Here is a 144,179-nt window from a genome sequence, read left to right on the forward strand (position 1 = left end):
TTCTTTTTCTCTTTTAACTTTCCGAATTTTGAAGTCAATGCTGACTCCGCTGTTCTTTTTCAAGCCAGAGGAAAATAGATTTTGACAAATGATACTTTTTCATGGTACATCTCCTGTTAATATAATTTCCTAAAGGACCATGGACAGGACTTTGCCTTCTTCCACATTCCCTAGCGAGGAAAAAGTGCTTAGTAGTGGAGATTAAGGCTTTGAAGTTCAGTATGATTATCTTGTGACTAAAGACCTTACAACTAAACTTAAGAAACTTGCAGCTAGAGTTTATTATCACGTCTACAAACAATGCCTTATGTCACAATAAATTATGTAGCATTAGGGAAACAAATATACATTCACTCTATGAGGAAGCGTCACACTTGGCATGCCCCATTTCCTTGTACAAAATGTATATTTAAATGCAGAGTAAAGGAATAAACACAGCAAGAGGCAAAAAATGAATGTGGTTTACTGAGCAGTGGCTTCAGAACTTCTATGGTAGAAAACAAGTACCAAGAAACAGAAAGGCCATCTCTCTCAAGAATACTCTGCCCAAGGAAAATAACTGTTGATTAGGACTTTATGAAACATTTACCAATAAGATGCAGACTGATGGTAAACCCAGCCAATGGGCCCTGCTAACTTTAAGCAGTGGTAAAGCGCACTTGTTTCCACATCCTGAAAGTATATAGGTAATAACCCAGCATCGAGAAGAACATGAGGAGCCTCCAATCCCCCTACCACCTATTGTCAAGTTTGGAGCATCATCATAACTTTCATGAAACTGAACAGAGCACTTGCAGTTTGCAATATTGACGATCCCCAGGGGTCAACTCAATCTACTCAGCCAAATCTCCTCCCCTCCCAACAAAGCCAAAATCTCATGATGAAGCATTTCACCAAGATGTGATCTACAGAACAATCTCTCAGGGTTGGACCAAGACCGCAATGCCACAAATACAATGGCAGGACAATGCAAGGCAATTGGAGCCTAGTACTGATTCCTGATCCCTTAGATTTCCATCCCAAGCTCAGATTTGTATATATATTTCTTGAAGGTTACCATCCCCTCCTTTCCAGGCTGGAAGGAAGTCTACGTTATCAGATCTAGTGCACCTTTAAGCTCATCAACACTGGCGTGCATCAGTACATCCAAGCTATTCTTTTCTTTAGGCGCTGTCAGATGATCCTGAATCGCTCTTGATGTCAATATGTTGAGGAAAAGAAAAGCTTCAAAGATGATGGAAAACTTTTTTATCGTGAAGCCATCTGAGAGTTTTATGTATTCTCAATGATGTTTGAAGCGAGGGATCCCTGGGATTCATAAACCATTATATGTTTTCTTGGAAAACATATACTCTTATGAACTTAATAAACAATTTTGGTTAAGCACCAAACTAGTGGAATTTCCTTAAGTTTGTGCACAGTGCTGAATTAAACTTTCAGGCCCTCTTATGGTCCAAGCAAATAATTGATGATATTTTACAGTTTAGTTGGCCACATCATTATCATTTCGCAATGAAAGATGTGAATACTGGGGGTGCGTTTTGCAGTCCTTGATATCCACCTAGATTGTATTCTTTGATAGACTATTGATTCTGAGGCTTGTTTGTACCTCAGAGTCAGTCAATGAGTCATGGATCTAATCAGAGTTGCCTCTTTTCGGTTATTAACACAACCACTCCCCTAGGAACATATGGATGCATCCTAAATGTATGCAGCTCTTCCACCTGGATTTTCAATGGAGACTTCCCACTCATAAAAGCTTGCGGGCATAAGACCTCTTTCTTGGGTCTTTGCCTCTGAGTAGGAAATGATTCTGCTAGCTTATTTTTAGTTAGGATGTAACAATTAGGAAGCTCACATGATGTTATTTTAAGAGATTTACATCGGCTGCAGATTTTGGGCAAAGTATCACAGCAGATTTGAAGGCAGTAGAGATGGAAAAATATCTCCTGATCCGGAAGGTAGACATTCGTTAGGTACAATTACAAGGATATACGCTTAAAGAAAATCGGTGACACCCTAGATGGAAAGTGAATAGCCCAATTGTGCCCCTTGCTTGAAGGCATCTTAGAGGCGGATAACCAAACTAATTTATGGAATCTGCAAGCCGTTTAACCAAGTTCCCGCTGTGGAGAATTGCTTCCTACTTTTGTCTGCATAATTTTAACAAAGGCATCAGCTTAGTGGCAATAGATGCAAACATCTGAGGGATTTTACTTTCAGTCAGCAGTGGGACCTCCATTAAAAATGCCATAAACTTCTCTTAAACTCGAAAACTCAATCCACTAAAACAAACTTTGTTCATCTGATGGTGGGAGCAAAATGTAATTTGAGAAAATAGAGAAGATAGGTGACAAAGCTAAACAATTCTAAAAAAAACTGAAAGAAAAGTTGTGGCACTCTAAATGATGGGTAGGAAACAGGCCAATAAATAAAAAAGCACAACATTAGAAGAAATTGAGGAGTGGAGGAAATCAAAACAGAGTCCAGCTACACTTAAATAGTGAATATTCTTCTAACTCTTTAGCTGAGTGACGAGCTAACTCATCTGCTGAAATCCTTCGTCACTTTGACTATGTTTTTACATAAGGTGGTGGCTCCACCCTTTGAGCAAGTGCCCCATAACATATCAACAACCAAAGGGATGCTGGGCCAGAACATTCATGCAGATAAAACACAAGCTTTAAGCCCCGCCTCTCCAGCAGAGCTGTAGTCTACACCTATACAAACTGTGTGTGCCTATCAGACCTACTTGGATTTTATTTTCTCCTCTCATTCCGATGGTCTCAGAAGCTGTTCAGTAGAATCAACACTGCATAGCTTCGGAGAAGGGACGTTTTAAGGCATGGGCAAAGTGAGCAATTACCCAGGGCCCTTACCTCTTTAGTTTGTCTACCCCACTCCTTTCAATGTCTTTAGCCTAGTCTCTCTTTCTCTCTTTAACTACCTCTAACTCTGTCTCTGTAGCCAATGCTAACATAAAAATGTTGGTGCCCCAGGCAAGAAATATTTGGCTTGTTTTGTGTGACCCTAAGTTAGAAAGTGCAATCTATAATTCAATATTGTGTATTGTGTAGGCTTGAGTTAGCATGAAAATGGGTAATAAAGTTGTTCCAAACAGAGGGCCCCAAAATATATCTTACCAGGGGCCTCGAAATCCCTAGGATGACACTGCTTCAGAGACTTTGAGAATGATGGAAGAAAAGGTGTGGTGGTGCTCCAACAGCCTGCTGAGTGACCCAAGTAAGGGTGTCGACATACACTATGCAAGTGAGCTGTCGCTGAAATAATTCAGCAGCAGCTCAGAGCAGTGTTCACAACATGCTGACACTCAGCTGTCATAGTGAAACACAGATATGCCTCACCTGTCACCTCTGCACCTGACCAGTGCTCCACTGCCTTTTGGCTGAGTTCACTCCATAGAAAGAATTCACCCATACATGCAGTGCTTAATTTGTGCTTGTTGTGTCCGGTGCTGAGCACCGGCACTTTTTTTTGATGGCCGGGGCTTATTCTTCTGCCTCAAGCATTTTCTGCGAGCAAAAGACACATATGGGAAAGACGGAAGAAGGAAAAACGAAAAAGCGTCATAAAGGGAGAAAGTAGAAAGCTGCAGGATGAGCTGGAGGTGACCGTAAATGGATGAAAGAGGCCAGAGATGGCTTCAGGATTACGCTGCCTCAGTATTCACTGCTGGCAGGTTTAATTACAACAGCCGCATGTTTAAGAGGAGGGCTTTGAGCACCGGCTCCTTTTTATTTACAAATTAAGCACTGCATACATGTATACAAACACCAAGCGCCGAACATTATGCAGTGGGGCTGCTGGGGTATAAGCAGGCTTTCTCTGCACTGGCCCTCTTCCACAGTCTCCACATCAGACCCCGTTTTCGGGGGGAGCACACGACTGACGGGGACTACTGGGCCCCAACTCTGGTGCTCATGGTCATTTGTCACTGGTGTCCTGCGGCCATTCCTACTATGGTTGTGTTACCTCAGCTGAGCACAACCTTTTCAACAGCTGAATCTGAGGCAGGACCAGCTTTATCACTGGAGGCGCCTGGTGTGACAATTCCTTTGGAGACCCCTCAATCACCTCTTTTTCACAGATTTCCTCACTGTCACCCACCAACTGTGCCCCTAATTTCACCATAGCCCCTCTCGCACATGCATTTAATTTGTTTTATAGCAGTGCTCATACCAGTACAGGGTGTCAAGCACTTTACAACACACACATTATGCAGATACAAATCATATGTGTGTAAATCAGGCTGTAGGAAATTATACATAAGACTCAGAACATTACAAGGTGCTGGAATCATACCTTGTCCACACGTTGTTCACATGTTATCCACACGTTGTCCAGTATATTTTAATAGTATTTTGGTCAGGAGAAGCACAAACTCAGAAATTAAAACGTACCATAGTGGTTGGGGGTTGGCTTTACTAATAAGAATTAGAATTTATCCCTACCCAAACAAACCTTTTTTAGCGACATTAATATAATGAGAGACAGGAGGAAAAACATTATAACCATACCATGCAGTTTGCATCTCTTTGTTGACAGTTCATAGCTCACTACGCTATGTTAGAAGGATTGTAACTTATGAACTGCAAGTAACAAAATGATCTCTGTTACAAAAGCAGCACCACACTGAACTACCAACATAAACTCCAGTTCTGTGATTCTGTGATCTGCATAGCACACATTCTTTGCAGCAGGTATATTAATCCTTTGTGCTACTTTATGATGAGTCAAAACTGCCACTAGACAAAATCCATCTCTCTTCAGCGGTAACATTAATCAACAAGTTACTGTGACATTTTTATTGTTGCCTGAAAACTGCTGGACATGGGGAATTCTGCAGCAGGTTCTTTTAAACTCCTAGGTTATTGCTATTAACTAAGCCCCCCCAGCTCAGCGTCAGGTGCGGTTGCTCTAAAGCTGAATTTTGCTCTGGGGTAGTAAAGGTGAGGAGTCACAGGGTTCTCAGGGAAGTGGTATGGGAGCAAGGGATCAGAACTGAACAATCAGCCAACAGACAAATTAAGGTATTGTCCAGCTCAGTGTTTATATTCATGAAAAATTAATTATTTTGAATCTCATAGCGAAGCTCATTACTCCACTCAATGAATATGACATAGAGGGTGGCAGAATGCTGCATTCTGTAGTGAAGGGCTGGAACCCCTTCCCTTCCCAGTAATCCTCTTTTCCAGCTAGGGCCCACTTTCCTGCCACTGCTGTCCCCAACCCTCTACAGGTCTATACAGGATAAGGCTCAGATGCAGTTAGCTCTCTGGTTTCAATCACCAGCTCAATTCAACAGCTTATTTATCACTACAGTAATTGCCTCAAGTAGGTGGATAGGATCCACGTGGTCACCTGCATGTCTCATGTCCACTGGTATGCTAAACCCCCAGTTTCCCTGCAAGAATTATTTTGACAGTCCAAGTGTACAGTGGGTTCAGCCACACCATGCCTCCTTCACAGCTTGAGTTCTCTGAATTGGCACTGCAGTAATAGGCTTTCCAGATGGCATTAGAAGATGGACTCAGGGAGGAGGGTCATTTCAGCAGTGCTCAGCTCAGCATAGGAGATTCTCGAAGGTGGCAGCTGGCAAGTGCTCAGTTGGTGTAGTTACCACCTTCAGCTCAAACTGTCTGACCTTAATTTCATGGGCAATGGCACCTCCTGTGTGGACAGAGCAGTCCTTTACTCTTCATCTGCAGCATCAAATGATCAAACCTGCAGCTGTCTACTTTCTGATATGTTTCTGCCATAAATGTTTACAGCTCACTGTAGTAATTATGCAGCGAGATCAAGAAGCTTGGGGCTTCTACTGACATACTCTCTTGTTTGTCAGCTGATTCTAGGGTACCCCTTTCAGGGAACACATAAAGGCCGCTCCTCCTAGACAGTCGCTCCTCTTGAAGGACCAAGCACATTCCTTTCATCTCTCAGCAGACAAGCAGGCATCATGCTCTTCAGATGTGCCCTCTGATCCTCTAGTAGAAAGTATTGAATTCAGCGGATGTCACCTAAACGCAGGGAAACTGCCACTCTTTGAGGACTCTAGATTACTTGGTTAAGAAGAACTGAGAACTAGAACAAAGTGGGATGGTTTGGATCCAACTTTTATGCACGTTCAAGACAGCAGATGTAGGTCCATAGTCTCAAGCGTCACAAATAGTTTGGACTGGTTCCATTTCAAGTGTCCTTCTTTCTCTCTCTGCTCTCCATACACAACCTCTGTGTGCATGATGCTTCTCATACCAGGTAGCACTGGGACTGGTTTCAACCAGAAGTATCAACAACATGGACACATGGAGAAGTGAGTTTCTGCACCTGGCTATCATGAGTCTTCCTAAAGCACTAATCAGAGACAGAAAAAGGGGATGCCTGGCCTAGAAACGTCCTTACCTTGAACAACAGAAACTGCAGCCCCACCCTGAACTCCTACCATCAACCCAAAATGTCAGTGCTCATGTAGAACTAATTAATACCCCTTGTTAACAAAGTGTTAGAAATTGGGTTTCTGGTTGACAAAGGTATGCACCCTGATTAAGCAGGAACCACAATCGTAATCAGGGTAAGTCACAATCACACTCTAAATTAACCTGTGCTCACCCTCTGGTAGCTTGGCACAGAGCAGTCAGGCTTAACCTAAAAGGCAATGTGTAATGTAATTGGGCAACACTTCAACCGTAACACAGTGACAATACCACAAAAAACAAAATTCTGCACCTGGTTAGAAAAATAGTACTTATTTTAAAACATGAAAAAGAAGAAAAGTATGAAAATCCAATAAGTAGAAATTGAGATATGAATTAAAAAAAAATAAACTATGAAATAGACCTTAGAAACAAGAAACACCAGCTGGGGGTATCTGGTCGCGCCGGACCGGGCAAAAGTCGAAAGTTCAGGCCGACTGCAATGGAGCATGGGCTGACTAATGGGACCCAGGGAGGCCTGCTGAACATAAGTACCTTAATCCTGACTTCCCCGATGTCAAAGGTGCAGGGAGCAGGCTGAAGCGATGTGTCGGGGTTCTTCCCTGCAGTGTCCCCGATTCATTGATCCTTCGCATGCGGTCGCAAAAATGCATCAATTTTCTCCATGCTGCAGCAGCAATGCGTCAGATCCAAGATGCAGCAGTTCCAAAGGTGATGTGCTGAGGTCGATCCGCACTGGAGAGGTGATGCGTCAACTCGGATCCACACAAAGGGGTCGATGTGCCAGTTCTGATCCACACAAGAGGGGTGATGCACCAGTTCCGATCCACGCAGCCGCAGTGATGCGTCAATTCAGATGCTGTTAACACCTTAAGCTTACTTACAAGGGTCCAGGACTGGGGTGGCACCACTTGTCACAGTAGACGTTCAGATGGCAGAGTCCAGGTGTGAGGGTAGGTGGGCTGGACCTCTTTTATGTCTCTGAGACTTCAATCAGGAGACAGGTCAGTTGGCTCTTGGAGTCACTCTGGGTTCTGGGTTGAAGAGATGCAGGTCCAGCCCTTCTCATTACCAGGCAAGGGGGCAACAAGCAGCAGGTCAGCACAGCAAAGCAGGAGTCCAGCAGAGCAGCAGTCCAGCACAGTGGCAGTCCTTCAAGCAGCCCAGCAGTCCTTCTTCTACAGCTCCAGAATTGTACTTTTCTGGTGGTGTCAGAGATCCAGTGTTTATACAAAGTTTGGCATTTGAAGTGGGGGAAACTTCAAAAGACAGGCCTTTGGAGTGCACAGAGGTCCTGCACTTCCTGCCCAGGTTCAAGTTCCCTACAGAGGGTTATGCAGCCCTTTATGTGGGGACAGGACACAGCCTATTCAGAAGTAAGTGTGAGAATGTGCCCAGCTCCTCCCTTCCGTCTTGCATGTGCTGGTCGATCAGGATGTGGATGGCCCATCAAGTCACACCTAAGCTACCATTGTCTGTGGCTGTCTAGAGGGAATCCACAAAACTCAGCTGTCACCCACCCCAGACAAGTGATCAGAAACAAGCAACTGACACCAAATGGCTAAAGTAAGAAAATGCCAATTTTCTAAAAGTGGTATTTTCAGAATTATAATTTAAAATGTGAGTTGACCATAAGCTGTGATTTTAAATTGTGATTCCAGAGACACCAAACTCGAAAAACGTAACTCTTCCAGATAGTGAATTACATTTATAAGATGTAATAAGGTAATCCCAATGTTATCCGATGGGACAGATAGGCCCTGCTGTAGTAAAAAACGACTTTGGGAGTTTTTCACTGCCAGGACATGTAAAACTTAAAAGTACTTAACCTGCCTTTTAAATACATTGCACCCTGCCCTGTGGGGTATCCAGTGCCTACCTTAGGGGTGACATGTATTAAAAGGGAAGGTTTGGGCCTGGCAACAGGGTTATTTTGCCAAGTTAACGTGGCAGTGTAAACTGCATATGGAGGCTCCGCAATGGCAGGCCTGAGTCATGGGTAGGGGACTACTTTAGTGAGTGGCACCATCAATGCTGCAGGCCGACAAGTAGCATTTAATTTATGGGCCCTGGGCACTTGTAGTGCACTGTACTAGAGACTTATAGGTAAATTAAATATGTCAGTTGGGGTTTACCCAATATTACCATGTTTAGGGGGAGAGGGCATAAGCACTTTAGCACTAGTTAGCAGTGGTAAAGTGAACAGCAAAATCAAGGACAGGAAAGTGGATGAGGTAGGCAACACATTGGGGGAAAGACCACCCTAAGACTGCCAGGTCTAACATAAAGGGTTCATTAAATTTCCAGTGGTAGCCCAGTCTCCATTGCCCTCACTTCAGTGTCTGGATCCCCACCGTTCAGCCAAGGGAATGTGGGCAATAGTCTTCCACTGCAGGGAGGAAGCTGTTGCCATCTTCCATCATGTGTCATGCTACCACCAGGGGCATCCAAACTGGATCCCACTGGCTTCAGTATTCAAACTCCCAGACACACAGGATCCTGTTACCACCATTGTTGCAGCATCACTGTCCATACACTTGGCCTTAACATGTACAAAGGGTGTGATTTTGGATTTCAATAAACAGCAGACCTTTACATGATAAATTTCAGTGGTCCACACACTTTTACTGACAGAAAAAAAACATCTGGTCACACTGTAGAATCGGAAAACACGATACACTGCCATCACCGCTTTATGCTTGCAAGCAGGACAAGGACAGTAATCCACTGCCATCTACAGGGGCATGCTCGATGCGCCACTTGACGTCACATAACAGGTGCTGGACTTTGCTCAGTCAGGCACAGGCCTAGGCTTCTGCACTCATGCTAGACTAACATTATGCTAGGGTCAAAATGAAAGTCAGTGCACTAGGTACATATGCAGTCAGGCTAGCAGGGCTGGGGTACAAACCTATAGACTAATGCAGGGGACACTTCCTTTCCAAAACGTTGCCAGCTCCCTCATTCACAAATAATAAGTGCTGGTAGAAGCTCCTTATCTGCATCATTGGCAGGCAAGTCCACAAGAGTGACCTGCTCCAGCTGCTTGTGCAGCAGAACTCTCCTAGGACAAGTAGAAGTGCTAGTATTAATAAGAAGCAGATTTGGAGGTTTGTTTGTATTTTGCATTCTGATTAATGTGGAATAGTAAAGAACCTTGACTTTTTAATGTAGAGAAAATGAAAGCTGTTCAGTAATGACCTTGGATTAACAATTTCAATTTTCATGGGACTCATTTTCAGCACTTGAAGGCAAAAGCAACTTTTCTGTGTTAGCTATAAAAAATTTATAGAGCGAATTACAAACAAGCTTTTGCAAAACTAATAGGTCTTCCGTTTGGGACCTATTGTCTTTGCCAGTGTTTTAGCCATGCTGTGAAACATGACTAAAACAAATAAAGTTTAAAAATGTGTTTTGATGCAGCAGTCGCCTCACTTTGTAGGCATGTGCATCAGGCATGCAAGTGACCACAAAATTATGCAAGTGTTTTTTTAATTTATCAATTTGGATCGGTAAAGAAAAAACAATGTGAATTGCGAAAGCATTTTTTGTAGTGTGGGAGGATGATGAAGCAACACAGAGGACAGTGGTGCAGAGAAACAACACAGAGGGCCTGGGCTCGTGGGGAAACAACACAGAGGGCCAGAGGGCACAAGTAACAAAAAGTCACCCACGAGGGATGGAAACACCAAGACTGGCAGAGGTGGGGAGGAGAAGCAGCAGGTGAGAGAGAAGGAGGGCGCGGGCAGTGGGAAGCAACTCAAAGGGACGGTATGGAGTGGAGAAGCACAGGCAAGAGAGGAGGCATGGGTGGGGGATGAAAAACAGAGGGCAGCTGTGGGGAAGAAAAGCAATGAGCAAAAGAGGAGGGTGAAAGTTTGGGGAAGCAACATAGCTGGTTTGGACGACAAGCAATAGGCGAGAGAGGGGGGAACCTTTGGAGGAGAACCAAAGGGTTGGAGGGTTACGTAGAACAGGCAGGAGATAAAGCAATAGGGGAAATACACTAAGGAGAGCACAGCATGGAGAGGCACATAGGCAAAAGACAGCGATCTGGAGAGCAGTGGGAGAGAAGTACATGAGGGAGACAGCTGGAGAACACATGCACTCCTATGGAGTGCTTAACGCGCAAGAAAGAAGTTGTGCTTGAAAAGCAAGAATAAAAGCAAGGCAATCAAAAAAGATGGCAAAGAGGCTGGGCTCCCTGGGAGGGACAAACAGAAGATTGACAAGCTGGGACATGAATAAGAATAAGGTAAATGAGACGGATAACAAAGTGGTAAGCAATGGGCGAATTCAAACTCCTTTATATTCTTGGTAAGCTCACAATATGTCTTGCAACAGATAACGTATGCGCTATCTAGTAGCTCTAACCAAAAGTGAGCATTTCAATGTAGCTTTAGTCTCAAACATTCTTAGGGAACAGAGAAGATACATCAGCACTTGACATTACTTTTGAGAAGTACAGGTGGAAAATATTAATGTGTGGATGGATTAGTTGTGTCCTTTAACTTTGAGCTATGAAGCTTTCAATACTTTTTCATGCACAATGAAGATAAGAAATTCAAAGCAAATGAGGAATAAAATGTATTTTAAAATGTACAGTTTAGGGCAAGCCTGAAGTGCTTCACTTGTTTTTGTATCTTGCAAGTACCAAAAAAATATGACTTAAACTAACCGGAAAGAGAACTCATTTGATTCTTTCTGCAGCTTACAGTGCAGTCCTATATGCTTTGAGCCAAAAATAGTCAGCATGTAATATAATGTAAAAGAGATTTATGGGTCATACTATTATCTATAAGATGTCTGGGCACTAAAACAAAAATAGCATTAGAAAGTAAAAGAATCAGGACAATTAAGTACTTTCAGAAAGCAGAAGTACCCAAACAACTAACAGAGTTAACAGGAGATAAGGCCAACTTTTTAAGCCTTTCCTAAAAGGCAGCAGCTGGCTGTTGTTTCACAGACATGCCAGAGGAGAATCCTGCATTTTAGCTGCATTTTCCCACCCTTATGAGAGTGCTGAAACAGTAGAGGAACATTTGCTATAGTTTAAGGCAGCGGCGGCCACCGCAAGTTTCGGCGGGGGAGCGACAGGGGAAATAAATAATAATTGAAAAAAACACCAACACAGGCTCCCCATGCAATCCTGGTGCTGATCTCATGCTATGCCTAGCATGAGAGCAGCGTCAGGATTGGTCTGAGCGGCTTGCTCTGCCACTCAGACAGTACATTTGGGTCTGTGCAGTTTCTCCAACCTGGCTAACACAGCCAGGATGGAGAAACCTAAGTGCACGTCAGTTTGGCTGGCCAAGATGGCTGGCCAAACCGACATACGCACTTAGTGCACTCCACTCCTCCTCCCCCGTCCCACCTCCCATGGCCCAGCCCCACCTCTCCCTGCATATGCTGGCTGAGCCAGCAGCTGTAAAATAAAATGAAAATCAAAAATAATTTTATTTTACAGCTACTGGCTCTTAGCCAGTGGGGCGATGCTTCTCCACCATTGAAGAGGAGGTGCCCCTGGTTAAAGGACTCCAAGGCCGTGAGAGGTTTTGAATTTCCAATTAACCAAGGAGCACCAATGCAAGGTTTTCAAAGGAGTTGGTGCCAAGAAGAGCCCTAGTAGGTGAGGTGCAAGGCGGGCACCTGGATTTCGGATGCTCTGCAGTGGTTGCATGAAACAAATAGTAGAGCCTAAGAACAGAGATCTGCAATTGTTCAAACAACTAAGTATAGTTACCTAGATAAGCAAAGGGAGTGTACATGGAAGGAGAGAAGGAAGGATATTACTTAGAAGACTCATAAACAGAAAGTAGGTGGAACATAATTTCCTAATCTGCGCAGTAGAAGATAAGTCTGGATGAGAGCTTTAAATTCTGAGTTGTTGAGTGCTAAATAAACTTCTTGAACTCTGGTTGATGAATAGGATTTGATAAAGTCTATTGCCTGACCATGGACCCCGAATTTCTGGAGTTCAAGCAACAGACGCTCATTGGCGACCATATCAAATGTTGCCAATAAATCTAGCAGGGCCCTAATGACTCAAGGTAGATGGATTGGTCATTGGTTACTTCAAGAGAGGGATCGCAAGCATTTCTTCCTGAGCTTCAGGTACTGTAGCTGTAGAAATTAATGTGCTGCAAATAGTCAAAAGAGACTGCAAATTGGATGAAGGGCCACTCAGGATAATGGATGGAGGACAAGGGTACAAGGAAGAACCGGACAAGGTTGAAGATGCCACTTCTATCACATCTTCAAAAGATGGCAGATCACAACTACATAGTAAAGGATGAGCAGCATCTGGCTGGGGCAAAGGCACCGATTCACTTGATGAAGAAGTATGAGTAGCAAATGAATTGCAGATGGAGCTAATTTTGCATACAGAATGGTGAGATAGTCTACTGTGAAGCTTCTGGGAATGCTCTATGGTAGGAGCATTGCAAGCAGGCAGTGGCCTGGCTACCGATGACATTTCCTTAGTAGAACTGCACACTTAAACTTGTTATCAGTGTAATATTTGGCCTGTGCAGTGAAAACTAGTTTTTAGGCCTTGCGAGCCATCTTTAACTCAGCTTTTGCATCAGAGACTCAATATGACCTTCATTTAAGTTCCAATCTTTTGGATGTTGGTTTTACCAAAGAACAGAAGGGTGCAGTAGGTGAAAGTGGATGGCTGAGACCAGTAAATCCATGTCTAATGCAGAGTTTTCGCAAACTGGTAATTGCTGCATATTCGTTGTCAATAGTGGAATGGATAACAGGAATTCCTAACTCAGATAGGAGTTCTCCACAGCGCCTCTAATGGCAGCTTGAGCCATGGCCATCTACATGATTTGTGATTGGCTGGAACTAACAAAAGTTTATTAATTTGAGGGGGTATAAAAGGTTCCGACCAAGCCAGGGGCAATAGTGCACCACAGATCACAAGACGTTTAGGGGCAAAGGTGAGCCCAAGCAATGTCAAGCCTGGTGTGTGGGACCAGTGAGCATTTGATTGCTTGGAACATCTCAAAATCAGGTGAACATCTGGACAGGTACACAAGGGTGGGGCGTATGCACTAATTTTGAGTTTGGTCTAAGATCAGGTCCCCTGTGTGTTTCTGGCCAAATCAGGAATTACAATCATGCAGAATGCCATATGCCTAATTCATTGCCCCATATATTTTTCAAACTACAAGCTGATAACATTTCTTCTTTGTGAAATGGGTGAAAAATGTGGAATTACCGCTTACACGGGATGCGAAAATTCTAAATTCATGCAGTACTTCCCCCTTTCATAGGGCACCCTCATGTCAGATGCCATGGTAATCCCACATCCTGGAATCTTTGATATCTGTGCTAGCAGAAATTCTGGATACCGGAGTACCCTATTGGTGCCTCTGTTTCCCGTAAAGGGAAAAAAGTGCAAAATGTAAAATAAATAATAGGAGAATGTCTCTCCATAAAAGGGCGAATCTCACCCCTGCAATAATAAAATGACTAGATGCCCTACTGCAATGCGGAAACTTAATCATAATTAAGCAACTGAGGACACAATGGCAGATGAATGACACATACAACAGCCAATAGCAAAGGGGGTGAGTTCAATTCTCTGTAAGATGCCATGAGTCTGAGACAGCTAAAACTGCCTCTCTCATATCTAAAAAGTAAGTCAGTAATAAAAAACAAGTGCTACTGTTGTCAAGGCCCAACATTCCTGATGAACATTTTCTTGTGTCCGATTCATGGCCACCTGAGAACAAAAACTCTCTTGAGCCTTTAAAGGGGGCTGGCAGGACAGCTTGCACGGTGCCCAGCTGAGATACACGAATGGACAAGAGACTGTTGAAGAATTGATGCCATTATTGGAGTCTTTCACCCTCGCTAATGTAAATGTTTTCATTGTAAAATGTCTGGTAATGTGGCCGATGAGTCAAATCTCTCGAATTTACCTTGAAAGATGCTGAATTAAATGTTTAATTTGTTATACCTGAGTTGTAGAGCTAGACCGATTTGCCGGTGGTACATTAAATCTCAGGGGCATACTTACAAGACAGTGACGTATCATAAATGATGCCCCACTTTTCTTGTGCCCCATTGTGCCTCTCTAAAGACACTGTGTGCACCGTATTTACAATACGGCTCACCATGGCGCACGTTAGGCCAATAGCATCAAAAATGTTGACACATTTGTGGCGCTTTTGTGGATTAGCTCCAAAAATGATGCAGCTAATCCACCAAAGTCAAGGGAGGCACATTGGATACAATGGGAACATCACTAAAATGCCTGCCTAAGGCAGGCGTTAAAAATGACGCTAAAAATGGCGCCGTGAAATCTTGTAAATCTCACTGCGCCATTTTTCTGGGTCTCCTAATGGGGGAACGCCCCCCTTGCATACATTATGCCTGGTGCCGGAATAATGTCATGCGAGGGGTTGCACTGCGCCACTTTGTAAATTTTGCGGGACAAAAATGCCTCCTTGTTGGCTTTGGCTTTCATTGTTTGTTGTTCTAGAGACCTTGTTTACCAGCACGTTGCCACCGTAATCCACCAACGGCATGCTTCCTAGAGCACTGCAGCTAATCAACACTTCCTTTGGTGAGCGACCTGGAGTACCGAGGCACTCCTCGCCCGCGGGCATCCTCGTAGTGACACATGTGTCAAGCCTGCCTTTGAGTGGAGGGAGCAGGGAGCCGCAGGCCATGACTACAAGAACCTTAGACTCTTTAAAGCAAAGCCGTGGGAGAGTCAAGCAGAGGCTAAACTATGCAGTGATGTATTGTGTTACTATATCATTAATGTAAATATTGTTCCTGAAGAGAAACATGCGATGCTGCCAATATAGCAAAACGGTCCCTCCCCGCTTACTACAGATTCGTTCACATGCAGCATCCGCTCCCTAGCAACGATGTACAGAAAACAAACAAGTACCGGAAGCAAACCCCTCAACCCACCCACCACTGGCGCTGATACCGCTCTTGGGATGTCACACACCTGCTCCACTGCTGGCTACAACGGGCTCCAATGGCTTGCTATCCCACTTCATGCCCTGTAACTAACAGATAATACTGTTTGCCAACTTAGGGTGTATAGTTTACGTCTTTCGGGAGTACAGAAAGCTGCATGGGATACACCAGGAGTTGAACTAGAGACCTGACTCTTAACACTCTTCAATGAATGAAAGTTCATGTCGCTGAGCTATTCCTCCATCATGCTGATTGAGCGATCACAACAGGGAGAATAGTGAAGCACGTGGACGTCATGTAGGGGTCGTCAGGGGTCGCAGCTGCGACCCTAGATTGCCCCTTGCGACCTCTGCCACTGCATTTGCGACCCCTGGCTCAAAGGTGGTAAAATCAGTGACTGAAACACAGGAAAAACTCGTACTAATGGACATGGATTGGGGCTGCAAACTCCTTGAATTTTGTCAATTTCTATTACCCTACTAGTAAATAATAACATATTATACACTTTTAGTATTATAAAAACGGAGTAGAATTAGCTGGAATATGACAATCGCGAGCAGTTGAGGTAGGTAAAAAATACTTTTAAATGTATGTCGTGTGCATGCATGCAGGTGAGAGTGCGTTTACTTAGAGGGAGTGCATATGTGTAAGCATGTGTGTGTATGTGTAAGCATGTGTGTGTGAGCGAATGTAAAGGTCAAATGGCGTGGGATTTCAGTTCTGCTACCCCTGGCCTTTTGGTGAATTGACGTTCATGGTGAAGCACGACAGAGCCCATACTTAAAAAAATACTACTTTGTAAAAAATGGCACTTGACACTTGAAAACATATTCATCTAATATGTCCTACATATATGGATAAAAATATTTAGTTGAAAAGGTACAATAATGTCATCTATTTAAAAAAAAAATGGAAGTCTCACCCTTCTGATATAGGCGGTAGTAGGCTATCACTTTTAAACAAGACCCACCAGCTAGAGATTGTGGTGGTCATTACAACCCTGGCGGTTGGTGTTAAAGCGGTGGTAAAACCGCCAGCAGGCCGGCGGCAAAAATTTGGAATCACGACCGTAGCGGAAACCGGCAACATAGACAGCCACTTTAACACTCCGACCGCCAAGGCGGTACAAACAAACACCGCAGCAGTAACCGCCAATAGACAGGCGGAGGACATTTTACAGCCCACAGAATTACAACAGTCCAATCCGCCACCTTTTCCGGGCGGATTCACCGCGAACAAAAACACGGCGGAAACAGGACTTGGAAGGGAAAACGCTCACCTCTACACACCGCACGAGGAACCAGGACGCCATGGAACCGGAACTTCAGATTCTACCTGCCTTTGTCTTCCTGCTCCTCTAGCAGGACCACGAACGCCGGCGGCGAAGACCACGGTGAGTACTGCACCTACGACACAGGGGAGGGGGGAGGGAAAAGAGAGTGACACTCACAAGCAACACGCAACACCCCCACCCCCACCCTCACCCACTACAACACACACACTAATACATCTTGATACATTACAGTTACACCCCCCAACCTCCCTGGAAGAATGCAAGGACAAAAGGAAATGAGTTGAATGATTGCAATATATTCAAAGACATGAATCAAAAACATATACATATATAAAGATATTTACACTATAAACAAATATATACAACAAGAATACAAGTCCAAGGTATTCCACCATCATAGTCCGTGGACCACTGGGCCCAAAATGCATGGGCGAGGCCCACACAAGGTACCCTAACAAGATGGAGAGAACACTGCTGGGGCATCAGATAGAAATAAAACAAAAACTGGGAGAGGACACAGGAGATGTGTGAATGGTAGTGGGGGTGGTGACTGCACGTGAGCGGGGTGTGGTGGTCGGTGTGCTGGTGATGGAGGTAGTAGCTGACAATGTAGTGCATGCAGGGATGAGTGGAGACGAGACTGGGAGGGAGGAGGGAGACGAGGAGGAGGGGGACACAGTGGAGGCAGTGGCTGTTGGTATGTATGCATGTGTATGATGCTTGCGTGAGTGCCTGTGGGATGTGTGGTGCTTATGTTTGCCTGAGCTTCCCTTCTGTGTTGAGGTGTGTGCATGCTGGTCTGAGGGTGTGCTTGGGATAGGGTGAGGTACAGGGGTTTGGTTCTGGGTGGAGGAAGTTGGAGGGGGGAGGCTAGAGACAGGGACAATGGCTGCCATCAGTGCAGAGGCCAGAGTCTGAAAAGCTCGCTGATGGGCTGCCTGACCAGAATGAATGCCCTCCAGGTATGCATTGGTTTGTTGCAACTGCCTCTCTACACCCTGGATGGCATTCAACATGGTAGACTGCCCAACAGTGAGGGACCTGAGGAGGGCAATGGCCTCCTCACTGAGGTCAGCAGGGGTGACAGGGGCAGGGGCTGAGGTGCCTGGGGTGAAGGAGATGCCCACCCTCCTGGGTGAGTGGCCACGGGGCAAATGCTGAGGGGCTGCTGTGAGGGCGGTGCTGGTAGGGGGGGTGGCGGCTGTACCTGTAGATGCGGGGGGCACAGAGGGGCCCGCCACCGCAAGGGAGCTAATATCAGAGGAGGAGTCCGTATCGCTGGTTTCAGCTCCTGTCCCCGCCGTGGAGCTCCCCCTCGCCCTCCGTCCCACTGGTGGCTTCTGACTCCGTTGTCTCGCCCTCCAGGGCCACGTGGGATGCAGCTCCCTCCTGCTCCGGTGCCACTGCTCCTCCGCCTGATGATGCTAATGCACACAAGCACAGGGAGACCACAAAAAGGGGGGGAAACAGAAGAAAGACATGTTGAGTGCATGCAATACCGCTACTGTTGGCGGACACTACAGACACAGAAGCCCCCTGCACTACGCCGTGCACTTGGAGTTCCCTAATCAATCCCAGGGACATGGTTTACAAGGCTATGCCCGATTGCTGCAGACATGGATGTCACAGGAGCCTGACTAGGTGTAGTTCGCTCTGTACACAGTTGGGGTGGGGTGCCACAGGACCTGCCTTAAGAAGGGACCCTCCCTACTAAACTCGCCCTGGCCTAGGGGAACCCACAGCCCACCTCCCCCACCCAGACACCTCCACTGTGCGCTGAATGAGAGTGTACTCACCCCCTTGTGGCTGCTGTGATGCCCTCAAGCGCCCATCCAACTCCGGGTACGGCACCTCCAGGATCCGGAACATCAGGGGGGTCATGGTGTGACGGGCACCCCCCCATGTTGGGAGGCCATCCCCAGCTGGGCCTCCGCAGTCTTCTTGCTCCAGCGGCGAATGTCCTCCCATCTTTTCTGCAGTGGGTGCTCCGTCTGAGGTAGACCCCCAGGGTCCGGACTTCCTTGGCGATGGCACGCCAAATATCCTTCTTCTGCTGGGCACTGACCTACACGAATAGTACAGGGGAAAAGGAGAAGATATAAGCGCCCGCACCGTCACAGTCATTGGCCCGCATCCCTACCCTTGCCATGTCACACATGCACTCACTGTCATTTCAAGCACGCCTCATTCTCCCCCCCCATTTTCCATCCACACCACTCCAAACAGCCATTGCCCAATCAGCATGCTCACAGTGTACTCACCTGTTTGTCTGGAGGACCATAGAGTACCGTGTACTGGGGGAGGACCCCATCCACTAGTTTCTCCAACTCCTCCGTGATGAAGGCAGGGGCCCTTTCCCCAGACACACGAGCCATTGTCTCTTCCAGACTGAGGTCACAGTAGCACTTGCAGTGTAGGTCCTCTCCTGTCGAAGATCAGGTATCAAGTGATTGAACAGAGAGAAAATGGCGGTCACGTCCGCGGCGGTGCGTACCGTCACCGCCGGCGTACATCGTCATTGGCTCCTGGGACCCATAGGGTCCAATGTTAACCACTGCAGGTTTGCGCCGCGGTCTTCGACCGCCTATCGCGCCGGTGTACAACGCCAGCACAATTACCTCATATCACCTTGTCCCAGCTTATAGGTCAGGCAGCCGCCATTTGAGGGGGCCACATGGCATTATTTTTAAATGCGTCACACATATATAGGCCTTGATAATACATTAAGACAGCCATATGTCGATTTAGAAAAAAAATCGTATAAAGTTGTGTTTACGTACCTCAGTGTTGGTTGACTCTCTGCTCGCTGTTCTCCTCCAAAGAGCACGTCCGCTGCGGCAGGTGAGGAGATGGCGGCATCCTCCGGTGTACAAACCACTGGTGGACCTGTCGACAATGGAGGAGCGACATGTGATCATCACTTACAGACTTGATCGTGCCACAATCCAGAAACTGTGTGCCCAGTTGTAGCCAGACCTGATGTCAGCTATCCGCCATCCCACAGGAATCCCCCCTCTAGTGCAGGTGCTGTCAGTACTCCATTTCCTGGCAAGTGGGTCTTTTCAAACAACAGTGGCCATATCATCAGGGATGTCCCAGCCTATGTTTTCCAACGTGTTATCCAGAGTGTTGTCTGCCCTACTGAAACACATGCAGAGCTACATCATTTTCCCTCAGGTGGAGGATTTGCCTACAGTGAAAGGTGACTTCTATGCCCTGGGACATATCCCCAACATCATAGGTGCCATTGATGGGACACATGTGGCCTTGGTCCCCCCCCCGCAGGAGTGAACAGGTGTACAGAAACCGGAAGAGTTACCATTCGATGAATGTGCAGATGGTGTGTTTGGCAGACCAGTACATCTCCCATGTGAATGCCAAATTTCCTGGCTCAGTGCATGACGCTTACATTCTGAGGAATAGCAGCATCCCTTATGTGATGGGGCAACTCCAGAGGCACCGTGTGTGGCTATTAGGTGAGGACATGGACCCAATACAGTGTGACTAGGTGTCTGGGTCTGGGGATGTCCCTAAGAGTTGGTGTGTGTCTAACAGTTGTCCCTCGATATTTGCAGGTGACTCTGATTACCCCAACCTGTCATGGCTATTGACCCCAATGAGGAATCCCAGGACAAGGGCAGAGGAACGCTACAGTGAGGAACATGGTCAAACTAGGAGGATTATAGAGAGGACCTTCGGCCTCCTGAAGGCCAAGTTCAGGTGCCTTCATATGACAGATGGTTCCCTATTCTACTCACCAAAGAAGGTGTGCCAGATCATCGTGGCCTGCTGTATGCTTCACAACTTGGCTTTGTAATGACAGGTGCCTTTTCTGCAGGAGGATGGTCCAGATGGAGGTGTTGAGGCAGCTGTGGAGCCTGTGGACAGTGAAGATGAGGAAGCAGAAGAAGAGGACATAGACAACAGGAACACAGTGATCCAACAATACTTCCAGTGAGACACAGGTAAGAAGACAAAACTGCCTGCTACATCTGTTTGATCCTTCTACCTCTCATCTGTCTGTCATTTTCGCACAGTGTATGGACCCTGAGTTGTCACTTTCGCTTTCGATTTCACAGATGTGGGTCCCATTGTGTAACATCTGCTTTGTTTCCTCATGGACTAGAGCTGTGTGACATAGGTATGTTGACAATACAATGGATGAAGCATTTTTCCACAGTTATTGCAAATGCACATTTGTGAAAGCACAGACTGACTCCAGATAGTTTTGTGATTTAAGGGTGTTTATTTAAGTGCTAAATATTGGAGTGGGTTGTAAAATGGTCAGAGGTGATGGTAGAGGAATGTCCATGGCAGAGTCCAGTCTATTAGTCTCACAGGTGCATTGTCCAAAGGGGCATAGGAAGTGGAGCAGGGGCAGTTTAAGTATTGACAGGGTGACAAAGTGGGACAGAAGGATGACAATCAGGGTGGTCTCATTTCTTGGCAGGGGTCTTGGCATTGTTCTCTGTCTTTTTCCTGGATCTCAGGGACCGCTTGCGGGGTGGTTCTCCATCTGCAGGGGGTGGGGTGCTGGTGTGGTGGTCCTGTGGTGGTGCCTCCTGTCCACTAGCGGCGGCGGAGGTGGTGGGCAGTTCATCGTCCAGGCTAGTGTCAGGGGCCCCTTGTTGTGCCACAGTGTCCCTCCTGGTGTTGACGAGTTCCTTCAGCACCCCTACAATGGTGCCCAGGGTGGAATTGATGGATTTGAGTTCCTCCCTGAACCCCAAATACTGTTCCTCCTGCAGCCGCTGGGTCTCCTGAAACTTAGCCAGTACCGTTGCCATCGTCTCCTGGGAATGGTGGTAGGGTCCCATGATGTGGGAGAGGGCCTCGTGGAGAGTGGGTTCCCTGGGCCTGTCCTCCCCCTGTCACACAGCAGCCCTCCCAGTTCCCCTGTTTCCCTGGGCCTCTGTCCCCTGAACTGTGTGCCCACTGCCACTGCCCCAAGGTCCCTGGTGTTGTTGGGGTGGTGGGTTAGCCTGGGTTCCCTGTAGTGGTGGACACACTGCTGATTGACATGTCTGGGGACAGAGGTATGGGCCTGCTGGGTGGGTGCTGTGCTGGTGTTTCCAGAGGGGGGAGGCTCTGTGGTGGCCTGTGCCAGTGTGAGGGGAACCGACTGTCCCGAGGTCCCAGATGGGCCGGGCTGGTCATCTAGATCCAGTTGGACAGAGCTGCTGTCATCACTGTGGGCCTCTTCTGTGGGTGGAGTGGACATGTCTGGACCCTCCTGTCCGGTGACGTTGGGTAGGGGTCCTGCAGGGGTGTAAAGTCATAATTATTGCATCGGTGTGTGCCATGGTGTGCAATTGGTGGGTGACCCTGTACCCCAGTGCTTGCATTCCTGTGTAGGACCTTGTGTGATAATGATTTAGGGGGTGTATGGGTATGTGCAGTGGACATGCTTTGGTGATGGGTGTCCATTCTTTGGTGTTACATGCAGGGCTTGGGTTTGGGATGTGTGGTTTGTGATATTGGGACATACATGAGGAGTTGGAGTGATGGTGGTGAGGGCGAGGGTGGGGGTATGTGATAGCATGCAGGAGGGTGGGGGATGAAGTAATGAAAGATTTGACTTACCAGAGTCCATTCCTCCAGCTACTCCTGCGAGGCCCTCAGGATGCAGTATAGCCAAGACCTGCTCCTTCCATGTTGTTAGTTGTTGGGGAGGAGGTGGGGGTCCGCCGCCAGTCCTCTGTACCGCGTTGTGGTGTCTTGAGACCATGGAACGCACCTTCCCCCGTAGGTCGTTCCACCTCTTCCTGATGTCATCCCTAGTTCTTGGATGCTGTCCCACTGCGTTGACCCTGTCCACGATTCTGCGCCATAGCTCCATCTTCCTAGCTATGGTGGTGTGCTGCACCTGTGAACCGAATAGCTGTGGCTCTACCCGGATGATTTCCTCCACCATGACCCTGAGCTCCTCCTCAGAGAACCTGGGGTGTCTTTGCGGTGCCACGGGGTGGTGTGGGTGATGTGTGGGGTGGAGTGTGTTGTGATGTGTGGGGTGATATATAGAGGCGTGTTGTGTGAGGTGAGTGGATGTTGTGTGAGTGATGGTGTAGGGTGCCTGTGGATGCTATTGTTTTTTTAGGTGGTGTCTCTCTCTGGCATTCTGTCGCAATTGTGGTCGTAAGGGTTTGTGTGTGATGCGGGTGTGTGTTTTATATTGTATTGGGTGTGTGGGAGTGGTGTGTGTATGTGTATCAGGTGTGTGTATTTGGAATTGTCCAATGTGGTTGTGTTTTGTAAATGTGTGTGTATTTGGAGCGTGGCGTGGATTCGTGGGTCGTGATAGTGTGGGCGTATTCCTGTTGGTGTGACGGTGGAGGTTTTGTTATCGCCAGTATATCACTGACCTTTGGTGTGGGGTACTTGTGTGGGTGTCTGGATTTTGGCAGATTCCGAGCTGGGGGTCATAATGACCGTGGTGGAATTCCGCGGCCGCAGCGGTGTGTTGGCAGTCTTCTGCACGGCGGTAGGCGGCTTTTACCGCCAGTGTTGTAATGAGGGCCTTAATCTCTCCTTCCTGCGGATTTGTCCATGCCTGGCCATGGGACAGAAATTCCAGCTCAGGAAAGTGAAAAACAAGGCCTTAAACCTGTCAGAAAATGTCAGTGCTCGGCAGAGTCCTTGAATCCAATCAGCTCGGTGTATCCAACCAATGAGAGGCAAGGAGGGTGGGGTTTGATGCCCGCTATATTACAAGCCTTTTCTGCTCATGGTGGGGAGTGAAGCAGGTATCTTGCCAGGGGACAGCTGCACTAAAAGTCCTCTACTAAAACTCCTTATGGTCTACCCTGGCACAGCTGAGCAAGGCTACATTTAAGTAGGTGAACGTACAGTTAAGCAGGCTTTAATTTTTCCTTTTAAAATGTGTAAGTTTGAAAAGCAGGGTAATTGAAGCTGGAATAGTTAGCTGCAGGCACAAATGTGCTCTCTGAATTCAGTTAGTGTACCCATACCTTCTCCAGCCTGTAACTGCTATGTGCAGAGCTGTAAAACAGAAAAACTGAAAGAAAGTCCACCATCCATAAACCTAATATAGGGTAGTACGGAAATACAGCTTGTTTTTTTAGATTTGATTCGATAGCGCCAGTGCTCAACTTGTAAATAGAAACGTGCCGGTGCCCAAAGCCCTTCTCTTAAACATGCGGCTGCTGCAATTAAATGTAGGAACATGGAATACTGAGGCCGCTTAATCCTGAAGCCATCTCAGGCCTCTTCCATCCATTCACTGACACTCCTTGCCCCTTCAGCTCATTCTTGCAGCTTCCTACTTTCTCCCTTTCTGAAGCTTTTTCATTTTTCCCGTCCTCTGTCTTTTCCATTTGTGTCTTTTGCTTGAGGCAGAGGAATAAGCGCCGGCCCTCAAAAATAGGTGCCGGTGCTCAGCACCGGAAACAACAAGCACAAATTAAGCACTGGATAGCGCGGCTGTGGTCAGATCTTATGTTATCAAACTGAAGAACAGCTTCCAGTCACTCTGTGGCGGGGCTTTGGCTCCACCCACATTTTTCTGGAGAGGAGTGAACGTTTTGATTGGGCAGAGGTTGTGTGCTTTCACAGAAAAAGTACTTTCCCTCCGTACAGGTGTGCTTTTTGTTTATTCAGCTGCCTGAGCCAGCAGCAGTATGGATGCCCAATGAGGGCCCTTTCAAACACACATAGAGTATCACGCTTACAATGGGATAGAACTTCACCTTTTGTGATACACTCACGCACATGGCACAGTAATTTTGTTAAAGTTTTTTAGATAAGTATATAACTTATGGTGCTTGTTAGGTCAAGCATAGCACTGCGCAAGCGCTGCTTTTGCAGACGTGTAGTTATCTATTTGGACTTTTAACTCTGCCCACCTCACACCCATCATGTTCACTCATTCGTGGGCATGCCCTTCAAAAATTCTTTGTTATCATTGGCAAATGCATTATGTTTGTTCCGCCTTGGGGTGGTTACCGTCTTGGACATCGACCCTGTTACATGGCTTATTGCACTTTTGCCAATACGTTTGGCTGCGAGTGAACTTCTTTTTCCTTTTGTATGTCGCCTCTGCACTCATGTTCATGGCTGTTGTCGGCTCGCTTATGTGAAACTGTTACTTTTCATTTTCAGTTTACATAGCAAGAAAAGTCCGATTAGGAGTTTACAACGCCAATAGCTCTACCTTCAGCAAATGGGAGACCCATTGCATTGCAAGTGCTTGTTTTTCTGTGGCAGCAGCACAGATGAAAAGGAGGGCAGTCATGAGAAATGTATTGAGGTATTTTCAGTACCAACACTCTCACCTTTCCTTACCAGCATTAATTTTAGACTTAAGAGTGGAATTGTATGTTTGAGAGAAGTATGAGATGCACAGGACTACACTAATCTACATGCATTTTTACATACTTGGCACTCCTTGAAAGGATTGTGTTTTTTCTCTTTAACTCCCACGATGCTGTTATTTGATTTGGAAGACTAGAGCACAGCAATTTGCCAGGCTGAAGTGTTAAAAAATACAGGTGGTGTGAAATATACTACTGTTTATGAAATGTGTGCATAACACCAAAAATCCCTATTGAAATTGTTTAAAAATTATGGATCGAGAAATATTTCTCTGTAATTCACAAATTAGCCCATTTGATTCCCGATCCTATGAAAATGTTTTCCCTGAAAGCACGTTACTGCCAGGCCCGTGTTCATGGTGTCTCTCTTAGGTGAGGAAGATAGTTTAGTGTGATCTTTAAGAGGGACGGTGCAAGATAATGCCTAGTGACTGTCTACAAAGACATCATAAAATCTCCTGTGGAGCCAACCAATGATAAACTGCAGAAAATATGTGTAACTTTTTGCTTCCGGATGCTGCATAAAATGTCGAAATCAGCCGTTGTGAAAGCAGCCAGATAAATATGCACTTTGGTTTGCAGTAAACAGCATGACTAGCAGCAGAAAATAGATGTTATTTGGATTGTTACTGTGCGTGGTAAGTGTGAAGGCGTTATTTGTCAGTCAGCCAGGTAAATATCAGAGAATGTTATTTACTGTGTGTAGTGGCACTCAGTGTGACGAGCAGCTGTCTAGATAGCAGGAAATATTTTGTATGCTCAGTGCTTTAAATGGGCCGGTACTCTCCGGTACTGAGTACCGGCACCTTTTTGTTTTGAGAGGGAGAGTACCGGCATTACTCAAGAAAAACGTAATACTTTTAATTGGAGAGTACCGGCACTTCTCAGAAACAAGCAGGTGCTCTATTACAGAGTACCTGCACTTCTACTTTTCCATTTAAAGCACTGATTATGATGCCTTGTGTAAGATAGCTGTCCAATTTTATTAGATTATTCCTCAGTTTTGCTAAACTACCAGGCCTCAGATTTAGAATATGTTCTGCCCGAGTGTCTGCATTCTGCAACAGGCACTTAAGGGGTGAAATCTCTTCTTGACATCGCTCACAGGCAGGGGCGGATCCTCCGCCTTAGCGGAGGAGAGTGACCCCACTGATTTTTCCAAAATGGAAAAATAAAATGATAATACGTGCATTAAGTTATTATCGTATTATTTTTCCTTGCAGTGTAGGTCGGGTGGGGTTGGGCTGGAGGGAGGGGACCCGGGGAGGGCTAAGTGCACACAAAGTACACATGTGTATTTGGCCAGCTGTGTTCGGCCGGCCAAAAAGACATGCACACTTTGCATGTTCTCTATCTGCGGGGTAGGGAACATGCCCGGGCTCCCATTGCCAGTCTGAGCAGCGAAACAGGCCGCTCAGACCAATCACAACGCTGCTGTCAGCAGGCAGCGTTGTGATTGGCTAGGAGCCTGTGCAGCCGGGAAGAAGAAGAGGACTGAGAGTCTCCCCTCGAAGGTAAGTGTTTTTTTTATTTTTATTAAGTAATTTTTTTAAACACTCTTCCCCATCCCTTCGCACCCTGTCCCACCCTACCACCACTGTTCAGAGGCTCACAGGTGATGCTGAGGATGGGAGATTATAAGCCTGACCAGGCACTTTGATAAGGCGTGACTGCTCCCCTGTCCCCAAGGCTAAAATCGATCCAGCATTACAACATGTCACAGTGCTTTGCAAATATGAACCTGGACTATATTTCCGTACCAGGCTGCCAGGCACAGCACATGAAGCAGACCACTTCTCCCATCCTCTCTGCTTCATCGGTGCCCCCTTCCAGCTCCTCGACCCCCTAAGGATCTATCATTTAAAGAATTGGTAACAACAGGTCAACAAACGGCTGTGCTGTCATGCCAGGCCTAAAAATCACTTCAATGGACCAACTAGTGAACGGTGTTTCAAAGCAAACTAAATATAATGCACAAGGGCATTCTGCAGTCCTTATTAGTGATATTCTGCTTTTTGACAAGAGAGAATAGTTTGTTTGTCCCCTAGGCCTTTTATTGTAGGGCTTAGGGCGTTTTATCTTTATTATAGAACGCGGTGCTGAAGGCACTTTGGAAAGAATAAATGAACGCCTTGTTTTTGTGTTGTGTGTTGTCTGGCACTGATTTTGCTGATAAGGGCACAATACTTCCCAAACAATCCCAACTTGTAGGATCTACCGACCTTCTACCGTCCCTCCCCTCCGAGTGTGCATGAGGAATTCCATGGTTTCCACCGGCTTCAATCCATTGTATACCAAGCTAATGGTCACAGGCAGCTTTTTCCTTCTATTCTAGGGATTTCTTTGTTTCAAAAGTTGAATTAAACATTCTACCACAACGCTCGCAAGCGTTTGCACGAGGGAGAGTTAAAACCAGTAGTCGTGGTTGGAAGTAGATAGGTAGATGCCTGGCTCGGGGCAGCTCGAGGTCTCCTTGGAGCCTCGAGCCCAAAACGAGCCGAGATTTCACATGGTTTTGCCGCCCACCCTGATCATTTTCTAGAAAGTCTTGTTGAAACCTGATTTAACGTGTAATATCTGTATTTATTCAGCACGCAATTTAGGCAATGGTGTCAGTGAGGTGAGAAAGAGGGCGTGGCGCCCCATCTGTAAATGTCCTTCACCCCCCACCACATTCTGCACCCCGCAGCCCCCACTGGTAACAGCTGGAGCCAGCAAAGACACTGCCCTCTACCTGGGACATTGTTCCTGTTTACATTTCACGTTTTACTTACTCTTGTATTCCCTAAGAGTACTTGCTTTTTCCAGGATGGTGGCTTTCGATGTTTTTTCACTCAATACATTACTCATAGTGTGAAAAGAGCCACTCCTGTTTAGCCGTGTGTGTTCAGGCTCTGGGTAATCCACGTTTGGAGGCTCCGGAGTTCAGGCCAAACGCAGCACAAGTTTGTCACACCACCGGTCAGTGGATTATAAAGAGGTTTGAAAAACATGTTCATCCAATCCTTGGCCTCTCTGCTGAGCACACAGAGCAGTGGTCCGGGTGTCCCACTCAGTGTTGTACATGCACCAAATCCAGCAGGCCAGCTTTTTGGGTGGTTTATTTAGCTTTTAGACAACAAACCTCAACCCATATCAGTGTTTCAGAGAGTGTCATTAAAAATGGAGATACACTATACACTAGTGAGACACATAACGTAAGGCCCTGTCTAGAAGAGCCAACTAGACTAAGGAACATCATGTATTTTGAAGGATCAACACAAAACAATCACAATGTTCTTTTTGCTTCGTTCACACGTCAGGCACACTTCAAAAGTGGCCTGTCCCCTGGAGCCTGAGCAACAACCCTGTTCAAACATCAGGCGGACATTTTTTACTGCAAGAGTTGTGTGTCATGCTTAAAGGAAAGAGGAACTGGAATGATTCTAACAGATAAGAGAAGTGTTGAAGCATTTCTCTTCTGTGGGTGTTAGTGTGACCAGTGGATCAAGATGCCCGGGTTGATCTGTATTTGCAGCTCCAGTTCAATGTCGAGATGGGCTGTGGAGGAAGGACACTTCACAACACGTGTTGTTTGTACTGCAGATGTAGGGGCACACAGCAGACACTGGAGGGCCGGGGGTTTTAGGTCTTCTATGGTGTAGACAGTGCTTAATTTGTGCTTGTAGTTTCCGGTGCGGAGCACCAGCACTTATTTTTGAGGGCCAGGGCTTATTCTTCTCCCTCAAGCATTTGCTGCAAGCAAAAGACACATATGGGACAGATGGAGGAAGAGAAAAACGAAAAAGCATCACAGTGGGAGAAAGCGGAAAGCTGGAAGAGTGAGCTGAAGGGGCAGGGAATGGTTTTAAATGGATTGAAGAGGCCCTAGATGGCATCAGGATTACGCTGCCTCAATATTCCGTGCTCGCACATTTAATTGCAGCAGCTGCGTGTTTAACAGGAGGGCTTTGGGCACCGGCATATTTTTATTTACAAATTAAGCACTGGGTGTAGACATTCCATACTGAAGTCTCTGCTGGTGGGGGTATGGTAATCAGGGCTGGCTTCTCTGAAGTGCACCCACTAGCATTGGATAAAGTGCTTCAACGCCACTTCAGGGGTAGTAGGCACTATAAAATACAAACAAAATAAAATGCAGTGCGCCTATTTAGCTCCTCAGAGAATTAAAGATGGAGCATTGACCATTAACCTTTGATGTAAAACGGGATATGGAGACGCCCACCCAGTGGCTGAACTGTGCAACCAGGAAACCTGGGATGAATCCTGCTTCTACACTTGACCAGATTGACTGCCTAGAGGACATCCACATGAGCCACCTGACTGACAAATCTGCAAGAAGTGGGTCTCAAGCAACAGAGCCCAGCTCTGACATAGATGTAAACGTTTCAGTTCTTTATCATCTGTGAGCCTACTTCTTGGGTGACTCACACATACTCCTCTTAGGGTGCCCTAATCTTTCTCTCTCTGCATCCCCTGAGGGCCAGGCAGGTCGTCTGTTTACATCCCAGGCATTAAAGACATATTTTAATGGCTAGAGCAAGTTGTACTGATTCCAGAACTTTCAGAAAAATTATTCAGTTTTGTCGATATACCATTTTAAAATCAGAGTTGTTCCCTTACCTTAAAGATCAGTTTCTAGTTGCTACCAGTGAAGTTTTGGGAGCCGGTGAGTACCTACAGAGAATGACTGTGAAACAGCCAGTAAAGTTTGGCTCCCACGCCCAGACTGTTGGACTCCTAAACCTCATCACTTGCTTGGGTTGGACTCTTGTTGTTTGAGGTGTGTTTTTGGGAGAAGCGATTTTCAGCACTTTTTCTTAAAACTCCAAAGATGTGGCTTCAGTCACATAAGATGTCCAATTTGCACCCAGGGTCAGAGATCACTAATACTTAGGGCCAGACTTGTCATAGATATGGAATGTTTGAGGTTTGTATCGGACAAGCAAAATGCTAACACATTCTGGTCTTTGCTGTGCACCATGAAAGTATTGTTATTTTCATCCACCTGATAGTTCAAGCTATATCATTCACTGAGGTCAATGCACTGAATGAATGTTGTGTTCCCACAGTTTTACCTACTGTGCCATGCTGTATCAATGCTTCTACCCTTACCAGCTCCTGAAGTTGGTCTTGAATGCTCCTATTCCTGGATAAACAAGTACCCAAGGGAATAAATTGGTTGTCCAAGGAGGGCCTGAAATGCAAATGACATAATGATATCGCAAATGATATGATAGCCCTGTAACCAGCGACTGTCCCATGACCTCTTCAAAAGGCCAGACACACTCTTTGGATTAATCACACTGGTGTATTCTCCTGCTGCCGGTGTGGCCGCTGGAATGGTGAGAACGACAACAACTCCTAGTTTTAGCCTTAAGTTCCCACCAATTATTTAAGTAATTTCATTATGTAACAGAAAAATTTCATGTAATTTACATTACATAGGCTAAATGGGTTATCCTTCTCACCAGTCCCTTATCTTCTGAGAGGGAAGTGATGGCTCATCCCCTTGCAGCATAATGCATTACCCCTTTCTTGAGAGCTCCCCCAGTTCCCAATGGGACTCGGAGAATCCCAAACTCTTTGGATATGCATAGAGCATCCTCTATCTGCCCCTGTCCTTTGTCAACGTAGTGGGGCCTAGAAATGCTTCCTCTTCAGTAAGGTCAATGTTGGGAGGTGCCTGGACGTCATCCCATGCATCAAGAGAGAGAAAGGTTTGCACTGGATTAGCTTTGTGAGCCATCAACAGAGGATCAGACCCACTCTAACCCACTATGGTATCCCGTGAGGCAGGCCAGGCAACTACCCAATGTGTGGGTAATTTTATGACAAGACCGGAGGCTCCTATTATGCGTTTCTTTTCTTACTTTATTCTATAGCAGCAGTCAAGAAAAAAAACTACAAATCCCATGAGGCTGACATGAACAGCCAATGGGATTCAAAACGTAGTTCTAGACATATCAACCAATAGGGGTACACATGTAGCATTAGCATGGCAGTGTAACAAGCAAATGGTACAACCCAAGTTGCCCTTACGTGGGCTGTAGCTTAGTCCATTGTTACTATTGTGATGTCTGCTTTAGCAGCTAAGACAGGAGCAGGAACAGAACAGGGTGGTCTGGTGATCACAATGTCAGATTCAGGGTTTTGAAGTATCAATGCCCTAGGATCTGAAGGAAAGCAGGATGTGACGGAACCTTTATGTCCTGATGACACGTTGGGATTTCAATGCACTGTTTATGGGATTAGTGGTAGCCATTATGGGTTGGGATCTAAGTATGTGAATCCTGCATACCACACATACAAAGTAAGGGAATATGGACCTGTGCCTTGGGAAGGTTTGGAATATTCTGTCTGAATACTGATAATAAGCATGACATTTGCATAACAAATGTTCATTGTTAATACTGAATTTCCAGCATTTACTGGACAGTACTGGTACTGTAAAATACACTGATAACAAACTGAAGCAAATGGGACTGTGTAGCCTACTTGCTTGAACTGTATTTCACTGACATAAATGAGGACTACATGTATTATAATGAAAAGGCAGGCTTGCAGCTGTGCCTGATAAAGGGCTTGTGTTGAGGTTGTTGAAGTAGTGTGCTGCTGAAAACAATAAGGAATCAATGTACCAAGTTGTCTGAGCTTTTCTTGATGTGCACCTCATTTCCTGGATGGTGTTCACCAACACTGACTTGAGGAACAACATCTCCTTACATTCATCCTGAGATGGTTTGCCCTATTGCCGTTTCAGGATTGCTGAAAAGTATAGTAGAATTTCCGTTAATAAAATATTGGATTTCTAGCATTGAGTGAGCAGTTTTTGGGCTACAAGAATTAGTGTCAAGTTGAATCATTTTGACTATGGGGTGTCAAGCCTACACCCTCTTCCTGCTTAAACAGTATTTTACAAATAACTATGTATGCCACCTTATCCATATTGACACAGGAGACCACTGATGTTGCCATCACAACACCTGTATTTGAAGGTACTGTAAGAAATTGGATTATTGGAAGAAGCGGGTGAAAACCCATTTTAAATAACAATCACTAACAAAAGGGTGATCCACAAAAGTCACTAAATAAACCTGTTCTTCATCCTCGGGTAGCTTGGCACACAAGCAGTCAGGCTTAACTTCGAGGCAATGTGTAAACTATTTATGCAGTACTTAAACAGTAATAAAGTGCAATTACAACATGTGAGCAATCCTAAACCAATTTAGAAATGTAGAGTAACGCTTCATAAATAAAATGACACCTAAATGACAAACATCCACTCAGTAGAAGCAGAGGTATAAGGTTTTAAAGTCTTAGGCAAAATTAACACCAAAAGGTGCAAAGCGCCAAGTGCAAGTATCTGGTCATACTAGATTAAGACAAAGTCACAAGTTCAGTCTGACTGCAATGGAGAGTGGGCTGGATACAGGATTAGGTTCAGAGCGCTGGAAGTTTTACCTTCTTACTTTGATGAAAGTATTTTGTGGCATGACTGGGCCCGATGAGGATTTCAGTCAAGAGCTGCATGTCTCTGGAGGGCTCCGAGTCACTCAATGCTGGATACAGTGAACGTTTCGGTGAGGAGCTGTGTGGTGTGGCTATGTGGGGTTCTGTGTCATTCTGTGTTGGATCTAGTAAGGCTTCCATTCAAGAGCTGTGCGTTTTTGTGGGGTTCTGCAGAGCTCTGTGTTAGATCCTATGAAACCATCAGTTAGGCATAGAGAAGTGCACTCTGACTCCAGTGAAGTGCCCACAACCTTAAGGACAGAGGTTGGGAGTCAGTTAGGGTTTCCTACCACAGAGGCCACCTGAGAGCACCAGGACAGGTTGATTTCAATCTGACCAGTTGGAAAGCAGGAAAGTGTCAACATCAGGGCAGTGCGCGCTCTACGGGTGACTGGAATGCAAAAATCCAACACTTATGAAATAACGTAATCCATGCATTATGTTGCTATGCTGTTGTTTAACCTTTTGCATTGCAGAGTTTAATCCTGAAGACTTATATTCAAGGTGCTTGTAAATACTGTTCATTTGCAATGTATTGCTGCAGGCTTTCGGAGTGTGTCAGGGTGTTGTCCCTTTCCAGGGCATTCTAAAAGCTTTCTCTGCAGCATGACTGGGTGTGGTTTGTGGGCTGGGCCAGACTCTATATAAGGGAGCCAGCCCAGCTCCACGTGCTCACTATTCAGAGGTCTCGGTGCAGAGCAGCAGCAATGTCCTGAGCTCCTGTTCCGGAGGCCTACTTTTGAGCTTCCAGGCCTTGTCCTTCATTGTATTGGTGATTTTTGATCAGGGCGGTAAGACGGAGGTCGGGCTGGGCCCCCGATCCCATTTTCGAAGGCATTCGAGTTCTTGGGCCTAATTTTCATATTGGGTGATTTTTCCTTTTGCGTGTGAATGTGCTCTTGGCTTCTGGCATTTACATGTTGACATTTGAATCAGCAAGACGCGCAATTCATTCCTCGTGTTTAACTCTTGATACTCATTGTGCGCTTCCATTTCTTGCCAGTTATATGGTGGCATTCGAATCGTCAAGACGTGCGATTCATTTCTTGTATTTAACTCTTGACACTTATTGTGCGCTACCATTTCTTGGCATTTACATGGTAGCATTCGAATCGGCAAGACGCACAATTCATTTCCTTGCATTTAACTCTTGATACATATTGTGTGTAAGCATTTCTTGGCATTTACATGGTGACACTCGAATCGGCAAGACGTACGATTCATTCCGTACATTTAACTCTTGATAATTATTGTGCGCAACCATTTCTTGGCATTTACATGGTGGCATTCGAATTGGCAAGACGCACGATTCATTCCTTGCAATTAAAACTTTGATAATCATTGTGTGCGACCATTTCTTGGCATTTACATGGTGGCATTGGAATCGACAAGACGCACGATTCATTCCCGCATTTAAAACTTGATGTTTCAGATCGCTTGCAGTCTGCGTGATCATTTCATGGCATTTGCATATTCTTGTTGAAATCAGCAGTGTGCGCGATTCATTTTTTCTTCATTTAAAAGTGTTAACATTCTAGATGTTGCATTATATGTGCATAATAAGTCCTTAATACAATTCCTATTGTGTTCCAGGAAACGTTCAGATTATTTTTTGTCCTCATGCAAAAAGACCATGTTTTGATTTTGAAAACATAATTCTAGAAGGTTCTTATATTCCTAGTCAATGTGTAACATTTCATGAAAAGTTTCATTGAGAAGTTGTATTATTCATTCTTGATTCCTTCCCAGGTAACCAGACGTCTTGAGGCCTAGTAATTTAGTCCTTTCTTAAGTTATCCATGGTTACAGTATGACACTGCTTAGAATCATAGTCTAGTAAATGTGGAATATATGTCGGAACCACGCCCGCTGGAACAATGAATGCCTGAACAACGAGGTCGAACAACAACCTCATTGTTACCACTAATGCTTTTACCACAAATGCCTTAACAACGATTTTTCGTTGTAAAGGCATTCCTGGTAAAGACATTAGTGATAGGCATACATTGTTCCAGCGCGTGTTCTCCCTGACCCCCCACCCCTAAAAATTACTGCAACCCCCCCCTAAAACCACACCAACCCCCCACCCTTGCCCCTAAAACTACCCCAACCCCCACCTCCTCCTTAAAATTACTGCAACCCCCACCCTACCCCCAAAACCTAAAACAACCCCAACCCCCACCCCATCCCTGAAACCTAAAGTACCCCAAACCCCACCCTTAAAACTACTCTGAGCCCTCCACCCTGCCCCTAAACTTAAACCCCTCAACCCTCCCACCCCGTCCCTAAAATTACCCGACCCCCCCAACCCACCCCTAAAACCACCCCAACCCCCACCCCTAAAACAACATCAACCCCCACCCCACCCCATCCCTAAAACCTAAACTACCCCAACCCCACCCCTAAAACCACCCCAACCCCCATCCATCCCTAAAACCTAAACTACCCCAACCCCCACCCCTAAAACCACCCCAACCCCCACCCCTAAAACTAAAAATACCCTGACCCCCCACCCCGCCTCTAAAACTAAAACCCCAACCCCCACCCTGCCCCTAAAACTAAAAATACCCCTACCTCGACCCCCCACCCCGCCCATAAAATTAAAACTAAAACCCCTACCCCCATCCCCGCACCTAAAACTAAAAATACCCCGACCCCAACCCCCCACCCTGCCCCTAAAACTAAAACCCCAACCCCCCCACTCCCGCCCCGCCCAAAAAAAGTAAAAATACCCCGACCCCCCCACCCGCCCCTCTTACCTGACGTGACCCCCCCACCCCTTCCCCTAAAATTAAAACCCCAACCCTGCCCCTAAAACTAAAAATACCCCCCCACCCCGCCCCTCTCACCTGACCCGACCCCCCACCGCACCCCTAAAACTAAAACCCCAACCTGCCACCCCACACCCACCCCTAAAACTAAAAATACCCCAACCCCCCACCCCTCAAAATAAAAATACCCCCACCCTGCCCCTAAAACTAAAACCCCCCACCCCTGAAACTAAAAATACCCGACCACCCCACCCACGCCCCTAAAACTAAAAATACCCGAACCCCCATCCGGCCCCTAAAACTAAAACTAAAACCCCAACCCCCCCCAACCCCGCCCCAAAAAAGTAAAAGTACCCTGACTCCCGCCGCTAAAACTAAAATCCCCCACCCCCGCCCCTCTAACCTGACCCGACCCCCCACCCCTGCCCCAAAACTAAAACCCCAACCCCGCCCCTAAAACTAAAAATACAACGCCCCCCACCCCCGCCCCTCTTACCTGACCTGACCCCCCACCGCACCCCTAAAACTAAAACCCCAACCCACCACCCCCACCCCACCCCTAACACAAAAAATACCCCGACCCCCCACCCCGCCCCTCAAAATAAAAATACCCCGACCCCACACCCCGCCCCTAAAACTAAAACCCCAACCCCCCAGCCCCGCCCCCACCCCTAAAACTAAAAATACCCGACCCCCCCCCACCCTCACCCCTAAAACTAAAACCCCAACCCCCCACCCGCCCCTAAAACTAATAATACCCCGACCCCCCACCCCACCCTTAAAACTAAAACCCCAACCCCCCGCCCCACTTACCTGACTCGTGGCGTCGTCCTCCTCAGCCGACTCCCTTGTTTGTGCCTTAACCACGCATGTGCGTTGTTCAGCACATGCGTGGTTAAGGCACAAAACAACGAAGTTGTGGTTAAGGAAAGCGTAGTTCCACTTTTGTTGGCCACGACTTCGTTGTTCCGGAGTCGGCCTTCAGGGCGTTTCCCGTCAATGTGATATAATCTTGATATTGTGTGTTTTAACCTTTTGTTTCATACAGGTCTCCTTCCCAGATGTTCCCATCCTAATCCCCTTTTCCCCCGCTTGGACTCTCTCAGTCTCTGTGATTTATCTATCAAAGTCTTAGAGCTGTCTAGTGGTGGACATGTTGGGAACGTGCGCAGACCCCGAGGATCTGGTCTCCCTGACAGAAAGGCCTTTGGATTTTGTTTTATCACTGTAGTTCACAAAGGAGGTAAACCAACAGACCCTTAGTGTCACTTATGGTGTACTGGGTTCAAGGCAAGCAGGTCCAGTCTTTCTTCACCCACCAGACAGCAAGGCAGTCCTTCTTCTGATCTTCACACGTCCAGGCATGACGTCTGATTTCATATTCTGGGATGCCACTTTTCTGCCCTGTGCCAACCTGTGGGTGGGGGAACCCCTTTGTCTAACTATAAAACGTATTCACATCAGTTCTTCTCGTTCCCCTGGGTTTGGCTGCAGCCTGGCTAGTGAAACAAAGGGTAGGTAGGCCCAGGTGTGAGCTGCATCTGCCAGTGGCAGGGTAGGCTTCTTCTGAAGTCAGGAATAGCTTGGTAGAGTCCCCAGGCCACTCTCTTTGAATCTGAATTGAAATCAGGGCAAGGGCACAGATCCTCCCCAGACATCCTTTCAGGAAGACCCACACCTCTCCACACCCAGGTCCCTTGTCCACTGTCTGAGAGCAATACACCTCACACCACAGGAGATCCGTTAACAGTCAAATAACTCTGGCCACCGACAGAAAGGGATATTTGACTTAGGCAGGAAAATACCAACTTTCTTTAAGTGGCATTTTCAAAATAAATAGTAATTTAACATCTGACCTGACCATTAGCTTGGATTTTAAATTACTATTAAATTGAGTCCTTGAATTATTTTTCTATCTAGTCCCAAATTGAAGCTGTGCTGTTGCATGGGCTCTCATTATCCTAATGAGGCTGCTGGATTGGGGCAGCAGTATCACCTGAATTGTGGGGAACTGAGTCCAATCCAAAACCATGTGACAACTGGCAGCCTAATCCGTTTCCGGCCAACTAGTAGCGCCTCATCTCTGCCCAAGAGCAGGTATGATCTGTGGGAACTGGGCACATGACAAGATGACTTTTCAGGGAAATAGTGGTGTATCAGATCTCAACCTTTTCTCTCAGTTACATTAGTCTCACACATGCAAAGACAAACAGAGGCAGGAAATGGTTCAATAAAATTTATTAAAATAGCTGTGTCTTAGATAAAATGGCATGAATTGCAATGATTAGAATGATGAAACATACTAGAAGCAAAATGGTGAGAAGGAAAGTGAAACACAGGAAAAGACCCACCATAGTGTCACTATGTGTAATATATGTGGTTCCTACCTAAGCTATGTTAGAGCACAGCAGGATAAGCCCTAATCCACCCTTCAAGATTTCCCCCTGAGAAGACATCATCCCCCATACCTGAGCCAGGAAGCCTGTTGTCTTTAGAGACACCATCCCCATGTAGGCCAGGAATCCGGTAGTCTCAGCAAGCAGCTGTAGCAAAGTTAATCAGCATGCACTTGTGGTCATCTAGCTGGAATCTCTCTCTAACGTGCATGGGACAGGGAAATGTTGTTATAATGAAACAGCTGATGTTCTGAGAAAATGTCCCCACGTAAGGATGTGTGTGTTTCTGTGAACATTGGAGATTCAGGGGGTCATTCTGACCTCGGCGGTAAAAGGCGCTTACCGCCGGTCAGAAGACCGCCATAACACCGCCGCGGCTGCGGTAAACCGCCACGGTCATTCTGACCCGCAACTGGCAAACCGCCAAAAACCCGACATCCACAAAAGTCCGCAACACCAAAGGTCAGCGAAAAAATGGCGATGACCAAACCTCCACCGTCACGCCAACAGAAAAACGCCCATGCCATTCCGACCCACGAATCCATGCGGCGGTCTTTCAACCGCGGTATTCCATTGGCGGTACACACCGCCGCGGTCAAAATACACACACCCTTACAAAACACAACCACATTGGACAATTTGAAACACACACACCTGATACACATACAAACAACACACACCCACATCACCCACAAACCCTTACGACCACAATTGCGACTGAAGGACAGAGAAAGACAGCACAGCATAGAGTAGACCATCACACAGAGGCAAATCACAACATCACCCACACAATTTCCACGCACAAAACACCATACACCACCACACTCACCACACTCTACAACACATACACCACCCCTCACCTCATCCACACCACCCCATGGCACCCCAAAGACACCCCAGGTTCTCTGACGCAGAACTCAGGGTCATGGTGGAGGAAATAGTTCGTGTAGAGCCCCAGCTCTTCGGGGCACAGGTGCAGCACACCACCATTGCTAGGAAGATGGAGCTATGGCAAAGAATAGTGGACAGGGTCAACGCTGTGGGGCAGCATCCACGCAATCGGGACGACATCAGGAAGCGGTGGAACGACCTACGGGGGAAGGTGCGTTCCATGGTATCAAGGCACAACATCGCGGTGCAGAAGACTGGCGGCGGACCCCCACCTACTCCCCCAGAATTCACAGCATGGGAGGAGGAAGTCTTGCACATCCTGCATCCTGAGGGCCTCGCAGGAGTAGGCGGAGGAATGGACTCTGGTAAGGCAAATCTCCACTACTTCATTCCCCCACCCCACCTGCATGCCAAATCATACCCCCACCCTCACCCCCACCCCCATCACACCAACTCCTTGCAAATGGCTCACCATCACAACCCACCCATCCCAAAACCTAGCCCTGCATGCGTCCCCAAAGCATGGACACCCATCACCAAAGCATGCCCACTGCACACACCCATCACCCCCACAAGCCACCGTCACAAAAGCCCCCACAAGGGAATGCCTGCACTGGGGTACACGGCCACCCACCCATTACACGAAATGCCACACACAGAAGCAATAACCATACTCTTATACCCCTGCAGGACCCGAACGCCACCACACCGCCACGGAGGGTCCAGAGATGTCCATCCCACCCCCAGAAGAGGCCCCCAGTGATGACAGCAGCTCTGTCACCCTGGACCCAGATGACCAGCCCGGCCCATCGGGGACCTCGGGACAGTCGGTTCCCCACAGACAGCCACAGGCTACAGCAGACCTAACCCCCTCTGGGAACACCAGCACAGCTCCCACCCAGCGGGCCCATGCCTCTGTCTCCAGGACACGTCAATCAGCGGTGTGTCCACCACTACAGGGCACCCAGGTTGGCCCACCACCCCAACAACAACAGGGACCTGGGGGCAGTGGTAGTGGGCACACCGTCCAGGGGACAGAGGCCCAGGGAAACAGGGGAACTGGGAGGGCTGCTGTGCGACAGGGGGGGGAAAGGCCCAGGGAACCCACTCTCCAAGAGGCCCTCTCCTCCATCATGGGAGCATACCACCACTCCCAGGAGACGATGGCTACGGTACTGGCCAGGTTCCAGGAGATCCAGGTACTGCAGAAGGAACAGTACATGGGGTTCAGAGAGGAACTGAGGAACATTAGTTCCGCAATGGGGACCATCGTCGTGGCCCTTAACCAGATAGTCACCACATTGCAGGACCATGTGGCACCACAAAGGGCCCCTGTCACTAGCCTAGACCAGGAACAGCCTACCACCTCCGCCGGCGCTAGTGGACAGGAGGCCCCCACACAACGACAGGCCACCAGAACCCCACCTCTCCTGCAGAAGAAGAACCACCCCGCAAGCGGAACCTGAGATCTCACAAGAAGACAGAGTAGGATGCCAAGACCCCTGCCAGCAAACGATACCCCCTGATGTCATCCCACTGTCCCACATTGTCACCCTGTCCAACTTTAAACTGCCCCTGCTCCATCCTTCCACAGGCATATGGACAATGCACCTGTGAGACTGAGAACTGGACTCTGCCATGGACATTACTCCACCATCACCCATCACCGTTTTACAATCATGTTCCTAAATGTAGCACTTTAATTAAATCACTTATTGCACTTAAAAAATCTGGAGTCTGCTTGTATTTTTAACAAATGTATTAGACATAACGGTGCAAAAATGTTCAGTTACATTGTGATGACAACATACCACTGTCACACAGCTGTAGTCCATGGGCAAACAAAGCAGAGGTCACGCAGTGGGGCCCACAGCTCTGAAAACGGAAGGGAAAGTCACAACTCAGTTAACAGGAACTGGGGAGAAACACAGACAGTAGAGAGGCAGGAGACTTTAAGTAAATGTAAAATGGCGTGGTTGATTCTTACCTGTGTGCTACTGAAAATACTGTTGTATCACTGTGTCCCTGCTGTCTGTGTCGTCCCCGTCGTCTTCCTCCTCTTCACTCTCCACAGGCTCCACAGCTGCTACAACACCACCATCTGGACCATCCTCCTGCAGGAAAGGCACCTGGCGTCGCAAAGCCAGGTTGTGAAGCATACAGCAGGCCACGATGATATGGCACACCTTCTTTGGTGAGTACATTAGGGATCCACCTGTCATATGCAGGCACCTAAACCTGGCCTTCAGGAGGCCGAAGGTTCTTTCTATAATCCTCCTAGTTCGCCCATGGGCCTCATTGTAGCGTTCCTCTGCCCTTGTCCTGGGATTCCTCACTGGGGTGAGTAGCCACGACAGGTTGGGGTAACCAGAGTCACCTATTAGCCACACACGGTGTCTCTGTAGCTGTTCCATCACATAAGGGATGCTGCTATTTCGCATGATGTACGCGTCATGCACTGACCCAGGGAACTTGGCATTTACATGGGAGATGTACTGGTCAGCCAAACAGACCACCTGGACATTCATCGAATGATAACTTTTTCTGTTCCTGTACACTTGCTCACTTCCACTGGGGGGAACCAAAGCCACATGGGTCCCATCAATGGCACCAATGATGTTGGGGATATGTCCAAGGGCATAGAAATCACCCTTCACTGTAGCCAAATCGCCCACCTCAGGGAAAACAATGTAGCTCTGCATGTATTTCATCAGGGCAGACAACACTCTGGACAACACCTTTGAAAACATAGGCTGAGACATCCATGATGATATGGCCACTGTTGTTTGGAATGATCCACTTGCCAAAAAATGGAGTACTGACAGAACCTGCACCAGAGGGGGAATCCCTGTGTGTTGGTGAATGGGGGACATCAGGTCTGGCTCCAGCTGGGCACACAGTTCATGTATAGTGGCTCGGTCAAGTCTGTATGTCAGTATGACATGTCGTTCTTCCATTGTCGACAGGTCCACCAGCGGTCTGTACACGGGAGGATTCCTCCATCTCCTCGCAAGTCCCAGCGGACGGTGCCTAGGAAGGACAACATGGAGCACAGAGTCAAGCAACCTACAGGTACGTAACCACAGCTTGCACAGTACACGATTCGCTATGCATTGAATGGCTTGTATGAGTGGCAATGCAAGGCCTAGGCCTGTGTGACGCAGTAGAAATTAAGCCATGTGGGCCCTTGAAATGGCGGCTGCCTGACCTGTGAAGTGTGACAAGGGGATATGAGGTAACTGCGCTGGCGTGGCACACCGTGGCGGTAGGCGGTCGAAGACCGCGGCGCAAAGCAGCATTGGTTAACATTGAACCCTATGGGTCTCAGGAGCCAATGACGATGTGCGCCGGCGGTCGCGGTACGTGACCACCATTTTCTAACTGCTTAATCACTCGAGACCTGATCATCCACAGGAGAGGACCTATACTGCAAGTGCTGCTGTGACCTCGGTCTGGGAGATACAATGGCTGCTGCGACTGGGGAAAGGGCCCCTGCCTTCACATCTGAGGAATTGGAGAAACTTGTTGATGGGGTCCTCCCCCAGTATGCGCTACTCTACGGTCCTCCAGACCAACAGGTAAGTACACAGGGAGCACGTAGTATGGGCAATGCCTGTGTTGATTGGGGTGGATGTAAGATGGTGGGGAGGTGAGCGAATGAGGAGTGCAACGCACGACAGATGAGAGCATGTGCCACATGGCAAGGTTGGGGAGGGGGGGCCACTCACATCGACCATGCAGAAAAGTGATGATATTTCTTGTTCCACCCTGTACATGTCACATAGGTCAGCGCCCATCAGAAGATCGACATTTGGCGTGCCATCGCCAAGGACGTCCGGGCACTGGGGGTCCACAACAGACGGGGCACCCACTGCCGCAAGAGGTGGGAGGACATCCGCCGCGGGAGCAGAAAGACCGCGGAGGCTCTGCTGGGGATGGCCTCCCAACCTAGGAGGGGTGCCACACGGCAATTGACCCCCCTGATGTCCCGGATCCTGGCGGTGGCCTACCCCGATTTGGATGGGCGCGTGAGGACATCACAGCAGACACAAGGGGGTGAGTATCAGCACATTCTGCTATATTAGCGCACAGTGGAGGTGTCTGGGTGGGGGAGGAGGGCTGTGGCTATCTCTAGGCCAGGGCGGTTTCTGTAGGCTAGGCCCCTCCGTTAGGTATGGCCCTGTGCCCCCGCCCCCCACCTCTGTAGGGTGCTAAGTACAGCTATCCATGGTCCGGGCTCACCTATGTGTGCATTTGTCGTCCATAGACCTGTAGGCCAAGTCACAATAATTGAGTAGTGTACCCCGAGTGCGCGGCGTAGTGCAGGGGGCTTCTGTGTCTGTCTTCTCCGCCAACGGTGCCGCCAATGCATGCACTCAACATGTCTTTCTTTCTTCTCCCCCCCCTTTTTTGTGGTTTTCCTGTTCATGTGTGCATTAGCATCATCAGGCGGAGGAGAAGTGGCATCGGCGCACGAGAGAGCTGCATCTCACATGGCCCCGGAGGGCCATGCAACCGACTCCGAGTACACCAGTGAGACGGAGGGCGAGGGGAGCTCCACAACGGGGACCCGTGGAGACGTCAGCGACACCGACACGTCCTCGGAAGGGAGCTCCCTTGTGGTGGCGGAAACATCCGTGCCCACCGCAACAACAGGTACAGCCGCCACCCAGCGCACCAGCTCCGCCCTCCCAGCAGCCCCTCAGCGTTCGCCCCGTGCCCGCTCGGCCAGGAAGCCGGGCATCTCATTCGCCCCTGGCACCTCAGGTCCTGCCCCAGTTACCCCTGCTGCCCTCAGTGCGGAGATCATTGACCTCCTGAGGACACTCATTGTTGGGCAGTCTACCCTTTTGAATGCCTTCCAGGGTGTAGAAAGGGAGGTGCATCGGAGCAATGCATACTTGGAGGGCATTCATTCGGGTCAGGCTGCCCATCAGCGATCGTTCAACGCTCTGGCCTCAGCACTGACGGCAGCAATTGTCCCTGTGTCTAGCCTCCCCACTCCAACTTCCTCAACCCAGTCCCACTCCCCTGTTCCTCTGCCTATCCCAGACACACCTACAGACCAGCCTGCACACACCTCAACACCCAAGGGCAGCTCATCCAGACATAAGCACCACAGATCACACAAGCATTCACCCAAGCAACATCCACATGTAGACATGCCAACAGCCACTGCCTCCTCTGTGTTCCCCTCCTCCTCGTCTCTCTCCTCCCTCCCTGTGACGTCTCCACTCACACCTGCATGCACACCACCATCAGCCAGTACGTCCATCACCACCACACCCACCAGAACAGTCCGCACACGTGCAGTCACCACCCCCACTGCCATTTACACGTCCCCTGTGTCCTCTCCCAGTGTGTCTGTCACCCCCTCTTCCAAACCACACAAACGCAGGCAGTCACCCACCCAACAGCCATCCATCTCACGACAGCCTCCAGCACAAGCACCTGCACCCAAAGACACCAGACTTCACTCTCCTACAACCACATCCTCTTCCTCCAGTCCCATACCCACTACAACTACCCGTCCATGTCTTTCTAAATTGATTTTCCTTTCCAACCTTGACCTCTTTCCAACAACTGACCCACCCCTTCCATCTAATAAGACTCCAATCAGCACCTCAGCCACCACAAGCCCTGCACCTACTAGGACCATCGTTCAGGGCTATTGGAGTCCACCAGCTCCTAGGGCAGGAACATCGTCCAGCAGCAAGGGGACAGCCAGCCCACCCCCTGGGAAAAGAACGAAAAAAGGGAAGGGCCGGCGCGACAGGCCTGAGACGGCTGCCCCCAAGGACACCACCCTTGCACCGTCACCTGGCCCATCCACAAAGGGAGGCAAGGGCCCCAGAGTTTCTGCCAAGGAGGGCAAGGGCAGCAGGGCGGACAAGTCCGGCAGCAGGCGAGCTGCCCAGGAGGGCCCCACCAGCCCCATTTGGGGTGTGACGGAGGACACCCACGGGCCCAGGACTCCAGCACAGGAGGGCCCACAAGCGAAAGGTCGGATGGCGACTGAGCGGGAATTATTGGCCAGATCTGGTTCCCTAGGAACAAAAGACAAGCACCGCTGAACAGGGCCCGCCGTGAGAAGCACCGCTGAACAGGGCCCGCCGAGACAAGCACCGCTGAACAGAGCCCCGCCAAGACAAGCACCGATGAACAGGGCCCGCCGTGACAAGCACCGCTGAACAGGGCCCGCCGTGAGAAGCACCGCTGAACAGGGCCCCGCCAAGACAAGCACCGCTGAACAGGGCCCGCCAAGACAAGCACCGCTGAACAGGGCCCGCCAAGACAAGCACCGCTGAACAGGGCCCGCCGTGAGAAGCACCGCTGAACAGGGCCCGCCAAGACAAGCACCACTGAACAGGGCCTGCCGTGACAAGCACCGCTGAACAGGGCCCGCCGTGAGAAGCACCACTGAACAGGGCCCGCCGTGAGAAGCACCGCTGAACAGGGCCCCCCAAGACAAGCACCGCTCCGCTGGGCCCTTCCTGTCAAGCACCGCTCCGCTGGGCCCTTCCTGTCAAGCACCGTTCCGCTGGGCCCTTCATCTCAAGCACCGCTCCGCTGTGCACCGCCGTCTCTGAACTGCTCTGCTGGGCCCTTCCTCTCAAGCACCGCTCCGCTTTGCACCGCCGTCTCTGAACTGCTCTGCTGGGCCCTTCCTCTCAAGCACCGCTCCGCTGGGCACCGCCGTCTCTGAACTGCTGGGCCCTTCCTCTCAAGCACTGCTCCGCTGTGCACCACCGTCTCTGAACTGCTCTGCTGGGCCCTTCCTCTCAAGCACTGCTCCGCTGGGCCCTTCATCTCAAGCACCGCTCCGCTGGGCCCTTCCTCTCAAGCACCGCTCCGCTGGGCACCGCCGTCTCTGAACTGCTCTCCTGGGCCCTTCCTCTCAAGCACCGCTCCGCTGGGCCCTTCATCTCAAGCACCGCTCCGCTGGGCCCTTCCTCTCAAGCACCGCTCCGCTGGGCACCGCCGTCTCTGAACTGCTCCGCTGGGCTCTTCCTCTCAAGCACCGCTCCGCTGGGCCCTTCATCTCAAGCACCGCTCCGCTGGGCCCTTCCTCTCAAGCACCGCTCCGCTGGGCCCTTCCTCTCAAGCACCGCTCCGCTGGGCCCTTCCTCTCAAGCACCGCTGGCCCATTGGCAGGGCCGGATCTGTGTCGGGCAGGGCTTCACGAAGCACTCTGGCCACCATGCCTCCTCCATAACCAGTGGAGTCTGTAATCCACCTGATGGACTGTGGCTTTGCACTTCCCAGGATGTAACAGTGGTCAACCCACCCACTGTAGAGACTTGAGAGACTGTGGCTTTGCACTCCCCAGGATGCAACGGTGGGCAACCCACCCACTGTAGTGACTTGAGAGACTGTGGCTTTGCACTCCCCAGGATGGTACAGTGGGCAATCCACCCACTGTAGAGACTTGAGAGACTGTGGCTTTGCACTCCCCAGGATGGTACAGTGGGCATGGAGCCCCTCGTGGATCTGGCATCGTGGACTCATGTGGCTGAGGTGCCCCCCCTTCCCTTCCCCCTGAGGTGCCTGTAGTTTTATTATCTGATGCCCCAGCAGTGTTCTCTCCAATGGAATCGGGTCTCGTGTGTGGGCTTTGCCCATGTGTTTATGCACATTGGCCCACGAACAATGGAAGTTTGCCAAAATGTGCCGGACTTTTGGCCTATGTATATGTTTTTCATGATGTTATTTATTTTATTTATATATTTCATATTTCTCATTACTTCAAATGTGCTATAATATACTTCAATTTTAATGATCATTTTATTTTGTCTTTGCATTATTCCGTAGGGTTTGGGGGGTGTCCCTCTGACTTGTTGCTCTGCATTGGTGTGTAGGTATTTGGGGGGGGGGTGTGGGGGTGGGTGTATCGCGTATGTGTGTGCCCGTAACCTTTCCTCCTCCCCCCTCCCCTGTGTCATAGGTGCAGTACTCACCGTTGTCGTCTGCGCCGGCGTTCGTGCTCCTGGTAGAGGAGCAGGTAGACAATAGCTGGTAGGATGTTTAATTTGGGTTCCATGCTGTCCTGATTCCTCGTGGAGTGTATAGAGGTGAGCGTTTTCCCGTTCGTAGTCTGTTTCCGCCGTGTTTTTATCGGCGGGGCTCCCGCCCCGGAAAAGGTGGCGGATTGGTGAGTTGTGATAGGGTGGGCGGTACATTGTCTGCCGCCTGCCTGTTGGCGGTGACCGCCGCGCTGTTTGTTTGTCCCTCCGTGGCGGTCGGAGTGTTAAAGTGGCGGGCTGTGTTGGCGCTTCCCGCCAGGGTCAGAATTCAATTTTTTTTACCGCCTGCCTGTTGGCGGGTTGGCCGCCGCTTTATCGCCGACCGCCAGGGTTGGAATGACCCCCTCAGTGTACCAGTTCTGCCAGAGACCCAATCTTGCTGCAGCCTTATGAAAAGCACAAAGTGAAAAGAATGTCTTGCTAATAAACGCAATGCTTTCCTAAGTGAAAGAACAATTAGATTAAGAAAATAAACAGAACCACACATGTTAATAAAAATGAAGCAGAATAAAATGTAACACGGCAAAAGGGCACAAGCAACAGGCCTAGGTACTAAAAATAACGTGCCCAAACACATCACTAAAATAGCCGTACAACAATGCAATTATACTGTAATGTAACCCAGTGCTTTTCCATGAGACAGTCAGCCTTGCTACAAAGAACAATGACTTTAGAGGTTTTTCACAAATTTAATGTCCTACTTTTAAAATACCATGCACTCATAAAGGGCCCTATTCACAGAATCTGGCCATTTGCGAAAAGGCTTTTTCTAAATTCAACTTGCGATTCAGTAACACATGACCAAATTGCAATTTGGGTTTGAGACCTAACAATGATTCAGTATTTGAAAGGGGCATGTTTAATTCCTCCCTTCCAAATACCAATTCATAGTGGTATGTAATAATGTTTTGCACTCCAAATGCTGACGCAAAACATTTGTACTTTACCACCAACTCAAGGTTGGTGCTAACCCATTCGCAATTGAGAATCTTAAAAAAGTATTTTTAAGAGAAAGCTACCTACTCTAAAAAACATTTCATTTTTTATTTTTAAACGTATCCCATTTTCCTTGAAGGGAAATGGCTTGCATTTAAAACAATGATTCCTCTATTTAAAAGCAGTGACAGAATTAGTGGTCTGCTGACCATAGCAGGCCACCATCCCTGTGATGGCAACAAATCCTACTGGGTCACAAATTGAAACCTACCTCAGTAATATTCATGAGGTAGGTCATATTGCAGCCAACTACAAATCAGTAATTTGCAAAACGACTTATTAGTACATAGGTCGCTTCACAAATTACCACACTGGTCGCAAAAGTACCAGTTGCATATTGCGGCCAGTATTTTGCAATCAGCTGTACATACATCTATCCCCTAGAGCCAACACTAAGGGTCACTTATAAGTATTAAAAATGAAAGTTTAGTCCTGGAAAAAAAAGTTTATTTTGCCAGGTGAAAATGGGAGTTTAAATCAGCACTACAGGATGCAATGGTAGGTCTGAGATGTGTTTTTCAGTGCAACTTTAGTGAGTGTACAATGAGTGCTGTAGCCCACTTGTAGCATTTATTCTGGGGTGATTCTGCAGAAAGGGCAAATTCAACAAGTACCAATAAAATATAAGAATAGATGAAGTCTGCATTAGGCTGGTTGGAGGCTTAGTATGCTGACACTGAAAGCAGACTCAGAATATCTCTATGTACATCTATTTTATGCATATCTATCTCTGAGAAACACATGATGCTTCATATTGCCCAATGTGGGTGATGTTGCTAATATCATTCACTCAGGGTCGCCTCTTGTTTGGTTTGATCAAATGTATCATTGTTTTTTCATCCTAGCTTCAAAATCACATTCCTCTACAGCAATTGTGTCATACCTTGGAGGTAAAATAAATGTCACTATCTGGTTAAACCGGTTCACCCTCTTAGATCCCGAAATCCGCATATTCATTGCATAACTAAGCCTAATAGGTGTGAGAAAGAAAGGAAAATCCTCATAATTACCCTCCATTAAATTTATTTGATTAAATGTGTGGTTGGCAGTGCTTCATGGACACAACGTAAACCACCTCATTACGGATCATCTAACAGCTGTTTATCCAATATGGAAAGCTGGCTTCATGCAAAATATGACTATATGCTAGAGGGCTTGGTTCCAGTGTATTTGCATATTTTCTGCCACTGTAGATATATGAACGTTGGAATCAAACCCAGAAACTCAGCATTATTTATTAGCAGCACTTCTACCTTCATGGAGATGAAGCTTCCCAAGTAGATTTCCAGAACATGCAGTACCCATTACTTTGGACACTGGATATAAGATTGTTTTGTTATCACACTTCTCTGATGACTCAAAGTTAGACCCACCTGCAACAAATGTCAGACTCTTGATCTAGTTTTTTATAGAAACTTAGATCTTCATAACGCCATGGCTCGCCTTCTGACATGGCCAGATCCCAGGGACACGATTTTCAGAAAGAGATCTTCTCTTCCAAACCATCAGAATCAGACCACAAACTCACTCCTCTCTGGCATGAACCAGGGTTTAAAAGCTTAAACAACAAAAAGCTATCGGCTATATGCTAAAAGTAGTGAAACTACAGTGAGAGTGACAGGTATAAAGTATTAGAAGAAGCAGTTGTCTCTATCATCAAGCTAGAAGAGGCAAGGGCGGCTGAAGGGTGGTACACCTGGTGCAGCAACCTGGCGCTGACCTCGGGGAGGGGGCGTGCGCTGCATTTAGAAATAACTTATTATGAGTTTAAAAGCACCTGCTGCAGAGTTCCTTGTGTTTCCAGCAGCCTTCAGGCAACAATAAAAATGTCAAGATAACTCTGGTGACTAATGTTCCTGCTGGATCAAGACCAGAGATTTGCCTAATGTCAGCTTTGACTCATCATACAGTAGTGCGGAGAGTGAATACGCCTGCTGCAAAGGGTGTCTACCATGCGGTTCACAGAACCTTATTTTATGTGGATAGCTCAGTAGGTTACTGCTTTTGTCACTGAGTTTCTTTTTTACTTGCAGATCATAAATTGCAATCCTAATATAGCACAGTGACCTATGAACTGTCATCAAACTGCGGCATGCAGACTGCATGGTAGAGGCTAGAATGTTATGCATTTTTCTCCAGTCTATCATTATTCTAATGTTGCTAAACATGTTTGGAAGAAATACAGGAGATATTAGTAGAGTCAAGTTCAGCCAGTGTGGTACATTTTAAATCACGAGTTTGCACTTATCCAGACCTAACTCTCTTAAAATATACTACTTACTCTTATAGATAACATAGAATTCCTACACCTTGCAATCCTGACTGTCGTATGCAATTTGTCCTATAGACTGATTTACACACATGATTCATTGTCTGTGTATAAAGTGTGTATGATGTAAAGTGCTCTGAGACTGCCAGAATATGAGTAGCTCTATCAAGCAAATGAAATGCATGTGGGAAAGGGGTTATGGAGAAATGGGGGGCACGGTTTGAGGGTGCTTGTGAGGGGATCGTGTTGCTGGAGGTCATGTGGTGGGAGTCAAAAAAGATTTTCACACCGGTGCCACCAGCGCTAAAGACGGCCATGAGCAGAGCAATGAAATCCACTAACAAGGTTATAGCACCAAAGCTTTATCTAAGGAAGAGTCCAGCACGATTCAGAATGCTATTGCCTGCTTCTTTGGACTGTTAAATAATCCAGACTAAAAATCAAGGCAATCACACTGCCGGTGTGTCTTCTACTTGAGCAAACATATCATAGATTCATCAGACCTGCTTAGTGCTCAACGCCTTGAGCCTGACACCCTCTTAATTCTGTCTGCCAGTCAAGCCAGAAGAACCCCTTAGTAAGTAAACACTGTTATTGGCATTCACCCCAAATTCAATAGATGAGCTGCTACTCCAAAAGTTTAAACCATTAGTCTATCTTCTTTAAGCACCTTGACAGATCGCAAAGCATCTTCCAAAGTGGTGGGAGAGATTGTTACTCATTTGATCAAAAATACTAAAGTTGGGACTGGAATATCACACAGCTACTGCCCTAAACAAGGGTTAACAGTGATCAGCAAGATGATCACAACAGGCAAAGTCAAAAGATCTGGCTATTTTGTAAGTGAAAGGGATTCTTCACTGGTGTGCTTGTGTGTGGATGTGACATGAAATAAAGAGTCAATAGTTGGATGGATGAGGGAGCATCAGGATGAATGACAAACTTACTATTGCATGGAGAAATATAGAGTGCACTCAAAGATAGATCATAGTTGAATAAGTGGGAGAGCTAATAAATTGTTGGGTCCATTAATAGAATAACGAGTGAGTACATGGATGGATGCAACCGATAAATTCAATCATATAGCAAGATGGCTCAGACAGCAGTTGCAATAGTGCTATAAATAGCCAAGAATAACCAATATTGTGCTAGTGCAACGTTGATCCCTTTGTTCCTAGAGTGCCTACTAAATTTCAAAAATTGCCACCATTATGCCAGTGCAAGAATTAATCAGAGATGAGTGCCATCATGCCAAGAATCGTGCCAAGAATGCCCACCATATCCAAATAACTGCCATCAGTTTTTCACTATCACTCATTAATCTTGAATGTTTGTATTTGTGCCACTGCTAAGTAATGAGTAGTGCATCCTTAAATTTTCCCATTTACTCAGGAATCCTTAATGTCTGTGGAAATTTGCCCTATCACTCATTGATCTTGAATGTTTATTCAGATTTGCAGGTGCAGATCTCGAGTTTTAAACCAGATCTGCGCTATCACAAAACAAACTTGACTGCACAGGCAGATTTGCACCATCCTTAATCCTAGGACGTTTAGATGTGCACCATCTTTAACTAATTAGCAGTATATGCTGAGATTTTCACCATCATTCACTGAACACAGACCCATATTTGCACTAGCACTCATTAATGCTGCCACTTTCCATTTGCAAATGAATCAACCAAAACAACATATTTATCAATATTAAAATAAGAAAATAAGTCATTTTCATGTGTAAATTGCATGTTTTTACGTTATTGGCTGTTCGCCTTTCACCATCCCTCTCCAGCAGTGATGTCTTTATCTCATCTATCCTCCTTGTGCTCATGCTGCCAGCTGCTCAAGGGTGCAGCATCCTATCACAGGCCATGACTAGATGTCCCTCTGATTCCACATGTCATTGTGAGAGGTGTTTCTGAGCTCGGTTGAAAGGATGTGGTGCCACAATTCATTACAAGAGATCTCCTTAAAGTAAGCAGAGAAGCTGCAGTGCAGACCTGTATTTGCACAACGAATCCCTAATACTCGTACATTTCACGTTTGCAGCCAATGCAAACCATAACTTGTGCACAAATGCAATGCTCATGACTTCACCCTTCAAGCAAGAGTACAATTACAAATATTTTAGGTAATCTTACTGCTGAAATTACATATCACATTACCTTTATCACTTAGAAAGAGACAACCCTGAATGTAGTATTATTTATTGGATTGAGCATATGTTGTTATTTAAAGATGTTTTAGTATATGGTTTGCTGTTTATTGACAGAAAAAGTGTGAGGTTATAAGCACTGCATTTGGGTGCGAGCTTTGATTCTTAACCATAAATGAATGTTAACTGTGATTGTTTAAGTGAATTTTGGGAGTTTTTTTTTTTATTTATTGTAGGAAAGTATCATCTTGCCTGGCATGTTACCCCCATTTTTACTGTATGTATGTTTGCTTTTGCCTATGTGTCACTGGGATCCTGCTAGTCAGGACCCCGGTGTTCATAATGTATGCCCTGTATGTGTTCCCTGTGTGGTGCCTAACTTTATCACTGAGGCTCTGCTAACTAGAATCTCAGTGTTTATGCTCTCTCTGCTTTTAACATTGTCACTGCAGGCTAGTGACTAATTTGACCAATTCTCATTGGCACAATGGAACACCCTTATAATTCCCTTGTATATGGTACCTAGATGCCCATGGTATTGGGGTTCTAGGAGATCCCTATGGGCTGCAGCATTTCTTTTGCCACCCATAGGGAGCTCAGACAATTCTTACACAGGACTGCCACTGCAGCCTGAGTGAAATAGCGTCCACGTTATTTCACAGCCATTTTACACTGCACTTAAGTAACTTATAAGTCATCTATATGTCTAACCCTCACTTGGTGAAGGTTAAGGTGCAAAGTTACTTAGTGTGTGGGCACCCTGGCAATAGCCAAGGTGGCCCCACATTGTCCAGGGCAAATTCCCCGGACTTTGTGAGTGTGGTGACTCCATTACACGTGGGCACTACATATAGGTCACTACCTATATGTAGCGTCACAATGGTAACTCCGAACATGACCATGTAACATGTCTAGGATCATGGAATTGTCACCCCAAATACCATTCTGGTATTGGGGGGACAATTCTATGCATCCCCAGGTCTCCAGCACAGAGCCCGGTACTGCCAACCTTGCTTTCCGGGGTCTCCACTGCAGCTGCTACTGCTGCCAACCCCTCAGGCAGGTTTCTGCCCCCCTGGGGCCTGGGCATCTTGGTCTCAGGAAGGCAGAACAAAGGATTTCCTCGGAGAGAAGGTGTTACACCCTCTCCCTTTGGAAATAGGTGTGAAGGGCTGGGGAGGAGTAGCCTCCCCCAGCCTCTGGAAATGCTTTGATGGGCACAGATGGTGCCCTCTCTGCATAAGCCAGTCTACACCACTTCAGAGATCCCCCAGCCCTGCTCTGGCACAAAACTAGACAAAGGAAAGGGGAGTGACCACTCCCCTGACCAGCACCTCCCAGGGGAGGTGCCCAGAGCTCCTCCAGTGTGTCCCAGACCTCTGCCATCTTGAATGCAGAGGTGTGAGGGCACAATGGACAGCTCTGAGTGGCCAGTCCCAGCAGGTGACGTCAGAGACCCCTCCTGATAGGTTCTTACCTTTCTCAGTAGCCAATCCTCCTCTGTGGGCTATTTAAGGTCTCTCCTGTGGATATCTCACCAGATAACGAATGCAAGAGCTCACCAGAGTTCCTCTGCACGTCCCTCTTCGACTTGTGCCAAAGATGAACCGCTGACTGCTCCAGGACGCCTGCATAACCGCAACAAAGTAGCAAGAAGACTACCAGCAACATTGTAGTGCCTCATCCTGCCGGCTTTCTCGACTGTTTCCTGGTGGTGCATGCTCTGAGGGCTGTCTGCCTTCACCCTACACTGGAAGCCAAAAAGAAATCTGTGGGTCGACGGAATCTTCTCCCTGCTAACGCAGGCACCAAACTTCTGCATCACCAGTCCTCTGGGTCCCCTCTCATCCTGATGAGCGGGGTCCCTGGAACACATGAGCTGGGTTCAAGTGGCCCTTCTGTCCAGATTTGGTGGAGGTAAGTCCTTGCCTCCCCACGCCAGACAGTAATCCTGTATACTGCGTGAACTGCAGCTTCTCAGGCTTCTGGGCACTTTTGCAAGACTTCCTTTGTGCACATCCTAGCCCAGGTCCCAAGCACTTCGTCCTGCATTGCCCAACTAGCTGAGTTGGACTCTGATGTTGTGGGACCCTCCTTTGTGATTCTGAGTCGACAGCTGTCCTCAGATCTTCTTAGTTCCTGTTCTGGTACTTCTGTGGCTGATGCCTGCTTCTGCAGGGGCTCTCTGAGTTGCTGAGTGCCCCATCTGTCTCCTCTTCCAGGGGGCGACATCCTGGTCCTTCCTGAGCCCCAGCAGCACCCAAAATCCTCAACCGCAACTCTTGCAGCTAGCAAGGCTTGTTTGCCTTCTTTCTGCGTGGAAACAACTCTGCATCCTCCAGCATGCCGTGGGACATCTTCTGACCAAAGAAAACGTTTCTGGCACCTTCCAATGTTGCTGAATCTTTGGTTTCTTCCACCCAGAGGCAGCCCTTTTGCACCTTCATCTGGGGTTTAGTGGGCTCCTGCCTCCCCTGGACACTTGCGTGACTCTTGGACTTGGTCCCCTTCCTTTACAGGTCCTCAGGTCCAGGAACCCATCTTCAGTGTTTTGCAGTCAGTTGTTGTCCTTGCAGAATCCCCTATCTCGACTTTACTCTCTTTCTGGGGTAGTAGGGTAACTTTACTCATACTTTTCAGGGTCTTGGGGTGGGGTATCTTGGACACCCTTAGTGTTTTCTAACAGTCCCAGCGACCCTCTACACACTACACTAGGCCTGGGGTCCATTCGTGGTTTATATTCCACTTTTGGAGTATATGGTTTGTGTTGCCCCTAGGCCTATTTCTCCCTATTACATTCTATTGTGATTCTTCATTGTTTGAACTACTTTTCTAACTGTTACTTGCCTGATTTTGGTTTGTGTGCATATAATTTGTGTATATTACTTACCTCCTAAGGGAGTATATCCTCTGAGATACTTTGGCATATTGTCACTAAAATAAAGTACCTTTATTTTTAGTAACTTTGAGTATTGTGTTTTCTTGCGATATAGTGCTATATGATATAAGTGGTATAGAAGGAGCTTTGCATGTCTCCTAGTTCAGCCTAAGCTGCTCTGCTATAGCTACCTGTATCAGCCTAAGGACTAGACCACCTCTATTCTACTAGTAAGGGATAACTGGACCTGGCACAAGGTGTAAGTACCACAATGTACCCACTATTAGCCAGGCCAGCCTCCTACATTTATTTACCACAATTCTCTGTGGCTAAACCCATACAGACAGCTAGATTCTGGTGGGGCCCAGCTACACAAAACAGGAGTTGGCCCCACGACCTAGACTACAGTAAGGTTCTGCACCCAACCTGCTATAGCTGCCAACCCCAAATCCACACAGCCCTTGGCCATGGGCAGTAGCGGTTGTTTAGTCAAAGGGCTCAGTGAGACACTGCGAACACCCCAATGCAGGTGCTAAATCCCACCGTGCAGTGAAACTGTAGAGGACCTAATTTAAAAAAACTTGTTTTTCAAGTTCTTGGATGCTAAGATGGTCTGCAGGACTGAGGGTGTGTGTGTGTGGGGGGGCGAGGGGGGTTAGAATGTACGAATCCAGGACAGGATTTACAAATACTACAATAAAATTCGTTTTTTTATATTAATTTTAATGTTGGAGGTCCATTTTGGTCTTCTCCCCACATGGTCCTGGGAGTCACAGTAGTTTCACATTTATGTTTAATTTTTTACAAGCAAGTTACTAGGGTGCTCAGAGCACCGTGATGGGTAATGACATCCACAACAGTGCTTTGTCTGTGATTGAGCCATGTTCGCAAATCCGCATTGGACAATGGGAAAAAATAGCTCCCTCATGTGATGAATACTAAATGGATTTGTGAATCAGTGGTGGGGCCATAGATTAATGGTCCAGATATCTAAAAAATGTAACCACTTTATGTCTTAAACAGTTCACAATTTGCACACTAATTTCTCAAACACTACTGCACAGATGTACACAAAACCAAGCAAAGGCACTTTCTTGAGTAAAGTTCTACTTTTATGCCAAGTTTAATGTAGTTCCATCCTATTGGAGTTAAAATGGGAAATGCCACTTCACATTATTTATAGAACTAGATTAAAAGTGAATAATTAAAAGCATATGTTTGAACATAATGCATTGTATGTATCAAACCCTGTTGTGGTGGGGGGGGGGTGAAGGGGGACCGAGCACACAGCCACGGGGACACCACCTTGATGGTTGGGCATATTTGTCTTGTGTCTTTGGAGTGCCCTTCTGTGGCTCAGCGTACTGTGTCAAGTACTCCACTTCCACACTTGATTGTCAGGTAGTGAGGGTGAGCAGTCAAAGGTTTCTCAGGGAGGTTCAGTGGGGAGGCAGAGACTCAGAGGTCTGTCAACCATGGGATACAGTCACATACTGTACAGTCAAGCGGTTGTCTTAAAAATAATGCAGTACTTTAAAAGCTCTGTAAAATATTACAGACAGTCTTGGGGCTGACCTATAGAGATCTACATCATTGGCTAAAACACATTTTTATAGTTCCTACATCAACCATAGGTTCTTAGTTTAATTGTGCAGTTCCCGTATGGATGCTGCAATCTAGCACAGTGCGTGCAGCTTCTAACCTACTGCACTGACCTGTTAATGCAGGAGAACATATGATGAGAATCATCCGGGTTCCTGTTCACTAGTTAGTTTATGCAAGTAACCAATGAATGTGGTCACCCATAGGTGGGTTCAGCTTGTATCTTGTGATGCAATTTGAACCAGAACTTGTTACTCATTTCAAAATGCAGGTCTAGTGAAAAACGCAGTCTCTCAGTCTTTGAATTCAAGTCTCATATTTTACCAATCTATGTGAATGCAACTTAGTGCTGCAGTAGTTGTGGTGCACCCTTTAGGGCACAAGTGTGTGCCTCTATCAGTAGAGGTAGAGTAGCGACAGTGGCTTGTGTTTGGAAGTTTCACTGGGGCTGACAAAGATGGTCACCCGGCCTACCAGTGTGCTTATTGTGGAGAACTTTGTAAAGCAACAACATCTCCTAACTACCCTCGTGCAATCTGGTATCACCACCATAACACAAGGTACATGATCTGCTGCTGCCAATGAGCTGTGGAGAAGGATCTCATCTCCACTGTGTGGGAAGGGCCTCCTGATGGTCTAAAACTGCTGAAGGACAACCACTGAATCAGCCCTGCTATGCTGGTTTCTTCAGTGACGTGATCCAAAACTGGCTTCTACCACTTCTTCGCTCCTAGTGACAGACACCACCTATGTGACCGCAACAGGCATACCGCAAACACTGCAGTGCTAAGCCACATTCATATGGACAGGTAAAACATGAGACTGAGTCGAAAGTAAGTAAAACAGTGCAAGTATTCCAAGCACCAGTCTGTCCTCCTCTAGGGCCAGTTGCTCTCCTTCCCTTTGTAAGCAGGCAGGTAGGCTTCTTGATGCTAGGCAGGCCCAGAGCATCTCCACTTAGCTATGCAGGCTTCAGGTGATGTTCTACTACCTCTGAGACACTAAGTGCCATGCATGCACCAACCCTGTATCACAGCAGATGCTCCAGTACACTAAGGACCACAACTGTCCTTGGTTAAGAACTTGGAACTGTAACAAACTGCAATGGTTTGGCTTCCATCTTTATCCTCATCTTCATGAGAGAAGATGTTGACCCATTGCCTAAAGTCCAGGAACAGATGTTGGGTGGTTTCCTTTCAAATGTAATTTTTGACACAGCATTTGTGCAAGCTGATGGCGCTCACAGCAGGTAGTGATGGAGCTGGCGCATGGCCACAATGAAATGTGAAGACAGCACCTGCCTGTCAATAGACTTCCTCAAATAGCAATCAAGGAAAGGAACAAATGCAGGTCTTACTTCGAACATTCCTCACCCTCAACAACAGAATCTACTGACTCTCCTCCTCTCGCGCACACCTACCAAATAGCAGGGCTTAGGGGGACACAGCAAAGCACAAACCAATACGCAACACTCACGTAAGATGTTTGCTTAGGATGCTCTCTGTGGACTCACAGGTGACAGATCCTCTCACTGTTTGCCACCACATACCTGGCCTTTGTCTGGGCACCTTGTGTGGGATATGCTCAGCATCTGAATCCAACAAGTTGATGAGGAGTGAGAAAAGCTATTGCAAAGGTCTTACTGAACTATAAGTCAGCACCTTTCAATAATGTGCACAGTAAACACAGCTTCCCAAATGGGCAGGGGAAGTAATTTACAGACTAATTTCTAACCATGCGCTGCTGACAATTCATTTGGTGGCATTTGCAGTAAAACCAAGAATACATTTGTTTCAGTTAGTGCTCTGGCAGAGGCACATCATGTGAATTTGCTGTTAAACTCAGAATAGACATACAAACTACAGTGAAAATAGAAAACAATAAACTTGGAAATGGTGCCAGATAGCTTGTTTGCAGGGCACCTTCACGTATTGCCTTTACACATGCAGCAGTCCATTTTCTAACTCCATCCATACCTTGCTAAAAGGTCCTCATAGAATGTCTAAGAGGAGCCTTGTCTCCATCTTACCTCCCTCCAGTGCCTGGGTCTCCCTTCAGCTCCAGGATTACAGGGAATACACTTCCATCCTCCCACATGTGTCTTGCCAAGCAAGGGGCTTTCCAAAATGACTCTCACTGGTTCCAGCAAGCAGACTCTCACTACAACATCGATGGTACTATCTCTGCCACGTCTGCATGCACTTGACACTGAAAAGGGATGTCAGCCCAAAGGTCTCCATGTTACATCTGAGTGGAACTTTTCATGAGGATGACCAATGGGTTACACTCCCCCTGAAACAGAAAAAAAGTCTTCTCCATACTATCAATGCAAATATATATCATTATGCTGCGCCACTGCTTCATGGCAATAACCCAGAACATAGAGAGCAGTCCAGGTCAGTAAAGAGAGCACACCTGGAGCTCCCTTCCAGGTCACAGAACAGGAATCACCACGGACAGGCCTAGGTCTCAGTACACACCCTAGATCAGCATGTCTCCTGGGCTATTAAACATCAGGTTACCAGTTGTACATGCAGATGTGTCACTCAGGAGAGGGCACATGCCCGTCTGCCATGCAAGGGACATTCTTGTCCCAACAACATGCAAGACCCTTTATTTGTTTTCTCAGTAATCCTTTTTGTCTTTTGTCTGGTATACAGAAATTGGAATGTGAACTTTTTTTTAATAATAAACAAATTCAAGGTTTACTCTTTTCCATATACTTGCTCTTAATCTCGAATAGACTTTTCTTTTGAAAAAAAAAATCTAGATGGAGAATTCAACACGTGTCATCCATTGGAAAAGTTATAGGCGTCTTTAGGTCAATTTTACAGGAAAGTAAAACGCACATATCGTCTGGGTTCGCCACACTCATTGTGTATAAATATCTTTCAATACTTCAAGGAAGCATATTTTCACCTCTCCATTATGTTTCCTAATTTGTGTCTTTCAGCAGCATCACAAACGTATAGAGGCTATTTTAAAGGATCTTACAAGGACCTCACAGCTAAGCCAGGAAGACTGGTGTCCAGCACCGTTCCGGCATGTGGTCCCGTTTTCAAGAACTACCCGGAGGTGAAGAGAGCCTCTCTGAAGCCTAGACACAGTACACTCTAATTAGCAGCAGTTCTCTGGGATTGTGGGGCAGCCTCTTTGTTATTTGCATGAAGGATCTCTTGGTCATCGTTATTAAATGCCACAGCGAGGTCCAGAAGGATGAGAAGACAAGTCTTAGCCCAGGATGTGCAGGGCAGCGAGCTCAGTGCTTCATCTATGCCCGAGTTCACATTGATATTCTTTGAGCAAAGCCTGTTTTGTGTGGTAACCATCAGTAGTCGTGCAGCAACACTGCTTTTCTTGGGTAATTTTAAGGATGAAAGGCCAGTAATATGGAGGTGTTGGCTGAGATCACTGGGAGGTGTGTTGGATTTGTACACTGTTTGTGGAAAAGAGGGAACCCATACATTCTACTAAGGACCACATGGCATTAGGACCTTAAGGACTTGGCCATTGCCTTTCCTAAGCATATAGCAATACTGGACACTGTATAGTAAGGGGGTTTAAGACAAGCAATGTTTTTTATAAGAGAATAAGTTGATGTTTGCCACTTGATGGTTCTGAGCATGTTTATAGTTGAGGATGTTGACACCTTTTCTGATAGTGGGAATCTTTTTGATAAAGAAATCTGGAAATGTCAGCATTTCTCACTCAAAGGGAGGATTTTCACAGGGGGTGATTTAGACAGCTCAGGATTAACCTTTGATGCACATATCTATGTGCTTTGAACTCTGGTCACCCCCATGAATCTTGCTGTGGGTTAATCATCTTCAGAGTCCTGCCTGATGTGACAGAGATCTTTCAGGGGGAAGGGTGAAAAGGGAAAAATGTCAATTTCAAAGAATCAGAACCCCAACATAAAACTTCAAGGGCTCAGACCTTAAATCACATTTGGTATCCAGAAATTAACTATAAGTAGGGGAATGTGATACCCCCAACTTTGTCATCTCCCAAGCAGCGAGACAGGCAGCATGAGGAGGAGAAGCTATGCAAGACATCTGCCTGTGACCAGGACTAGGGGAACAGCCCGCTAGCCTCCCTGATGAGTGAGGGGACATCACCTAGGGAAACCAAGACCACCTCCCCTGCAGTCTGGGGCACCAATACCTCCCTGCTCGCCAAAACCAGTGTGTTCATGAGGAAGAGGAGTTTTTGGAGAGAGTGAGATCCAGAGGGGAGCCAAGACATGTGGGGACCTTGAATGAGGTTTGAGAAGCAGTGCTGCATCAATTGGGCCATCGCCTGTGTCCAGCTTTGTGAGGTTGGCAACCTCGTATACCAGGAGGGGCCACCCTGCACCAAAGATAAGTGCCATGTCAATCGAGCCATCACCTTTGTGCAACATTGTGAGTTTGGCAACACTGTATGCCTGGAGGGGCCACCGTGCACCAGGAAAAGGGCCGCATCGATCGGGCCGTGGCCCGTGTGCAGCATTGTGGAAGTTGGTGACCTTCAATGTCAGGAGGGGCCACTATGTGCCAAGGAAATGTGTTGTATCGATTGGGCCAGCACCTGTGTGCAAGACGTTGCTGTCACCCCATATTCTAGGGCAGCAGGAGAGGCAATTGAGGCCAGTATGACCAGACAGTGAGATTTGTCAAAGTGACCCCATATGCCAGGAGGTACCACTTCCACCGCTGAAGCCAAAGGTCCAGGTCATTTCCTGTGTCCTGGAACTGCTGCTGCAACCAAGATGAGGGAGGCCTTGCATCAGAGGAGGCCCAAGAACAGAGGCAATACCGTCAGAGCTCTGCCGGATCAAGGAGACTGCTCCCAAGCAAGAAAGAAAAGACTTACCTGTGTGGCTGAGGCCGGAGCAACCCTGATCGTCATAGCACTGGTGAGCGCAGGAGAGACAGCTAGTACCCATCAGGAGCTGTGCATGTGAATGTGTGCAGCATGATTCTGCCAATCTGGGCCAGGACCACACTGCACCATTGCCAGGTTTCGTACCATTGGAGCGGGGAAGCTGAGAACTCGGCCTACCAAGCCCAGGGGAATATACTGCCTTTGGTTTTCGCAACCCTACTTGACTCTAAGTGACTACACCTTACTAACAGAGAGGGGGCTACCCCGTGAGCAGGGCCTGATAGTTTACACTCCCTGGATGTTGCAGCATGTGAATGGGGAATAACAGCACAACAGTTACATGGGAAACAGGTAGCCTGGGAATTGTCTGCGCGATACTAGTGCAACTACTTCCAGGACGACTGTTATTGCTTTTTGAAACGTTATTTAGTTTTGCATGTGTAGAATTAGAATTAAAATGCTTCTTTTATAGAAAATACGTATTTGACTGACATTGATTTATTGTGTGCGCTACTTGCACGTTAAATTATGAGTCATCTTTACTGACCTGAATCTACACTTTCCTTCTAGGGAGCCTTGCCGCTTGTGCTTCGCTACTAACTGAGAGTCAGGTGCAGAAGAGGATGCTTGACCCAGTTGAGCGGGATCCATAGGAAGACATCAAGAGTAAAAGTAATTATTGGTTTCATTAATAACTCAACACTTGTAAATTTCAGCAGGTTAAACCTGCCGACATTTATAAAGGGAAAACCTATATCCCATGGCGTTGCCGTTTATCTGGGGTGATAAATAATGCCTTACCTTGTCATCAGAAGGAGGCAGATGAGACGCACTGAAGGAAGCATCTAGAGTTTTTGCCAGTGGCCCTACGGGTTGACTACATGAAGCAAGAGAATGTGGTCAAATCTCCAATGCATAGAGAAAATAAAACAACAGCTCTCAGTGTCAAATGACCGGGTGGTTTGCGTGGTTCATTTCGACCTTGCAATAATGCAGATAATATTTAGATTTACGTTAATCTAACCCCAGATGCGTGACACAGGGATGCCAGCAAGATGGCACATGCTTCCCAGTGGCAGGATAAAGGTCCATATTTAAGAAAATGTGAAGCATCAGCGTTGATGCGCCACTTTTTCTGCACCCCCTACCAGCACCTAATGACACCATAGTTGCGCAGTATTAATAATACGGTGCACCATGGCAGTCGTTAGCACAATAGCATTAAAAACAATGTATGCTATTGTGGTGCTTTGCTATACTAGCGTCAATAATTTTGACGCTTGTGTAGCAAAGTGCAAGGAGGCCCATATGTTTCTACGGGAGCATCATTTTAACACCTGCTCTGAGCAGGCATTAAAAATGATGCCAAAAATGGTCAAGTGAAATCTGTTCAATTTCACTGCGCCATTTTTGCGGGCCTCCTAGTGCCGGAACGCCCCGCTCGCATACATTATGCCTGGCCCAGGCATAATGTGGTGCAAGAGTTTACAAAGTGGCGCAATGCATGCATTGCACCACTTTACAAATATGGCTTGTGGAAAAAGCCACTTTAGCGCCACCTTAGCGTAAAACATATGATGCTGTGGTGGCACTAGGGGCTCTTACATATGCACCAAAGTCTAAGAAACCGACTATAGATTTCAGTACTAGTTCGAGGGGAAACCTAACCATATGACCCCCCATATGATATTAGATTTAACCCATGCTCCAGACCACAGGCTATGAATAACATGGATCTTAGGACCTGCCAGTCAGTCCTTCTCAGCCCCAGCTGCCACAGGTCCGGCCTACATCTTACCCTATTTGTTGACATCTGTGTTTATGTCCCTTTGAGCAACAGTCCTTCTCTATAGTGCTTTACTCTAACTACCTAATTCCTGACATGTCAGGGAGAAACACATCTTCCCTTATTCCCCAGTTCTCTTGGTTTTCACTACCTCCTCGTGTAAGTAGCACGAGCCAGGCCAGATTGAAATGATCAAGGTCAGAATATACATTGACCTGAGGCAGATGTAATCAAAGAACCACTGTTGCCAACACTAGAAATATTGAGAAAGTGAATTCACTGAGCATGTGAAATCTACTCAGTGGAAGAGATAGTGATATGTCTCCGAAACCAACAATAACTTCAGCTTCAGCAAGAGTATTTTCACTGCAGGGAAATGCAGATGGTCAGGTCCATTTTGCATAAACTAAAATTGGAGCAGACTGTCATTTGGTGTAGCTAGGCACAATGTGTCCATATCAAGACGCTAAACATCGTTTTCATTTTTTAATTCAAGGAGACCCACACTTGTGGACCAAGGACACATCTCCACCGACGATGGCTTGACAGGTCCTTTGCCCTCAGGTCCCAGGCAGGAGACTGACGCGGCGCCCGGGCACCAGGAGGCTACCTGGGTGTTTACAGCAGGGCGTGGGAGTGACAACCGAGGCTGCAATTATTTCAGTTGTAAACCGGGTTACTATATCATTAGTGCAAATATTGTTGTGATACCCGGATGAGCAGCGGGAGCGCGTGGGGAGGTTGTACAGATGAACAAAGAGGCGTAAGTGGCTCTAGCTGGACACACTCCAGAAAACATAAAGATGCTATTCTTTGATATACCCTGACATACATTAGGAGCGATTAAAAATGTAGGGCTTTTAAGAGGGTTCATTCAACAGGAGTATTGTCTTTAGTGCTTGGAGCATTGGCGAGATGCCAGCCCTTGTAATTAGGCTGGCACAGGACAGGGCTTCCCCTTCTTCAAGTGTGGGTGACACCCATCAATTGTCTCTGTTTAGGGAGGGTACGCTCTGTCTCTTAATGTAAATGCTTCCATAAATATTAACAGGAAAATAAACTTTCCTTCACTGAGTGATGCAAGTAACTGTTGGCACCGAGGAAGCGCCGAGAAGCTGGCGGAACTCCCAGGCCTGCGGTGTGTGTCTTCCCACTGAGCATCTGTAGCACGTGTTCTACCCAGGGGGATACTTTCAACATACATTTCTGTGTGAAAAAGGAAGAGTTGTTGTAGAAAGCGAGAAACTGCCAAACAAGCTCACGAAGATGCGGGATGCGCGGCGAGATCATTCTCCATGTTTTACATGATGTCTCTGACATGGCTGGCCATGACGCTGAACGATTGGGGTTCCAGTTGCCAGATGTTTTCATCATGCTAGAAAATGGCTGGGGAAATGTTATGTTGATTGCTAAGCTTGTAACTGCCTTACAAAATCAAGAAAATTATTATTTAAAAAAATGTGGGGGTCATGTGTGGTTTAAAAAAAGGAGGCAACCTGCATCTCGCAATAGAAAAACATTGAGCAAGAAGAATTGTTTGATAGGAATGCAACAACAAACAAGCATTTGCAATGCAATAGGTCTCGCATTTGCTCAAGTTTGAGCTATTAGCGTTGTTAACTCTTAACTGAAGCTTTCTTGCTCCTTAAACTGAAAATTAAAAGTAAAACAGTTTCACATAAGCGAGTCGATCCACAGCACCACGGCTGCCATGAGCATTAGCGTGAAGAGACACACAAAAGGAAAAAAAGTTTGCTCGCATTGAAACTTATCGAAAAAAGTGGAATTAGCCGTGTAACAGACGCGATGGCCAAGGCGGTAACAAAGCCTCTCCAAGGAGGGACAAACGTAAACCATTTACCAATGGCATGAAATGATTTTTGAAGGGTAAGCCCACGAGCGAGTGGTAGTGATGGACGTGAGGTGGGCGTGGTTAAAAGCCCAGATACATACCAACACATCGGAAAAGCAGAGCTTGCACGCTGCTATGCTCAACCTAAAAACTAAAACCGAGGCACTACTTTGTAAAGAGGTACCTGGACTGTTTGTGATGGATAGCAGCATCCAAGGCAGATTCCTCTCAAGAGCAGGTACCTATGAGTAATCGAAACAACACATTCAGTTGATGATGAACAAACTAAGACTAAATTCTGGTAAAACGGAGGTCTTTCTATTTGGAAGTGACACCTCCTTCTGGACACCGAAATGTTGGTCTCAAGAGCTTGGTCCTTTAGTTGCACCAGTGAAGATAGCTAGAAATCTAGGCATTAGTTTTGACAATGTGCTGACTTTTGGAGCTCAGGTAAATGCTTTGACCACAGCTGTACTTTTTAGTCTCAGGATTACAGGAAAATTTGCTCTTTCAATTCAGCTGATTTTCAAAAACATCCGGTGATTGCTCTCGCCATATCCAAACTGGACTATTGTAATGTTGTTTTTTTGAATGCTCAACGTAAGGTCATCAGCAAACTGCAAATATTGCAAAATGCCGGTGCTTGTCTGTTAGTGGGGATCCCTAAATTCAAATCCGCCTCTAAGGCGTTAAGCAAGCTTCTTTGACATCCAATGAAGAAACACATAGAATTTAAAGCCACTCTTTCCATCTGGCGGTAATTTGTCTCTTGATCAGTGGCAGGGCCTAGACTTGTTCGGGTAGTAGAAGCGCTTTATAAATCTTCAAATAAAATCAAATCAAAATCAAATCAAATATACTATACATTTAACCTAGAATATAAGAAAACAACAACATCGAAGTAGGTATAAGGTACTGCAGTATTCTCTGGGTTGGTAGCATGTCTTCAAACTGTGAGTTAGTTGAAAAAGCAAGTAAAGACATGTAATGAAAATGTATCCCCGTGTATTGTTTGAAGGCCTTTGCAAATCTGGGTGACACCGGGGAAGAGGTTCTAATGCACTCAGTAAAACACAGGTGAAGAAAGCATCCTCAGTTTTAAAGTGTGATTTGGCAACATACCTATTAAAAATCAGCCCCTAGAGGGCTACGTTTGTAGGAGTTTCGTGAAGGCCCCCTCCTATGAGTCTCTTTATGCCTTGTCTGATGGTTCTAGTGGGCATAGCATGGACGTCATTTAGGGGTCACCAGGGTTTGCAGATGTGACCCATGGCTTGCCCCTGTGACACCTGGCACTGCATTTGCGACTCCTGGCCTCAGAGGTGGCAAAATCAGTGCCAGGAAGACAACAGCAGCTACTCCTTATGGACGTCGGCTGGGGATACTCCCTCCTTGCTTTCTGCCACTTTGTTATTACAATATTAGTGAATATTGTATTATTCACTATTAGTTTAATAAAAATTGGGTACAACTAGCTGCAATATGACCTTCGCTGGCAACTAAGGTAAGTAGTAAAATGTAGGTTGAGTGTAGGTTGAGTGTAGGTTGAGTGTGTGCCCTTGGGTGAGAGTGTGTTTATGTGAGAGAGAATGTGTTTGTGTAAGCATGTGTGTGAAAATGAATATCAATGGGTGTGTGATGTCACTTCCGCTCCCCCTTGCATTTTGGTGAAGTGATGTCATTGGGGGATAGTGGTCCGTGAAACAGGAATCAGAGGGAAATCCCCCAATGAGACATTTGCAGAGGTGCCAAACAGCTCTGCATTTGTCATGGTCAACATCAGCACATTGAGCGAGGCTGTAGCTGCGAGCAGGTCACATTTCACTGAGTGTTGTGGTATTTGAACAAGTGAGTGCTGTTATGCTTATGAGTCGACGTTTGCCATGGCATAGTACAGGTCATTCTTGGCAGAATTGTAAAAGACCAGGTGAGGCCTAAATAAGACTGTAAATGTAAACATCCAAACCTGTGTGGAGTTTGACAATGTTCTTTTGATGTATTATTTTCTAGGCATCTGTGTAAAGTCTTTTGATATTATTATAGCACGGTAGTGCCTTCGCTAGGCTCCTGTGGCGGGCCGAGCAGTGCCGGCCCGTCCGTGGAGACAGCATGTGCTGACACTGCCGTAGAGGACCCGGAACTACAGGACGGAGGAGCCAATCCGTTTTTGCTTCCGGGATTAAAGGGGGCGCGGCCTAGAGTTCTGAGGTTGAAAAACGCCGACCAAGGACGGCGCGAAAAAGAAGTGGAGAACACGGAGGAAGTGGAGAGCGCAGATGACGAGGAGAACACGGAAGACGCAGAATAAAAAAAATTCTAGCTTACGCGTCAAGAATTTTCAATTCTATTAAGGACACGGAGGCGAGGATTATGCTTTCTCTTTCTTTACTGACTTAAAACAGCAGCCAATCACAAACAAGTTTTTTAAAAAACTACACATCCCATGATGCTCTAGTCAATCTCACATGGTCCAATCACCTATCACGACCTCTGCTCATATAACACCTGACCCTCGATGTCACTTCCTCTTTCTTTGGTCAAAGCAGATATAGTTCACATTGAAATCAAAACTTCTTACATCAACTGTAACTCGGAGTTCGGAAAGTCCTCTTTTTAACAGGAACATGCGTTTGGATACTCCAACTTGAAAAGGAAACCATTCCATCGCAATGAAGGTACACGTCTTTACCAAGATCCTGGACTCAGGAGTTCTTCTGATCAGAACCTATGAAATAAAACAGGTAGGTAATACTCTTAAAGGAAAAAAAATCCCATAAATACTATACATATAACTGGTACCCAATGGGAGGGAATAATAAACAATAATCTCATCAGATAATAAATCTGTACAATAATAACGTTTTTTATGGGTGGGATAATCCTCGCCTCCGTGTCCTTAATAGAATTGAAAATTCTTGACGCGTAAGCTAGAATTTTTTTTATTCTATGTCAGGACCAGAGGCTCCGATTATGCTAGTTTAAAGCTGTCCCATTACTACAGATGCTACATCCATCACAGGCTTGTGATAAAATTTACTAAACGTATTCTCTGAAGACCAATCTGCAGCTCTCATAATGTCCTCTAAACGAGAACCTAAGGCATAAGACTTGGATGCCACAGCTCCTCTAGCCGAATGAGCTCCAAATACCTTGGTATCTATGCCAGCTTCATTCATTAACCATCTCATCCATCTAGCTAGAGTAGCTGATGTAACTGGTTTAAATGGTTTTTGCAATGATATCAATAATTGACCATTAACATCTTGTCTAAAACTTTCTGTGACATTTTCATAATCTTTTAAACAATGGACAACACATAACTTAGAATTATCAGGATACATTGGGTATGTTACTGACCTGTAATTCGTTTTAGTCCTTCTAGATACTGTGAAAGTCACCCCATTTGGTGAATATACTCTAACAGATAAATCTAACGCTCTGACATCTGACACTCTTTTACAGCAGACAAGACATAACAACATGGTCAATTTGGCCGATAGTTGTTTGCGAGATAAATCCTTATTAGCAGGCCAGGAATCCAGGAATTTTAGGACCACATTAACGTCCCATAATACCGAGTATTTTGCCTGAGGCGGTTTAGACAAACAAATACCTCTTAATAATTTACATATTAAAGGATGTTCAACTACAGGTTTACCTTCAACCGGGATATGTCCTGCTGAAATGGCTGATCTAATATTATTAATCGTCCAGTAAGCTAAACCAGAATTGGCTAATTCTGCAAGAAAGTTAATGATTAACTCGATATGTGCTTCCATCGGATTGGAACCTCTTCCATCACACCAATTACTCCATCTGCGCCAGGCTGAATCGTATCTCTTATGGGTACTACCCGCCCAGGCGTGTTTAATGAGGTCCTCAGCTTGTTGCGAAAGGCCTGAGGATCTACATCTTGACCTGAAATCAACCATGCTAGCAGAACCAGCTTTCCTGACAAGATCATTGGATGTTGATGGCCTTCCGGATTCAGAAGAAGATTCCGACGAGGAGGAATGAGAAGAGGAAAGGCACAAGCTAAATTCAACGCTACTGGGAACCACGGTTGTGCTCTCCAGAAGGGAGTCACTAACACGATCTGAGCTTTCTGTCTCTGGACTTGAGACAACACCCTGGCAATCATAAGAAACGGTGGAAACGCATAACCTCGAAACTGAGACCAGTCCTGAAGAAATGCATCTGTCCTCATTGCACAGGGATCTGGTCGCCAACTGAAGAATTTTGAAATCTGGCAACTGAGGCGGGAAGCAAACAGATCTACCTCGCAACTGCCCCATTCTTTGATTATCTATTAAAAAATCATTGGGTCCAGCTTCCAGTCGCTGGAGTCTGTCAGATATCTGGAGTTCCAGTCCGCTACTATGTTCTGGTCCCCCGGAAGGTATTCCTCAATGACTACTATGCGTTGTGTCAGGCAGAAATGCCAAAACTCCTTGGCAATCTCCGCCAGGATTTTGGATTTCATTCCCCTCAATTTGTTGACATACCTCACTGCTGAAACATTGTCCATTCGTAGAAGTATGCAACAATCTGTCTTCTGAGGGGAGAGGCTCTTTATTGCAAAGGAACCTGCCAACAGTTCTAGGCAATTGATGTGTAGGGTCTGTTCCCATTCTGACCATCTGCCACCTGTCACTAAGGAGTTGCAGCGAGCTCCCCAACCCCAACGACTGGCCTCGGATTCGATCACCACGTTCGGATGAGACCCGAATATCGCTCTGCCGTTCCAGGCTTCCATATGTTGTAGCCCCCACTGTATCTCTGATTTTACTTCCATAGTCAATGGGATTTGTTCTGAATAGCTCAGACCCTGGTGTAGGTGTCTGATCTTGAGCCTCTGAAGGGCTCTGTAATGTAAGGGAGCTGGAAATATTGCTTGAATGGAAGAAGCTAACAACCCCACTACTCTGGCTATGTTCCGTAAGGAAACCGTCGACCTGGTCAAAAGGGACTTCAATTCCCTCTTGATGTTGCGAATCTTTTGAGAGGGAAAAAGAAGTTGACATGAGATTGAGTTTATCTGAAACCCCAGGAAATCTATTATTTGCGTCGGACTCAACAATGATTTCTGCGCATTGATCAGGAAACCTAAATCTTGCAGAATATTGATGGTCCAATTCAACTGCGATACCAGGATCTGAGGGTCTTGAGCCATCAGGAGAATATCATCCAGATAAATGATCAACCGGACGCCCTTGGCTCTTAGCCATTCCATTACCGGCCTCATCAGCTTTGTGAAGCACCAAGGTGCTGATGACAGGCCAAAGGGGAGTGCCAGAAATTCCAGGCACTGATCCTTCCATTGAAATTGGAGGAATCTCCTGTGTGGAGGGAAGATTGGGATTGACAGATAAGCATCTTTTAGGTCCAGACGAACCATCCAGTCTCCTTCTAATAGAAAGTCCCTTAGCACATGAATACCCTTCATTTTTAAATGCCGATACAGTATCCATTGGTTGAAATCCTTTAAATTCAAGACCAGGCGGTGACCTCCCCCTTTTTTTGTCCACCACAAAAATAGGACTGATAAAACCGTAAGGATGAGGGGAGGAATACTGTACTGCGCCTTTTTCTAGTAAGGCCTGGACTTCTTTGTCTATAAAAGCCTGATTTTCTAGGGAAAAACACATCTGGAGCGGAGGGTTGATCTGGGTGGGAGTACTGACAAACTCTAGGTGTAAGCCCAATACCGATTGGAGAACCCAGGGATCCCCGGTAGTCTTCCTCCAATTTCTTATAAACAATGCCACTCTGCCCCCAAGAGTGACCTGAGAAAAAGGAATAATGCTCACCTGAGAAATTAGAGTCTAGAATGGCACCTTGTTGCCCTCTGCGAGGACCTCTGCGGAAACGTTGGCGTCCTCCTCTGTGGCGAGTGGGGTAGAAAGTGGTGTATTGTTCTTCATACCAACCACCTCTGCCTCTGGGGTAGTAATTCTGGGGACTGATATATGATCCTTGGCCAGCCATGCGTCCGCCGTAACGACCGGCCCTGGTAAAAAGGCCTTGTTTAAAGACTTTTTTAAGAGACATTTGGGCTTTATCGAGAGATGAAAAGGTGGAGCAGAACTTGGCTAGTTCTTTAATAAAAGACGAACCAAACAAAAGGCCATCAGCTGAAGGGCCCGCTTCTGAAGATGCTAGATCGGATAGTTTTGGGTCAATGCGCATCAAAATAGACTTCCTACGTTCAGAGGAGATAGCGCAATTAGTGTTACCTAACTGGCAAACAGCTCTTTGAGCCCAACCAATCAGGATGTCAGTGTCCACCGGGGTGCCTGACTCTTTGGCCACGTACGCCATTTCGAGAATCTTCGTCAAGGGGCCCGAAAGGTCTAAGAGTTTATCTTGGCAGTTCCGCCATGATCTATCTAATCCTTTCTTAGGATCTTTGGAGAACTTTTTCATAAATGTGACTATGGTTGGGTCTATTTCTGCCGTCTCTGAGACTCTGCCTTCTAAATCCGGTCTGGGGCATTCTGCCTTTAGGCGAGAGCGAACTTCTTTATCAAAACCTTTTCTGATATTGGAGGAGGGATCCAATTCGAAGCTCTGGGATGAATGATTTCCGATGGATCGAAATCGAGTGCTAAGGAAGGGGGGATGACTTTTTTAGCCTTCTTACTAGGCACTGCAGACTCTGAGTCGTCTGAGTCCTCGGATGAGGAATTCTTATCTGATGAGGAAGGAGAGAAGGTAGTATCCTTTTTTGAGCTGTAATTATGCTCTCTGCTGTGCTTTTTTGCGCAGCTTCTCAAAGGCATCAGCATGAAGGTCACTAAGAGCAGGGGAAGATTCTTCCAAATTTTTTGCTTTCCCTTTTGCCTTTTTTCTCTCTTGGTGTGGCGCTTGGCCTTGCACCCAGCCTTGAGAGCGTGCGTAGTCAAATAATTGGCCTGAGAATGGGCCTAGAGCTTTTACCAGCGCATCGTTAACTGATTGCTGTACCCTAGTATCAAGGGCTTCCACTAAGTCCACTTCTAATTGGTTTCCCAATTCTTCGGTGTAATATTCACCGTCTTGATCATTCCACTGAGCCATTTGAACTCAAGATATTAAAGTTGGTGTAAAGACTGTGTCTACACTTACTTAAGTGTGGGAGTCAAATAAGTACTCTAATATCAGGGGGGGAGTGCAAAAACCCCACAGCAGGCAAGGATTCGATTGTGCCCTCAATAAAACGTGGAGGGAGCTGCCTGCCAGCACTCTAGGCAGAAGCCTTATCTCAATTTTACAACCCTCGTTCCTGTTTAGAGAACGGGGCGTCAGGGAGCAATAAATTCTATAAATAGAAAGGGCCCGGGAGGTCGACAGCACGTGTCTGAACACTCCGAGCCGATCGTTCTCAAACACGAAGGATCGGCTCTGGAATGAGTTTAGCGCGCGCGGGTGAGCCGGCAATTAAAATAAAAGAAATACTGCGTGCAACACGCAGTGCGCTCCCGCTCCCACTCCACAATCGGGCATCAACACGGCAAAAATGCCGAAATCGAAAGCGCAAAGGTGTGCAAATACACAATTTAGAGGTGCGCAAAATCGCGACACCATACATTCTAATATTTAAGAAATTATCATCAAAAAATCACATTTACATGAAGAATAAAGATAAAATGCACTTATCTGTTGCGAAGCAGCAAAGAAAGAGGAAGTGACATTGAGGGTCAGGTGTTATATGAGCAGAGGTCGTGATAGGTGATTGGACCATGTGACATTGACTAGAGCATCATGGGATGTGTAGTTTTTAGTTAAACTTGTTTGTGATTGGCTGCTGTTTTAAGTCAGTAAAGAAAGAGAAAGCATAATCGGAGCCTCCGGTCCTGACATAGAATTTTGGAAGGAGACGACGAACCGAGGAAAAGACATCCAATGCAGCCCCAAGAGACAGGTGAAGGCGAGGACGCGACCGGAGCCCTGATAGCGGCGCAGGAGGCGTACGGCGAAGGCTCCAGCCACGCTTCAGGAGAAGCGTGGCAACGCCAGGTGCGTTCTGGAACAGGTTAAGGGAAAGATTAAAGAAAAAAGGGCGGGCTGGGAGTAAGAGGGAGACGAATACCAGAAGGGGAGCGGGGAGGACAACGAGGAGGAGTGGGACAAAACAAGAAGGGGAGCAGGAAGGACAGAGAGAGAGAGATAGAAGGAGAGAAAATACGAAAGAAACCCATACAAGGGACCAGAGATAACAGGAGAAGGGAAAAGAGAAGCCAAGTTATAGGAAACAGACAGGAAATAAAGAACGCTACAAGAAAAGGGGCAGAGAGAGAAAGACAGAGAGAGAGAGGTGAGAGAGAGAACAAGAACGCGAGAGAGGGGCAAGAAACGAAAAGAAGAAAGAGGAAGGAAAACCTCAAACGAAGGCTACGAGAAGGAAAAGAGGATAGACCAACAGGAAAGAGAAAACAGGAGAAATGATAAAACAGGAGGCAATGACAGATGAGCATTAAGGAGTGTGTAGTTAACAGAGAAAAGGACAGGAATTGAGAAAACAAAGGAGAAGAAAAACATCAGACAACCAAGACAGAGCATAGGAAGAAGTAGTAAAACAAAGGATAAGAAAGAAAGAAAAGGAACTTACCGTTGCTTTATCTTGTTCTTTCCCACATGCGCCTCCTAGGAGCCTGGAAGAAGGAGACAAAGAAAAGGAGACTTAAAATCGCACAAAGGACAGACAAAGACTGAACAGCAGAAATTATGCAAAGGTCTTGTCACATCAGCAAGAACTATATCAATAAAATTCACCTGAACTCATATCTCACTGCATTCGTGTCGTCACTGACCAACTCGGTCACAGGTGGTGTCAGAAGTGGGATTATGGAATTCAGAGCCCGACGCCATGGAGGAGAAACCCACGCTGGCAGACATGATAGCCCAATTGGCCGAGGGACAGCGCCATTTACAATTGGTCTGGGAACAACAACTCAAGGAGGCCAAAGAAGAGCGAGAAGCACCACAAACAGCACTAAAAGCCAGGCCACCATCATGGCCAACAACCAGTTGGTCCATGAAAATGCTTTGAGGAAATTGACCGATACCATTGCCCACACCAAGGTACATTCCAATGTGCCTAGCAGTGTCCTTGAGAAGTATCAAGAATAGGAGGACCCCGATTTGTTTTTTACAAACTCTGAGAGGGTAGCCAGCACTGCTAATTGGCCTGAGGATAAATGGGGGCAATATATAGCACCCTTATTAACCGGTCAACTGCAAGCCGCCTATCAAGGTGTAAATCCCGGAGGGACCACCCCTTATACTGAAGTAAAGAAAGCAATCCTAGAGCGGATACGATTGGATAAAGAAAGTTACCCGGCTAAGTTTAGACAAACTAAGTGGACTTACCAGGAGAATCCACGCACTTTATACTACTGTGTACACCACGCCTGGGGAAGATGGTTACACCCCACAAAGACCACAAAAGAGGAGATGTTTGACGCCATTATCCTCGAACAATACTTAGAAGCCCTCCCTCCCAACACCCGGAATTGGGTACGACAACACCCTGGTTTAACCAACCAAACCACAATAGATCTTGCTTGTGCCTTTAAGCGGGCCCCGGATTTTCACAGTGTTCCCTCCAGACCAACGTCCACCACTAACCCCCATGTAGGGCCAGGGAAACCCATTCACCCACGACCCATGACCCTGCATGGCCCAGAGCGGGCAATACATACCCCTTCCTCGACGCCAAGCCACCCTACAACTGGACCCCAGTGTTTCCACTGTTCAGAGTGGGGTCACATAGCTCAGAACTGTCCCTTAAAGAAGGAAACAGAGGAGCCCATGGAGATCGGAATGATGAAGGGTAGGGTATTATGGTCGGGCAATAAGAAACGCAAATACACAATACCAGTGTCTCTCAACGGAATATAAAGGAAGGTTCTAGTAGATTCAGGATGCAGCCAAAGTGTGGTTAGACAGGACCTGGTGACACCCGAACAGTGGACTCCTCAAACTCAGGTCCTGATCACATGCGTCCATGGAGACCAACGGCAGTATCCGGTGGCTATGGTACGTCTCAATTGGAGAGGGATAGAGGAAACGATTACCATGGGGATGATCCCACACTGGGGCGAGGATCTAATCCTCAGTACTGACTACGAGAACTTCACCCCTCTCTTAGAAAAGGCCTGCCAAGAAAATATAGGCAATGTCTGGTGGGCCGAGGCACCTTTTGGGACAACACAGATAGACGTAAGACCAGTGAGGAAGAAGCTCAGCTGGAAGGAGAAGAGGGAGCAACGACAGGAATATCGAAACCACCTACCTCATGAAATCCCCGAATCCGTCCCACAGACGGGCACGGTTCTAACCATTGCAGGGACATTTAGACAAGCATAACGGGAAGATCCCACCCTGAAAAAGGCCTGGCAGCAGGCACTACACCCGGACGGGCGATCGGTAGGTCCTACCTTTCTTATTGAAAATAACTTACTGTACAGATGTACCCCTAACACAGCAGAAAGAATCCCTCAACTGGTGGTTCCCCAAACGTACTGACAACAGGTCCTACATTTAGCACATGGGGATAATGGGGAAGGACACATGGGGAGAGAAAAGACAGAGGCAGCGATATTAAGACGGTTTTATTGGCTGGGGGTCTATGGAGATATTAGGAGACACTGTCATGAATGTCCGAAGTGTCAATTGATTAACCCATCCCCTCACGGACCAGCCCCTCTACAGCCCCTCCCTATTATTGAAACCCCTTTTTCTCGGTTCGGACTAGCCATTGTAGGGCCTTTAACCCCATCGGTCAAAGGACACCAGTACCTCCTAGCCCTAGTAGACTATGCGACCCGGTATCCCGAGGCCATACCCCTGTCCAGTATACACACAAAAACCATATCACAGGCCTTGATTGAGTTTTTCTCCTGTGTAGGTTTTCCAAAGGAGATACTCACAGACCAGGGAACTCCATTTATGTCACAAACTCATGGCCGAAATATGTCACTCCTTGGGGGTCAAATAGAAAAGAACCTCGGTGTACCATCCTCAAACAGACGGTTTAGTGGAACGTTATAATAAGACCATCAAAACACTATTTAGAAAAATAATTTCGGAAGCAGGCAAAGACTGGGAGAAGAAGCTACCGCTGGTTCTTTATACCATACAAAAACATGTCCAGGCCTCCACAGGACATAGCCCGTTTGAGTTATTGTTTGGGAGACAACCCCGTACACTATTAGAAATGTTGGCAGAGCAATGGGAGGAAACGGAGGATGAGGTCAAAGATATCCTTACTTACACGAGAGAGTTAAGGGAAAACCTACAGACAGTATGGGAGGAAACCCACACTGCGTTAAGAGAGGCCCAAAATAAACAGAAACGATTATATGACACCAAAATCTCTGTACGAAGTTTGAGGGTAGGTGAAAAGGCATTAGTATTGTTGCCGACCTGTGACAACAAATTACTGGCCCGATGGCAGGGACCTAGTGAAGTAATAAAACAAATTAATCCCACAACCCATAAAATCGCAATACCCCCGGGGACCGGCTGAGAACAAATATATCATATTAATCTTCTGAAGAAGTGGTGGGAATCCGCAGACGAACACCCCACACTATACATTGGAAAAGAGTCTGAGGAAGACATACCCCTCCACCCCCTCCCTTTTAGGTTACAAACGAACAGTCCTAACCCTCAGTTAAATGTCTCTCTCTCTGAGGCTAAACTTAAACAGCTTACAACACTTGTCAGTGCTAATCTAGACGTCTTTTCCAAAACTCCAGGACAGACGTCATTGGTCCAACACTCCATTCACACCAACTCAAACACGGTATCCAGACAACGACCGTACTGCATCCCTGAGACCAGACAACAGGTTATAGAGCAAGAAGTCGAAGCTATGTTACAAGCTAGTATCATTGAACCATCTACCAGCCGTTGGTGTTCCCCGGTAGTATTAGTACCAAAGCCCGATGGAAGCACCTGATTCTGTGTCGACTTCAGACGAGTCAACGCCTTATCACAGTTTTACTCTTACCCAATGCCACGCATAGAACAAACTCCTAGATCAGTTAGGCCAAGCCTGATATATGTCCACCCTGGACTTAACAAAGGGGTATTGGCAGATTCCGTTACGCCCGGAAGATAAGGAAGAAAACGCATTTGCTACACCCTCGGGCCTATATCACTTCATGGTTCTCCCGTTTGGGCTCCATGGAGCTCCTGCCACTTTCCAATGACTGATCGACAAGATACTCAGACCACATCACCAGTATGCTGCAGCATATCTAGATGATTGTACCAGGTTGGTTTAAAGAACAACACGAGGTCGGGGAGTATCGTTCGATTGTGATTTCTTGAAGAAAAATAGTGATGGAATAATTATGCTTTTCTCTGAATTTCTTGTAGCGTTTTCCTTGGGCGCCTTCAGTCTCTTGTCCCTGGATCCTTATGTCTTTGTTGTTTTTCTTCTCTTTCAGAGCTCCCAGGAAGCACATGCGGGAAGAAGAACAAGAACAGTATCAGTAAGTGGTTCTCTTTTTTTTCTTTACCTGTCTCTTATCCTTTTCTATCTCTTCTTTTCCTTACTCCTCTGTCTCATGCACGTCTTGCTCTCTGTCTTCTTCCTTTTCTCGGTATCGGTTATTACTAGCTTCTTTTCTTTCTCTCTCTTTTCTCTCTGTCCTTTCTAGGACTCAGTGTCTGTTTTTTTTCCTTCTGTTCCTGCTTCTTATCTATGGTTCCTCCCTTTCTGCTGGTGGCTTTCTCTGATTGTTCTGCTGCCCTTTCTTATGAGGGTCTTCTTCTTTCTGCGCCCTCCCCTTCTCTTTTTGTTCCTTTCGTGATTTCCTAGTACACACCCTTTCTGTCAAGGATGTCCCTTCATTAGCTTTGTAAGGCTTTCAGTGCTGTTCTACCGCTGTGCCTTTATAGTGCAGACATGCTCGTGAGGTGCCCGGTTTCCCTCAACTTTGATGTAGTTTTCCTTCCCCACCTCCCACTTCCCCTTGTATTGCGCTCCCGTTCCTCCCGTCTTCCTGTACCCCTGGGGTTTTAATGGGGCGGGGACACACACCTGGTAGTGCCAAGCTTCTCCAGAAGCGTGGCGGAATCCTTGGCTCGGCCTCCCGGAGCCGCCTCGGTGCTCCGCTCTTCTGCTGCGACCTCCTTGTCTTCTTCGGTCTTCCAAGACAGGCACGGCTCCTCGACAACTTCATCTTCCTCCTCCTCCTTGCCGCCTCTCCTGTCCTCCATGGACATCGGCGTTTTCAACGCTCCCGATCTCCTGCTTCCGCCTCGGCTCCTCCACGTCACCGGTTGTGCCGGTTCCTGATTGGCTCCAGCCCCAGGTCGTTCTGGAGTACCTGGGGCAGTGTCAGCACCAGTCACAATTGTGTACGGGCCGTCTCCAACCGGAGCGTCACAATGATACATTAGTCTATAGCGCCAATTGGGAGGAACATCTAGAACACCTGTGTGAGAAAGTAGCCTCTTTCTAGCCTTGTTACCCCCACTTTTGGCCTGTTTGTGAGTGTATGTCAGGGTGTTTTCACTGTCTCACTGGGATCCTGCTAGCCAGGGCCCAGTGCTCATAGTGAAAACCCTATGTTTTTAGTATGTTTGTTATGTGTCACTGGGACCCTGCTAGCCAGGACCCCAGTGCTCATAAGTTTGTGACCTATATGTATGTGTTCCCTGTGTGGTGCCTAACTGTTTCATTGAGGCTCTGCTAACCAGAACCTCAGTGGTTATGCTCTCTCATTTCTTTCAAATTGTCACTAACAGGCTAGTGACCAACTTCACCAATTTACATTGGCATACTGGAACACCCTTATAATTCCCTAGTATATGGTACTGAGGTACCCAGGGTATTGGGGTTCCAGGAGATCCCTATGGGCTGCAGCATTTCTTTTGCCACCCATAGGGAGCTCTGACAATTCTTACACAGGCCTGCCACTGCAGCCTGAGTGAAATAACGTTATTTCACAGCCATTTACCACTGCACTTAAGTAACTTATAAGTCACCTATATGTCTAACCTTTACCTGGTAAAGGTTAGGTGCAAAGTTACTTAGTGTGTGGGCACCCTGGCACTAGCCAAGGTGCCCCCACATTGTTCAGGGCAAATTCCCCGGACTTTGTGAGTGCGGGGACACCATTACACGTGTGCACTACACATAGGTCAATACCTATGTGTAGCTTCACAATGGTAACTCCGAATATGGCCATGTAACATGTCTATGATCATGGAATTGCCCCCTCTATGCCATCCTGGCATTGTTGGCACAATCCCATGATCCCACAGGTCTGTAGCTCAGACCTGGGTACTGCCAAACTACCTTTCCCGGGGTTTCACTACAGCTGCTGCTGCTGCCAACCCCTCAGACAGGTTTCTGCCCTCCTGGGGTCCAGCCAGGCTTGGCCCAGGATGGCAGAACAAAGGACTTCCTCACAGAGAGGGTGTTACACCCTCTCCCTTTGGAAAAAGGTGTCAGGGCTGGGGAGGAGTAGCCTCCCCCAGCCTCTGGAAATGTTTTCATGGGCACAGATGGTGCCCATTTCTGCATAAGCCAGTCTACACCGGTTCAGGGACCCCTCAGCCCTGCTCTGGCGCGAAACTGGACAAAGGAAAGGGGAGTGACCACTCCCCTGACCTGCACCTCCCCTGGGAGGTGCCCAGAGCTCCTCCAGTGTGCTCCAGACCTCTGCCATCTTGGAAACAGAGGTGCTGCTGGCACACTGGACTGCTCTGAGTGGCCAGGGCCAGCAGGTGACATCAGAGACTCCTTCTGATAGACTCCTTCAGGTGTTGCTAGCCTTTCTTCTCTCCTAAGTAGCCAAACCCTCTTTTTCTGGCTATTTAGGGTCTCTGCTTTGGGGATTTCCTTAGATAACGAATGCAAGAGCTCATCAGAGTTCCTCTGCATCTCTCTCTTCACCTTCTGCCAAGGAATCGACTGCTGACTGCGCTGGAAGCCTGCAAAACTGCAACAAAGTAGCGAAGACGACTACTGCAACTCTGTAACGCTGATCCTGCCGCCTTCTCGACTGTTTTCCTAGTGGTGCATGCTGTGGGGGTAGTCTGCCTCCTCTCTGCACTAGAAGCTCTGAAGAAATCTCCCGTGGGTCGACTAAATCTTCCCCCTGCTACCGCAGGCATCAAAGAACTGCATCACCGGTACCCTGGGTCTCCTCTCAGCACGACGAGCGAGGTCCCTTGAATCCAGCAACTCTGTCCAAGTGACTCACACAGTCCAGTGACTCTTCAGTCCAAGTTTGGTGGAGGTAAGTCCTTGCCTCCCCACGCCAGACTGCATTGCTGGGAACCGCGACTTTTGCAGCTACTCCGTCCTCTGTGTACTTCCGGCGGAAATCCTTTGTGCACAGCCAAGCGTGGGTCCACGGCACTCTAACCTGCATTGCACAACTTTCTAAGTTGTCCTCCGGCGACGTGGGACTCCTTTGTGCAACTTCGGGTGAGCACTGTTTCACTCCTCTTCGTAGTGCCTGTTCCAGCACTTCTGCGGGTGCTGCCTGCTTCTGAGAGGGCTCTTTGTCTTGCTCGACGCCTCCTCTGTCCCCAGACGCAATTGGCGACATCCTGGTCCCTCCTGGGCCACAGCAGCATCCAAAAACGCGAACTGCACGACTTGCAGCTGGCAAGGCTTGTTGGCGGTCTTTCTTCAGGAAAACACTTCTGTACAACTCTCCACGGCGTGGGGGATGCATCCTCTAAAGGGGAAGTCTCTAGCCCTTGTCGTTCCTGCAGAAACCTCAGCTTCTACTGTCCAGTAGCAGCTTCTTTGCACCCACAGCTGGCATTTCCTGGGCATCTGCCCATCTCCGACTTGCTTGTGACTTTTGGACTTGGTCCCCTTGTTCCACAGGTACCCTCGACTGGAAATCCATCGTTGTTGCATTGCTGGTTTGTGTCTTTCCTGCAGAATTCCCCTATCACGACTTCTATGTCCTTTGGGGAACTTTAGTGCACTTTGCACTCACTTTTCAGGGTCTTGGGGTGGGCTATTTTTCTAACCCTAACTGTTTTCTTACAGTCTCAGCGACCCTCTATAAGGTCACATAGGTTTGGGGTCCATTCGTGGTTCGCATTCCACTTTTGGAGTATATGGTTTGTGTTGCCCCTATCCCTATGTGTCCCCATTGCATCCTATTGTAACTATACATTGTTTGCACTGTTTTCTAATACTATTACTGCATATTTTGGTATTGTGTACATATATCTTATGTATATTTGCTATCCTCATACTGAGGGTACTCACTGAGATACTTTTGGCATATTGTCATAAAAATAAAGTACCTTTATTTTTAGTATATCTGTGTATTGTGTTTTCTTATGATATTGTGCAGGTGACACTAGTGGTACTGTAGGAGCTTTACTCGTCTCCTAGTTCAGCCTAAGCTGCTCTGCTAAGCTACCATTATCTATCAGCCTAAGCTGCTAGACACCCTATACACTAATAAGAGATACCTGGGCCTGGTGCAAGGTGTAAGTACCCCTTGGTACTCACTACAAGCCCGTCCAGCCTCCTACATTCACCTGCATCACATATTACAAGCCCTGAGGGAAGCTAATATCACAGCTAATCCCGAGAAATGTAAACTAGGCCACACCGTCATCAAGTACTTGGGTTATGTACAAGGAGAGGGGCAAGTAAAACCGCAGATAGAAAAAATCCAGGCAATCACCCAAACACCCCATTCTCGCACAAAGAAGGATGTGCAGGCCTTTTTAGGCTTTGTTGCATACTATCGTAGGTTTATACCACAATTTTCCACCATAGCTGGGGCCCCTTACGGATTTATTGAAGAACACATGTCCTAATAAATTACCTACCCTACCTGCTGCTGCAGTTAAGAGTTTTGAGACATTGAAACATTACCTAACTTACGGACCAATTCTCTGTTGTCCTGACTTCGCCAAACCACTTGTAGTACAGACCGACGCCTCGGATGAGGGACTAGGAGCGGTGCTCTCACAAGAGAAAGAGGATGGGGTCTTGCATCCCATTGTTTATATTAGTCGCAAACTTCCTCCTCGGGAACAACAATACCCCGCCCTGGAAAAATAATGTTTAGCAATCAAATGGGCACTGGAATCCGTACGATACTATTTGGCAGGACAAACTTTCACGCTAGTGACAGACCATGCTCCATTAACCTGGCTTGCCCAACACAAAGACACCAATGCCCGCGTACTACGATGGTTTCTCTCACTCCACCCCTTTTCATTTCAGATTCATCATTCACCTGGGGCCCTCATGACAAATGCTGATTACTTGTCCCGGTATCCGGGTTCTGAGCGTCTCTATCAGCCGCTCGCTAGGGGGAGTGACTGTGACGGGCCGAGCAGTGCCGTCCCGTATGTGGAGACAGCATGTGCTGACACTGCCGTAGAGGACCCGGAACTACAGGACGGAGGAGCCAATCCGTGTTTGCTTCTGGGATTAAAGGGGGCGTGGCCTGGAGTTCCGAGGTTGAAAAACGCCGACCAAGGATGGCGCGAAAAAGAAGTGGAGAACGCGGAGCAAGTGGAGAGCACGGATGACGAGGAGAACACGGAAGATGCAGAATTTTCAGAAGGAGACGACGAACCGAAGAAAAGACATCTGACGCAGCCCCAAGAGACAGGTGAAGGCGAGGACGCGACCGGAGCCCTGATAGCGGCGCAGGAGGCGTACGGCGAAGACTCCAGCCACGCTTCAGGAGAAGCGTGGCAACGCCAGGTGCGTTCTGGAACGGGTTAAGGGAAAGATTAAAGAAAAAAGGGGGGGACTGGGAGGACGAGGGAGACGAATACCAGAAGGGGACCGGGGAGGACTGCGAGGAGGAGTGGGACAAAACAAAAAGGGGAGCAGGAAGGACAGAGAGAGAGAGAGAGAGATAGAAGGAGAGAAAATACGAAAGAAACCCATACAAGAGACCAGAGATAACAGGAGAAGGGAAAAGAGAAGCCAAGAAATAGGAAACAGACAGGAAATAAAGAACGCTACAAGAAAAGGGGCAGAGAGAGAAAGACAGAGAGACAGAGAGAACGAGAACGCGAGAGAGGGGCAAGAAACGAAAAGAAGAAAGAGGAAGGAAAACCTCAAAAGAAGGCTACGAGAAGGAAAAGAGGATAGACCAACAGGAAAAAGAAAACAGGAGAAAAGATAAAACAGGAGGCAATGACGAATGAGCTTTAAGGAGTGTGTAGTTAATAGAGAAAAGGACAGGAATTGAGAAAACAAAGGAGAGGAAAAACATAAGACTACCAAGACAGAGCATAGGAAGAAGTAGTAAAACAAAGGATAAGAACGAAAGAAAAGGAACTTACCGTTGCTTTATCTTGTTCTTTCCCACAGGCCCCTCCTGGGAGCCTGGAAGTAGGAGACAAAGAAAAGGAGACTTAAAATCCCACAAAGGACAGACAAAGACTGAACAGCAGAACTTGTGCAAAGGTCATTTCACGTCAGCAAGAACTATATCAATAAAATTCACCTGAACTCATATCTCACTGCATTTGTGTTGACACTGACCAACTCGGTCACAGCTCCTTTTTGAACTGACATTGAAATTTCTTCAAATACTTGTTTACTGAAATTTGATACAGATATGTGTAAGGTTAGTAGAGATTTTGTTCAAAGTTAATTTTGGAAATTACTTGTGGGAGAGTTTCTTTTGTGTTTTATATGTACAGATTGGTGTCTCAACTTGCTTTAAGATGGCTGACACAAGACCATGTCTGAGCACTCCCCATTTCCCTGCATCGAGCAGTAGAGCTAGTAAGGCAAATGGTACCAAGTAGCTCTTATTTGAACATAGGCCGTGTATGAGCAGGATGAAACCTACCTAATACCTAAAAAATCTGCCTGAACCAATAACTTGATGATAAATCCCTCCAAGCTGTCAGAGATCGTCTATAGGAGGCAAGCAGGCTGGGTAGGGTATTGAAAATCAAATATACCATATCAATGTCACTGCATACTGGACTCCATTAAGAGCCCCGAGAACATGGGCTGCAGATATGTTCATTCTGTAGCGTGTTTATCACCTGACTAAAAGTCCAGCAGGTAGTGTACGTATGCACACCCCTTGCCCTAGGGGTAGCAGAAGGCTCAAAGGATCCTATGTACATGTCTCCCAAAACCTCATCAGTGTAACTCGCAAGTTCCCCTCCTAATGTTAAAAGGAAGTTGTATCCTATATCCCTATGAACCCAATCCCCCGGGTGAGCCTGGAGTGATTATTGGGTATAAGGTAAACTTCGCCCAGGAGACTGATGAGTCCCTGCCCAGGAGGCATGCAGGAGACAATGGTTCCAGTAATGATAAAATGGGGGCCCACAGAAGGTTAAAAGTCAAAAGGTTGGGAACCACTACTCTAGAGAATACTCAGCCTTGACATTGAACGTACCAGGAAGACAAGGGGGTGCAATGGTAAACTTTCCAGAAGCACATACTCATACCTGCTACCTCAAGAAGTCAGAAGAAAGAGAATAAAGGATGTGTGTCTCCCACTGGAAGGTAGATAAAGTGGAACATATCACTAGTGTGGGTGTTACTATTTAGAGGTCATCCTGGAAAGTAAGGAGTTTATTCCTTTAAAAGGTAAATTGATGGCGTGGCAGAAGGACATCTGTTTCGGCGTGTGGGAGCACATCAACGATGTAAACGGGAAGAGGGGGTGATCTGCAACCAGAGAATTAATAGAGGAGGAATATTTGCTAGTCTATTTCACACAACTGTGCAGAAAATAAATATAGTGCGCACCAGAATGACTCATACATATATCCTGCACCTCCAGCCGCAGCCGTCCATTGGGGCGGAGGGCCACCCCCATCACCTTTTGCCCCTCAAGAAGAGTCTCTGTCAGGCTGAGCAAAGTCAGCCTGACAGACACTCTTCGTCTTCAAATCAGGCAGCCAGGAGCTAGACATGCGCGATTTGTGCAGGCTCCGTGCTGCCTGACCTGAACTATGCTGGGCTGAAGAGGTGACTGCTCCTATGGGCGTGACCTCCTCAGCTCAGCAAAGGTGCCTCGAGGCCCTCCCCGTCGATGACGAGGGGAAGCATCACCCATTAACTCCGACCTGGGCGCTTCAGGTTTAAACCCTGAAGTGCCCAGGGCGAGTGTCAATCAGTGACACCTCGTCACAGAGTGGGGTGGGGTCAGAAGTCTCAATGACCCCATCCCACTCTGTGACAAAGTTGGGACTGCTGCCTTCCCTCACTGGGACCTCCGAGGCAGAGCTGAAGGTAAGTGTGTGTGTATTTTAAAATGAATGTTTGGTGCATGCACGCGTGTGTGTTTGCAATATTTGATAATGAGTGCTGTGAATGGATGTGTGGATGTGTGTGCGCGTGCATGTGTGTGCGCTCATGTGTGTGTGTAAATGAATGAATGAGTGTGAGTGTGCATGTGTGTCCCTCCTCCCCTCCCCCCTAAATTTACCTTCTGTCACTGTGCACCTCACCCAACAACTATAACAAAAGTACTGAAGAAAGTTTGTCTCTTATCTTATTAATCTCCTTCTCTTTGTCTTGTTTTGATAAGATATTTTAAACTCTTTCAGGGTACCCATAGACCTGGTATCAGAGAACACTGATATGCAGACAATAAAATGGAGCACCCAAGAATGTACAAGAAACAAACACCTCCCTTAAGTACACAAACAATCACTGGTGCATTTAGGGGAGTTGGAGTGAGCTCTTTTTCTTCTCACACTTTTGATGTTGATAGCAGTAAGGAAACATACACACCAATGTAACTGTTCAGGTAAAAAGCCATAAAAGTTATCCTGTTTGAAGCAACAATATTTGGTCAGGCTCCTATGACCAGTCATTAAATGGCAATGACCAAACCTCGATGTCTTGTCCTCCCAAGGCTGTGCCACCTTTCACTTTACCTTTAGATTCCAACCAGCAACCAGTTAACTAGTTAATTGTCTGGTTGATTATTAATACATCTTCTTCAGTATCTTTCTTTCCAAGTGCACAGAGGACATGGCAATGTGGTATGTAAACAAGGAAACTTAAGGCCTAATTACTAGAGGGTGGGTTAATTCCAACCTGTGCGTAAACCCCTGTTTATGCATGGATCAGAATTATAAGGTAAAACATATTTAACGCATCTGATAATTATTGGATACTTTAAATACTTCATTTTTCGATAACTTTCGACAATTTTTGAAAAGCAGAAATGTGTAAGGTTTTGGTACACTAAACACTAAAATCTGCATGTTATTCCCCACAAGCTTGTAAAAGGAGCTATTTATTGCACCCCATGAATAACGTACCCCTTGTTATCACTATTTATCGGGTGCGCTAAATAGCACCTAAACTTATAATCAGGGCCTTACATTTTTGTAAACACCCCTGGTGTACCTTTATGAGCATTAGCCCGCTGGGTCTGATTGCAAGTTGAGGCGTTATTTATCGCTCTTGTTTAATAACAATACCATGGGGTGTGTTATTTATAGGGTGCGATAACACCTATTATGGGTTTATGGGGGATAGCATGCAGATTTTTGTGTTTAATGCATCAAAATTTGCATGGTGGGGAAATACCATGTGTTTTCGCTTGATCAATTTTGGCAAATATGCCCTGCCGAAATTTAAGAAATGTTGGGTTAGGTTATTTAGCGCATCCGATAATTAAAACTCGTAATTACGTCCCAGCTTAACAGGGATTTACGCAGGGGACGGAACTAACTGCCCAACTTGTAATCACACTCTATGTAGGGAAAGACTAAATATGCAATTTCACTTTTATCATTTTTTTTCATTTTCATAAAAGATCATCATTTTGAAACCTGGAGCACCGCAAGCTCTTCTTCACACTTTCAGCCCCCTTCCACCTGGCTGCCTGAGTCATAAGTTTGGAAGTGTGAAATGTAAATGTCACATAAATATCAAAGGTGCTGTAAATGTTTATGAATACCTTGGTATTGTGCCTACATGACTCAAGGAATGAGAATACCTTGTCCCCATCTCTCTGTATTGTTTTGCAGCACCGGTGCCATCTGGGGATCACAGGCTTGGTTTAGGAGAACTCACACCTACAAACTATGGTTTGAAAAAGGAAAGTCTAGGGTAGGGTACAATTCCGCAGCTTTATAGATACCAGTATACCAAAACACAATAGATTCTGACTTGTGTATTTTAGATTTCCTTTGATACTAGTACAGCGCACACACAGGTGCATGGAAAAGGTCATGTTCTCCAGGGTACATTTTTGCAACATCCTCTCATGCATCAGTAACCTAAAAGTTACTAAACATTTCTTTTTCTCTTACAAATAGGTTCCTGTCATATGGGGCATGTGTTTTATGGCACTATACAAATCAGCAGTTATTTAAATCTTGGCACAAAACTTTGGGACAAAATTAAGAAAAGTGTTGACGCATCTAATGCAGCACCACTTTTCTTGCGCCCCTTAGAGCCCCCCTATTTCCACCATGTGTGCGCCATATTTAATATACGGCACACCATGACATAGGGTAGGGGCAATAGCGTCGAAAGTTCTGACGCAATTGATGTACTGTGCAGGCCTAGCACCAAAAGTTTGGCCCTAATCCTACGAAGTACATAGGGGCCCCTTGAAAATAATTGTATGCCCCTTTTAATGCCTGCTTTGTGTATATTAGCCACAAAAAAATTGAGCAATGGAATCTCTAAGATTCCACTGTGCCATTTTTGCGGTCCCCTGACAGGGGACATACATTATGGCTCGGAGAATTTGGCCTCGTTAGGCCACATTAGCGTCTTAAAAAATGACGCTAATGTCGCGCAACGAAGCGCTAGGCCCTCCTAGATCTGGGCCTTTGTGGTTTGTAACGAATGTGGGACACGCAGCAACATTCTGTACTGCCACGTGCAGGTGCGACTGATTAACCAGATAGGCGGAGGCAGGCCTTTTATTTGCATAAATGATACAATGATCCAATCGTTGCATTCTGGGTTAGAAACCGAATTCTCACTATGTGAATGTTTACTGTTGTTTTTTTTCTACGATCAATAAACCTAATTCAGTAGAGAATAATCCATTCAGGATTAACAACTAATTAGCAGATTGCTGCAGTGTGAAAAGCTGGAAAGAAAACAAAGGCGCAAACCGCTAAGTGAAAGACTGTAATTGAATCGTGCTGAGAGGAAAACACCAGGCGTAATTATCACATTTAAAATTCAACAGAATGCACTGTTTGAACAAAAGAATAGGAAAACAAAGCAACTTGAGAAGAAAATTAAAAAAAGAACAGAAAGGACTGGGGACCCAAAAATAGCTCGTGTCCAGGTTTGTGGTTTTCTAAAAGCGGCAAAGTTTCCTAGGGGCACCCCTAGAAAAGTGAAATAGTCGGCGTTTATCAGGAATACTTCTATAAAAAGTTTGTGAAATCCTGTTTGCAGTGGCACCCATGCGGAGGCATGCATGTGTGTGTGTATAACACATATTCGATGGGTACGAATAGTGAAATGCTATTGCTTAATTTTGTATTTTGTTTTCTTTCTCTACACAGGAAAAATACTTCCCAGTCTAAAACAACCCTGTGCAGGAGTCTTCGTGCTCCTGCTCCAGCTATCAGAAAGAGATTGTTGCCAGACTAAAGGAGGTCTGCATTTTTGTGATACCAAGCGTGAATAAAAGGATATTATTCACTTTTGGTATAATAAAAACAAACAAACCAGAAACCAATGGCGGCTTAGCCCCTGCGCTCATTAAGAGGAGCTGCCACTGATCAAGAGGTGATGTTATTGAATATCTTTAAGTTTTTGATGACCTGTCTTGCAGCATCTAGGATGCCTTTCAAGGGAGGTTTCAGTATTAGTCACAAAATAACCACAACTTGCACGGTAGGAGGCTGAGTCTACTGGGAGATTTCTTCATAACTAAGGAGTCATTTGAGAACCAAAAAGATGTCATGCATCAGAGGTCTCTTTTAAAAAAAGCACCCCTGAAGCCTTAGTTAAACAAGCAGATGACACTCACACAGGAATAGTGGCCAACTTCATCATCATTGCCTCACATACTCCATCTCTTGGGTCCTGAGGTCTGTTTTTTTTATTGCAGCCCAGGGGTAAGACTTGATTGCCTTTTCTCCTTCATTCAGCTTCCTCCTCCTTCTCTGGCTCCTTTCAACAATCGACTGGACCGACTGGGACAGGCCTTTTCCACTGGAATAGTTACATCTGAAACTCTGGCCAAAAGCCAGGAATAGGGTTTTTAGGTGTTTGCAGAAGGTATCTAGGCATGGCATTATGAGTAGTTGTGTAGCTAAGTTGTTTCATGCTCTGGACTTTTGTATTGAGAATCCTTTACCTCCAGTTCTAGCCTTTGAATTAAAGTACATTGTCTGTGTTGGAACGGCTAGAGTGCATCTCAGGACCACAGAAGTCATTTAAGTAGGTGATTTTGTGTTGATAGATTTGTGGCACATGTAATGTCCATTCACAATACTTCTTTCTTGTATAAGTAGCCTATGTAGAGATTGAAGAGCGGGAGTCATCCTGTCAAATGATCCCAAGAATTAGCCTTGCTGCCTGTTTTGAATGTGTTGAAGTAAGTAAAGGTGCAATCATTTTTCCCTCTTTTGGTATTAATGTAATTTTTTCTCGGAGGGCTTCAATCCTGCACTGAGGGATAAAGGGAAGGCTGATGTGAGGAGTAAGGGGCAATGAGTGTGGGGGTTATGTGGACCTTTTGGGGGTGGTGGAGATTTGTTGTCCAGATTCATTATTTTACTGATGTTTGCTGTTGTGAGCCTAGTCTCCTGATGTTTTTCAAGTAAGTGTACTGGATGTTTCACATTCTCATTGTTGCTGTGCTAGAAATACTTTAGAGACTTGTGAATGGTCTTGAATTCATGACTGATTATGGGTATTTTGTCTGCATGTCCATCTTGGTGGCTGAGTTGGGGGATCCGACCGAGGCAGCCAGTCATTTTTCATTAGTCACCGCCTTCTTCTCCACCATTTTGTGTCTGTTTGTGGGAGTGTGCATATCAGATGATTGATCAATGTCTATTTCCTTCAACATTTTGACATTTTGGCTAAGGTAGTTGTTGCTGCGGGCTGTTTGTCTTTGAGAAATCTTTACACCTTATTTTATTATTTCTTGTGAGTTTTATGTTGATATGCTGCCCTAGATGTTTTAAAGGATTCTTGTACGGCCCATAGAGATATTATCATTTTTTTATTTTTCTTTGATATTTTACAAACTTGCTGCAGTTTTACTGGTGGTTTATGGGCCTATGCACATGTTTGTTATACATTTGTGTGATCAGTGCCCTGCAGTTCTTCATGTTCTAATTAGGGGTGGAGAGAGAGGGAGGACTCCATGTCAGGCAGGCATTTCCCATTAGTTGTCCATGCTTCCTCCTTGCTTGACATGTGCTCGTCCACGATTTTGTGGAAAAAAGTGTATCTGTGCATGTATTTGTGTGTTAAGTCTCCATGGCCTTTCCTTGTATGCAAAGTCACGTGTTCATCCATCGTATTGTGACAGCACTGCTACATTCTGTGAAACCAGAGTATGCATCTGATGGTTGATTATTTACTATTTTCTGATACTTTAAAATCTTTCTGCAGGGGTAATTGTATGTTGTGGCCCTTTAGAAGCGCATAGATATTATTGTTCATTCTTTTTATTATGTAGTTGCTCTTATTGTGGCAGTGGGCTGGTTGAGTTCTGTAGGCCACTGTTGTTGTTTCCCATGCTCGTATAGGCATTCCATGGACCCTGGAGGGACACCTCATAATATTTCTCATTTTATAGGTTTCTTTCAATATTGTCTGCCATGATGATTGGGCCTAATGGGCCAAAGTTATTTTTTAATTAATTGAATTGATTTTTGTCATCCTCTCCCAAGCTCTCATAAATGTCCCACTCGCCTATAGAAGGACACCAATATATATTATCTCTTTCCCTTTACCGTAGGCCACTCTGGGTGCTGTAGCAGTTTTAGATCAGACATTGTCTCAATAGTTACTACAAGGCAGTTTTCAGTACTGAAGAAATTGTCATGCTAAGAGAAAAAGTTTGTTGCATTTGAAAGAAATTCACATCAAGCTCTCTTCCTTTCCCCCCAAGCTGCTACATTCTTTTCTAGCAAGCGAGAAGGTAGGATTGCTGCCAGATCAACATACAGTACCACTCCCATCACCAAAGCCGAAGCTGCAGTTATGGCTGGGACCAGTACATCTGAAATGGTACTACCCAGCAAAAAGAATCTTCCCAGCAAACTAAATCAGAATCCGTGTGTGCTACACCTGATCTTCCTGACTATCTGGGCTTAAAGCACAATAGGATGTTGCGCATGCTCTGCAATCTTAGACATCATGTTGACCATATGCTCCTTCAGGAAAAAAAGGCCAAATTCCCTTGCTCTCCAAGCCACCTTCCGATGAAGATGATGTGGGGTGGACCCCCAATCTCATGAGAGATACAGGAAAAGAAATGTTCTAGAAAGCATTGTTGTCAAGTGAGGAAGATGGACCAGCCATTTTTCATATGAAGAGAGGCGCAGAGGAATCCATAATCATCTCTATCCATCCCGCTCCTATGCCAATACCACCTTCTTCCATCATTTCAAAACTCCAAAAACAGAGCTAGCAACCCTCACATTAGAACCAGCCTGCATATAGTGGAAGTACACCCAGTATAGCTCGACCATATGTTCTCCTGGTGCTATAAGGAAGCTCTCCTACATGGTCTGGGACTGCTTTGTCGTTTAGTTGCAAAAGGAACACTTTGCTGACTGTGCCATTTACCACAAACCAGTGTGTCACTAAAAGGCATAGGGAGGCCATGATACTGCGGACTCACTGAAAGATGCATCCACTTACAGATATAAAAACAAATATCCACTCATAGTGAAATATAGGAAGAGCACTTAAGAAACATTTGTGCTGCTGAGACAGAAGAAATCCAACAGCTAGATGGAGATCATGATGACGAAGAAGATGTGATTGTCAGGATAAACAGCCTTGCTGCCGCTATTCTATGTGTTCAGCACCATCAGCAACCTCTGCTTAGAACAAGGAAAAGTGGGAAATAACCATTTTCCAAAGCATCCAAGCAACTTGCCTCCAAGGAAGTCACTTTTGGTGAGATTATCACAAAAAATAAATACAATTCACTATGAAGCCTAAGTTCATTAAAAAAAAAAACTACCACTGGAACTATCATCTAGTCAATTCATACACTGAGAAACTGGTATTCAGGAGTTCCAGGACTTATCTCTAGTGTATAGATGCAGGAGATTGTGGATTCACAAATTTCAACTATGACAATGGAGAAGTGTCAGCAATTAGGTTATTAGTTGAGGGGGGTAGGTACCCAACACAAGTAATAATCCTTGTCAGGATGAATCCTCATAGTCAGTTAATTAACCTATTCGTAACCCCTGGTAGCTATAGCATAGGGCAGACATGTTTAACTTAGAGGCAATGTGTAAAGTATTTATGCAGAACTAAAACAGAAATAAAGTCCAAACAATAAAAGTAAGTAGCAATAGCACCATTAAGCACAGTGTGCTGATGATAATTAATGGTCAAGGTAGGACAGTACTTAGCCGCAATCTGAAGTGGAGTGCATGTCAGATACACTAACCAGGGTTATTCTGGTCAAAGATTTTACCATCTGATTTTTTTGTCCTTTAAGCTTCAATCCACTGTAGGAGTACATTTTCAAGCCCCCCAGGATCTCAGGTGAGGCACATAGAGACTCGCAGCCTTTTGGACCATTGCAGCCCACTTTTGTGTCCTAGGTTTAAATGGGAGAACAGGTCCACTCGTCCAGGGTGCACTCAGGGTCTCTGACAACACGTTCAGTTCTCTTTTTCTACAGGTCTCATGTAGGTTCATGGAGAAGCTATATTTATGCCAGGCATGAGCAAGTATGTGGGAATGACCCCTCAGGAGCCCCTAACCAATACAGTAAAGATTCCTGGGGCTACCCCTCCCTACTTTGGCCATTTTCAAGATGCCCAATGTCTTCCATCACACTAAGCTTGGGCTCTGAGGGTGGTAGTGTGCATGGACTGTGTGCTATGGTAATTCTAGTGTCTTTCCACATCTAACACCAAAATTCAGTTTTAAACAGTTCCTGTAGCCACAACACATTCAGAAACAGAAGTCTTGTACAACAAAGTTAAGGTTTTAGCAGCTAGACATGTGATGCACAAGAACTGTTTTGGCCTCCAGTCTTTGGCCTGTGAAGTGCACCTCAAATGTTATATGGAAACCCAGAAGACCTGTCCAACAGGCTGTGGAACTGTGGCGTCAAAAAGAGGTCCACTGTGATTGGAGCATGATTGTCTGAGGGAAGAAAAGAAGGGTGTTGACCAAGTGTCAGCTAACATTTGCCTGTAACAGGGGAGGCCTCTTTGAAGCGCACCCCAAGTTCACATGAAAAACCCCAGCCGGGCTGCCAAGCAGGATGCAACATTGAAGCAGGACTCAATAACTTTATGTCAAAAAGGAACTTTCCCTTCCCCTTGCAGATTTTGTCAGTTTCTAATGGGTCATCTCTGCCCCTTAAGTCTATTGTTTGCTCATGTGAACAACTTCATACCTCACTCATACCTATTCAAATGGTAATAACTGGCTGGCCTGAAGTGGAAGAGGAAAATAGAGAATAGCTTGCAGGGACTTCAAGAATGGCAAAGGTAACTTTCCAAAATTCTAGCTAGTCCCATTCCTCAGATACAGTATTAGTATTTAATATTGTATCCCAATGCTTTCCTATCGAACAGTCAACTCTGGTACACTAAAAATAGCTTTGAGGAGCTAGTCATAATAAGGACACATTTCCAGCGAGAAGACATTGCAAGAGTAGTGGATGACCCAAACAAATCTCCGTATATAAAGAGCCATGGGAAATGGAGCCATTGCAAGAACGCAGCAGGCTTTTAGCCAGTGTATCCTCTGAGTGGGCTTTCAGTGCAACTGAGACACCTGTCACAGTCAAGAGGACCAGTACGTCTCATCTATATGTAGAAAGACTTAACAATTATCAGAATGGATAAGCATTTCATCCTTAAAAGTTATCAGGCTCAAGAAAGCACAACAGTGTTGATGATTTCTCAATAATCTCTAGTTTGGCATTGAAGCCTTCAAATGAATCCACTGAATGTGAAAATATTTCTGGACTAAAAAGTAACAGTACAATTGTTCTTACTTTGCAAAAAACTAAAATCGAACAGGACTTATTTGTATTATATTTGTTGTGCCAAGAAATATAAATAAAAATGGGTTAGGTCAATTAGTGTGCAAGTCACAGGCAGGTAATTAAGGACTCAGTTCATTTATGCTGGTTACAAACAAAACAGTTAATTTAGCGTTTAGGTCAACCACAGACTTTGCAATGAACAGCAGCCTCTGAATCTCCAAATGACCCTACCATTTCCCGAAAGAACATGATACTGTAAGAAATTGGGCTATTAGTTAAGAGGGGTGAGAGCCACACTCAAGGAATAGTCACAGTCCTTTCCTTGGACCCACAAAAGTCACTGAGCAAACCTGTGCTTAAGTCTCTTGTAGTTTGGCACAAAACAGCCAGAATTAACTTAGAGGCAACGTGAAAATTGTGTATGCAGTACGCGAACGTGAAAACACAACACAACCACAACCTCAAACCAATTTAGATAAATATGGAATATTTTAATAAATAAAAGTAAAACAAAATAACAAAATCAGAACAATTGATATGAATTTTAAAGTTTTCAGTAGAAAAAGCACCAATCATGGTTATTTCGTTCAGGTGGACTGGATCAAAGTCAAAGGGTAAGACTGACTGCAATGGAGAGTGCATTGGATACAGGGACCAGGTTTGTCTCACAGAGGAAAATGTACCTTCTTATTCGGTCTTGTTTCATGATAGAAGCTTTGTAGACAGAGTTGTTGGCAGGTTGGACTTCAGGCAGAATCCGGGGAGGGGCTCATAAATGGCAGGTTACTGAAGTCCCAAAGAGCTGTTGGGCGATCAGAACTTCACGTTGGTGGCAAACGTGGGGCAGTTGTTCTCGATGTGAATAGCTGCAGGTGGCAAGGAATGTGGTCTGTATCTGGACAGGTCTGATTAACAGTCAGAAGCAGTTACTGCATTGGCCTTGGAGAAGTATATTCACATTTGTTAGGAGACTGGTCTTTTTCACCATGAAGAGCTCAGAACCTATGGTTCTTCACTAGAGTCCAGTTCTTGCAGTTTTAGGGTTGTTGGAGGAGTACATTCTAACACCGGCCAATTGTCCAGGACCTGGGGACACCTTTTAGAGGTTAGGTCCGACTACAGCAGAGGCCAGCAGGAGGGTCCAGGCAGGTCCAGTTTGTGCTGGTCAGCTCAGCTCTTAGTTTATTTCAAGGAATGGACACTTGGATGTATTGAAGAGTTCCCTCCTAGATTGCCCAAAGATGGGACTGCTCTTCACCATAGCTTAAGAGTATCACATTTAGGGAAATAAAAAACAAAGAGGAAAAAATCACCTTGGCAATTTTGTAAGTCTTGGTTAAAGTTAAACATCAGTAATGAAGAGTAAAACCGATTAGAAAGCAAAATTGTGAGAATCAAAGATCCGGGGCAAAAATGAATGCAAGGAGCAAAAAATTGAAAAGAAAAATAAGAGACCTAGGTGGTCATTCTGACCCTGGCGGTCTTTGACCGCCAGGGCGGAGGACCGCGGGAGCACCGCCGACAGGCCGGCGGTGCTCCAATGGGGATTCCGACCGCGGCGGTAAAGCCGCGGTCGGACCGGCACCACTGGCGGGGTCCCGCCAGTGTACCGCGGCCCCATTGAATCCTCCGCGGCGGCGCAGCTTGCTGCACCGCCGCGGGGATTCCGCCCCCCCCTACCGCCATCCAGATCCCGGCGGTCGGACCGCCGAGATCCGGATGGCGGTAGGGGGGGTCGCGGGGCCCCTGGGGGCCCCTGCAGTGCCCATGCCACTGGCATGGGCATTGCAGGGGCCCCCGTAAGAGGGCCCCTACATGTATTTCACTGTCTGCTGCGCAGACAGTGAAATACGCGACGGGTGCAACTGCACCCGTCGCACAGCTTCCACTTCGCCGGCTCGATTCCGAGCCGGCTTCATCGTGGAAGCCTCTTTCCCGCTGGGCTGGCTGGCGGTCTGAAGGCGACCGCCCGCCAGCCCAGCGGGAAAGTCAGAATTACCGCCGCGGTCTTTCGACCGCGGAACGGTAACCTGACGGCGGGACTTTGGCGGGCGGCCTCCGCCGCCCGCCAAGGTCAGAATGAGGGCCCTAATGCTTTGCAATGCACCCTTCTCCTGGGAGACAACCCTCACTTGTGACTCCAATAGGGTCTGACATAACTGGAAAACGTCCTTCTTCATCTTGAATTGGGAACTTCAGTAAACATCCTGTAGATCGACCACCATTTTAGAAAGGGCAAATCATAAAGCATTGAATGAGGTTTCAGGGATCAATGGCAACTTCCTTGCAAACGAAGAAGCCAAAGTTTGATACATTTGATCCGGTGTCAAATCTCATGAGCCCTGGGCTGCCATTCCTGCACCATGCCAAAAAAACTCACGTCTCTGGTTAACAGCGAACGCAGAGGTCTCGTGACAGGTGGGATAAGGCAGACACTGAGCAACTAGCTGCTGTCACAGAACATGCTGCCTGCAAATATGAATTTCTTTCTTATATCTTTGGCCAAAATAGAGCCTTTGGTAAGATGTAACAGTTATTTTAAGAGGCCTCAGTTAACTTTCACTCTACGTCTCAATTGTATTTCCTTTTCTTGTTTATCTGGTTCATCTCTTTCAAAGAGAAAAGAAAATCTACACCCTGTCCATAAAAAGAGGATGAAAAGAGGGGCCCACTACTATGGGCTGGAAAAATTTGTTTTTACAAGTGATAGAGCGAACCGAAGTAACAATTTACCTGTGTTCGGACGCTCTTTAGGCCGATGAATCTTTTGACTAAGTGGGAACTCTCTGTGGCAAATCAGAGGATACTCTTCATCCACCGTTTCCATTTCATCCCCCTCTACACTATCCTCTTCTTCCCCATCACTGCTCGTCTGTATCGTTATTCCTTCGTTTGAACACATGATCGAACATCCCAGCTTGCACAATAGGTCTCTCCCTAACAGCGCTATTGGGCTTGAATCACATATCACAAACTGATGCACCCCTTGATAGTTACCGATGCTGACTGGTACCGGATCTGTTATTGGGTTCGTCAGGTGCCTGTTTGCTACTCCCACCACTTGAACTGTCCTCCCTGAGAGTGGCAAATTTGGTACTTCACTACTCTTAACAGTTGAACGTGTGGCTCCCGTGTCCACCAAGAATGAAACACGATGACCCATTACTCTTCCCTCTACGTACGGACCCTTTTGATCAACTTCCAAGGATGCTGCAAGCACACAATCTCCTTCCTCTTCTGAGCTTTCACTCTCCCATACATTGTTTATTCCACTCTCACTGTGTAATGGGAACTGTTGTACGGTGCCATTTGTACTCCTTACCTGACCCGAGACCTGTGGAGGAACCATCACTTGCTGCTGACTCATTGGTGCCAAAGGTATTTGCATTTGCTGATTAGGTACCATGGGTAACTGCTGTTGCATCGGCTGCATTTGCGTCATCTGCATACGAGGCATCTGCATCTGCTGCGGCTGCATAGGTTGTAATCCCTGCAATTGATTTATGGTCTGAAAATTTGGGTTTGGACCTCTCATTTTCGGTCCCCTCATTGTCTGAAATGCATTGACATCATTGTTTTGCTGACCAACACCTACACCTGCACCTGCACCTTCCTGCACCACCATCGGGCACTCGCGTTTCCAATGACCTACAATTCCGCACATGTGACACGGCATCACCTTCTTCATTGCCTGCACACCCGTCACAACAGTGTTTAAATCCGGACCATTATTCACAAAACCTCCTCTGCCTCTGCCTCTCGCCTGTGGCTGAAACGGCATGTTTCCCTGCAACTGCGGCTGCGGTTGCGGTACCTGCTGTTGGAACCCTTGCATCCCTTGCAAACCTTGCAGACCTGTCTGAGCTGCTTTAAGTTGCATCATCCTCACCTTCTCTTTCAGCTTTTTCTGTTTCACCTCAATTTCGTCGCTACAGTATTTCGCATAAGTCAAGACCTCATCAATCGGTTTAGACTGCCAACAAATCAAATGCGACTTTATCATCTGACTTATCTCTGGTCTCAGCCCTTCCACAAATCTGAACACAAAATGAAGCATATCTTTCGCCTCGATTGTTTCCGTGCCACTGTAATTCTTGAACGCCTTCAACAACCTCTCATAGTAACTATGAATCGATTCTTTAGCCTCTTGGGCAGTTCGATCAATCTTCTGCCAATCCACATTTTTCGCGGCCACCTTCGTCTTCAAATGCTCAATCACCTTATAGTACAAACTCATCACCATAGGTGATGGTGCACCCGTCTCCCTGTCTCTCTGGTTCACTTGTCGGCCAACCTACAGCTCTTTTGCAATCCTCCCACAAATCTGCCGGAACCACGATATCAAAGAGAGTGTTCAGGTCTTCCCAGAGACATTTTGCAAGCTTCACAAACCTATCAGTCTGTTGATACCATTCAATCGGCTTCTCTCTCAGTTTGGGAAAATCATCCGTAAATGACTGAATGTCGCTTCTGTGCCATGGTACATGTATTAATTTTCCACCTGCTGTCTCCCTCATTGGTAACATGGTTACTGTCTCGCTGCTCTGCGGTCTTTTCTCGTTGTGCTCTGTAGCACTGTCCCTCCTCTTATCCTTCCTCTTTACCCACCTGCTTTCCCACTTGTCTAAGCACCTCCACACTTGTGCACTCTGTAACAATTCTCTAAGGTGTGCCTTCATACCTGCTGACCTCATGTGTTCAAAATCCGTGGTCCCAAAATCCAACCTATAGCTCCTGCTCAAGTGTTTCGTCTTGCCTATATCAATCCCGTTTCTGTCCGCTACTTCCTGCAAACTTTTATGTACCTTGTTCACTTCTTTCGTGATCTTTGGACATAGATATCTCAGCTCCTCTTCTGTGTAGGACTCTAACCTGTTCACACCCATATTCCCTTCCACCAATTCTTGTGCTTCCATGTTCAGCCTCATCCTATTCAAGTAATCTTCTCCTTTCCCACTGTCTGAACTTTGTGTGGAATTCAAGCTGTTGAACCACTGTGTCAGCTGTTGCGCATTCACCCCCATCAATGTAGCATTCACATCGACTGCCATTGATGGTTGCGGCAACTTTTCAGTATTCGATGTTAAAGGTATTATCAGTGGGGGGCTCGACCTCACCAGTGTAGACTGAGCACATATGGGACTAAACTCCATCAAGGAACCAGATCCACTTGGCTGAGCCGCTATCGGAGTTATCCCTGGAGTGTTCTCTATGCACCTCCTCTCTGTCCCATTCTGTAGCATTGATCCCTGACTGTTCATGCCTAAGTTAGGCTGGCTATACAGAGGTACCGGTGGACCTACAGTAATGGGTAGTGATATCGCATCTGGGTTCTGTCCATATCCCATGTTCTGAGGCATGTTCATCCCCATACTATGGGTCATCATTGCCGGCATGCCCATCTGACTCCCCGTCATCTGAGCATGAGCGTTTCCTCCCTGCATCTGCTTTTGAGGCATCATAAACTGAGTTGATTCAGCCTGTGTCATTATTGGATTGTGACCATTCTGTACTCCCCTTACTGTTTGTTCTAGAACCATTCCTCCACTATTGTCACTGCTGTAGTACCCTGGCATCTGCGGTTGATAATTTTCTGCTGGTTTCATTATGGGCACATCTGGATATATTCTCCTAACCTGCGGTATCTGCGGGGTGAACAGTAAACTCGGGTCCTTAGATCCCGATGGTGCTCCTGAACTCTGGGTTTCACTGTTCTGTACCGATGCCGGAGGGGCAGAACTGGTACTTGGACCTTGTCCATTCTCCGCATAAGGTGGTGGACGGTCGTTCAGCAATTTCATTATTAACTCCTCATCCTCTAACTCCTCTTCTCTTCTCAATTTTTCCTCGTCCTCTCTATCCTTGGAACACTTCCTGTCTGTCTTACAGGTAGCTTTCTTACCTGTCTCCTCTTCCTCCTTAGTAATTGCGGGAAACAATTTTATTCCCTGCAATACATCTGACCTCCACACCTTCTGCGCATTATCCCACCTAGCATCCGCTAGTGTCTTTTCTACCTTCCTCATCCTTGTTTCAAACTTATTCTTCTGTTGCTGTCTAGCAATTAATTCCCAGATGGCTAGAGCCTCAAACTGGGCTGGCCTTGGAGGCACCTTCATGTCGTACATCGTGAATCTCAAATTCTCTAGGATCCTTATATTGAACGTCCCATGTATCGGGAACGCTACGCTCCCATGTTTCTCTGTCAGTTTGTGCCATTGCTTTAGCCAAAGACACGGAGCTACCCCTTTTTCCTCCATTACAATATAAGCTGGTGTGCCCTCGGGCGGCGTCTCCTCTCCTACGCTCGCTTTGATGTAAGACTCCCCCTTCATCGCGCTCCTAAATGCTTTAAGGAATTTCATTTTCTCGTCTTTTAATTCACAAAGTTTATAATCAATAGGTCACTTTTATTCCACAAAATTTGTAATCAATAGGTGACTTTAATTCCCGGAATACTCTTCGCTTGCCTTTCCCCTTCCAAACGAGCCCCACGGACTGCGTCCAATCCGTGCGCGACCCTTCTCTCCAACCAACCTATCCCAGCGCGGCTCCTAGTGACGTCACACTCACACACACTGCGGCTGACAAAGCCTCGCGGCTAGTCTTCCTTCACTCACCTCTTTTCGTAACAACTTCTTGCATATATTGCGAGCTACAAAAACTAAAACAGATCCGTCGGTTTACTACAGGAAGGGTAACACAATCGCTTCAGGACCTTAGGGACCTTTCACTAGCCTCGGCCGCTATTCCGTCTTTCTCAGTCCCCACATTCGCAAGCAAATCTGACCTGCAGACCTACTCTCAACTTGTCAATGATCTATTCTAGTGCACTTAGAATCTTGTCAAAGCCCGAAGTCGAAGTTCCTTTCACTCCCTAACACACGTACCGACTTGTTGACCACGCCCGATCAACCTACTAAACCGCCCAGACCACAACATGGATCAACATACTCCGGAGTCTCTTGACCTCGCAGGGCCCGTCTCAACAACAACAACCACGTGGACCTTTTTATGCATAAAGCGCCACACGCACATGAAGTTCGACGACTTCCCTACTCTCACACCCGGAGCCGCACCTCCGCTGTTTCTATGAAGTTCGACGACTTCTCTACTTCTACACTCGGAGTCGCACCTCCGCTATCCTTTAAAGGAAAAAAATCCTCGCAACCTTTTCACACACCCTGCGGCAATAAGCTGTGCAAGCGCAAAACCCTAACTTCACTCATACCATCACTAGTACCGCCAACGCTGTCTCCACACCTCCATTCCCTCCATTCGCAAGCTCCGAGATCCCGGGAAAGTCGCGGTGGACCTAGCCCATCATCATTCTGTCAATCTATTTTATCCAAGAAAAATCTAATTCAACTTCTCGAATGAGGCCTCAAAATGCGTAACCGTTAATTCAACACCATGTATTTTAATAGTACAGGGTCCCAAAAGACGAAACCGTCCTCTGCTACCATCTACTGATAGAGCGAACCGAAGTAACAATTTACCTGTGTTCGGACGCTCTTTAGGCCGATTAATCTTTTGACTAAGTGGGAACTCTCTGTACTCTTAATCGATCCGTCGCATCAGATCAATAATCAATAACGTACATAAGCAATACCTTGATCAACATAACACTTAATGATTAATCCAGAATACATTTCGGCGAACCCTGACCTTTCAGTCAGGAATAACCACACCAGTTTATTGCAAAGTTAGTGAATTTATTTCCCTATATTAACAAAGCTAGCACGATATAGATGTGTCTCAACACCAAATGATAAACATAAATGAACATTAATAGCTGTCCATAACGTCGAAACAAGTGTAATCTATGTAGCATTTGAATCACAAGGCATTCGATAACGGCAATGCAAAGCACTAATACGATAATCTGTAATGGGCTAATTGCGTACATTTAGTCAGCATAACAAGATCTCAAATTGCATCGTGCAACATATGGAATCCTCATCTAACCTCAAATTAGCATTGGCATGTGGGACTTCATGCAAAAACAATTTAGCAACATTAATTTAGGAAAAAACTCCTAGCTGGGGCTCTTATCAAAATCAGCAGTTGGTTACCTAAAAGAAACACAATGCAATTTTACAGTTTCCTTTCATAATTACCAATTCCGATCAGCAATCAATGAAGTCTTCGTCTCACAGGTATCGTTTCTCGGTCAGCATGGGACGGGACAAAGGGGCAGGGGTGAACGGGGCAATCGCCTCACGGCGGCAGGTTAAGACTACTACTTCATGCAAAGGGACAAATCAAAGTTAAAGTCTCTAGGGCAAGAATCATTAAAGTCTCTTTCTCTCGACTAGAGAAAGAATCAAAGTCTCTCAAAATGGCGTCGCAGCAAAGTGGGCCATAATAGCTACGAAGTCTGCAAAATGGCGGGTATCGAGCTGGTAATAGCTACTATCTTCTCGTGCACCTGGTTTTTATAGACAACAGTTCGGGTCCAGTAGGGTCTCCATTGGAGGGTTCATAGGTTAGCTTCAAATTGTCCAATCAAAAACGACAGTTCTCAAGCTTTTACTTAAGCATACATTATCCTTGGAGATGGGTACGCAAATCGCAACATTGTCTACCAATTAGCTCACTTTCAGAGCCTCCATTGTCCGCACCTGCAAGTCGACCTTGAATTAAAGAGAAAATATGCCAGGCTGGCACGAAACTTTAAGATAAGCATGTGAACAGTTTCTGTGGAAAAGTACAGCTTCAAGCAGAAATACACGTTTAATAGCACATTGGAAAAATACGAACATCTAAACCGTGAGACCAGGCCACTAGGCCAAAGCCTCCGCTAAAGTAATGCTAAGCTAACGTAGTTTGAACAAGCAAATCGTAGCACACGTTTATGATTACGTCGGATTAGTGCAATTCTAATACACCACGTTCTATAAAGCACGCTTATAAATGTTGGCAAACTACTCTGAGGGCACATTTTGTCCCCGTACAATCTTTATTAGTTCAGTTAAAGACACACATGATTATTTCACACTACGTTTATGCGTTAATAAATCAAAACCTTCATTTTCTGCTTCATCACAAGTCTGCAAGGAACCATCGTGGCCTTCTGCTCTCATATGAAAACCCTACTCCCACTTTGCAGTAGCTATTTTATTTATAATAATTTATTATGAAGACGACAGTGTATTCTGATTCCATAATGTGTAACCTCTTCTCCCTGTCGCCACCTCTGACTGTACACAGCACCCTGTCAATACCAAAAGATTATATTAACAGGGCGCTGTGCACGGTCAGAGGATATTTGTCTTGAATATTAGTAATTTCTCCTCAAATATGATGAATTTAAGTATTATTGTTGAACATTTTTCTAATATAAATATTCCCTTTGGTAGTTGGATCATTTTTCTAGTAGATAGTAATGGCTGAACCATAGTCTTTTTTCTATGTTCATTTGTGGGTGTCTTACGTTGTTTTTTTTAAACGGGCCAGAGCACTTGTGAAGTATGGGCTGTAAGGAAAATCTTTGTAAGATTGAAACGCTTTGCCATTAAACTTTATTTTTCTCTTCAAAACCTTGGAGTGCGATCTTTTTGTTGCCCGTGATGAGTGGCATCTTTCTTTGTTTCATATATATATATATATATATATTTATATATATTTACATATATATATATATATATATATATATATTTATATATATATACACCCCTGAATGTAGTTATACAATGTTTGTACTAAGGTGAAACATTTGTGAAAAAATATTTTTGATTGAAGTTTGAAGACATTTTTCATATTTTTACATAATATTTGTTGCGTGCATTCCATGGCAAATGTTCCTATGGCTCAGCTTCTGCTTGGGCTCTTAAAGCCAAGCAGTCCCTTAGCTGGACACTCCTAGTTAATTTGATGTCTTACCTATCTCTACTACAGTACTTTGTGTAACAGTTACTTGACTTCCATCTTTCTCAGTGTCTTGCTCTGGAGAGCAACATTTGTTTTCTGAGATTCTGAACAGGTTCTACAGGTCTCAGAAGGATAACTATTCCTACTTTTGGTTTTACTAAGGACAAAATGTGCATTAGCAACTCAAAGAAGTTGTTTAAAGTTAATTGTGCATTTTGTAGCATAAAATGAAACAAAAAATGCTCTCATCATTAATTTTTCCGGTTCCAACACTCTGTTCTAAATAAGCCTATGTTCTTTTATTAACTGCCATCATCTGCCCTTCGCCCGTCAGGCTGAACACAGTGACTACTGTGACCGTTTTGTCTTCAGAAGCCAGCCAACAGAATGGGCATAACTTCTCCTTTGCCCTCTGCAGAGCCAAATGCCACCCTCTACATTCACAAAAGTGAGTGTGTGACCTGCTCAGCCATTTAGTGCACGCATAGATTCCCCGCAGGTACATCAGTAGACTCTGCTGCTTAGAGTCTAATTCCTGCAGCTCAAGAAATCAGACAGAGCTAATAGGAAACTCACAGTGCTTTAAGAGCTCATGTGGCCTTAGTAAGCAGCAAAGCTGAAACACTTTTCAGACGAGTGTTGTTGCCATCAATGTTACATCACTGAACTCATAGGATTGTAAAAAAAAAAATCAAGCATCACACAAAGAGCAAGTGCAGCAAATGAGCCGCACCCATTCAGCAGGAGAATGTTAAGGGTGTAATATGTAGCTAGTGTTTCATTTAGGAGCACTCTGTCATAAATATATTCCTAAAGCATGGTGTGGTAGCCACTGTCATTCAAAGGAAGAATGTTTTTCATTGAAATAACCGCTACTTTGCACAGACACACAATTGTAATGATAACGCAATATAGGACACAAACGATAATGTATGTTAGTGAATATTTTTCATTTGTGCATCAACAAGTACAGTGTCTTGATTTGTTTTTACCCTATTAAAATAATTTTTAGCACACTTTGAAATTAGAAAAAAGTACTTCATGTCTGCTTTCCTGTTTATTTATTTTAAAACACCTGTACATTTCATTTATAGGTATGAACATTTTCTTGTGTGTGAGGAGAAAAGACAATCTACAGCCTTTCATTCTCACCATCAAGATTTTCACAAAGTCCACTTTACAAAATCCACATACTTTGCAGTAAGCAAAAGAAAAGTAAACAACAGTCTCCATGTTAGGAGACTAAGGAGCAATTTTTCAGAAGGCTATACTGACACCTGACCTGTCTTTGCACAGCAAACGTTACAAGATAAAGACAAAACTTAAATTCATCCCTAATGCTTGTTCAGCTCCGGAACTCCAGCATGGTTATTTAGTTGCCTTCTCAGGGCTGAAGGGGCTGTTGCGGTTGGGTCCTCTCCCACATCTGGCCCAGGGTGCATAGTACCGGCTGCACTACTGCCAGCTATGCCCTGGCTTGGAAAAAGGTGGATGTAAGATGAAGGAGAGTAAGGTCTGGAAACTACACAATCTGTAACATTTGGGGACAGTGATGTGTCTTCATCACCACTCAACGAGTCTGCAGCGGGTGCCGAGTCCGGAGGAGGAGATGAGGAGTAGGCAGAATATGCAAACTTTGACTGAGTGTGACATCCAACACCCTAGAAGTCAACTTAATGCATGTGTTATCAAATGTTCTCTAGGGCTTGGGGAATAGGATAAGGCAGAGCATTCTCTGGTTCTTCCAAGACCTTTCCACTGTGATTTCTTCATGATGCATCACCTCCTCACTTCTGTCAGGACCTTTATTCAGGTCTGTGTATCCTTCCTCTTATCCAGCTTCTCCCTGTACAGAGCTCTGCCCGTCCACCTCTGAAGTGGATATGAAATTGGACTTCTCCCTGAGGTGCTGGTACTTCCTTCCAAATGGATGGGGGCTCCACAAGAACTTCTTGTCAAGAGCAGAATACTGTAATTGAACATGTCAGTTTATCTGGTTGGATAATCCTCGTCCCCAGCTCCCCAGACCTGACTCATCAACTTTTCTCTGCCTTCTTTTTTATAGTAACCATGCCAACACAAAGGATCTTGAGAGATCTTATCGTGTGGAGGAAGGAAGGACCTGTAACACCATCAGTGGAGCCTGAGATGAGTGTCGGCATCTGCCAGTTTCGGCTTTCTAGCCCATGTGTATTTTGAGACTTCTGGCTTGTTTTTCATGACTATGGATATTCAAAGTGAGAACATATAAATGCTCTGCATTAAAAATTCAGGGTGCTGTAAACCTCAAGATGCATTGAATGGTGTACCTATGCACAAACAGTAAGGATCATTGAGTGACTGTTAAATTTAACCATGCATTAGAGGTTTCTGAGTCGTGGTGCAATGTGCACATGTGATTGCTGCAGTTGGCGTGTGTTTGAAATTGGGTCTCTCGTTGGCAGTCAGTTTGTTCCCTGTTCAAGTAGGGACCCTCACTCTAGTCAGGATAAGGGAGATACCCACCTCAGATAACCCCTGCTCATCCCCTTGGTAGCTTGGCATGAGCAGTCCCGCTTATCTCAGAAGCAATGTGTAAAGCATTTGCACATAGCACACAGTAATACAGTGAAAACACTACAAAAGGACACCGCACCAGTTTTAGAAAAATAGCCAATATTTATCTGTGTAAAACAAGACCAAAATTAGAAAAATCCAACATACAGTAATAAAGATGCAGTTCCTTGAAGTCAATAGCTCTGTCTGGGGCAATCACAGCATCATGAACAACAAACCCAACAGTTCAGGCCGGCCGCAGCATCGTGGGCCAGCCACAGTGACGGGAAGACCCGAAAAACAGTACCTTGGAAATGCAGGGGGTCGTGATCCAAGTGATGAGACCCAGAGTGCAGTAACGCTGGCATCGCTGACGTTGGCTCAGAAGGTCAGTGTGGGGGTTGTCGGGCCCTTGAAGTCACACGTGTTGCAGATCAAACGTCGAAGTCAGGAGCTCTGGCCTGGATGGCATCGGGGCTGCAGTGTGAAGCAGGATGATGCGACGTGCGGTGCCCACAGGTCATGGTGAAGGCAGCGGCTGGGTGATGCCATTCTGTGGCATTGGTGAGACCAGGGCTGCAGTGTGAAGAGGGGCAGATCGGTGCAATGTGCGATGCCTCCAGGTCACAGTGCAGGCAGCGGCGTTGTTGCTGAAGCGCTGTCATCAGTAGGCCCAAACAGCGGTTCAGCACAGAGTGGGCTCCATGCGGCACCGGCGGGTCACAGTGCAGACAGGGGCATCTGTTGACGACACTGGAGTCATTGGAGATGGCGTTGGTGGACCAGGGATGGGGTGCAGGATGGGGCAGTGCATCGTGTACCTCACGAGCGGTGTCCTCAGGCAACATTGCAGACAGCAGTGTCAGTGTCAGCGTGGAGCTTTGTCATCAGGGGAAGCTAAGGCTGCGGCATGAGCAAGGCGATGCGGAGTGCAAGGCCACATGTCATGGTGCAAGCAGTGGCTCGGTGACGGCATCAGGTGCCGGAGGCGGTAAGACCAGGGTTGCAGTGCGACGTCGGGCACAGCTTCGTGTGGCGCCGTCAGGTCACAGTGCAGGCAGCTGCATCGTTGATGGCATCACAGTGGTTTTTCTTCTGTTGCTGCACAAAACAGACAGTTCCCAGTGCTGTAGGCAGATGAAGCTGAACTCTTTGATATCCCTGAGACTTCGAACAGGAGGCAAGCTCTACTCCAAGCCCTTGGAGAAACTTCACAACCAGGATACACTGCAAAGTCCAGTTTTTGCTCTCTTTAAGGCAGAAGCAGCAACTGCAGGCCAACCCAGCAAAGCACAAAGTGTTCTTAAAGGCTGGGGTTTTGGGTCCACTACTAATTTCTGCCTTTAAAGAAGGCAAACTTCAAAGGAAAGTCTCTGTTTTTCACAAGATCCTGCTTTGCCCAGGCCTGGTCCCAGGCATACTCCAGGGGGTCGGAGACTGCACTGTGTCAGGACAGGCACAGCCTTTTCAGGTGTAAGTATCAGCTCCTCCCTCCCCACTCTAGCCCAGGAGACTATTCAGGATATGGAGGCTACACCCCAGCTTTCTTTGTGTCACTGTCTAGAGGGAATTTACAATAGCCCAACTGTCAGTCTGACCCAGACGTGGAATACACTAGCAGACAGAGGCACAGAATGGTTTAAGCAAGAAAGTGCCATTTTCAAACAGACAATCTAAAAACCAACTATACCAAAATGTGTATTTTTAAATTATGAGTTCAGAGATCCCAAACTCCACATCTCTATCTGCTCCCAATTGGAAACTGCACTTAAAAGATATTTAATGGCAGTCCCCATGAGAGCGATAGGCCTTGCAATAGTGAAAACCGAACTTGGCAGTATTTCACGGTTAGGACATGTAAAACACATCAGTACTTGTCCTGCTTTTACCATGCACTGCACCCTGCCCCTGGGACTATGTAGGGCCTACCTTAGGGGTGCCTCACATGTATTCAAAGGAAGGGTTTGGGCCTGGCAAGTGGGTACACTTGCCAGGTCGAACTGGCAGTGCAAGACTGCACACACAGACACTGCAGTTGCAGGTCTGAGACATGTTTACACAGCTACTCATGTGGGTGGCACAATCAGTGCTGCAAGCCAACTAGTACCCTTTGATTTACAGACCCTGGGTACACATAGTGCACTTTACTGGGGACTTATGAGTAAATCAAATATGTCAACCATGGATAAACCAATCACCAATACAATTTACATAGGGAGCACTTGTACATCAGCACTGATCAGCAGTGGTAAAATGCGCAGAGACAATAAACCAGCAAAATCAGAGTCCAGCATACCATAAAAACAGGAGGTCAGAAGGCTAAAAGACAGGGGAAACACGCCAAAAGATGGCAGGTCTAACAGAGTGTAACCATAAAGACACACACACACACATCCACCTTTTCATCCATCCACACTCCCATATACCATTGTATTCACCAGTCGCGGCTGCTGCCAGGAAAGAGGGGACGGGAGGTCAGCATGCGGAGGGGGGGGGGCATGGAGGGCTGTGAAAAAAAACAAAAAAAAAACTTACCTGCCCTGCCGCTCCAGCTGCCTCTCGTCTTCTCCCCCCCAAACAATCCTGATGCTTCTCTCATGCTGTTACATAGCATTGAAGAAGTGCAGCGATTGGCCGGAGCAGGCAGAAATGTCGCTCACGGAGGGGGTGGGGCACTGAGATTGGTCTCCATCTGGCTGTAAAATATAGCCGGGTGGAGTGTTTCTAAGTGCGCACATCAGCCTCGGATGGCCGGCCACACTGGCATGCGCACTTAAAAGTGCACCACTACTCCTCCTCCTCCTGTTGACAGGGAGGAGACTGGACCTGCACCGTGCTACGAAAGCGGAAAAATAAAGAGATAACAAAATACTATTATTATCCCTTTATTTTTCTGCTTTCAGCAGAGGGGCGATGCTCCTCCGCCATGGCGGAGGGGTCACCCCTGGTACTCACTATTCCTCCACTCATCCATCAATGTACTCTCTCATTTCTCCTTATAGTCAATCACCCATTCAACCATCTCTTTACTCACTCATCCACTCCCCCTCCATCCATCTATGTATGCACTTTCATTATTCACTCATTCAACTATCCTTGCACTGCCATTTATCCATCAATGTAACGAGCCATTTATCTATTCGTCCATTGGCCTTTGATGTTCATTGCTGCCTGGGGCCATTACCTATCATTATCATGCGAGATCATCGCTGTCCCTTACTGACTGGTGTCGTGGGGCAGTACACCTTGAGGACATGGAGTCTGATTGCTGCCTGGGGCCATCGAGTCGTATTTCTGCCTGTGGACATTAAGGCTCATTTCTACCTGGGAACATTGATGCTTATATAACTGTGGTCCCTGTGAATGGGCGAGAGTAGGTCTTGTGTGCGTAGGTGCATATGTTGCTCTGCCTGCAAATGTGCAAGAGTGCATGATTAATGTGAATGTGTGCTTGACTATTGTGTGACTTTCTGAGTGTCTCTATGCACCATGCAAAAGTCCCTCTTGGCTTTGTCAATATTAACATCACTACTAGCTTTGTAAATATTTGCTTTTGTTGTAATTGACTTCCTTTTGGAGGGTAATTATTTCACATTATCCTTTTGACAGTCTCCTTGAAGTAGTGACCCACACCCACATGGAATGCAGCATAATTATGTTTTAGATGTTATTTATGTTGCTAATCTTGTAACATCCTGTGTCGCACCTTATGAATGTTCCATGTTATGAGAGTTACTCACGAATGTGACAAATGCAGCTATTTGTAGTGTGGCTTTGCCTTAAGCATCATGTTCAGAGGTAGAATGACAGGTGTGACAAGAAATGATCGTGTGGCATAAAGAGACTGGTCTTCCCCTCTTTCTCCCAGCAGCTTAGCAGGGGTATTCTGTGACCATCATACTGTTACAGTGCCTGTAGCTATTTGTACTTTTTAAGATGTAAGACCACATTACATATATAGCGCATGGTTCGCTCTACGCTGAGGTGCACCCTGAGCTGACTGCACCTTGCACAAACTGGGACAGTGCACCCTATTGAAGCAAATGTGCTGTTCACAGTGGAGGGTCGAATTCGCACCAGCGCTGTGAAGGGCAAAGGAGATCCCAACTATCTAAATTCCTAAGGGTCTACGTTCACAGAAGGTAAAAACCAGGCCTCACTTTCCTAGAGGGCATGGACCCCTGCATTGCAGGGTGCATTGATTGCACCAACTTGCTTATAGCTAGCTTAAGGATTGTGGGACCTCTGCCTCTGAAGGGAACCCTTGGTTGCCCGTAGACTGTGCACCACCTCATATGAAATACACAGCAAGTGCATCTCTTGCAGCACCAGAAAAACAAGAGGCCTCGTGCGATTTCAGAATTTAGAATTGATTCTAGCAAAGCACTGCAAAATTAATGATGGTTTGGAAGTCACCTTCTGTGCTGTTGCTACAAAGATGTCATACTGAACTGTGCAAATAGGCCGCAGTTGAACTAGCAGCCCACAGGAGGCTGCGCAATAGAGGTGGAGGTGAAGACCAGCTATTTAGCTGGGTTGGCTTTCTAGAGAAGCTAGAGGTACACTCGGATGATTGTCCCCACAGGGTAGGAGGGAACCTGTGAAGATTGCAGGATAAGTACATCACTCACCAAGCCGAAATGTTTAATATCTGCAGATGTATGGAGAGGCACACTTTGAGAGGATGTGGGTGGATGGGGCTTAGACCACCTGGAATGATGAGGGCAGGGTCACCCTGACCTTTGAGGTGGACATTAAGGAAGATCTGGAGATCACAGTGGGGGTAAAGGGGAGCAGGGAAGAGTTAGCCACACACACACTCAATTAGGTTGTTGTTTTGATGTGTTATTTGATGTTTCATGTATATAGAGTCACAATGCTGTAACTGGCTCCCCTTCTTCACAGCATTGTTGTTGTGTACGAACTGTGGATATGCTCTATGCGTGGAAACTCAATAAACACTTTTTTTTTAAGTGCATCTCTTGACTGCTTCTTTGCTCTTGACCTCCATGTCTCTCACATGGCAAAGGCACATGTACAAAGTGTACACTAATTTGCTTTGGGCCATACCCCCTTGCATATGAGGGCACACCTCTTTGGAACAACCCACACATGTTAAATTATCCGCATTACACAAAGAGCAGAGTAAGTGTCTACAGCCCCCTTCTGTAATACCAAGGTGCTTTGGTGGCACAAAAAGTGGGTGCAAATGCACTTGATGAACCCCGGGCACTATGTATAATATGGTGCATATTTGTCACACAACCTGGCACAGACACCTCCTCTGGCAAGCAGTTTTTAGATTTGATTGAAAGATAAAGGCAGTAAAGACCTACACAGTACACAGTTCTCAGCAAACGCAGAACAAACACACTGCTCATTCTGCAACAGTAAATCACACTACTAAACGACATCACAATCAACATTTATACTAAGTAAAGATAAAAACGTTTGGTGTGTCAGTGCTGTTGGCTGTTGGGACTTAGACCCTTTGTCTAGGCAGTTATTTCTCTTGCAGTCTTGTTGTGTCCAGAAGGAGTAAAGTGAAACAGCCTGCTAAGTTCTGCTTTCTGACTCCTGTGTAGAAGCGGAAGGTGATTGCACTACCTGAAAGAACAATGTTCTCATGACTGCAGTGCTGTATTGTATTGCTTTAAATCAGACAGTGCTGGAATTGGAAACAAACTCTCTGGGCCCCCATAAATTGAGGATTAGGATGTAGCACATGAAAGAGTGTGGAGTCACCACGGGCGGAGTCATGCAAAGCGGAGTCTGACAGTCAAATTATACATTTATTGGCAACAAGGACAAATGTTACAATAAATCTGTTCTGGCTTCCTTGGTCACAAAGAAGTTGCATTTTGAAATATCTTGGAGGGTTAAGACACCTGTTGCAGAGATGTTTATGTCCCCAGCAATTTCCAGCAGATTATAATAATGGTAAGATAATGTTGGTGGTTAATGCGGTTCTGGGAGAGTTCTTTATTTCATCAGTTTTGACTCATAAAGCGGCATAGAGGGCTAATGTGCCTATAGCATTACTGTGTAACATGCAGATGACAGAATTTGTATTTTATGTGGATAGGTAAGTAGTTGACACAAAGATCCTTCTGTTACTTCAAGTTCATAAATTGCAATCTTTCTATTATATCATAGTGAGCTTTGAACTTTGAACTGACATCAAGGAGTTGAACACAAACTGCAAATCATGGTTTTAAATATTTATTGGTTTTTTTTTCAATGTGTTGTTTTTTTTAACTTTGCAAAGAAGAGCTCTTTTTGGTATGTTAGTACAGAAAACGCCTATTACTGTGTTACGTTTTAAATCCTGACTTTGTGATTCTCCCGACCATGCACTCAACATATAATCACTGCAATTATGGATGAAATGTCACTCCTGTAGATTATAACCTCAATGTCTTTTGTGACATTTCCAACACATTGATTTACACACTTGTATGATATACTGTCTCTGTGTCTGATGTAAATCTCTCCAACACTTGAGTAGCGCTATAAAAGAATTAAATAGAGAGAATTGTCGCGTAGGTTCTCATTATCCTAATGAGGCTACTGGAATCGGGTGGCAGAATCACATAGATTGTGGGATGCTCAGTACAATTCCACACCATGTGATGCCTGTCAGCCTAATCCGGGTTTTCTGGCTAACTAGCAGCTCCTCATTTCCACCCAAAAGCAGGGATGATTGTGGCAACCGGGCGCATAAGAAAGACTCCTCAGGGGAATCTTGGTTGATCAGATCTCGTCTCTTTTTCTCTCCGTTATACTAGTCTCACACAGACAAGAACAAACAGAGGCAGAATATAGTTCAATAAGGGTTTATTGAAGTAACTGCATCTTACATAAAATGGATGTATTGTAATAACTAGGATGATAAAACACAATAAAAGCAAGAGTGTGAGAAGGAGAGTGAAACACAAAAACAGTCCCACCATACTGTCACTAGAAGTGATGTCGGCAAAATATCCAGAAGCAGTTCATGCAAAAACTGGAGCCGTGTTTGGAAGATGAGAACTGACAGAAGACTTCCTCAGTTGTTCATAGTAGACTATGCCATCCGGTTGTGTAGAATTTAAATAAAATTGATCAATGTTATTAGTGTTATTCGTGGTAGTAGAAGTTAGTGGAACCAATGAAAGCTCATTTCCCACCCTCCCCAAGCTCTCAGAGGAGTCAGCGTTGCTGCTGAAAAGCTGTAGAGGAACATCCTGGTCTGTAGCGAGAGGGATTCGGCTACTACCCAGGAGTCCCCTAGGTCTGCTGCGCAGGATCAGCCACATGGTGTAGCTTGACATTGGTGATAGAGACAAAGCAATTTTCTTTAGAACCAGGCAGCATTGGTAGAATGACAATTCTGGTGCCATGTATTACCAGGACTGGAACCGGTGCATGATAAGAAGGACTGAACTCCTTTTTCACAGCAATTTTTTCACACACTGCATCCCCAAGTTTTGGAATCCAGCTGGTAGATGTTACTGGTGCATCTGTTATTCCCAAGGAGGCAGCACTGCCAGATGCGTTGTCATCACGGAACTGTTGTAAGTCCTGCAAGACAGTGACGCATTCTTTATGTCAAATGGTGTTTCTGCAACCTCCATGCCAGGACCTTCAAGATCTGGAAAATACATTTGTGTTCCAAACAGGCATTTGTATGAAGTAGGCCCGAGGGACCTTCTGGGCAGATTGTTAAGTGCTATCTGGACTCCATACAGGTGTGTAAGCCAACTACGACCCGTGCCTAATACTCTGGCTGTTAAAGATTGCATTAAATTTAGGTTTCATCACTCCATGACACTATTTCCCTCAGGATGAAATGAAGACGAGTACTGCAGTTGGACCCCTAAGGAAGCCATGGTGTCCCTGAAAGCCCTTAAAGCAAAAGCAGGGCCCTTGTCCGAGTAGAAAGCAGCAACAGCATATGTGCCGATAACGACTTGCAAATCTTTAATAACAGTTTGAGCGCCAGCCGAGCATTGTGGCCAAACCCATAGAAATCTGGAGCATGAATCAACAGTGTCTAAAATGTATTTGTATGCACTATCAGGTGTCAGGGGAGCACAATGGTCCAAGTACACACATTGTAATGGCTTGTTGGAAACTAGGAGGGGTGTCTGCGGTGGGAGTTTGACGGTAGATCCTTTAATTTGCTGGCAGATGTCACAATAAAGGACATATTGTTTGGTCTGTTTGTAAAGAGCTGGCCACCAGTAATGTGCTTGTAACAGTGAAATTGTAGCCGCCACACCAGCATGGACAGAAGCAACTCCCTCATGTGCTGCTTTGATCAATTCTGGTCTTTAATCTTTATTGGGTATCACACGATTTCCCACCCCTGGAGTATTTAGCAGGATATGCTTTTGGTAAGGGCGTGCCATCAGCCAAAGCTTTCACTGCTGCCAGTGTTTCATCATCCAATTTCATTGTTGAACGAGCTACTGCAGCAACAGAAGCCGTAGCTACTGCTGATTTTGCTGCCTCATCAGCCAAGGTGCTGCCTGCACTGTGTATTCCAATGCACTGATGTCCTAGTGTATGTACAACATGGACGTTGGGTAGCGTTTCCTTCAGATCCGCTACTTTTCCCCACAGATGTCTGTGTTTAATGGTGTGTCCCTTTGAATCTGTGAACCCATTCTTGTGCCAGTAATGCAGATATTCATTGAAGGACTGGACACAATAGTACGAATCACAGACAATCAGCGTCATCTGCTCAGGATCCGTAATGTTCCAGTGCCATCAGCAGAGCCTTGAGCTCTGCAAGTTATGCAGTGCAGACCCCTAGGGTCTGCGTGTAGGTAATTTGTGGATGGAATTTGATATCCTTCATGTATCCACTCACGACTGTGCAAGCGGCGGAATATTGATGTTTGGTGCCTATAGCTGGTTGGGCTGAACCATCAGTGTACAAAATTGTCTGATATTGTTCGATAGGCAATGTATTTGCTGGAACTGGATATTCAAGTTCATATTGCAAAAACTCTTGGGTTTGTAATTTGAGTCAAAAATATAATCAACATCAGTGGCCGTCAGAGACGTTGCCCATTGGATCCAACGTGGATGTAATGCTTTAGCGTTTGAAATGCTAGCTTTGGTAACAGCCTTGAAGGCTGGAATAGGTGATTTGACAATGATACATTTCCCCTCGGCCAGAGATCTCTTTTTGATGACAGCCATCTGAACAGCAGTGAGAATGTTCTCAGTGGGAGCAAAGCATTGTTCAGCTGTGGAGTACAAATGTGATTTGTTTGCAAATGGGACTGTCTCACCCTCATTGAATGTTACATAGGTGAAAACAATGGCACCAGCAATTACTCCGATGACCAGATGTTGCTTAGTTTCCCTTTAATGTAGCTGTTTTGCTTCAAGCATGTCTTTTTGTAATTCTCTGAGAATACGTGTGTGTTCGACTGTCCAGTATTTGCTGGTAAAGTCAGGATGTATTAAGTCATACAATGGTTTAATGCATTGTGCATAATCTGGAATGTATGTTCTGTCAAAATGTAAAAAGCCCAATAAGGACTGGAGCTTTTTTATTGTGTTTGGTGGTTGTAATTGTGCACATTTTTCAAAAAGTTTTGGTGTAAGGCTCCCAAAAACAGGACACTAAGGAATGCTATTTTTTTAAATTGAATTTGTAGCCGAATTCGGCAAATCCTACAATAATGCGGGCTACTTGTCCTATATGTTGCATGAGGTTGTCGTACCATGAGGTAGATGTCATCCACGTATGACAACGCCTCCGGGCCAATGTCACGTAAGATAGATGTAACACGAGCTGAGAACAGTCCTGGACTGTTCTTATACCCTATGGGAGTCAGCAGAATTTTTTCTGAGAGCCTAAAGTGCTGAAACTTGTTAAGTCCCTACTTTCAGGCACTATGTTTTGGCAGAAGAACCCGTTGGAAATATCCAGGGTCTTTTTGTATTTTTTGCACACTATACTGTTCATAAGTGCTGTGCTGTGTGCATTTTGTATAGCAAATGTGTGTGTGTGTGACTGTTTAAATGTCTGTAGTTTAAAACTATTCTATATGAATGGTCGGGTTTAGTGACAGGAATTAATGGACTGTTCATTGGTGAAACACAGGGTTCAATTACACCCTGGTACTCTAATTATTTGAGGATTTCCCTCACAGGTGCTTTAGCTTCATGCTTTATTGGATATTGGGGGTGAGGTTGAAGTTGGCTTTTAATTTGTATTACGTGATGGGGGAGTCTTTATCCCAACCTATGTGGTTGCAGTATAACACAGGTGCCTGCACCACTGCCCATTCAATGGCGTGTATTTCAACGAGCTTTCTGGGAACAAGGGTCGAGAAGGATTTTTCAATAATCTCTTCTCATAAGGGAGATCACGGACATATTCTGGTGGCCAATCTTTTTCGGCCCGTAGTATAACATAAATGGTGACAACGCAGTCCCAAAAGATAGCGTCGATTGTGCCTTCAATGTCTCCCTCTAACTGTATAGTTACTTTATATACCATGTCGGGCGTGAAGACATGCATGTCCGCAGTCTCAACTTGTGAGAAGTCATTTGTTGCTTTCACCTCCAGATGCTCTTGAAGATCCCGGCGAACTATTGTGACCTCCGCTGCACTGTCTTGCAGTGCCAGTGCCCACTTCCTGTTCTTCAGTAAAGCCCTGTTCCTGAGTGGCATGTCGTATTGCAACTGCTGCCACCTTTTTCTTTTTGAACTGGGGTTTTTGTTGGGGAAGTTTCTCTACTTTCTTAACACACACTTCAGAAGAGCGTTGCGAGTCCTTTCTTGGTTTCACGTACTCTGTTCGTTGCTCTGACTACCCACCTCTCTCACTGCATTTTTCCAGTGAGTCCTGAAAGGAACGAGAGTGCCATGTATCAGTATATTGATATCTGTCAGGCATTTTTTATATTATCTCTATTTCTAAGATTATATCTATTCTGAAGGGTCTCCGAATGTGGAGATTATCTCCTTTCTTCTTTAGGTGTTTGTTGTTTTTTATCCCAGTGCTTGTTAGAATCTTCAGGTGTTTGCTTAGTAGAATCTTTATTAGATCTACCTTGTAATTGTGATTTAATTGGTCTGGCCCCCAGACTATATCGACCAATACTAGAGTAGGTCTCAGAGATAATCTTTGGCAGCTCACATTCTTGATCCTGTGCAGGAACGTCCCAGAGCTGCATGTGTACTGCTAGTGCAACTGCTTCCCCTTTAAGGTTACTTAATATTATTCAAGACACAGTGGCAAAATTGCATATTAATTGTATCCCCAAATCCAGGGCCGGGGCAGCCCTGTATTCATCTTGAATTTGTTTTAACACCTCCAGAAGATTGGTAAGTGTTGGTTTACTGTGTGCAGTAGTAAAGAGCGTGGCAAATACCGTGCCCCATGTGTTGCAATTATCTAATGTAGGGACCATCCCAAATGGCAAGCACATAGTGAGGATTCTATGTTTGTCCTGAGGACCCGTATGGGGAAAGACTACTTCCAGCGCATTTATTTTTTGAGCTAGCCAAAACGGAATTTCTTCCCACTTGGCGGGTGCTTTACCCATGATCGAATGCACAGTTGCTGGGATAATACCTGGCGTAACTGCGTGTGGTTGCACTGGGGCAGCACACGCTGGGTTAGTATTTAGCGTTTGCATTACAAACTGTACTAACAGTATGTATGTTCCAGTGAGATCTATATATAAGTGGCTGACCTCAGCTACCGCTAAGGTTGCTGCACAAGGGTATGGTGTATATGTGGCCAATAAAGCCAGGTCGGGCCATCATTGCTCACTAGCCTAACGTGTACTATTGTATCTGGTAAGGCGCCATCAAGCCAATTATTATGGTCTTGATACGTTGAAGGTATTTCTAAATATGCATAGACTCTGTATTGTGCAGGTATGTTTGCAGGTGTATAGTGATGAAATGTGTTTGTGTTCCCATCTGCTGCTACAAAAGTGACTCAAGAATAAAAAAATTCTGTTCTGTAGGCTGGATGAGCCTCAACAACAAATGTGACTGGACCCCCCTGGGCCGTTAGGCCATTTGCCAATAAGTGTGCAGTAAGGGGCCTTCGCATATTTACTGCAATTACCACCCATTGCAGTTTTGCCATGTTAATGGTAAATGTGTGTTTAGAGATAAGGACATCAACTGGGGATTGATCCTTTTAAGGTTCAAGCTTGAACAACTTACAGCTTAAGATAGGTACTACCTACTTAGCTGAGGAGGAAATCCTCAATACTACAGACGTCTCCGTACATAGTATTGAGGCGTCTTTAGCCTTTAGTGAGACAGAGATACTTAGGATGATCTGAAAATTAGTGCCTGACCAAACATTGGCGGGGTCATGTTGCGTAGGTTCTCATTATCCTAATGAGGCTACTGGACTCGGGCGGCAGAATCGCATAGATTGTGGGGTACTTACTACAATTCCACACCCTGTGATGCCTGTCGGCCTAATCCAGGTTTTCTGTCTTATTAGCAGCACCTCATCTCCACCCAACAGCAGGGATGATTGTGGCAACCAAGCGTATGACAAGAAAGACTCCTTAGGGGAATCGTGGTCGATCAGATCTCGTCCCTTTCTCTCGGTTGCACTAGTCTCACACAGGAAAGAACAAACAGAGGCAGAATGTAGTTCAATAAGGGTTTATTGAAGTAACTGCATTTTAAATAAAATGGCATGTATTGCAATAACTAGGATGATAAAACACAATAAAAGCAAGAGTGTGACAAGGACAGTGAATCACAAAAACAGTCCCACCATACTGTCACTAGGAGTGATATGTAGTTCTCCCACCTACGCTATGTTCGAGCACAGCATAATAAGCCTAATCCGCCCTTCAGGTTATCCCCTGGGAAAACATTATCCCTCATACCTGAGTAAGGAATCCTGTAGTCTACAGTAGAAAAACACCGTCCCTATGTAGGCCAGGGGTTCGGCAGTCTAAGCAAGCAGCTGTTGCGAGGCAATCAGCAATCAGCATGCAGTCATGGTCATCTGGCTGGAATCTCCCTCTAACGTGTATGGGACAAAGGAGTGTTTTTATAATAAGACAGTTTACATTTTAAGAAATTGTCCCCAGGTATGTGTTTCTGTGAATGTTGGAGACACAGCGTACGACTTTTGCTGGTAACCCTATCTGACTGTAGCCTTGAAGAAAGCACAAAGTGAAATGAATGTCCTAATGCTTTTCTAGGCAAAAGAACAATTAGAGAAATAAAACAACACCTCAAATGTGGCTATTGCTAGAAAAATAAAGCAATTCTGAATCAAATGTAACTGGGCTAAAGTGCACAACGACAGGCCTAATTTGCTAAAATGTGGCTAAAATAGCTGTACAACAGAATGTTGCAGGATACTGTTTTTAGGATCCTTTGTGACACACAAGAGCGATATGACAAACAGTGGCAGCTCCTCTGCCATGGCAGAAAAGCATTCCCTCCCCTCCCCCCACCAGCAGCAGCAGATGCAATGCTTTCAAAATAAAACTATAAGAAACATTATCGTTTTATTTTTAAAGGGGCGAGGCCTTGCGAAGATGACTGCCATGGAGGGGAGTGGTGTGCACTCCCCTCAGTGCACATGTGTATTGGACCGTCCGTCTCAAGCCAGCCAAACACACATGGACACTGTGCTCTCTCCAACCCAGCACTGTGTTGCTGGGTTGGAGCGAGCAGGCTCCCAGTTAAGCTGGGAACGCCAAGCCAGGTACGCTCCAGCCAATTCTAACACTGCTTTCATGGCTCCAAGGCCGCAGGGCTGGCTTGGAGCCTGTGCCGGCAGTGACCGAGGAAAGAGGAGCAGCACGGCGGCGAGGCAGGTACGTTTTTATTTATTCACTTTTATAATTTAATGTTTGTTTATTTTGTTCCCACCCCTACCCCGTTGTGTGCTGCCCCACCCCCTCACCACGCAGCGAGCCACAACTGCTATCGAACCTCTTGGAGGAGGGTGCTACAATTTGTCTGTGTAACAAACTCCATCACATCATTAAATTTCATCTCAAAAGTGTAAAATACTGAGCAAAAAATACGATTGAACTGTTGAAAGATCAAACATTAAATAACAGATTTTTAGAAACTTAGGCTAAGATTTATTAGGAATTGTTTCATGCAGTGCTGCACGAAAATATACTGCATTGCATTACTCTCGTGGCAAGAATTGTGCCTGTGATGTCATCGGCTATGACTGTGCTAAAAATGCACTGTTTGTTTGGTGCTAAACACGATTTAAAATTGCTTTGAGCGCAAAGGTGAAGGAGCAGCAAGAGCCTTGCCTCCGTTTTGTACTCTTTGATGTGTTTTTAGTTCTTACAAAGCGCTCTATTACGCCCAGGTTTCATGGCGCTAAAGACCTTGTACCAGACGATAAAAATCCGAATATCTGAAAATGATTAACAGAAAAGGAGGGAGTTCACTTCACAACTATGGAATGGAAGAAACTCTGAGATTTACCCCACAATGAGAAAGAAGCAGCTAAGTCAATTTCCTTACCCGGATGACCAAAAGAGCAGCCAACTTTCAGAGACTTTTTTTAGACGGAATGTCAATCAAGGATGAGTTACAGATCAGAGCAATCGAACTGGTTTTTAACGCTGAAGAAGCACGGAAATGAAACGTAGCCCTGGTGGGTGAAAGGTTTTATGAATCAGGCAAATAGACCTAAAAAGAATTTTGGTAAAAAAAGAGTTCTCTCCAGGCCTCCAAAACATGCTCGAATTTCTCCAACTGAGTCTCGCCTTGCATCTAACAATCTCATGGCCGGCCAAGGTAGAAGCTATTACAGTAGCTTACCTTTGAGGAGGCACAGGTTGAAGCCTGATAGTATGCATGTTGGAGGGTTAGAAAGGCAGGGCAAGCCAGGGGAATGTAGAGTGTAATCTCGTGCTCTGCATACAGCATTTATTTGGGAACTCATTGTTCCTTGTCAAGATTTCGCCTTTTGGTTGCACTAGGAAGGGCTGATAAACTGGTAGACCAGAGAATATTGTCCCTCCTCTGCATTTCTTCCCGTTAATAGCAGCTTTTTCTTGTCTGCATTAAGCTTTGGAAAATTGTGGTACATGTATTTTTGAAAAGCGCTGAGGCAAATATGAAGCAGCTTAGCTTTTGGGGACTTTCCTAAAATCAAGAACTGGCAAAACTAATAGATCTTGCCTCTGTGAGCACTATTGACTTTGACAATGTCTTTTACCAGTGTTGGACAGCAGTGTGGCTGTGCTGCAATGATAAAAGTTAGAAAGAAAGCACTATGACGTGGCTGGCACTGGCCGCTCATAGGGATTTTTTTTATGGTGGGTGGGCGGGATCAACACAGACAACTGGAGGTGAACGGGGACAATGAGCGAGTAAAAAAAGTAAAAACAATGTGACCACAGCACACAGAAATGTACAGTCCAATCACGTAATGAGGATATGTATCCCTGGTACTATAGTCGAGGATGGAGAGAACAAAACGTGAAGATCCCAAGTTGGTAATGAACAGTGTCTTTAATCGTAGGCACAGTTTGCCTCGGGATTATGCAGTCTTGAAGATACAGCCAACACGTGTTTCGTCACTCAGGTGACTTCATCAAGGCTGGGCCGTCCGGCCAAGGGAGCGAAACTTGAAAGAAACCTATGATAAGGCAAGTGGGCCTTATGCTGTAGGTGGAAATCTTGAGGAGTAGAATGTATATATGAGGTGATAACCTCACGGCAACAGGTGTAGAGGGTCCCAGTGGTGACCAGGTAAAGTTGAGGAAGGCCCTGATAAGCTTTAAGTCAAAACCCTCTGCACGGCGCTGAAGCACTGGAGCAGTCGATAGAAAGCGCGTCTATGGGTTCCGAGGCCCCGAGCTAGAGCTACAAGATTTTTGGTCCACAAGTTTGTGCCTACTGGGTAGTAAGGCACCTGACCAGCTGGCACCAGTCTCTAACTTCATTGACATTCGTTAACTACACTGGTTTTTACTCCACAGACGTGCGGCATCTCGCACCCTTACTACCCATGTTTTCTGCTTTTGGCCGAGTAAAAAAAGGGTTTTGACTCAGTCAGCAGTGGCCGTGTCATAGTGCTTTTCTCTTCTTATGGAGGTTAGGAGAAGGCAACACAGAGATCAGGAGGGAGGCTTGGAGGAAAGAAGCAACATGGACAAGGGGAGTGTGGGAGGGAAGAAGCAACATGGACAAGGGGAGTGTGGGAGGGAAGAAGCAACTTTGACAATGGGAGGGTGGGAGGAATGAAGCAACTTTGACAATGGGAGGGTGGGAGGAAAGAAGCAACACGGACAAGGGAGTGTGGGAGGGAAGGAGCAACACAGACAAGGGGAGTGTGGGAGGAAAGAAGCAACATGGACAAGGGGAGTGTGGGAGGAAGAAGCAACATGGACAAGGGGAGTGTGGGAGGGAAGAAGCAACATGGGCAGCGGGAGGGTGGGAGGAATGAAGCAACTTTTACAATGGGAGGGTGGGAGGAAAGAAGCAACACGGACAAGGGAGTGTGAGAGGGAAGGAGCAACACAGACAAGGGGAGTGTGGGAGGAATGAAGCAACATGGACAAGGGGAGTGTGGGAGGGAAGAAGCAACATGGACAAGGGGAGTGTGGGAGGGAAGAAGCAACATGGGCAGCGGGAGGGTGGGAGGAATGAAGCAACTTTGACAATGGGAGGGTGGGAGGAAAGAAGCAACACGGACAAGGGAGTGTGGGAGGGAAGGAGCAACACAGACAAGGGGAGTGTGGGAAGGAAGAAGCAACACGGACAAGGGGAGTGTGGAAGGGAAGAAGCAACACGGACAAGGGAGTGTGGGAGGGAAGGAGCAACACAGACAAGGGGAGTGTGGGAGGGAAGAAGCAACATGGACAAGGGGAGTGTGGGCGGTAAGAAGCAACACGGACAAGGGGAGTGTGGGAAGGAAGAAGCAACACAGACAAGGGGAGTGTGGAAGGGAAGAAGCAACACGGACAAGGGAGTGTGGGAGGGAAGGAGCAACACAGACAAGGGGAGTGTGGGAGGGAAGAAGCAACATGGACAAGGGGAGTGTGGGAGGGAAGAAGCAACACAAACAAGGGGAGTGTGGGAGGGAAGAAGTAACACGGTCAACGGGAGTGTGGGAGTGAGGAAGCAACACGGACAAGGGGAACGTGGGAATGAAGAAGCAACATGGGCAGCGGGAGGGTGGGAGGAAAGAAACAACTTGGACAATGGGAGTGTGAGAGGTGTGAGTGAAGAAACAACATGGAAAGCGGGAGGGTGGGAGAGTGGGAGGAAAGAAGCAACATGGACAATGGGAGGGTGGGAGTGAAGAAGCAACATAGACAACAAGAGGGTGGGAGGGAAGGACCAACACGGGCAACAGGGGGGTGAGAGGTGGGGGGGGAGATGCAACATTGACAACATGACAGGGGAAGAAGAAATAAAAAATATTACCTCCATCACAGTGCGAGCGAGGAAGACAGCTGCCCAAGGATACATCATGTAACACATGGACATCTCACAACAATTACTTGTTTTACATATAAAAGAAGCACACAGTTTACTTTTATGCCCTGTTTCATCTGGTGCTAGTATTCTGCACAAAGCTAAGGCACTCTCCTTTGCTGACCTCAGATGGTCTGGCTCTGCATAGAAACCCAAAGGTGCTTGCACAGTTTCCAGCATTCAAGTCCACTTTGCATGGATTGTCAGGAGTTCTTGCACTACGCAATGCAATTGCATTTACTGCTGCGCTTGCGTCAACTTTGGCACAAAAAATATTTTTGTGCACTAAGGTTAATCTGTGTCATCATTTGCGTAGAACTGCATCGTGTAGCATTGCTTAGCCTAGTCTGAGACCCTGCACAAAAGTTTAGTAAATGTTGATGGCAAAGTAAAAAAAAGTAAATGAAAAGTGAATGATTATAGATCTCAAAATGAGGAATGTCACTTCCAGAGCAAGATCATTGCATGGATTGAAGAACAGATTTTTGCAAAGGATGAGTTAATTTTAACTTCTTGGCATTGGGCAATATTCCGTAACCCAGAGCAACTCAAGTACAAAGAGAAACCAGAACAGCTGATCGCACATTTAACCTTCACAAGAAGCAGCATTAAAATGCGTTTCTCTGTAGTTATATTAAAAAAACCTAAGCCGCACTGTGATTTTGAATACACTCTTGAAACAAAGTGCCACCCTTCATGGAATGCAATATAATTAAAGGCGAGTTTTTTTTAGATTTTTTTCACATGCTGTAACGCACCTTTTAAATGTTACTCTTAATTGTGAGACCTGCCATACGTCATTTTTAATCTGTATTTGCCTGGAGCATCCTGCTCAATCGGGGAGGGACAGAGCTAAAAAGAAACTATTATTATGCAACATAAAAAGAAAGAGCTTTCCATCCTCTGTCAAACACTGTGTGTGCCACGCACCCCACTAGACACAGCTACAATAACACTGCACTTTGATCTCTGGTATTCCCCCAAGAAACCACAGACATCCATAGCCTATTTGTTCAGGTGCAAGTTGCAGGCAAAGGTCTCACAGAAATGTGTGTCCCCGCCCACAAACTTGTGAAACTACACGTTTCTAAATTATTGTTCCTGGGGAAAAAATTGGTATTAAATGCGTAGTCAACTATTGCTTGAAAGGTGTGTCAGCCCATTGCTTTTCACGTTATGCTACTATTTAATTGCATATTGTCTGTAGAAGTCGTCTAATAAATGATTCCATTGCAATGTGTGGACGGGGGAAGGGTGTCCATGCACTGCAATGGAAGTCCATTGGCATGTATACTTATTGCAGAGCATGTGAGTTGGACCACCTAAAGAAGGCATACGCCACAGCCAGCTCACCTTGAAGTTGGAGCTCATGGACACCTGTCAAGCTGTCAAGCTGCCATGTTTGTCAGTGGAAAGATCCAGTTTATTTTTGTCTTTGCACTGTGGTGATCATTTATATTCTTGGAAAGGCTATGAGCAGTGTTTCCGGAGTCCGACTCCTGCTTCCTTTGACCCTAACAGCTGATCCCTTATGAGTTTAAGCGCTTGTACTTCCAGATTGCTGAGATCTCTCTAAGTAACAAAATACTTAATGAGTCTATGATGTGCCATAGGCAACCTCCATCCTGTAAAATGTATCCGTTTGAGCCCAGTGCCGTGAGGGCAGGGACAGTGTTTTTGTCCCATGTGATGGTAAACAAGCATCCATGGAGTCACATGTAGGTATAAGGCAAGTGTGTCAGTTGCTGAAGAGTCACACAAACGTGCATGTCATGTTGAACTGAAATCATAACCAATCTTTTTCTCAACACAATTTGCCTTCAGAAGTTTTTAGGTCGAAGCCTGCCGACCGTCCAGCTGTTTGTTTGCAGACTTACTGGGGACATGTAGATAGCTGACTTGGAAAGCAATTTTAATCATTAATTTTCATTGGTGTGTTGTTTTACAACTTTTATTTTCTTGCTTTCAGTTAGATGATTTTATTTCTTTTAGTCCATCCACCTAGTCTTTCTCCATCCTATGACCCTATGAAGCATAATCTGCCTACCGTCTCTCTAATTGGCCCCTTTTATCCTTCCACAAGTGCCTTCTTTTCTGAAGCTTTTTCTTTTTCTGAAAGCACTCCATGAGAGTGCATGCATTTCCCGAGTTTTTTTGTGTTTTCCCACTTCTCCAAGCATATTCCTTTTCATTCCAAAAATGTCATTTTCTATCACTTTGTCCTTCAAGTCAATCTTACATATGCTTTCGCTTTTGTACAGCTTTGGCTTTCGAGCCGCCCTCCCACATGATTAAAATCCATGTTGCACTCTCTGTTCTTCCTTCACTTCCACCCCTTCACGTTGCTTTGTCTCCATGATGCTTCCATCCCCGCGTACTCCATGTACCCCAGTGTAGCTCTTGTCCGCCCTCAATGTTACTTCTACTTGTCCTCTTTTTGCTTCGCTGCTCTCTGATTTTTCCCTGAGTTTTGTTTCCATGCCTAAGTTCTCCCCCCCCCAACGTTGTTACCCCACCCACTCATGTTACCTTTTTTTGATCAGTACACAAAAAGAGAAAAATATCCTAGTGTCATTTTGTGCACGCACCTACAAATGACATCATCAGCAGGCTTTTTTCTCTGTTTATTCGCCATGCTGCACAGCATCCCTAAGGCACAAACCATTGACAAAGCCAAAAGATCTCAAGCCTGACATCTATTGGCTTTTCCAATGCTTGCTGTTTCTATGAATTACCCATGCTGCACATCTAATGTTGTGCAGAATGACTAAATCCACTGGCATACCCAATACGTCTTCAAAGCATGACTTACTGGCTTTGCCAGTGCTTGTTAATTTTGCAGCGCTCACCCCTCTATTTGTTTTTATTTCTTATTCATGCATTAGATTACAGAGAGCTCTTGTGTTCGTCCAGTTGACTAAAGGCCATTGCTCTGGTGGGCTGGTCGAGGAGATGGCCTGAGAATGATGGTGATCTGCATTAGCCCATTCCAGGTCTGCTTTCCGAAGTTATGGAGTTTGCGGATCGAACAGATGCAGACAAGCTGTGGGTTGAGATGACATCTGCCTGGAAGTATGGTGATGACTCCCAAGTATCCCATGGCTGATCATATAGCCATGAGTAGACTATACTAATGACCCAGAAATATGGAAAAGGTAATGGTAGCGTGCACCGGTGCCTTCTCCTGGTACCAGCGAATAGTGCTGTTCTGAACATCAGGCCAAGTAGAGTACTGTGAGGGCTGCTCTTGAGTCTGGAGCTCACAAATGGAATGAGGGGGTTCCACTTATGAGGCTTTTCTATTCCCCGCCCCCTCGCCAGTGAACACCAATATCAGCACTGAAGCAACCTGGACATTGGATAACAAAGACAGTGAAGAGAGACTGCCTTTTTATTGGTAGTGGTTCACAATTCCATGAATGCACTCCAAATTATATACTTTGTATATACATTTTCTATCTGTTTTGGAACTATAGAGGAGACTCCCCCAAGAACGCTTTGCTGTTTAATGGTTACTTTTAGCTTTGTTTTACCTTTGTGTGCTTTCACGGGGGATACCTCTGTGACCCTTGCTTGTTTAACGCTTTCCATTTGTCCTCGCTATTGCCTCCTGTGTTGTGTTCAGCCCGCCTCTTGTCTCACGTGTCTCCCTAGCCCTGGTGCTCCTATTCTCGCCTTCCCTAGGTTCTAAAACCTTTCTGCTGGCTTCACATCTTTGGCATCTGGATCTTCTCTGCTCTATTCTCCTGAAGCATGGAATGCATGTTGCCTTGGCACAATGCATCTCCTCTACTGTCCTTTTGCCATCCCACCTTCTGTTTTCTTTCTTTCTTTACATTTTGAGCAATGCTGGAATCACTTAAATGACGCTCCTTTTTCATTAATCAGTGCATTTACAGGTAGTTTGTGGATACTTGGCTAGAATAGGAAATACAAATGAGTCCTCTTCCTACATTTTCTCTGCCAGGAGCAAATAAATAGCAAGTAGAAGTAGTACTGGAAAAGCCAATTGAACTAAAGTTTTTTTGTAAAAGTGCCTGGTAACTGATGGGCAGGTATGTGTTTTTGTGAGGTTGCATGGATGATGCTTCACTGAACCTGGGTGTTCTATCAATGGGTGAGTGTTGGTGAATGTGGATGGGTGAAAGAGTGACTGGGAATATTGGTGGATGACTGGATGAGTGCATGGGTAAGTGAGTAACAGCAGTGGAGAATACACTCCTGCCACCCACATATCTGTGGGCACACACTAATTATCCAATTCATCCATCTAATCACAACTATTCATCAAGCCATAAGCCCATATATTGATTCAATGTAAGCAAAGGAGGAGTGAGCGGATTTCATTTTTCATAAATGTATGATACAACCTCCCTAACTACACTGTACGGAACAAAAGATATGGTAGACCCAATCTTAGGAGCGATCAAATTCCTGTATTAGTAATTAATAATGACCAGGATAAAAAAGTCACTAATTCAAGAATGTTAGATCCTCTCCCACTGAGGTGGTAGGCTTCATAAGTAGATCTGCACCTAAGCCAGACACACTCTGTTTCATATTTCGTTGGACTCCTAATTAGGAGCTCTTTTATGAGAACTTTTTGTAGTGCTTTTCATTAAATGCCTTCCAAATCTAAAAACAATTGTGACTCTCCCTAATCCAGACTTTTGAAAAAGCCTGAGTGTTGCCAAATGTTCTTTACTTGGTGCAGATGGTGTGCAAAATGTCAAACATTATGTTTTCAAGTGATTTTGTACCCATCTCCAGCCTTCTGCTAGTTAAATTGTTAGATACTTATAGGCCACGTTTGATAAGGATGTAGGCAACATGAAGAAACTGTATCATGCCTTGAATTAAGTTTAAAATGTAGTAGCATTTAATTGAAATCAATAATCAATGCTGGATAATTGGGGTATTTTTTTCTTTTGGTTACACAAAAATGGTATCCTTTGGCTGATGACGAAGGCTGAGGCACAGTTCCTGATTGTAGGTTCTCCTGTTCTCATACCTTTGCTTTGAAACCTCAATTAAGGGATAAATGCCTTCAAAGGGTACAATTGCTTTTTCTGGTATTTGAGTCTCACTATCATATTTTGGATGTTAAACTGTACAGCACTAGCTCCTTATTCACTGAATACAAATGCTGAACATTGTATACAATTATGGAAAATTGGCTCAGATCAAGTAACATTTATTTTGGCTTCTGGAAACACTTGGTATAGTGGTTGTTCTCCAAACTCCATAAGTCTGTTAGAAGTGTGTTCCAGTTGTGTGCAGTTCTGCCTTTGTGGTTAGTTCTTCATTTCATTCTTGTAGGGTTCACTTACTGTCTACTATTTGACTTCTGCTACATAGAAAGTAACAGCCACAACCACCAGTCTTCTTAAGAACCTCCAGACACAAACCCCTTTCCCTGAACCCAGACCTTAAAGAGCACTGATTATATAGCCCAAGTAGCAGAATGGTCTCAGGGGTAGATGGGAATAAAACAAAGGCAAGTAGGTAAACATGAAACACATTCCACAGATGAACACCCTGGTTCTGCAAAATGGGTGAATTGGTTATCATCCATGTATGCTGAATATTATGGATTAATGTAGTTAGGATATTAGTAATACATTTACCTCCACCAGAATCTATGGACAACTGGTCTTACAGGAGGCATGATGAATGGTTCAGTGAGAGCTTATACAATTTCATCAGAAGGATTAAAGCCAAGAAATACAATAAAACACATATGCAACATAGGGATACCAAAGGGCACAGAGGAAAAAACAAAGGTACAGCGAGGGAGGCCGGGAGTAAACTAATGTTAGAGTCACTGAATTTCAACATGAGAAAAATTTGCCAGGCAGAAAGTGTTTGTGTCTTCATGCATTTTATGGTGTCTGTGCCTAGGATAACCTACAGGAGGGCATTACCTCGTGTCCCCAAGTTGCAATTACCATCTTGGACTGAACACTGTACTACCAAGAACCCATCCATTTTGGAAAGGAAAATAACTGACCACTGTTAGAAAGGGGGTCTCTAGTTGTCAGTGGTTTGCACCCTGTCCAAGTATGGATTCTCAATCTAGTCAGGGTAAGGGTGTCACACAAGTAAGCTGACCACTACTCACCCTCTTGGTAGCTTGGCATAAGCAGTCAGGCTTATGGCAATGTGTAAAGTATTTGTACACACACAAACACACACACACGCTAACAAAGTGAAAACACCACAAAAGTACTCCACACCAGTTGAGAAAAATAGCTAATATTTATCTGTGTAAAACAAGACCAAAACGAGAAAAATCCAACATATAGTAATAAAGATATGAATTTTGCAAGAATTAGCTCAACAAAACAGTTCCTTGAAGTTAATAGCTCCACCTGGCACTATCACGGCGTCGTGATCAATAAAACCAACAGTTCAGGGGGGCGCAGGCCAGCTATGGTGTCTGGAAGACTCACAAACAGTACCTTTGGAATTGCAGGGCGTTGTGATCCTTGCAATGAGATCCAGAGAGCGTAGTTGCTAGCGTTGCGTGTCGGTTCCGGAGGTCGGTGCGGTGGTTGGCGGGCCCTTGAAGTCACATGCTTTGCAGATAGAACTCCGGATTGATGAAGTCAGCAGGGCTGGCAGGGATCGTATCGGGGCTGCGGTGTGAAGTGGGACAATGCGACTTGAGGTGCTTACAGGTCATGGTGCAGGCACTGGCTCGGTGATGGCAACCAGCACTGTCGGTCAGACCAGGACTGTGGTGTGAAGCGGGGCGGTGCGGCGTGCTCTGTCACCAGGTCACAATGCAGGCAGCGGCGATGGCGTTGCTGAATCGCTGTGATCGGTAGTCCCAAGTCGGCAGTGCGGTGCAGGACGGGCTCCGTGCAGTGTCTACGGGTCGCAGTATTCTGGTTGTACCAGTGTTTCATGTCCTCCTGGCTTACCTCTAGGTTCTCTTGTGTGAGCTTCCTGAAGCGTGCAGTTTGGTTTCTGAAGCCCAGCATGTAACTGAATACATCCTGGGATAACTTCCTACAAGCTTGCTCCCAGCCCTCTTTCACCAGACTTAGAGGTCCTCTGACTGGGTGCCCATACAACAGCTCAAAGGGGCTAAAGCCAACCCCCTTCTGTGGTACTTCCCAGTAGGAGAAGAGAAGGCATAGTAACAGGATGTCCCACTTACGCCTCATGGGTGGTAAGGAGTGATGAACTTGTTGTTCACTCCACATTCCTTCCACATGGTCTTTATGTACATGGACATAAAGTTGGTACCCCTCTCAGATACCACCTCCTTGGGCAAACCTACTCGGGTAAAAATCCCCATCAGTGCCCGGGCCACAATGGGTGCATCACTGTCATCAGAGGGATAGCTTCTGGGTACCGGGTGGCATGGTCCACCAAGACCAGGATGAACCTGTTGCCCAGGGCTGTCTTGAGGTCCAGATATATCAATGCCCACCAGCTCAAAAGGGGTGCTCACAACAGGAAAGGGTTGGAGGGGAACTTCAAATTTCCCTCCACTTTTTCCACTTGCTTGGAAAGTCTGGCAGGTTCTACAAAACACTTCCGTATTTTACCTCATTTGGGGCCAATAAAAATGGGTGACAAGCCTGTTAAAGGTCTTGCCTTGCCCCAAATGTCCTGCCAGAGGCACACCATGAGCCAAACCCAGTAGGAAGGCTCTGAAGCGCTGGGGTACCACCAGCACAAGGGCTGCCCCAGGCTCAGCAGGCTTAGGCTCACTACACAGGAGTCCATTTTCCAATAGATCAGGTGAGTCTTGGCCTCAGCGCCAGCTGCCTGGTCCTCGGCCTGCTGCCTAAGACCTATGAGAATAGGGCACACCTTCTGCTCTGCGCAGAACTCCTCCCTGATGGGACCCCCTTCTTGCTGCCAATGGGTCAGCTCAGGTACGACTCTTAGTTCAGCCACTTCTTCCCCTGTAGGTTCCAGGGTGTCCCCCTCAGGGTCAGTCTCCTCCGGACTGTGGGAACTTCAGGGGTGGGATTCCTGTGCCCCTTGCCCTTTCTCTTGGCAGACACCTGGGCCACTGTTTCAGGTTCCAGGTCCATCTGATAATCCTGTCTGGCTGCCATTGACCGAATGGCCACGCATGCCCACTCTGGCAACCTCAACATCCCCAAGTGTGACCTGAGCTCCTCCTCCTTCCAGGTGGAAGTCTCTAGGTCGGTGCCTGGCAGACAGCCAACAGGCATAGTGGGACTCACAGCTACCCTAAAAGGAACCTGAGCCCCCCCCACTCAAAGGGAACCTGCGCCACTCTACACTGCCACACTAAGTTGCCTACTGCAGCTACTTGGTGGAATGCACCGGGGACTATCTGCTCTTCAGACACCAGGTGACACCTGACCGTGGTCACCGGGCTCCGGTATCTCTGAGAGCCTCTACCCTCTCCCCATTGATTGTCACCCACTGCCTGTATTTCTTAGTGTTATCAGGCATTAGGTTTTGCTGGACCATCTCTCTGTCCCCTAGTGAGACATGGTTCATCTCGCTTGGTTCCCCACACCCACCTTGGACCAACTCCTCCCCAAGCGCTGTACTGGCCAACCCCTTGGTCTGCCCACCAGTGGGTGGCTGTGTCCGCTTGGGACCTTTGTGATCCCCCTTCATGTGACCCACCTAGTCACAAGCAAAGCACTTAAGGGGTCCCGCCTCTGCAGGCTTTTCTGAAGAGGCCCAAGGTTTCTTATCTCCTGGGGGGTGGGAATTCTTACCTGGGTTACTAGATTGGGGCCCTTTGGAGAACTACTTTTGTTTACCCTTATCCCCCCCCCCCCCCCATCCCCCCTCCACTTTGCTACTGGGAACCCTGTCCACCTTTGGCAGAGTCTCCTCCATAAACCTTCTTGTGGACCCACCCAGAGGTCCACCTTCATAGCAAGCTTCCTAGAGTCAGTCAGCTTACTATCAGTCAAGTGCTGGCGCAGCTCTGCAAAACACAGACTAGACAAGTGTTCCCTAGTAATTAAGTTGTACAGCCCCTGAAAATCTGTAATATTACTGCCCCTCATCCAACCATCCAGTTCTCTGCAAAAAGAATCTACACATTCTAACCAGGTCTGGGAATAAGTCTTCTTACTCTGTCTAAACTCATCCCTGACTTTCAGGAGTGAGACCATACCTAGTGAGAAGGGCCTCCTTCATGTCAGCATAGGTGAGGTTGTACCCCTTATCCAAAGCTAGCAGACTGTCCCTCCTCTCCTCTAAGAAATGGTTCTGTAAACTTGCTCCCGAATTCTTCTCAGGGACCCCATTCATATGGATAGATGCCTCATATCCTTGAAACCATCTCTGGATATCATCTCTCTTCTTGTACTCTCTTCCTATATTCTTGGGAATGTATACTATTCTTTCTGAGTGCCCTGAGGTATTGCTGCCACCATTGCTGCTGGATCTACTCCTCTAATCCAGCTCCTTTATTCTGAGCTCATAGTCCAAAAGCATCTTCTTCTCCTCCATGGTTCGCTTCTCCCTCTGAACCTCCATTTTTAACCTCTCCAATTCTATCTGATGCCTCCTGGCTTCTCTCCTGTCCTCCAGCTTCTCTGGAGTAAGGCCTTTTGATTCACCACTGCTGCTTAGCCCAGAGGGTGCCCCTCCCCCTAGCAGCTCCTGCACCCTCAGCACCTCTTCCCTTGGATTTGGCTCCACGGTCTCTCCAATTGGATCCCCAGGTGGCCCACTGGCAGCTCTGGCTGCTACTCATGCCCTCAGTGCCTTTTGTAGCTCCTCCTTTCTGGTGAGGCCTCTGACTTGGACTTTCAGGTTTCTGCAAGCTGCCTTCAGGTCATTTGCAGTGTAGGTTTCCAACCTGTTCTCCTCAAAAACCAAATCCTGGGATGCAACTGATGATGCCCTGGACTGAGACATGATGTCGCTTGAATTTAAGGTGAAAAATAGGTCAAAGGAAAAAAAATTAAAACACAAAAACCAAAAATCTGTATGTGGCACTTAATGGTCTGCGATATGGTAGTAGTGTACACTATAGATTGGTAGGGAATTTTTATTTTGTATAATGCTGCTGGGCTATAACCTATCTTTTATATATCATAATGCTTTCCATTGGATCATATTTGTGTAATTGGCTAGAGGGGTTGAGAACTAAAGTGATCATACAGAAATTTTCTTTGCGATTGTTGTTCTATATACGTAAATATCAAACGGTATTCTAAGATATAAGTGATGGGTAGAGACCTGATTGTATTGTATTTTAAAGATAATCTTGTTTTAAATCCTCTATTGATTCTATTCTTATTTTATGTATTGTTTTGATGATTTGTGTACATGTGGACCTCTTTGGAGTTCCAAATCGTGAAATAAAATAAATTGAAAATTAGTAGTGTACACCAATCCCTATACATCAAGTGCCAATGTAAGTCCTATCCTCACCGCTGACAACCAATGTTAGAAATGGGGTCTCTAGTTGGCAGTCGGTTTGCACTCTGTCCAAGTAGCAACCCTCACTCTAGTCAGGATAAGGGAGATACCCACTCAGATAACCCTTGTAAGCCCCCTTGGTAGCTTGGCACGAGCAGTCAGGCTTATTTCAGAAGCAATGTTTAAAGCATTTGCACATAACACACAGTAACACAGTGAAAACACTACAAAAGGACACCCGTTCAGTTTTAGAAAAATGGCCAATATTTAGCTGTGTAAAACAAGCCCAAAACGAGAAAAATCCAACATAAATTAATACAGATATGAATTTTGCAAGAATTAACTTAAAAATACAGTTCCTTGAAGTCGATAGCTCCACCTGGCAATATCACGGCATTGTGACCAACCAACAGTTCAGGGCAACTGTGGAGTCGCAGGCCAGCTATGGTGGCAGGAAGACCCGCAAACAGTAACTTTGGAATTGCAGGGCGTCGTGATCCTCGCAATGAGATCCGGAGAGCGGAGTTGCTGCCGTTGCGATGTCGATTCCAGAGGACTGTGTGGGGTTCACCGGGCCCTTGAATTCACACATGTTGCTGATCGAACTCAGGGCTGATGAAGTCAGGAGCGTTGGCGTGGATGGCATTGGGGCTGCAGTGTGAAGCAGGACGATGCAACATGTGGTGCCTAGAGGTCACAGTGCAGGCAGCGGCTCGGTGACGGCGTCCATCGGCGTCGGTGAGACCAGGGCTGCAGTGTGAAGTGCGGTGTCACCAGGTCACGGTGCAGGCAGCTGCATCAGCGTTGCTGAAGCGCCGTTGTTGTAGGCCCAAGTTGGTGGTGCGGTGTGGGACGGGCTCCATGCGACGTCCATGGGTCGCGGTGCAGACAGGGAGGTCTGTTGACGACACTGGAGTTGATGGTGCTGGAGTCGGTGGGCCAGGGCTGCGAGGCGGGCGGGACGGTGCTTTGTGTACTTCATAAGCAGTGGCTTCAGTGCAGGCAGCGGTGCAGGTGTCAGCAGAAGTGTCGTCATTGGGGATGCTCAGGCTGCGGTGTGAGCAAGGCAATACCAGAGTGCGGGGCCCACAGGTCATGATGCAAGCAGCGGCTCGGTGGCGGTGTCGGATGGCGGTGTCGGTAAGACTTGGGTTGAGGTGCGAAGCGGGGTAGTGCGGCTCTGTGCAGAGTCGGCAGGTCACGCTGCAGGCCAGCGGCGTCGTTGGCAGTGTTGAAGCGGTTTTTCTTCTTGAACCGCACAAAACTCACAGTTCCCAGTGCTGTTGGCAGATGAAATTGAAGTCAGAGTGCGGGGCCCACAGGTCATGATGCAAGCAGCGGCTCGGTGGCGGTGTCGGATGGCGGTGTCGGTAAGACCTGGGTTGAGGTGCGAAGCGGGGTAGTGCGGCTCTGTGCAGAGTCGGCAGGTCACGCTGCAGGCCAGCGGCGTCGTTGGCAGCGTTGAAGCGTTTTTTCTTCTTGAACCGCACAAAACACACAGTTCCCAGTGCTGTTGGCAGATGAAATTGAAGTCTTTGGTGTCCCTGAGACTTCCAACAGGAGGCAACACAGCAAAGGGGCAGTACTCCTCCTCCAGGTCTTCAGCTGTTCTCCTTGGCAGAGGTTCCTCTTGATCCAGAAAGATTCTAAAAGTTTGGGGTTTGGGGTCCACTGCTTATACCCCTCTCTGCCTTTGAAGTAGGCCTACTTCAAAGGAAAGTCTCTATTGCTGACAAGATCCTTTCTTTCCCAGGCCAGCCCCCACACACATACACCAGGGGGTTGGAGACTGCATTGTGTGAGGGGAGGCATAGTCCTTTCAGGTGTAAGTGACCACTCCTCCCTCCACTCTAGCTCAGATGGCTCATCAGGATATGCAGACTATACCCCAGCTCCCTTTGTGTCACTGTCTAGAGGAGAGGTGCAAACAGTCCAACTGACTCTAACAGAGAATCTAGAAACAGTCAGAGTCACAGAATGGTTTAAGCAATAAAATGCCCACTTTCTAAAAGTGGCGTTGTCAAACTAACGATCTAAAAACCAACTTCACTAAAAGATGTATTTTTAAATTGTGAGTTCAGAGAGCCCCAAACTCCATATTTCCATCTGCTCACAAAGAGAAACTGCACTTTAAGGATAATTAAAGGCAACCCCCATGTTAACCTATGAGAGAGATAGGTCTTACAACAGTGAAAACTGAATTTGGCAGTATTTCACTGTTCGGACATGTAAAACACATCAGTACATGTCCCACCTTTAACATATGCAACACAAAAGGATAATGGATGGAGTGCTGAACAATGCAAACACTCTACCCCAGTCACAGATCTGGGTTTAATCCATCGTTCTTTTGCTCAGTCACAGATCTGGGTTTAATCCATTGTTCTTTTGCTCACCATGCCACCCCAGTTTGGACCCAGCCATATGCAAATCAGTCTTGGCCCTGTTCCTCATAGGAACAGTCCAGCCCGAACTGCCAAGCCAGGTCCTCACTGGACCGGAAACAAGCACCCTGGGACCGGTTTCAGAGTTTCACCCCTCATCAGCCAGGCTAGCTTGAATCCAGTGGCACAGTGAGCAAGGGACTCACGTCTGGGCATACCCTTCACACTTAGGGCAACTTTAGCAACACAAAAGGATGATGGACGGAGTGCTGAACAATGCAAACACTCTCCCCCAGTCACAGATCTGGGTTTAATCCATCGTTCTTTTGCTCACCATGCCACCCCAGTTTGGACCCAGCCATATGCAAATCAGTCTTGACCCTGTTCATCATGGGAACAGTCCAGCCCAAACTACCAAGCCAGGTCCTCACTGGACCGGAAATAAGCATCCTGGGACCGGTTTCAGAGTTTCACCCCTCATCAGCCAGGCTAGCTTGAATCCAGTGGCACAGTGAGCAAGGGACCCACGCCTTTAACATACACTGCATCCTGTCGTTGGGGCTACCTAGGACCTACCTTAGGGGTACCTTACATGTAGTAAAAGGGAAGGTTTGGGCCTGGAAAGTAGGTACATTTGCCAGGTCGAATTAGCAGTACAAGACTGCACATGCAGACACTGCAGTGGTAGGTGTGAGACATGTTTACAGAGCTACTTATGTGGGTGGCACAATCAGTGCTGCAGGCCCACTAGTAGCATTTGATTTACAGGCCCTGGGAATCTCTACTGCACTTTATTAAAGACTTACCAGTAAATCAATTATGCCAATCATGGATAATCCAATCAATAGTACAATTTATATAGGGAGCACTTGCATTTTAGCACTGATTAGCAGTGGTAAAGTGCGCATGAAAAATAAACCAGCAGAAACAGAGTCCAGTATACCATAACAACAGGAGGTCAGAAGGCAAAAAGACAGGGAGACACGCCAAAAAGCTGACAGGTCTGACACAGGGGAATTAGGGAGTGTGCCAACATCAGTGATTCATACTATCATGAGGCTAAGAACAGCCTTATGTGAGGCTTTGATACTAGTACACTGCAATTCAAAGAACTCTGAAGGGATGGACCTGAAAGCCATTCTTCTGAACACTAGAATCAACAACAATATAAACAGAAGTTAGGCCATAAATCTGAAAAAGCAAAGAGAACGCCCAAGGTCTCTGCACTGACCGATAGCCTTTTGTCTCTCTAATTCAATCTCTACTGAAACACCAAAGGTTGCAATTATCAAAGAATACTCTTATTGTGAAAAACAATCATTATTCTACTTGATATTCTGTCAGGTGGCTAGGTATGTACCCAATAAGTAAGAGCTCTTCATTGTCAAACTAAACAGAAGTCAACCAGAGTTAGCAAAAAGACGCATTACAAAATAGGGAGATAGTGATGAAACTACTGACAATATCCTACAAGCATTTAAAAACAGGTTCAAATTCTGACAAAAAATTCAAAACAGCAAATATGGAAAGGTTGACTATTAGTAAAACCACAACACAGATATAAAACCCAAAGTTGAAGTAGCATTTTAAAGAAAATCCTGAATGCTGCACAGTGTTGAAAGCTCAAGAAGAGTGAGATAATATGAAGCCTACCCAGAAGAAAACCTAGGAAGACAAGAGAATAAGTTATTCAAAGACCTAGGCTGATCTTGAAACCAGTAAAAACAAGTTAGGCCTGGCACTGATTGGACACCTGACCGCCAAAGAAACCCACCTTAGCAAAGTAATCACCCATGCATCTGAAGTTAAAACCAAGGAATCCAGGGGATACATTAGGAATAATATATTTTCCCCTCTAAGGGGAAATACACGAAAAGCAAAAGGTAACAAAACTAGGCTTAACCAATGCTAAACCAGCTGACCTCAAAAACTAGATGGGATCAATATGAAAATGTATCTGCTCATATTTTAAGATTAGGTACCGCCAATACAGCAGTGGTGAGGCGGCCGCCAAGGCGGCAGCCTCACCCCCGTCGTATTATGACGTTTCCCCTGGTTAGCCAAGTGGAAACAGTGCAGACAGTGCAGACAGTGCTCATTCTGAGGGTGCTGACGGAGGGGCCCCTGCACTGCCCACAATATTCATGGGCAGTGAAGGGGCCCCCGTGGCCTCCAGCACTGCCTTTCTGCCATCCTTTTCATGGCTGACCACGATTTTGATTGCACCAACCCGTAGGAATCTCTGATCCGGACGGAGCCACGGTCTCCTGTTGGTCTGACAGTCAGGATCGTAATTCGGCTGACGGACCGCCATGAGTGTTGTTGACCGACTGCCATCGCAAGTTTGGCAGTCTCAAGACCGCTAAACTCATAATTAGACCCTAAGTGCCTTTTTGGGAACTCAGTAAACTCAAAGAGATATAGTACGCCCTCAACTAATCTATAATTCAAAATAATCCGTTAAAAAGTACTATGAAAAATAAGAAAAAAATGCAGAACTTTTTACCGTCATTCAAGTCCGAACAGTCTGCTTTGAATGGAAGTTACTGGTTTCATGTGAGCTGTAAATGCACAAAAATGTGCAGAGTGTATTAGATTTTCCCTCCCTGGCAAATACATATAATCCCACAGGATCATACAAAAGCTGGCTCTCAAGAGCAGCTGCATCCCACTGTATAGGCCAGGCGTGACCAGGTATAAGACATGTGCAATAGGGTACATGCACGCAAAGATGAACATGGGCGCTCAAGTTCTCAATGACATGGTTGGGAAGAAATGTAGTGCTAGGAAAGTGTCCTTTCCCAGCTGTGTTCCATGCTAATGAGTGAACAAAAATATCAACAATAAATTGCCTTTGAAGCGATGCCATCACTTACATCCTTGGACACTGTACCTATGCGATACTATTGATTTTGTGTTTTCCGCATGATCATCAATGTGCCACACATGCCACTTACTCCATTATCTGATGTGTAATTTACATAAATCTGCTTAAATATATCAAAAGTTACTAAGGAAAAGAGCTCCACATTTTGTGCCCTGCGGTAGTAGACAGGCTGCAAAGGTTAACTGGTCACACCTCAGTTGTTGACTGCTGTATTCTTGTGATAAACTGGTACTAACGAGGTGAACTTGTGCTCTGACACCATCAATGTGTGTTAAAGTGAACAATTAGTGAAATAATAATGCCACAAAGTATGCTACATTTTGCTGCAGGATTTATCTTTTCTTTTATAATTCAGTCTGCTGAGCTGCATAATTTGGCCCTCCATCTCCGCATAATTTCCAAAAGGCTCGCCTATATCACTAAAATGAACTTCATGATGGCATAGCACCTCAAGCAGGCATTGGGACAGCTTTGACAATGCTATATGTCCTCCATTTTTTTGCCAGTAGAGGCTCATGGAGTCTGCCGCCCCCCAACATTCCCCTACTTTACCGCAGGATTTGTAGATCATACCATAATTTGAAGACGGCTACATCACATCACGAAGGTAGAATCATTGCCGATTGATTATGGTGGGCATCTCAAGAGATGACTGGCTTCCCAAATATCAGTGGACGAGTGGACTGTGCACTAGTGCAACTGATGACCTTCAGCCAAATAGTAAACTGCAGCACGGGATCAAAGTTTGAGTGACATGTTGTAGCACTCATTCCAGTGGCTTAAAGAGGGGGAGCCCCTGCAATGTACAGAGGGGGCCCCCTCTGGAGTCACTCAGGAGCTCTCAGGTCAGGGTTCTGTGCTGAGGGGGCCCCCTGCAGCCTGGGGGCCCCCGGCAGCACAGGTGTTGTGGGGGCGTTTGTTACGCCACTGGCTTATGCTTTCAATTGTATTCCTTCTTTTTATTATAATGTCATCATCCTGAGGTCCACCAACATAACTGGACTCATGGCAAGACACAGCTGCGCACGACTATGCATGCCTGGTAATGAGCAGCAGACTGTTGTGCTACAAACCCCAAACCAGTGGCGTAAAGAAACTTGAGGGGGCTCCCTGCACAGTACATGGAGGGGGACCCCCTCCAACCTCACCCCGAGACAAAGTCGGGCGCTTCCAGGCCAGCGCCTCCGGCTGTGCTGTGGGAGCCCCTTGGAGCTGGGGACCACCCCGCACCACTGGGGCTGCAGGGGCTAATGTTAAGCCACTGCTCCAAACGTACGTCTATGGGGCTCATTACAAGTACCCTCTGAAACCCCCAGTTAATCCTGATCCATTTCCCTCCAATTATCAATATCTGGGGTAGCAGTATCCCTAAGGGGGAAAGGTTAGTGAGAGTAATGAGTGGGGCCCGTCATTAAAAAAAAAAAATTAGGAATTACAAAAATAATCTGAAATTTCACCGCCAATCCCCCAGTAATTCTCATTTTGTTTCCCAGCTTGGAGTGATAACATCAGGGGCCTGATTCACAAACTGCAGGTTGTGTTATTTTTTGTATTGCTACAGTACCGCACTACTGCAATACTTACTACAAAGAGCTATTCACAAACTGCACTTGTGTAGTAATTTACATTTCTAAGTAAGTGTACTACTTTTCGGTATTCGCTAACTGCCATGTTTTAGTAATTTACACTTTTGTAGTAAGTGCCTACCTCCATTATTTTATATGGTAGGGTGTTGCAGGACCAGTGGTTGGCCACATGTAATAGTGTTTCACTACAAAAGTGTAAGATACTGTAAAAGTGCACTTTGTGATACCGAAAAGTAAAGTAGTAAAATTACTCAAAAGTGTAAACTTACTCAAAATAATGTTACCTTTGTGAATACGACCCAGAGAGGACAGCTGGGCCTGGGTGAGTCCAGAGCCCTTGCAATTCTGACATTGTTGGTAATATTAAAATGCCTACCAAAGCAAGCTGTGCAATGCTGATGCAAATATTTATTTTACGTATTAAGTACAAAGAACATTACTGAATACACAACACTGAAAAAGGCGGAATCTAACGGTTCCACCCAAAGAGCAGCTTGCCTAAGTACACTAAAACTATTTGCATTCCTTCCTTCTATTTTTTAAATTTAATAGCATGGATTAAACACAGCAGGGAGACACCAAATACAAATATACTGGGGCCAAACAAACAAAAATGATATGGAAATGTAGGCAGGGTTGTCCTTAAAGTGACATGCATCTAAATGCAATCAAGGAAAACAGGCCCTTTTGCACCTAGTTAGATAGTAGAGTGCAGCCTTAATTGTATTGCTGGATCCCTCAAACACCCGGGCCACACCAGGGCCCTGGTGCCACTGCACCCGCTGCATTATTGATAGTTGTGCCCCCGAAAGTAAGTGCTGTAGAGTTACGCTCAAAGAAATATCAAGGGCCAAAAAGTGCAGTATTCTTACAAATGGTCTTTTTCGCTTCATATAGGATTGTCAAAAAGGGCCAAAACCATGTCTAATTTTAGCATAGCGCTATAATATACATTTTCACAGAATTAATCTGAACATAACTGATGTAGAACGTGGTTATCATGACGCTCTTGCACAGATCAACCTAATCTAGAGCTGGCTTGGACACCTCTAGATGACATGGGGACACGTGTGCAGCTCCCAATGGACTAGGCAGGCTTCGGAAGGCCCTCCCCTATGCGCCCCTACGTGTGCCGAAGTCCGGGTCGCAGTTTAGTGGGTGCCTTTCAAAGGGAAACCCTGGGCTGAGTACTCATGAGAAGAGGGCACCAGAATAAATGTTCTTTTTATCAGAAGAGGCACGGCTGTTGCAAATTATCTACACAGCAGAGGACAGGTTCGCCGGTTATTTACTAAATCCTAGTAGATAAACCAGACAGCGGGCGCCCTCATTGTGCAGGGCATTGTGTTTTACCATTCACCATTGTTTTAAAGGAGACACAATGTTTGCCTATTAGCACTGAGATGAGACAGAACATTGGCATTTGAAAGGCCATCTCTACCCTCTTCCCAACTTGACTCAAAACCTGAGTGCTTCCAAGCAGAGAAGGCAGAAATCACAAATTCTTGTGAATCGTCATTGGATTTATGCAATGTTTATGTTAGAAATTGGGTCTCTAGTAGGTAGAGGTATGCACCCTGTCCAAGTAGGTGCCACAGTCCTAGTAAGGGTAGGTCACACCATAACCTAAATTATCCTGTTCTCACCCTCCGGTAGCTTGGCACAGAGTAGGCAGGCTTAACTTAGAGAGCAATGTGTAAAGTATTTTTGCAATAACTCATACAGTAACACAGTGAAAACACCACCGCAAGTACTCCACACCAGTTTAGAAAAATAGATCATATTTATCTGAATAAAATAAGACCAAAATGTCAAGAATCCAATGACCATAAGTGAAGTTATGAATTTTGCAACATTAAATCCTATTATAGAGCTTAGAAACACAATAGCTCCAACTGAGGCTTCTACAATGTCGCAACAGAGTCATTCCCAACAGCCCGACGCTGGTTATGGGGTTGCATGGACCCCAGGCACAGTACCTTTGGAAAACGAGGAAACAACGCTGCGCAGAGTCGGGGAGATGAGGTGTCGCTGGAGCTGGTGCAGCATCAGTTCCTCACTGCGGCCGGGGAGGTGAGGAGTCAGGTACTCACTGCCAGGCTGGGGAGGGGATGTATCGGTTCTGTCCAGTTGCAGGGGAGATGATGTGGCGTCCGTGGTGAGGCCTTACAACCCAGCGGGGTCGATTAGTCCAGCAGGTCACATGCCAGTGCGTTGACTTCGCAGTGTTGCGATCACCCCACGGGACTTCAGAGGTGTCACAGCGACATCGGGCTTGTTGCGCTCAGCGAGGACTACGGAGCTGGAGCTGGAGCAGGCACCGGCACAGCATCCTACAGTGGCACCGGTTCTGGAGTCGCTGAAGTTGGTGGACTAGCTTGGAGCTAGCAGGTGAAGTCTTCATTGACCCTGAGACTTCAGAACAGGAGGCAAGCTGAATCCAAGCCCTTGCAGAGCATTTGTGGAGGAAGGCAGAGTCCGTCCAGCAGAGTCAGGGAGCAGCAGACTGCAGGGCAACAAGCAGGATAGCAGTCCTTCTAGACAAACAGTCCAGATGAGTCCTTTGGGCAGTTCAGCAGTCCTTCTGAGAGAGTCCAGTTGTAGATCCAGAAGTGTCTGAATTGGTGGGGTCACAGACCCAGTATATATATATATATATATATATATATATATATATATATATATACCCAAAAGTGTCTTTGAAGTAGAGAAAACTTAAGAGTGGTTTTGAAGTGCAACCTAGCCCTGCATGCCAGAAGCTCTGTGTAGGGTTATCAGTCCTTTGTGTGAGGGCAGGCCACTGGTCTTTGACGTGTAAGTGAGAGCCCCTCCACCCTTCCTGCCCAGAGAGACCCATCAGTATGCAGATGAACGCAGATGCAGCTGAGTGTCCTGTGTTTATGGCTGTCTGGATGGACTGCACAA

The 144,179-nt window shown here is 46.1% G+C and overlaps 1 long non-coding RNA gene across 1 annotated transcript; it reads left to right on the forward strand.

Moving 5' to 3' along the window:
- Positions 1-26,506: 26,506 nt before the first annotated feature.
- LOC138249074 (uncharacterized) lies at positions 26,507-106,206 on the forward strand. The gene is made up of 4 exons (XR_011194697.1): positions 26,507-26,539; positions 61,952-62,053; positions 77,460-77,504; positions 106,084-106,206. It is a non-coding gene; the product is annotated as an uncharacterized lncRNA (long non-coding RNA).
- Positions 106,207-144,179: the final 37,973 nt, after the last annotated feature.

This window comes from Pleurodeles waltl, chromosome 8 (assembly GCF_031143425.1).
Source record: "Pleurodeles waltl isolate 20211129_DDA chromosome 8, aPleWal1.hap1.20221129, whole genome shotgun sequence".
In the NCBI taxonomy this organism is placed as follows: domain Eukaryota; kingdom Metazoa; phylum Chordata; class Amphibia; order Caudata; family Salamandridae; genus Pleurodeles; species Pleurodeles waltl.